This window comes from Gordionus sp. m RMFG-2023, chromosome 1 (genome assembly GCF_954871325.1).
Source record: "Gordionus sp. m RMFG-2023 chromosome 1, tfGorSpeb1-WG-v2, whole genome shotgun sequence".
NCBI lineage: Eukaryota > Metazoa > Nematomorpha > Gordioida > Chordodea > Parachordodidae > Gordionus > Gordionus sp. m RMFG-2023.
Genome location: NC_088775.1, coordinates 52,414,371 through 52,558,549, shown reverse-complemented (window position 1 = coordinate 52,558,549; position 144,179 = coordinate 52,414,371). Strand labels below are relative to the sequence as shown.

Here is a 144,179-nt window from a genome sequence, read left to right as displayed (position 1 = left end):
GACAATCAAGTAATTTTTACCAAATTATATATTTTATAGAAAACTATAAAATATTGATAAGGACATCAGAAAATATCTTTTAAAGACATTGTGGGATAAATAATATGAAGATTAATTTTTAATATCAATTTTTATTTAAAAAATATAGACGGCGTTAAATAATTAAATGCAAATTAATGCTATATTTATTATCAAGAGCATTGATTAAAATTTGTTAAAATATTAACTGTAATATATTCTCTATCAAATGTATCTGTAAAAGTGGAATTTTACCTAGTATTTTTTAACCAATTCTATATAATAGAGGAATATCAACTATTTTCTACATACTTTTATAAATAAATTTCTTCTTGTTTGGAATAAATTATTACCATGCTTTTATATTAATGTATATGTCTTATGTATTGGGATATGGAATCATGTGGGAATCGGAATCTCAACGTGGGGATTCAACAGGATCTTTTATTTTATATTTTTTTTAAGGCTTTATGTTTAATTTTGATAGTGAGCCTAGCATATTTAATAAAATTTCGGAGTATTCAAGTATTATTTATCAAAATGGTTAAAAAATTTGATGTAAATAATGCATTAGTGACAATTTTATTATTGATCATAATATATGGGTTATCTATTATAATAAATTTTTTGTTTGGAAAATGTACTCTAATTGCGACCAGGATAGATGGTCGTTTTAAAATTTTTTTTTTAAATTGCCGTTATGTTTATGAGTGAATTAGAGAAGAAAAGAATAAGGGTTGGGGGATTCGCCTGATTGAGCTAATGTTGTATAGATACTTTTGTTTTGTTTTACTTGCCACTCACACAAGGAATATTTGTGATAATAACATGGAGATATTTGAGGCACATGTGGGAAATAAGAAAGGTTTATAAATAAATATGTATCTGCCTCATCCAGTTTGCAATATCCCATGAGGCGAAGCGAGGGTAAAATTGTTTTGAAATTGTTTTTTTTTTGTAGTAATTATTTTTTTATTACACAAATGTACACCCTATATATATGCCTGTTTTTTTTGTGTATATTCATTAAAGTTTTTTTTAAAAAAATTTTTTTTTAAATATTTTTTTTTGTGTAATAAATTCTCATAATGGTTTTGTTACAAAAATTTGGAATATAATTAGTAACAGTAAATATTGAAAGATCATCATAATGCACGAACAGCCAATTGCTCGATTTCGGCTCCTGCTATTTTCAAGTGACGCTCATTCCCAAGAATACCGAAATGGTCATTCAAGCGTCCACTACTCGAGAGAACACCATAAACTCAGCTGCACCCCGGAAACAACGGTGCTACAACTGCCACAGTGACCGTCCCTTCCGAAGTCAGTGCGACGCTCTCGTCGGGGCTCTCGAGACCCCCTAGTAGACCAATATTCTAATTGGGTCTGCTGGAAACGGCAAACGAAGGGCGGATAATCCCACGACTGCTTAAATACCACTATCAATATATCAGCCGATTACTGCAGCCAACGGGAAGAGGTTGACGATGGTGACAACCAGTGCGCGTTCGAGTCTATCATCCACCCCACCAGCGGAGGATCTTTGGAGAAGAGCTATAAACGCCATCGATGGGGCCGCTCTCAGCACATCAGGATCCCAAGTGTTCCCCCAGAACAATGAAGCCATGGATTTGTGGGAGAATAAATTGTTGCTCCCATGATGTCTCCCACAAAATTCCGCAGGATTTACATTATTCCATAAAATATTTTTTATTAGTATGTAATTATTTACATTTTTTATATATACGCATGCCAGTGGCCCATAAAGGGGTGGCATGTTGTAATTTGCAATTTTTTTTATTTTTAATTGAAATGTCAATCATTTTAACTTTGATTTTTATTAGTTATCATTTTATTTATCGTTTTTTTTAAAAAAATGATTTTTAATCATCATTAATTTTTTTACATTAAAATTGATAAAACCATTTTTTTTATTATTAATTTTATGCGCTAATTTATAAAAAACAATTTTTTCATGATCAATTTTTGTTATTAAATTTTGAGAATTTATTAATTTTATGATAAGAAAAAAATAAATGCAATTTGTACGATCACTGCTGTTTTGATAATTTTGTGTTTGAGAAAGTTATATATATTGATCATTGTAAGTCTTATATTGTTCGTAGGCTCGTGATTTTTGTAAGTTGCCTCATTTTCGGGTTATTTAAATTTTTGATTTTCGGTAAGTTAATTTTTTGATTTGGATCTTGGCTAGCGTTTTCTGCTTTATTTTGTTAATTATATCAATAGTTTTATAATTATATTTTATTTTATTAAGATAAATAAATTAAAATTACTCACTTTATAAAAAATTAGATTTGATATATTATATTATTTAGTAATTTTATAAGATCTATTATTAATAATTATAATACATTTCACTTTCTTCTTAAGACTTATCTTTATTCCATTTCTTAAAAAACATTTTTGGTAAACTTTTTTATATATAAATTCTTTTTTCCAAAAATGTATAAATTATGATGAATAGTTTTATAAAAAATATCAACTTTGGGGGTTCAGCTAAAAAAAATTTTATGGGGGGCTTCGCCCCCATACTTCCCAATTTGTGGGCCTGTAACCCGCTTTTGCCCGGCCTTCGGCCATTTTTATATTAATATATTATACATTTTTAAAATATGCTAACTCTAGACAATTATTCTGAATTTCATATTTTGTCATTTATAATATTTTGCATACAAAATAAACTAGCATATAAATAATTAAAACAAAACAAGACATTTCTAAAAATGACATTTTTTAATACAAAATCTATTTATTACAGTAGAAAATATTTTCGATTGCTGATATAAAAAAATTTTGCGTAAAGAATTACAAATGATAAAAAAGGTTAATTAATTCATACATATGCCTAAATTGATAATGGTTTTTAAAAATCACATATGGCTATATAATTAGCAAGTTACATTGACAAAAGGTCATGAAACTAATATAACTCTCTGTTACCATTTTAGACAATGTTTACTTAGATGACATGATAAAAGCTAGATAAGTAATCTAGAAAATTTTTGTGAGATATTAAATTTCTAAAAGATTATCTTCCATTTTTAATTATATATAAACGACTACACATTTGACCATTATTGCTTATCTAAAATATGCAATCATATGATCTCAGCAGCTATAGTAATAATCTTAAATTACATAGCCACACAAATAATAGATGCTGGTTAATTTACAATCATAGCCATGACACTCAAGATGGTAACCCATATCAGAATTTATTATGTTAAATAAATTGATAAAACAAAAACAGTAAAAATCTTTAGAAGAAATTATGCAAAAATATTGAAGTCTTGAGTTATTTACACGGAAAGGATGCCATATAAGAAATGAAACATTTTGTAACTATAAAATAAGAACCAGAGTGATATGATGAAAGTAATTTAGATTTTATATAAAATTGTCGCACCACCTCTAGATGGTATATTATATCTTAAAATAATAGTAGTTTGTAATATTATCAAAAATATATTCGTATTAAAAATTTAACTCAAAACTTTTTCAAAGAAGAAAAAAATAGCTTTCCTAAAAACACGTAAAAAAGAGAAGAAAAGATATCTAATTTATTACATCCATTGTGGCATGAAGAAGTTGAATTTTAATAAATAGATGGCGTTGTTACTTATATTTATTATCAAAAGGATTTATTATTAAAATTTTAAAATTATTAACTGTAATATATTATAAAACTGTTAAATACGTCTGTAAAAGTGGCATTTTACCTAATATTTTATAAAAAATTATATATTATAAAGGATTATAAACTATATATCTACTTACTTTTTATAAATTAATATCTTATACTCATTTGGAATTGGACCTTGAAAATAATTTTAGGAAGATACATGATAATTAAATTTAAAAATCAATAATGTAGTTGATTAGTGATTTTGAACTTAATTACAATATTAAATTTAATTTTCAATTAATAAATGATTATATTTATTTAATTAATGTTATATAATAATTTAAATAATAAAAGTCAATTAAGCTTCAACTGTTAATGCTAAATTAATTAGTGAGTGATATATATATTTTTTTAACACAGAATTTGATTGCAAGCTGACAGAGTGAAAATAATTTATATGTATTAATCTAATCTAATAATTAAAATAGTATTCATTTAATAAAAATTTAGATTAGTTTTATTAATTTTTAAATAATAAAATTAAATCTATATATTACTCAATAGAATTATAAAAGAAATCGTTCAAGGGGCAATTAAAAAAATTTATTTTTAGTTCAAGGGGATATTAAGGAGCAATTAAAAAAAATTTTGCTTCTGGGAGCTATTCAAATTTTTCAGGGGGCTCGGGCCTCTGTGAGCCCCCCCCCCCCCTCCATAGCGACGCCGCTGCTTTTACATTCTTTCTTTGAAATTATTGTTTAAGATATATGCTTACATTTTAGGGAGTCAGGAAGTGAAGGGAGGACTAAGGGGGATATTTTTTATTAGCTTAAAATGATATTCACAAAAAGTGATAAATTTCTGAATGGGGGGGGGGGTGATTTCTCCTTGCCCATCCCCTGGCTATGCCTTTGTATATATAAGTAAACATAAAAAGGCAAAGCAATATCAACACCTATTTGCGTCCATACTTTTGTAAAATAAAAGATTATTGTTATATCATATACTTTATTAGAAAGGAAATTAATCTAATAAATTTTAGTTTGGATAAAAATAGAAATTAAGTATAAGTGAAATTGCAATCTATCTTATATATTCTTGAATGCCTTAATTTACTAATTATTTATGTATGTTAATTCAGGGTTGGTTGTCATGATATTATAAAGTAAAGCTGCTTACCAGTATTTATAATGCTAATAAAAATATGATATAGGATGTGGTAAAATCTAAATTAACTAAAAATTGAAATATGATATATATTAATTGTTACCTGAGATTGAAGTGGCCTAGTGTTGTTTAATTGCCGGGTCGAGTCGCTTGGCCGAAAACCCAGCAAGGTTTAAGCTATGACCCTAAACCCGAGCAAACCGATTTAACCATAGATCAGACCCGACCCATACGGTCTAGCCGATCCATCTGGTCGGCTTGGTGGGTCGGCCTGCTGGGTTGGCTAACTGGGTCAAAAAAATATATATTGAAATTAAACCAGTTTGTTTTAATCCGGGTTCAATGTTTTTGATATTAGAAAGATGTTCAAAAATCTTTGGTTCTAGTAATAAATTGACACTGTTATTATATCTTATTCCACTAGGAAAAAATAAATTGTAAAATTTTTTAAAAACATATCTTAAGCCTAGTTAAAAGTTTTAGATACTAGAATGATGTTCTAAAACCTTTGGAACTAGTAATAAATGGACACTGCCATTATATTATACTCCAAGAGGAAACAATAAATGTAAAAAGTAAAAAAAAAAATTAGGCCTTTGATATTAGAAAGATGTCCTAAAACTTTTGGGCTAGTAATAAATTAGCACTATCATTATATTTTACCCCACGAGGAAAAATAATTATGAAAATTTTTTAAATTTTGTTTAAGCCTAGTTAAAAGTTTTTGATACTGGAAAGATATCCATAAACTTTTGGGTCTAGTAATAAATTGGCACTATCATTATATTTTACTCCACGAGGAAAAAATTTATGATTTTTTTTAAAATGTTGTTTTAAGGCTTGTTAAAAGTTTTATATTTATGGTAAAAACGTGTTCTAAAATATCAAGTCTAATAATAAATTGGGACTGCCATTTTATTGTGTTCCTCGAGGAAAGAAGGAAATTTTTTAAAACGTAGTTTTAAGTTAAGTTAAGCGTTTTTGATACTAAAAAGATGTTCTAATACCTCTGAGTCTAGTAATAAATGGGCACTGCCATTATATTTTACTCCAAGAGGAAAAAATATGTTAAAATTTTTTAAAAATTTATTTTATGGGTAGTTTAAAGTTTTTCATACTAAAAAGTTCTTCTAAAACTTTTGGGTCTAGTAATAAATTGGCACTTCCACTATATTTTACCACGAGGGAAAAAATTATGCATTTTTTTAAGATGTTGTTTTAAACCTTTAAATATTATGTATTAGAAAGGTGTTCAAGAACCTTTGGGTCTAGTAATGAATGGGTACTGCAATTATATTTTACTCCACGAGGAAAAAATAAATGTTAAAATTTTTTAAAAATTTATTTTAAGCTTAGTTTAAAGTTATTTATGCTAGAGAGATGTTCTAAAACTTTTGAATACAGTATTAAATTGGCACTTCCACTATATTTTAATTATAAAAAAAATTTAAAATTTTGTCTTAAGCCTAGTTAAAATTTTAATACCAATAAATGTTCTAAAACTTTTGGGTTTAGTAAGAATTATCACTGTTATTATAATTTAGTCCACGAGGAAAAATTATGAAAATTTTATAAAACTTTGTTTTTATCTTAGTTAATAGTTTTTAATATTGAAAAGATGTTCAAAACTTTTATGTTTATAAATAAATTTATAGTGCCATTTATTAAATTCCATGTGTGAAATGTAAAATGATAAAAAAAAAACTATTTCTTTATGTTAGAACCCAATAAAAAGTTTCTGATATTATAAAGATTTTGTTAAACCTTTGGAGCATATGGTGTCACTGCCATTATAATTTATTCGACGACGAAAAATTTTATTTTAGATCTTTGTTTTAAGTTTATTTATATAAATTTGATATTGGAAAGATGGGTCATTAAGTAATTTCTAATTTCATTACTTTTTAACTTCACGCATAAAAATCTAGAAATAAAATATTATATACTTGTTTTGAGCCATGCAAAAAGTTTTTGATATTAGAAAAATATTCTAAACCTTAGGGTCTCGTAAAATTTTGATTCTGCTATTATTTTATTCTTTTTTTTAACTTGGGTTGAGGATATAAAATATGAGTAGTATATCATTTGAAATTATTTAGGAGATTGGTAGTTAATAAGAAAAGACGAGACAAGTTCAGCAAGGATCCCATTTTTAATTTACAGCATTCGGATAAATGAATTTTTCCTAATTTTAAAATATGCTAAATTTCTTTTATATAATTACAATACATATTTCACATCAAATTTGGAAAATTTAAAACACAAGATTATAATTATTTGATTTAAGATCTTGGAAATAATTTTAACAAATTTTGAACTATTTTTTATAATTTATGAGTTTTACAAACAATTATTATATTTACATATTATTTAAATCACGAGTTGATTCTGCCATAATACGCCAATTTATATGTTCCATTCATTCGTAATATTAGTGTATTAATTACATACATGCAATTCTCGGACGTCCATTATTCATTCATATGAAGTTACATCATAAAAATAACAATGTTCCCCTTATATCTGTTAGGTATTGAACCTTACAAATTATTATATTCATAAATATCTATAAATATAATCAATAAAAAAACTTATCATCAATATCTATAATATGTAATTATAAATCATAATAAAGTCCTATTACTACAACTATCTACCACTGCTTGAATATAAATTATAATTTTAAATTGATTTTTTTTCTTTGGTAATTGTGTGAATGACTTATCCAAAAGCATAATATTCGTGCTTAAAAATATTATCATAGACAAAATTTTGAAACATTTAGATTTTATGAGATGCTACTAATTAGGAATTAAATTATTTTTATTTATGAACCCCTCTCCCTTTCTTTTTGGAAATTATAATAACAATTTTTTATTTATAAGATATCTTTAGAATTATTTATTTATCGTAAATAGGCTCTTTTACATTTTATAAGTAAAAAATTTGCAAATACAAAATATATAATACGCCACATTTTCAATATCTTTATTATTTTTATAAATAAAAAATAAAAATTTATATTCATAAAATAAATTATATAAAATATTCTTCGCGCAAATTTAAAATGTTAAACATCCCACGAATTCACACATAGACATTGTTTCAAAGTTGTCGCTGACATTCGATTCCTTTTCTTAGTAATAATGGCGCCGGCCCTAGAAAAAATACGTTCGCTGGCTACGGACGTAGATTGTTGGGATAAGTAATCTTTGGCCATTGTCGAGAGCTTTGTAAAACGTTTCGAGTTTCTACACCACCAATCCACGATATCAACGGACTTTTGAGCTACCGGATCTGCTAGGTATTCTTCGATTTCTTCTGTAGCTAGATTTGGTATAATGTATGCATTCCTTAATATAAAATATTTTATCGTCGAATCTATTGTAAAACCTTGTAACAAACCTATTTTAAAAATACCTATTTTGCAACGATATGTTTTATTAATTTTATAAATTCTTAGGACTCTATTTTTTTAAATAAATATTTTTATTAACTTCAATAACTGTTATAAAATTTGTTAAATGTAACCATAATATTTAAATTTAGTCTCTCCAATTAAGTTTTAAAAATGTTATTTAGGAGGTTTTATAATGAGTATTCTAAATTAAGTATTTATATTTACCTTCTTAACTTGTTCAAAATACTAACAGACATTAAATTTGATTCGTTATTTTCCTCTTTTTCGAATTCATATATTGATTTCGATATATTGTAGTCATCAAATATTCTTTTAAATTTTTCATAATAGCCAAGGTTATTTAGGAAAATTGGTAAAAAGGTTTTTTTGATTCTTGGATCAAGAAATGATCATGTATAATTTGCAAATGAGGTTAAATATTCGATATAAATATAACATTTTTCCTTCATTTTTTTGCAGCATTTTTTATTATGCTATTTTTATGTGATTCCGCAAGCGATATCGAATTCGGAATATTTTGCAGATACAATGCTGAAATCCCAATTGTAAATGTTGACGCCGAACTTACTTCGCACGTTATTTTATAGAATGGATATAAAAAGGACTCCAGATCAATCAATAACTTTGCCTCCTCTTAGTTCAAATGATCTTAAACATCTCTTACTTATATTAATGATGGCATCAATATTCTATATTGAAATATGATTATAAACAGATCAAATAATGAAATATTACTTTATTAACAGTAGTTATCAATAAATACATACTGTTCCATTTGTTGGCTATATCAAGTGGAATCCTACAACCTCCACTTAAAATCATATATTCCTGCATGAATTTTAGACTTTTGTGCATTTTGCTAATTAAAACTTGAACGATTATATTAATGATGTGAGCTAAGCATTTGTTATTATTCGCATTGACGTTACCATTATTTTTAAAATAATCTACTAACAAATCGGCAGCTACTATTACGTTTGCTGCATTATCATGTATTATAGATAATATTATATTTTCTATTTGGAATTCCTCGAAAGTTGATATTATTAATTTAAATATATCTATTCCGGCGTGAGGATGCGGGAACTCTATTATATCAAGTAAAAAAATTTTGATCTTCCATTCACTATTTTAAAAGTGGACGGTTAACGCACAATATGATAACGAATTAAGTCCTGGCCAGATATCTGTGGTTAATGACAATTGACAATGTTCCTGATTCAAATTTTAATAAATTATTCTTGGCACAATTATATATTGTTTCTAGGTGCTTGGTGGCAGTTTGCCTGCTCCATATTTTCACATTCTTATTCAAATATTTAAATATGTCTTTAAAAGAATGACAGTCTATCGTATGAAACGCAATAATATTTTTTATCAAATATCTAAGTACTAATTTGTTGCAATAAAGATTTTCATCAGCGGATAATTTCCTCGAACCATACAATGTATCTGGTACTTTAACAGATTCTGAGGATAAGGATTGTTGGTGTAGAGATACAATATGTTTTTGCAAATTGGCTAAAAATATAAATAAACTTTTGACATTAAAATTTCATTATTTTTGCTCAAATAATCATTAACTTTTTTTTGTAATATCTTATTAGCATAGTTGTTAAGGAGCGCCGCTACATTTTTTCAAAAGCACCTGGAGAACCACTCTTTTCTAAAATTGAGGAGTGGGAGCGAGAGCTAGCTCCTTTTAGGGCTGGAATGGAGGAGCGCCGCTCCACCGCTCCTTTAAATTTAATGTATAAATTAAATTATTTTATAAATATTAATAATATTTGTTAATTTAAATTCAATAAAAATAAAATTTAATTTAATTTAAATTTATCCATTATTAAATGTTTAGCCGAGTTTTATATTGATTTATCATCTAATCATTCTAAATATTAAACATCAAGTTTTTCCTCTTTATATTGAAAATTTTTTGGAAAATCTTGTAAGTCAATATTTATTTTATAGATATACAACAAAAAATAATTTTAGATATTATGGATTTAGAGATCATAAATGAAGAAATCGAATTCCATTTCCATCATACAAAAAATATTTTAAACTTCTAAAAGATTTTAATCCAAATGATCAAGCAAATTTAAGGGCAAAATGTCTTTTGTATTTGAAAACTATTTAATTTTCAAAAGTGAGCAGCTTCAATCTAAAAAAGCATCTAAAAGTAAAGAATCTTTCTTTTAACAAAATTATTAAGAAGATTTTTTTGGATTCCATGAAATTGACCATCAGGAAAATAATATATTGGACAAATATTTTTTAAATAATAATACCAAAATTACTATTTTTGAGAAATTCCCTTAATTAAAAAATATCTTTATAAAATATAATACCTCGCTTCCTTCTAGTGCTCCTGAGGAGCGCCTATTTAGTATTGCAAAAAAGGTCTTAGGGGAGAGGCATGAATGTTTGTTAGATTCTAATTTAGAAAACTTATTACTTTTAAATGCTAATAAAAGGTTATAAATATTTTGATAGATTTTAATATAAATAAAACTTTTTGATAAAAAAATACGATTTTGTTTCGTATATCTTCTTAAAAAATGAAAATCATAGGAGCGGTTATGGAGTGGCATTCCATTACTTAAAGCGGGAGCTAGCTCCTTTTAAAAATGTAGTAGCGGTAGCTAGCTCCTCTTGAGAATGTAGAAGCGGGAGCGGGAGTTAGCTACTTTTTAAAAGGAGCGTTAACAACTCTGCTTATTAGTAATGTATTATGATATTTCTGTGCATTTTGAAATAAAAAATATTTAAAAAATTAACACCCTATTTGAAATAAATGTTAATTATGACACAATAAAATACTAAATTATTTTTAAAAACTAAAATCTTTTGTTGTTAAAAAGTGAGTTTTTACTGCCCAGACCTTGAGTCGGAGTCGTAAAAATTGGCTCAGGCTCAAGCCCACTCAGGAGTTAGATCAAGCCGGCACTGGAACTTCTCGAGTATAATTTTGAGCCAAAGTTTATATTTATATTTACTATTTAGAAAGAATATAATAAAATAATCTAGAATTTGTGTACCATGCCAAGCTGCCTCATATATATGTTTTTTGCTTTAAAATTTTTTTTACATAATAATTTATTTTTTAATATAGAAATTAAAATATAAACAGTAGTTTCTAGACAATCCAATCGCTCAAATATTGATGCATCTGCGATTGAGGATTTTTATAAAATAAACATTTTTATTCCCCTTATTGATAAATTTTTATTTCAATTAAAGAAAAGAATATTATTCATAATTTAATATTAAAAAGCTTTTATTTTCTTTTGCCGGTCGAGTCTAACTGTTGATTACATTCGAAACACGAGAGGATAGTAAGAAAATCTTTTACGCTGATGCAGTAGTCTCACATATGATAGTTACTTTGTGATATCGAATTTTGGTAAAAAAAATCTTGACAGAATAGAGTATTCTTTAAAACCAAAAAATGTTATGCAAGCTCATTTCATGTATAATTGCACTTTAGATTCCCTGCCTAAAATATCAAAACATTATTAATTATTTTAGCTCCCTACCAATTCGTATCTTCACTAACATGGTGTGACAAATTTCGACTTGATTTTTTGGGAGAAATAAAATAAACATGTTTTAAGACAGTTTTTTATGCATATTCTAAATCCGCTGTCAATTTTTTTCTAGCACGTCAGGTTTTTTTTATTTATAAAGGTTAAAGTGGCCAAAAAGGTCATTTTTAGCACTTTTTGAAAGTTTATAACTTCGGTTCTAATGATCCCTCAACTAAAAAAATATCTTAATTTTTGCAGCAAACCTTCCTTATTATTAATATACATTGTTTTTTATAAAATCCTTACTCAATTTTTAAACACCTATATTTTTTAAATTTACCTTTATTTATAAAATCTTTTTTAATATAGCTTACATTTAATATATTTATTTATTATATTTTACCGGATAAACAACCTACGAAATTTCAGGATAACGAATTTTCTTCTTATATTTTTTGTTAAACCCATATGTACTAATCGAGCAAAAATAACAATCCCACGAATGATTTCTTGCTACGTGCCAAAATGCAGGTTTCGAATAAGGCAAATATGACCGTTTTCCATTTACCCATGAATTAAAAGAATTATAACATGTTTTACATATGTAATTAAGGGCAAATGGTTTATCCAAATCGCAGAGTGGAATATTGTAATAAATTTCATAAATCCTTTGAAAGATTGGAGAAATTGGATATTCTTGTGCGGGCAATATATAACCCGCACAGTAACAAAATTTAGAGTCACACTTTAAACAAGGAGACCTCGGCATTAATTTTTTGTAGAATATTGTATAAGGAGGGAATTTGAATAATATTTAAAATCCAATTTAAAAAAAAATTAATGAAAGAAATTATATGTTTATGAAAAATTAAGCGCGAAAAAAAAAAATTCTTCTCCTTTCTTCCTACTCGTTATTTGGCATTATTATTTATTGCCCATACTACGGGTTCAAGGTACTCCATTAGAAAATCATATATTTTGATATAAATTGATTAAAAAAACAAATATTCTTAATAAATACATCTAAAAAAGATAAATATTAATAAAAAATATGAAAAAATTACCAATTATTGCATTTTAAATGAATTTTGCTTCAAAAATGCTCAATTCAAAAAGAGTACAAATTAAAAAGGTGGGTACAGATATCTGATTCTGGTATAAATTGATCATAAATGCATAAAATATACTAAATACAACTAAAAAAGATAAATATTACCTTAATTTTGCTTTAAAAATGCTTTATGCAGAGAAAATTCAATAAAAGTGTACAAATTAAAAAGTTCGAAAATATCTGTACCGACTTTTTTAATTTATAGATTTTGGTTAAATTTTCATGGCATAGAGTACTTTTGAAACATAATTAGAATTAATATATAATCTTGAGCATATTTGAAGCAAAATTATATAAAATTTATCTTCTAAAGTTAATAATTTTGATAGTAATTTAAATTGAAAACTTAAGACCCCCAAAACGAAATTATTTACCATTTTTCTCAAAACCCAATCGATAAAAAATTATAAAAATTAGTAAATTTATAAAAAAATATAAGTTTAACACTATCATCAATTTTCGGGGATTTTTATTCAAAACATTTTAAAATATATCCGTATAAAGACCTATATTTTACCATTTTTGAGATTTCGAAAAGTTGTCTTTATACGGTAATATTTTTAAACCTTGACGTGTAGGAAAAATTTGGAAAACGGATTAGAACTCAGCGTCAAATTCTGCACCAAAATTATTTTCTTCTCTCATTCTTCTTGTCACACAGTATAATGAAAGATCTTTTTCAACTTTAAAAAGGTTAAAAACTTATTTTAGAGATACCACCGGTAAAAAACATTTAAATGTAACCTTATTAAATATTTATAAGGAGATTATTATAGATAAAAATTTGATTCTAAATGAATTATCCAAATCTCAAAGAAAAGTAACCTCATAACCAAATTTTTTCATAAAATGAATTCTTAATTATAACATTTATATAATTTTTGTATTAACTCATTTATGCAATTAATCAGGGTGTCAATTGACAAGCCAAATTCAGTCAATTGACCTGGTCAAACACTCTAAAAAAAATCTGAAGAAAAAAATATTAAAAATATGTTTAAAAAGAGAAAAATGATATAAATACATGTCATCATAATGTATTATTTTTAGGTCCCCGAACGTGGTGGTGACTAAATTATTTTAAGTGATATAATTAATTTCAGAAGTATAAACGACATGTTTAATAGTTATATGGTAATCAGTAATTTCCGTAAGAAATAATTAATTCCGTTTGCCAACCATGCCCAATTAAGAGACTACCAATTCCTAGTTTTATTTTTTTTAGAAAGAAATAGGTTGATTTGAGATATTCTTACAAAAATAGAAATAGATTGAAGATCTTGACATCAGGAAAATCGATTAAAAATATTAAATAAAATGATAATATTGAATATGAATCAGAACACTACTGAGAGCTAAACGTTAGTTATTGAATTACAATGAATTTAAAAAATTGATAATATCGATTCATTCTACTATTATATTCAAAATAAAGTTAATATTGACTTAAAAAAACATTTATTTGAATTTTGGAATTTGACCGGTCAAATACAAAGTACTGTGTATATTTATATTTGAAAATATCGTCTTATTTTTATCATTATTTGCATAAGAATCCCTTATATTTTATGAAATTATTAAATCACATTTTTTTAGAGTTATTATACAGTAAAAATTTTAATATTATAATCTGTATAAAATATCTACATTTTGAAATTTATTTTAAATAATAAAAATATATGATAAAATATTCTCGAAAATTTTGTTATATCCATATTTAAAATAAAAAAATATATTCTATAAAGAATAATAGCGCCTGGCTTCTAACAAGAATTAAATATATCAATTTATTTGACAAAATGTAATGATATCGCAAGATAAAAATTTAAGCCCGACCCTGTTCGAAAAAAATATATTAGGCCCTAATCGAAATTATTTTTTAAAAAATAGGGTTCGGGCCAGGGGTATAGTGCCATCTAAAAGTTATGGAACAAAATTAGCTAGCTCACTCATGTTGCTCATCGAGCTAGCTTAAATTTTTTCCCTCAAAATAGAGATGGCGCACTATTTCTACATAATTATAATATTAAAATTCTTATTCACAAATAAATAAATTTCTGCTCAAAAGTCGGCTTGAGCCAACTACTGAGCCGACTTGAGTCTGAGTCGATTTTTCGACTCAAAAACTGACTGAGTTTAGGGCTAAGTTGGTTTGGCTCAGCTATTTAACAATACTAATCTTATTACTTATAATCGAAGGTTAAACAAGGTAAAAAAAATATATTAATTATAATCATCGTTCGTTACAAATTTTCGGCCTAATAATTTTACGTCTTTTATATATTAAAATAAAATTACTTGTTGATGTACTTATGCAATATGTTCTATTACACAGGGAGAATTTCCTATGCCCTTTCTTCGGTGTTTCCACAAATATTTTTTTGCAAAGATCATTGCTAGATTTCAACGGGATCAAACTTTCATCTAATATCTTTAAAAAATTATCATTTATAAGATTTTATAACATAGCTAACAGAAATATAAATTTACCTGAAGATCTTCACCAAATTGAGATTAGCTATTCAATAGTGAAGATTCAAAGAAATTTGTAGAATCATCCAAGAATGATAAACTGTCTGATGGGGTGAAAATAATGTCATCCTGATCCATAATTTATAAAAATCAATTTATAGATATTTTATAACAAATAAACAAAATATATCTACTCTCTTGACTGTTAATTTCTAAATTAATGTTTTCAAGTTTTCTAAATTAGCTATATCTTACTGATAAAATTTTATTTTTTATGATAATGTTATTTTATACATCCGTATAAGATTAATATTCATCATGACTAGGTACCTTACCTTATAAACCCAAATAGTATGATAAAGGTATATAAATTTGATGTTAGAAAAAAACTATGAGAAGCAAAATATAATTTTTTCCGATTACAAAGTGAAGTTAAGAATATTTAACGTAATAAAAATCTATCAAGTCATATGTATTTTACTGATTACATAATATTTAGTTTAAAATACAATATCTAAAATGAAAATTTTTTTAACTAAATAATTAATAGCTATTTTGTATTTAGAAGATATTGTTTTTATTTTGTTACCTTTTTCTCCTTCACACTAATAACTATACCTAACTCTAGAACTACAAATTGTATAGGGCGTAATTCCACTCATTTTGATAAATTTACATCTGTACAAGTGTTGGTATCCCTGAGAAAAAAATTCAGCAAAATTATAGGGAGGGTGGGCTTCCTTATAATTCACATTCGCTTACTTTCGGCAGATCTATGACCAATGTGATAGATAAGAAGATATAAAAAATTATAATTTTCTTATAAATAAATTTAAAAAAACATCTTTCTAATATCAAAAACAATGAACCCGGATTAAAACAAACTAGTTTAAATTTCTATATATTCAACAAATTGACCCAGCAAGCCAACCAAGCAAGCCAACCCAGCAGGCCAACCCAACAAGTCGACCCAGCAGGCCGACCCAGCAGGCCGACCCATCAAGTTGACCCAACAAGCCGACCCATGGGTTGAGCTGGGTCGTGGTCAATTTTTCGACCCTGTCTATGGGTTGGGCCAATTTTTACGACTTCGACTCGGGGTCGTGGTCGAAAAAACCAACCATTAAATAACACTAAAGTGGCCTATATTAATTTTATTTATTATATTTTCAGATTATAAGTTCTAATTGTTATATTATATGCTAATTATATTTTTATTCTAGATTATGTTTTATTAACCATTAGTTGTATTTAATAATATTATAGAAAAATATATTATTCATTTCTGAAAAAAAGATTCAAATTAAAAGGTATAAGCTGACATAAAATTTAAATGGTTCAATATATGAAACTTATAACTAATTAAAACAGATGCGTAGCCAGGATTTTCCTAAGGGGGGAGAATTAAAAAATTACTGGGGGCTTTGCCCCCAGACTCCATTTTGGGCGGGCTTTTGGCCCGCTTTTCCCAGGCCTTCGATAGGGTTACCTTAGTCTATATATAGTCATAAAATATTTTTACAAGATAGGAGGTTAATTTTAATAAAAAAATAAGCCTGGAACAAATATGAAATATATTTTTATTAGTTTAACTTATATATACATTAATACAAAAGCATGTTAATAATTTATTCCAAACAAGTATAAGAAATTTATTTATAAAAAGTAAGTAGATATATAGTTGATATTCCTCTATTATATAATTAGTTACAAAATACTAGGTAAAATTCTACTTTTGCAGACATATTTGACATATAGAGAATATATTACAGTTAATACTTTAACAAATTTTAATAATAAATATAGCAACAATTTGCATTCAATAAATTTAACGCCATTTATTTATTTTAAATAAATAATGATATTAAAAATTAATCTTTATATTATTCATCCCACAATGTCTTTAAAAGATATTTTTGATGTCCTTATCAATATTTTATAGTTTTCTATAAAATATATAATTCGCTATATTGGTAAAAATTACTTGATTGTCCTATGATAAATGATAAAATTAGATATACTGTAAATCTACAACATATAATATTCCACTGTTTGTATTGTGCTTTAATTTTTTTATTTAATTTATGATTTAATTTTATCAATAGTTTTATAATTATTTTACTTTTGTTAAGATAAATAAATTAAAATTACTCACTTTATAAAAAATTATATTTGATATTTATATATAATTTAAATTTTATGGATCTATCATTAATAATTATAATACATTTCACTTTTATTTTAAGACTTATTTTTGGCTTATATTCCATTTCTTAAAAAGCATTTTTGGTTCACTTTTTTTATTTATAAACTTTTTTCCAAAAATGTATAAATTATGATGAATAGTTTTATAAAAAAATATCAACTTTTACATTCTTTCTTTCAAATTATTGTTTAAGATATATGCACACATTTTTAGGGGTCAGGGAGTGGGGGGAGGACTAAGGGGAATATTTTTTATTAGCTTAAAATGATATTCACAAAAAGGGATACATTTCTGAAGGGGGGGGGGAATTTCCCCTTGGCCGCCCCCTGGCTACGCCTATGAATTAAAACAAGTGCCACATACATATAAGCTATAATAGACATACCATTAAAAAGACTAAAAATGAAAATTATAAAATACATAAACAAAAATTAGATACAATTTAAATGACTAAAACTATAAAAAATTTCAAATTAAGGATTTGTTATCTTACTATACTTATTAACCTATCAAAAAGTTCCACTTTTTTCATAATGTCTTTTGCTGAATTAGGGAAAAAATGCAACTAATTTCTGGTTTTATCAAATCTTGTGTTGCTACACTGGCAAATGTCACAACATTTTACAAAATTAATTACATACATTTTCATGTTTAGCCACCAGAAGCTAAAAATATAATACATCATATAATAAATAGAATATTATGCAAAAATATTTTATCTACTAGTACCAGCCAATTTGCTGTTAGTCTTTATGATACCAAAATCGTCAGCTAAAGATTTTGCCTCAGTAGTATCATATCCACTCCACTATAACTTTTTAAGGAGTTAAGCTCTTCTGTTACAATTTAAATCAACTTTTGAAATGTGTTACAAAAATATATATAATAAATGGAATCTAATTTGTAAAGAAAATATTTTAAAATGATTTATATTAATTTTGAAAAATAAAATTAATGGATTTTAACACACCCTTCTTTATAAATTAAAAATCTGATTTAAATGTCAAGCCGTCATAAATGTCAATATCAATAAAAAAAATAAGGGTAAATCTTAAAAAGTCAATCATAAATGTCAATATCACTACACTAGAATTTATTTAAAACAAGATTCATTTCCGTTACACCCTCAGCTCAGGCTGCATTTAAAGTGGAGACCGATCCGTTTTTTACATCCGTTCCGTCAAAAGTCAATCTCATTAAAAATGATATATATATTGATTTTCATTTTTAAAAAAATTATAAGTAACGTTATAACGCTCTATAATATTTGCCGGATCAAAAAGTCAAAATGTTTGACTACAAAATTTGCCGGATCCGTTTTTAAGACGGAAGATATCGGAACGGAATCACTTTAAACATATATATCATTTTTAATGAGCCTTACAGAAGCATAGTAAAGAAATCAGATATGTAAAAAACGGATCCGTCTGGTTGAAATATTTGAATTTTATAAAAAAAAAAATTTTTATATTTAAATCGCGTTAGATTGAATTTTTTTTCAACACTCCTTAGAAATTAATTCTTTAATTAAAAATTCATAATTAAAAAAGTTTGCATAATTTTGGTATAAAAACATAAAAATTTTATTTTATTTATAGACAAAATATAACTAATAAAAATATTAAAACACAGTCATGTATCAATTTAAAAATTTTATTAAACGTATTAGCAGGCTTGTTAACCGATCTTTTTAAAACGATCGAATCCCGATCACGATCTTTTCAAAAAAAGAGGATCGAAATCCAGGATCAACCTTTTTTTCTATTTAAATTTCTGAAGGAAATTTCTGACCGATGCAAAATTAACTAATATATGTTATAAATTTATTGTAATTGAATAATAATATAATGTAACCGATGCAAAATTAACTAATATAAAAATAAATTAAATATGGTAGAAATTTATTGTAATTGAATTTTATAATTAAAATTAGCTTTTAATAATAAAATTTTTTCTATATTATCATCATTTAAACATCAGCGTCTTTCATTTAGAACATGTTTAGCTTTACTAAACAAGCGCTCCACAGGAGAGTTTGATGGCAAAGGTGTATTATATTCAATAAATATTTTTTTTTAAATTAATATAAGTATTAAAAATATTCATAAAATCATCATTTGAATAAAAATATTTTAACGGAACAAGCATTTTGTACAGTATTTTTCCCAAAAAAAGCATCAATGTCATCCATACAATCGTTTGAGGTATCCGCATATGGTTGTTCCTGCATATGGGCAACTAATCTTTCTTTTACCATCATATTTTGTGGCAGATTAATATAAGGCCAATTAAGTTTAAATTTTGGGTGAATCATGGCTGCCAAAATGTTACTGTCTTCATACAGTGAAGGAAATCTATATTATGAAATGATAATTAATTTATTATTAAATAAGTGTTCATTTTATTCATATAAATCAAATCAAGTATCTGCAAAACTTAACCCTTTTAAATTTTACAGTCAAGTCTGGCATATCATCTGTATGGTATTTATTTATATTTGGGTCATATCATAAATATTGATTAAATGTAAACTTAATACTTAATATACAAAGAAATTAACATTGTAATTTATTTACAAAGAATATTAATCAAAATATTAGCTTAAAATTCAAATAATCTAATAAATTTTTAATGTCTTCAAAGGCCCATTAATATCTTACTAGATATCAGAGGTTTAGTAGAACTGGCTTGTTAAAAATATTTTACTAAATTTGCCAGATCTTTGCAATTTTTTAATATATTTTGCAGATATCCGATAATATAAAATAATTGCATAAAAAAATATTACCTTTTATCGATACCTCTAAGAAAACTATCTACAAGGGGCTGACAATACCGCAGGCAGCTAAATTTCGTTAATTTATCTATCAATATCGATAGAGTTAGATATCCCTGCTCCATATTATCCTCCCGTTCCAAGATTTTAACGAGATCGCCAAAGGTTCCATAACCTATAAATTTAAATTTATTTAGAGAATATCATTGTATTGTTGCATACTCTTTAACAAAAAAACATTCCTCTTGCCTAAACATTGCAAATCCAATTTGATCACATACTTGTTCTACTTCTTAAAACTTTTCAGAAAGCATCTTATCTATTAATTTCATGGATTGGTAATAAGAATTCCATCTTGTCTTGTTGGGAGCTATTAAATATCTTCCCAATTTCTCCAATAAAATATCCGCCATTTTTGACGAAATATTTTGTTTATTAACTAAAGCAAAACATTTTGCAAAAGTGAATCTAGATATTCGTTTATAATTGAGATCACTATCTGCCATCTCCGCATCTGTTGTTGCAATAAGGTTAAGATTATGGCAACAACAACATTGATGTTTTGGTAGGCTGATAGTAGGAATAATTCGGTCATCGACGGATAATATGACATCCAAATTTATCAATTCCATATCCTCACTACCATCTTCTTCATTTTCTCCAAAAACTCTAGAAAAAATAAATTTATTTAAATATTTTTTGCTAAATATAAATATTACTTAAAAGCCTTGACAAAGTTGGTTCCATTGTCAGTCACCATCTTCACCACCTTATTATGAATTTTATAGAACTTGTGGATACCCATGATTTCGTTGGCTAAAACATCATATGTTTGCCTCCCAATTATCCTCCTCAGTGGCAAAGCGGCTGACCTTCTCTTGAGGGTTAACGGATCCAGCCAATGTGCAGTAAGTCCAATAAAAGCCCTAATAAAATAAACATATAAAATTCATATAAATATAATATACCTTCGATGACCACTCCAACAATCAGCAGTGGTGCATACATAAGAAACTTCAGACAAATCTTATAAAGATTTGTCGTCATATAAGAGAAGGAAGTAAATATCCTGTTGCCCAGTGTTTGGCGACAAATAATTTTTGTCGCAGTTGAAAAAGTTTTAATCATTTTTTCAAATGAAGGATCATCAACCAGAAACAGTGGTTGGAAGGTGTCAATAATAAAATCCATGATAACCTTGTCTGCTGTTTTTTGCGATACATCTGGAATGTTTAGATAGTTAAAATTTAATTTAGATTGTCTGGATTTGCAACCAGAACCACTTTGGTTTTTCAGTGATATATTTTTTTGTGTAGAGAATTCGTTGAGGTGTTTGATAATCTCATTTTTAAATTCACTGTGCTTTTTCTTTATAAAAGAAAAAAATAGAATGTATCAAAGTTGGATGAAAATAACTTCTCCTGAAGCAAATTTCATTTTTAAAATTTTATATGGAAATTTTAAGTTAAAAAAAAACAATGTACAGACTGAATGTAAAACCATAAACAAAAAAATGATAAAGGGTTCAATACAAATTTTGTTAAACATATTAAAGTATATTATTTAATTTATATATGGTTAAAAAAGGTTCATATAGGTTATTTTAAATTTTAAGTTTACAATATTGTCTTTGTCTAGCATTATTAAAAGTTGCCATGATATGGGCTAAAGATTTTGATAAAATATTGTCCTATATATGAATATAATTAGCCTTTTTGGCATTTAAGAACTATGGATTAAGGGTTCAACAAATTTTGTTAAACATATTAAAGTATGTTTTATTAGTGGTTAAAAGGGGGTAGGTTATCTTAAAAATTTAAGTTTACAATATTGTCTATCATTATTAAAAGTTTCCCAAGATGATATGGGCCAAAGATTTTGAAAAGTATTTTCCTATTATGAATATAATGAGGCTTTTTGGCATTTAAGAACTTATGGATTGAGTCAAATGATACAAAAAATACTTTCAATTCAAAATATATTATTAAAAAAAGCCCTAAAAATGTTGTCAAGAGGATTATATAATCAAGCTCAAACTGAAACTATAATACTAATTAATTAGATTTAACATATTATAAAAAGAAATAATAGAATAGATATTTATTTTTCTTTTGGTGAAACATTGCTAAGTTCAATACAAATAACATTGAACTGGATGTTTTAATTATATTAAAGAAAGTCAAAATACATTATAAAGGCTTAATTATTAGTTATTGCACTTCCATTTATTATAAATACTCTTCTTTTGAAAATTAAACTAATATAATAGTAATATTAAAAAATAAATGCCTAATTATTATATATAAATAACAAAACCAAGATTAACTCTTCATCAAATATTTTATTAATTATACTGTATCTAATAATTCATTTTTTTTATAAAGAATCTGTATCTAGATTCTATTTCTGTAGGACCTGCTCAACTCAGGAATGTAATAAATTAAATTTAAACATGTTGACATTAAGATTATCAAATAAAAAAAATTTAAAAGAATTACTTGTAAATGTCTCTTTAAGTTCGAGGATGATATTTTGGAAGATGATATTATCTTCTTACAGAGACGGCATTTGGTGCTGGTCATATTATAAAAGTTACTTTCATCCATTAGGTAATTTCAAAAATGGTAAAAGATTCTCATTCTCACTTATATCTGCTGTTCAGAGTTGGGAAGGTCCTCTTGAAAAAGAATCTAAATACAGATACAGATTCTTTGTGAAAAAATGAATCTTAGATACAGATACTAGTATCTTTTTCAAAATATCAAAAAGATACAAGATAAAAGATACTTGTATCTTTTACTTAATTAGAGTATCTTAAATACAAGATACTTTTAAATTATCATTACCAATTAAATCAGAATAGCTTATAAAATACAGTTTTTACTATATATTTGTAAAGAACATAACATACAGTAAGAATGAATATTTACAATAAATAATAAAACATTTAATGATGAGTTAATTATAATAATCAGGCATTTTAATATTAGTATTAGCCATTCTTAGCATAGATTGAGAAGGGAGACTAGTATTTTTAATGGGAGTTGAAATATTAATTTGTAAAAGAGTATTATAAATACATTCATTATAAGATAATCAAATTTTTCAAATAATTTATCATCAGACCTTTGTCGTTTCGGCGTATTTAACATTTTTACCAAAACTAAATAACCTTTCAATTAGAGCTGATGAAGGTATTGCAGTATTATATGTATAAAAAATTTCCTTAATAGAAGGATAATAATTAAGCATTTATAATATATTTCGACTTAATATAATTTAAAATCTCCAGCCAATGTTATTTGTATTATTGAACTCAGCACCATTTGTTTCACCAAAAGAAAAATAATCATCATTTTCTTTATTAGATGTTAATCATTGATTTTATAGTTTGAACTTTATTATTTACTCTGGTACTACATTCAGGACTTCTTTTATTAATATATTTTGAAATTTTTATTTTATTATCCAACTCAATCCATAAGTTCTTAAAATATGGATGTGATATTGATGTCAAAAAAGCCACATTATATTCAAATCATAGGAAAATATTTTCTTAAAATCTTTTACCCATACCATCTTGGGCAGCTTTTAAAGGTAGACAATATTGTAAAATTGAATTTTTAAGATAACCTATGCCCCTTTTAACTACACATAAATAATATACTCTATAATATTTTTAACAAAATTTGTGTTTAACCCTTTATTATTTTTTTGATTATACAGGTTTTACATTTAGCCTGTAAATTGTCTTTTTTAACTTATATTTAAAAACCATATAAAATTTTAAGATTATATGATTCAGTGGAACTTATTTCTATAATTAAAATTTTACTACCATGAGTGTTAATTATCCTAAAATTAAAAATATTACATAAAATTGATAATGATATTCTATCGAGTTACATTTATATCGGTGAAAGCCGTTTAAATGGATTCGCAATATTAAATATTTATAAGGAGTTTTTCTAGATAAAAATTTGATTCTAGATGAATTAGTCAAATCTCAAAGAAAAGTGGACCTCTCTTTATAAATTTAAATGATAAAATTGCTATATTATTATAATATGAACTTAGTCATAAAATTTTATATTCAAAACGTAATTATAATGAATTCCTAGTCATAATAATTATATATTATACTATTTTTAATAAAAATATAGCATATGCAGTAAGAATTAGTGATCTGTCTAAATTTTCAACCCCACCCGAAATTATTTAAAAAAAGATTTGCCGGCCCGAACCCGAATTTTTTTTAAAAAGTTTTATCGGCCTGGCCCGAATTTATTTAAATATAGAAATTCATTTTTATAATTACTCAAAATAAAAGATATTTGTTATATGGCGTCTAGTTTTTATAAATAAAATCAAATATTTTTATTTTACATAAAAAATTTAACATAAAATTGATATATTTGGATATATTTATAAAATTTCCAAGGCCCGACCCAGCCCGAACCCGATTTTCCTACTTTTGCAGATCTCCAATAAGAATTATTTATGTTTTATTAATATACTCATTTGTATTAATTATAATTGTTAAATTAGATTTTTTTTAAAATAGTACAAGAATTACTCATATTTTATTAAAATTCTATTTTTTTAAATATAGTTATTTAGAATAAATTTATAATATAATCTGTTTAAAATTTATACATTTTGAAATTCATTTTATTGTATAAATAATAAATAAAATCTATAATGAAATTCTATGCAAAATTTTGTTAAAATAATTATTTTTAACTATTGAGTGTTCATAAAAAATAGGAGGTTTGGGAGGCGATTTTATTCTTCTTTCTGCGCCGAATAGATTGAATTATTTACAATTGACTAAATATTGATAAAATTTTCAGAATAATTCATTCGCGTATTAATCATAAATTTAGCCAAAATTTTGTTACTAATATTTTTTTCATTTAAGCTGGCTACTTTAGTGGTTAGACACCAATAAAGCACAAAATTTATTTTTATATTAGGATTTGGGGGCGAAGCCCCCCAAAATTTTTTTAAAACCCACACCATGGATCAATCCTGGCTAAGCCTCTGAATATATACGAGAAATTAATATATAAATAAAACCATTTTCTCGTTTCTTAAATTCTTTTACCAAACCTTACATCATGAATCTTAATCCCTCCGTTAAAACTATGCTAAACGGGTCCCTTTTCTTATCCTCCTTAAATATTAATGGCATCAAAGACAAAATGTCAATCCTTATGACGCTGCTATCAAATGACTCCACCGACATAATAGGATTATAGGAAACCCACTCCCCCGACAACCATTCGGCCCAATTTACAAATTATATATACTACAGCTCTGGAACTACGGTCAACAAATGGTTAGGTGTGGCCTTCCTTATCAAAAATAAGCTCAAAAAATATATCATAAAATTTGTCCCCATAACTGAAAGCGCAGTACTATACCTGTATACCGCTTACAACCCCACAATTCTCCTCAATGTTTACGTCCCCTCAAAACTTGCAGAAAGAATGTTATTCTTGGAATATCTAGAAAACGTGATAAGCTCCTTACCAAAAAGATACAACATTATAGCGATGGGAGATTTCAATACTAAAATAGGTCATTACATAAAATACAAAGTAAGTAAAACTATAGGCAACACAACAGTTTATAACAGCAACGATAAGAATGGGAAAAAAACTTCTCCAAATATGTTTTGACAACAATCTAAAAATCGAAAACACTTTCTTCAAACATAAACCTCCTCATCTCATGACCTTCTCAAGAGGTGGCCACTTCTCCCACGACTTCTTCCTATCCAATATCCACAGCTGGTTTGCAGACGTAAAGGCCATCCTAAATATAAATGTATATCACAAATTAAATAAAGCACATATAAAAATACGAAGTGAAGAATGGAGAAACAATAACACCAGGCGCGTCCATAGCACAACACGCGCAGCGCCAGTACAAACTCCCAAATGGCTCTTCACCAACATAAACAAAACAGCCTACAATGATACAATTTGCTCAGACATAGCTAGAATTATCCAGTCCTTCCTATCAAATCATTAGAGAAATGTTGGTCAGATTTCAAAAGTGCAATTTTCCACGCCTACAATAACCTAAATCATAGTTAAATACCAAAAAGAGAATGGCTCTCAGTAGAAACAAAAAACCTAATCTTATCAATAAAAAACGATAGCAGCAGCAATTTAGTACTGGAGTCGTATTCAGAGATTACTACGCCGTGATCGAAGGATCTTCTTAGCAAAGAGAGCAGAAGAGAGAAAAAGAAATAGAAATGGATATAAGAAATAACAAAACTCACGACGCTTACAAATAGCTCAAACACTTCTGCAAACCAGCATGCTTCAAGAAATTACCTATACTTACTCTACAAGGAGGTATCAAATAAACAGACCCTGAAGAGCAAATGGCCATCTGGAAAGATTTCTATATGTCAGCCTTCGAGTCCAGGATTCCTCCCAAGATAGCGAGCTTCCAACAGACAGGCTTGCCATCACCCCACTCCGATTTCTCCCTCATAGAAATCAACAGAGCCATAAGCAAGCTAAAAAACAATAGGACGCCAGGCTCTGATGGGATCAGAAATGAACATATGAAAGCCGCTATAGAAAGCTCTTCTAAATATCTATTAGCCATATTCACAAAAATATGACATTCAGGCAAAACCCCAGATGATTGGAATAAATCCACAATCTGCAACTTCCCCAAGAAACTCCATCCTTCATCGTTCGCAGATTACAGAGCCATCGCTCTCCCTTCCACTGTCTCAAAGGTGTTCATAGTGCTCCTGAAGAACAGAATCCTCGCTTCTACCAAAAACCTCCTGTCAAGTAACATTTGCGCTTAAGGGCCAAATAAGAACATTAACGAACCCATCCTAGCTCTCAAAATCCACCTCCAAAAATGCTTCAGATACAAACTTCCCTTCATATTTACTTTCATTAACTATAGCAAAGCCTTTGACATTAAACACGATGCCCTTTGGGAGGTTCTGTAGAATGTAATGTTGATCAAAACATAATCAAAATCTTGAAATATCATTACAACAATTCCTGGGCTAGGTTACAGCTAGGCCGTACTTTCTCTCCTTACTTCAGGATCAGAAGAGGCGTGAAACAAGGGTGCGTTATATCACCCATTCTTTTCAACATAGTCATACACAAAATCATAAAAGAAACCACGAGCACCATGAACCTAGTCGATCTTTCATCAAACAATAACAATATCAATCATCTAAGAGTCATCTCGTGCGCAGATGACCTGGTTTTAATTACCAAGCCAAGAGATGAGACAATAGACTTACTAACATGTCTCTGCTTCCACAGCAACAAAGTCGGCCTAACCATCAACTTCAATAAAACTTTTATCATACCATCCCCAGAGGCGTCAATAGATAACTTAACATTTTAGGGGAATGAAATCAAAATAGTCAATAATTTCAAATATATTGGCGTGCTTATTGATAATAAAGGAAACATCAGTGGCCAAATCGAAGCCCGACTAATAAATACCAAAATTACCTTCAGGAAATATCACAAACTATGGACAGCCAGAGACATCACAGTCAAAACGAGACTCCGAATATTTAATGTACAGTCATTCCAGTCCTCCTCTACAGCAGCGATACTTGGGAAATAAATAAATCTCAGACAAAGAAAATACAGGTTTTCGTAAACCGCTGTCTGCGCTAGCTCAACGGTATTTTCTATCCAAGATTAATTTCAAATGCCAGCCTATGGCGAATCTCAAAAAACGTCCCGATTGAGATACTCTCAAAAACAGACACATCCAACTCTTTGGTCATACCATCAGAAACTTCAGACAAAACATAGTTCATGAGGCTATAATCTGGCTCCAGTCTCATGAAGGTAAAACCTACGGTAAATACAAGTCATATTGGCTGTACAGAACGATAAAAGAAGTCATAAGCCTAAATCTGGAACAATTTATAGTTCTAAACAATAATAAAGGCTCATCTAAAAATCAAATCCAGCTACCTACACCCTCCAAATCTCTCAGCCCCCCTTTATCGATTCTTGCGCGCACAGGTAACTGAAGCCTGCCCAAAAATTGTAAATAGACTCATCTCATAGGCTATCCCCAAATTTCTTAACCAAATTAGATGGGACGAGATAGTCCAAGCGTAGCTTTGCTGTTTCATATAGCAATAAAGGGCTATTGCGCTTATTATGACGTATGACGTATTTATATAAAAATATAACATATTTTGGGTTGTAATAACAGCGAATAGGATTTTAGATAAAATATATAGATCAAAGTGCTGTAGCTAAACAAGATAATATATAAATTTTTAAAAACCTTTATCAATAAAGTAGTGTTCCCATTTTTAGTTTATCTAGATGAGTCCATAATTATAATGATTGACTGTTTAGTAGTCTCTGTCACGTAAACCTGGGTTTTCCATAAATGTTATATATGTGAATGTTAACACAACCGAAATGGGAACCCCTATTATAGATCATTCAAAAAGAGTTATGCATGATTTAGGTAAACAAAGTATATTAATAGATATATATACTATTTATCAAATTATATTATATCATAAAACTTTATTCAATAATTGGCTCTTAAAATAAACATTAAATTTTGATGTCGATATTATGTAAAATTCTGTAGACTCTATTTTTTAAAATTAAATTAACTATATTATCATTTACCTATATATGTCATAGGGTTATAGCATATCTGTTTTTTAGCAAATTTTAATTTTTATAATAAAATAGTCCACATTTATCAATGTTGAAAACTGATTTTATCAGAATTCTATTCCAACATGAAATCTGCACAGCCTGAAAGCACTGCTAGGATAATATATCAAAATTTGGGCTGGGTTGGGAATTTTTTAAACCTTGAGTAAGCTAATTTTTAATTTTTTGAATCAAATAATTATGAGCCAAGCTGGGCAAATAAAATTGGGCTTCTGGGAATCATGTGTAAAAATGGTTTTTAAGGCCAGGGTAATCCAACCCAGAATGTATTTTCATCTTCACCCATTTTAGGCCAATTATTTAGTAAATCCCTATAAATTTCTGTCAATTATTTAATCAACTTTTGAACTGCTACTTTATATTAATATTTTGATATAAAAAAGATAAAATTTATTGCAAAATTCTTTAAAATTTACAGGGTAGGTGCTTTATACTTGCTGAAATTCTGGTCCTTCAAAATTTTACAAATGTATGACATGAGTAATTTTGGTTATCAAAATTAAAAATCAATATTTTATAAGGTTGTCAAAAATCAAAAAATTAATTGTTATTTATATATTATAAATTAAACTAGCTGTCAGAATTTTCTTCTTTATTCAATGATGGATGAATAACAAATTTTATCTTTATTTGATGATGAATAAATCAGAAATTTGTCTATCTTATGAGGTGTAATTTAGAAATTTATATTTTTTTGCTCAAAACTCATCTAACAAGAATATATTTTTTAGATTATAAATTAAAAATACAAATGAATAAAAATTTTGTTTATAAGATTTTTTTATTGTGCACATAAATTAAAATTACTAACCATATACTTCATAAGCATATTTTATAAAAAATATAGAAAATTTTAGAATAACCCTCATCCAAATAAATATAAATTTCTGAATCAGTTATCATCAAATAAAGGCAAAATTTATTATTCATCAATCATTGAATAAAGAAGAAAATTATGATTCCCCATCATTCTGGAAGGGCTATCAGCTAGTAACCTATATTTTTGATAACGGGTTTTTAAAAAATCCCTAAAATATATATAAATTTAAAGCAAGGTCACAAGGCAATATTTTATTTATTTATGCTAAAATAAAAAGATTAATATTTCCTCCATATATACACTTTACAATGGCTTTCTTTATTTCCTTGTTTCAAACAATTTCTTGATTTCCAGAAATTATCAGAAATTTTTTTGCAAATGATTTAAATAAGGATATATGTGGTTTGCCTGTTCAAATAAAGTCAGATGGGAAATGAAATAATTCGGTTATTGAAATTTGAGACCTTTACGGGCCTTGATTTTTTAATCAGCCTCTAACCCAAGTCAGCAGTAAAAATAATTTACAGAAAAATTCAAACTCAAGACCATCATAATTTTCAATTTTGCCCAAGCCCATATCCAAAAATTTAATTTATCATTTTAAATGAAAATAGACAATATTTAAGTGTATTTAGGCAATTACTTTGTTTGCAATACTGAAATTTATTATTATTAGAAGAAAAAATGCAATATATCTTTAAGTACAGTTTAATAGGCTAAATAATTTTTTTTAGACTTTTTATCAAAAACCCAGTCCTGGCCCAGGCACATTAGTAAATATATTATAACTGGCATATGGGCCACAAGCCTCTCTATGAAGATCTCTGATTGAAATGTTAAACCATTTTAAATCATTAAAATATTTTGTCACCTGAGTTAGGAGGTTATTCTATCTCCATTTTTGTGAAATTTTTTTGATAGATTAATTATTTAAGAATATATTTTTATATTAATATATTTACATAAAAAAATATTAGAATTTTAACTTATAAAATAAATTATAGTTAGTATATCAGTTAGTAGTTCTCTCTCCATATTTCTTCTTATTGTTAAAATTAGTGTTGTTAAACAGCTCGATTTGAGCCGATATTTTAAAACGGCTAACACAACATTATAGCCAGGAAAATATTGCCTATGCGCCGAGATTTCGCCAATAGATGCTCAATCCTATGTGTCATCTATGGGGTCATTCCATGTCAAATCAATCACTATTCGGCCGACCCCTTTCGATTTTGATGAAAAATCGTAGGCTGGTTATATATGTTCCCATTAGATTAGAAATAAAATTTTAGCGGATGAGCAACTATATTAGCGGAGATATTCGGGGTTAAAGGTCTAAAAAACGTCTTTTTTTGCTTTTTACTGATGTTAAATAACTAGTTTTTAATTTTAAACTAAATATGATCAAATATTGAATATAATATCAATAGCTAAATTAATAATTTATGATTATGGCAAAAACATCAAAATTAATTTTTGATAAAATATGGGTCATCTTATGGTCAGTTGAAAACTTGAAATTAATATTTCGAAATGTATATGATCTCCGATTTTTAATTTTTTTAAGAAATATTATCCGCTTACTATTTTTTTAATAATTTCTTCAACAATTAGCATGGCTGGATATTTATTTTAAAAAATATTGCGATTTTTATACTTTAAAAAAAATAGATGGCGCTATATATAATAGTTTTAATATGTTAAAATTCATTTTTTTATTGATTAAAAATATTTTAATGTATATATATCATACTAAATCGATTACAATGTCCATTATATATATTTATTTGTAATTCAGATCATAAATTTTTAAAATCTTCACAAATTTAGCCTAATTAAGATAGTTTATAAATTAATTAAATCTTACTTCATCTAAAGGAACACAAAGCCTGGCTAGCTTGTGAGATTTATTCAGGAGATAATATATATGTTCGACCGGTGGGAGTAGAAGGATTGACCAGCGAAAGAATATGAGATTTAGGTAACACTAAAATATCATCTTTCAGGGGAAATTTAAATGAGGCTGAAGGTCCACAAGGGTGTAAAAATCGGATTTTTACTTCTTCATTTGTATCATATTTATCGATTATATATCCTAACCACCATTTATCATCATATACACATGTTACATATCCATTAATATTTTTAAATATAATTTTTTCATTTAAAAACGAAACTTGTTTTATATTATATTTTTTAGAATTTGAATATATTTTGGTTTTTAGTCTATTTTGATCAATGGGAATAACCCCGTGAATTTTTAAGGTCCCATGGATGGGCAGCGCAGAATTAAATCTTTTGCGAAGGGCTAATTCCCCTTCGATATATTCTTGATTTGATATATATTCAAATTGAATTCCATTAATATTTTCTTTAGCATAATTATATAATTCTAATGGGGTTAGGATTTGATTTTTATTTGGCCTTTGAAGACTAGCTCTGGCAACTAATCTTTTGACAGTTCCCCCGATACCGTCACATGCATTTTTGCCGTGAGCAGTGGCAAAGAAATGCCATTCGGCAGGAATATTAAAATCATATTTATGAAGGCATATGTTCAGAAAATTTTTGCGATTCTTGTATTGAGACGCGGCTCCATCTGAAAAATATATTATTTTTTCTGGTTTAGAATTAAATTTGGCTGTTAAGAAATTAAGAAATTTTTTTTGGTAAAGGTGGACTGCACTAGTATTATGGTTTAATGATTCGGATATAATAACAAAATTTATATTTTTTAAATCTTCTCCAGATTTATAATATGCTACAAATGGATGTATAGTGGCCTGCACGTTGTTCCAATGAAATCCCTGAACTTCATCTTGTAAAATGAAGGAATAATTTTCAGAATAATCTAGAATTGTTAAAAATTCCCCATCTTTTAAATTTTCTTTGGAATTCTTCAAAAATAAACTTTGTTGTTTAGCTATAAACGAGTGACGCAGTAAAATTTGAACTTTTTCTAATAAATAATCGATGAAATCATCAACGGACTTTATAATAGTTTCAAGATTTGTTCTATCCACCGTGATCCATTGTTTAAACGTGACATATTCTATACGATTTCTTTGAAACAATTGGTATAATTGTCCCTTAAGAGATTCTATACCAGGGCATTGATCACAATTTGTTAAATAACATTTTGGCTGAGATGGATTACAAATAATTTGCGCCAATAGATAGTTGTAAGAATTTATACAGTAATCTTCTCCTGCTGTAATTTCAGCTATTACATTTGTCATTAATTTCACATTCTGATGAATAGCGCAGACACAAACAGTGTGTGTGCCACTAGCTCCAACTAAAATACAGTTTTTTGGTCTAAGTTCGGCAAATTTAGAGAATCCAATTGATATATTTGGGTATTCTTCCTTAAACATCTTGAATATTTCTTTAAGATTATTTAATATAAGTCTTTTTTGAACTGGTTCTTTCTCGCCTTTAACAGATACACAATCTTTTATTCCTGGCATGAGTCGGCTTATTTCATCAGAACTATAAAAATCCTTGACGAGTTTAAATGTTTTTTCGTTTAGTGTCTTTCCTGCCTTATGTTTTGGAAATGAAAGAATTCCACTTTCTTTTACCATCATTTTAGATTTTCTTGCCATGTATGATGTTACGTTGAATTCCTTTTGAATTTTATTTACACTCCATCCTTGAGGCAAAATTGTAAGAATTTGATATTGTTGATTTTTTGATAATTTATCAAAGTTATCCTTTAATATAATAAGAATTTCCTCTTTCATTGGACTATCAATCTCGGAATCAGATATTTCTAAAACCTTACTCTTTATTGCTTTTTCAATCTTTTGAATTTTATTTTTAGGATATTTTTTCTCCATTAAACGTTTTCTTTTAATTGGTGATTCTCCAATATTGTGTAATGTTTCATTAATCGATTCAAAGGCATCCTGATTATGGGTTATTGGGGATATAAATTCTTCGGGAATATGTGGACCAATTTTACTTAACTGGTATCGGCACGAATTACATATTTTTTGTTGAAGATATAAATAATTATTTATATTAAGCATCCATGGAAGAACTGATCTTAAATTTTTTTTAAAATTTTTATGATTAACTTTATTCAGTGGATTGCAACATTTTATCTTATCTTTTAAGGGTTTCATTTAAAAAAATTTATTTATTTTTAAACGACAAGTAAAAATATTTATATGTAAAAGATATGAATCGGTGTTTGTGAAAAAATATTAAAGAAATCAATTTGTATTTTTAGCAACTGTGATTTATCGATTAAATTCGCTAATTAATTTTGCTAATCAGTTTATTTTTAATAATTTTAAGAAAAGATAAAAACAGCTGACTTACTTTTATTAATTTTTTCAGTGTTAAACATATGCTCAAAATTCAAAGACTTTGATCAAAAATTTTATAGAGAATGCTCAAATTCATTTGATACCCAAAATTTTATAACTAGTTAATTTTTTGTTAATTATATCGCTTAAAATTTTTTTAAAAATCTTTGAAATTTTCTGGTTAATGACAATTTTATAACATTCTTGGTCTTGATGGGTATGACTTAGTCTGGAGGGGGGGATGGGGGGTAGGCCGGGTAATTATATGATTTTCGATTTTTCCCTTAATAATTTTCCTGCACTCCTTTAATCCTGCTTTTTTGTTCGCATGTTAGTCGGATTTTTTAATTATTTTTAATTTACATTGAAATATTAAAAAAATTATTAAAAATTTTTATCCTGCGAATATCTCAAGGGAATAAGGTTTACAAAGTTATATAATCTAATTTTATGATATATTATACATTAAAATATTTTTAATCAATAAAAAAATAAATTTTAACATATTAAAACTATTATATATAGCGCCATCTATTTTTTTTAAAGTATAAAAATCGTAATATTTTTTAAAATAAATATCCAGCCATGCTAATTGTTGAAGAAATTATTAAAAAAATAGTAAACGGATAATATTTCTTAAAAAAAATAAAAATCGGAGATCATATACATTTCGAAATATTAATTTCAAGTTTTCAACTGACCATAAGATGACCCATATTTTATAAAAAATTAATTTTGATGTTTTCGTCATAATCATAAATTATTAACTTAGCTATTGATATTAGATTCAATATTTGATCATATTTAGTTTTAAATTAAAAACTAATTATTTGACATCAGTAAAAAGCAAAAAAAGACGTTTTTTGGACCTTTAACCCCGATTATCTCGGCTAATATAGTTGCTAATGCGCTAAAATTTTGTTTATAATCTAATGGGAACATATATAACCAGTCTACAACTTTTTATCGAAATTGAAAGGGGTCGGCCGAAAATTTTGATTTTTTTGCTCATTTGACATGGAATAACCCTATGAGCAAAATCTCTGGGCTTGCATAATATTTATCTGGATAAAATATCTAGTTAGCCGTTTTAAAAATCAGCTCAAATTGAGCCGTTTATCAACACTAGTTAAAATTGGTAATAGGAAAAAAAAGAATTTGTCACAAGAAGTAATTCTCAATTCCAAACACGTCGAATAACTTGAAACGTGAATCAGAACACTATATGTCGAAGAACACACAAATAATGCGAAGGTTGGAATCTTTTTTCTAATCTGGTTGGGAATAAACACCCATCAATCTGGGTATTGATTAAAAAAATGGAAAGTGAGGTGGCTACAGATGAAACCAAACTTGAACAATGGCGTGTAGATAGTTACCAAAAAAAATCGAGTTATAATACCTAGATTTTGTTAAAGAAACTTTGCGAGGAATACTATGATTGAGTGCGAAGCCTTCCAGTTTTTATAAGAGCGATTTCCTTCAATATTCGATGTCAATCAATATAATTATTATTCTAAATTATTAAATTTGTCTAAACATAATCATTATTTACCAATAAAATAAATATATTTTATTACAAAATTTTGGTACTTAATATCGTAATTAAGGATGGATATTATGGGTTATTTTACTGGGGTTTTTTTCCTAGTACCAATTTGAACTTCAGTTTTATCTTGTTTAAGCAGTTTTTATTGAGGGTATATAAGTAATCTTTAAATAATGAATTAGGGCCTAAAGAAATTTAGCTTATTAATATATTATATTTTTATAATTTTCTAAAATACTAATTTGTCTATACATTATAAATATGAGTATATCCATTATAATCCAAATAAAAATATACTTATATTATTAGGTCTTAAGTAAATTCTATAAATATGGAAAAAAATCTTGGGGTTTTTTTCCGGGGGTATATTTTTCTTTTTTTCCGGGATTTGTTATAATTATATTATTTATTCCATTTACAAAAAATAACAATCCATCCAGCATGATTCCTTAAAACGTTTTCAAGTATTATTAAATCGAATTAAGAATTTTAACTGATTATATGGTTTTATAAATATCCTGATATTACTGGTTCAAAAAACAAAAAATAATATTTTTTCTATTTTAAGAAAAATAATATTACCATAATTTTTATTCATTCCATTAAATTATATTTAAATTTTAAAAATAAAAATAAAATTTTAGTCAGTTGTTTTGCTTACAATAGTATTTATAATTATTCAATAAAATTTTTGGAAGAATAATAATAAAAATGATTTTTAAGTAATCATGGTATTTTATATAATTAAGTGATAAGGAACTATTAAATATACACATAAATTTCATATAAAACCTACACTTATCTCAAAAAATTATTTAAATGTTTTTAAGGACCTTCATAAATACTCTTTTAAAAAAAGATCTCCTATCATAGATTTAAATCAAATATGGAGCCAACCTGATTGTGTCAAAAAACTCTGTGGTGGTATCTATCCCATTGCAATTGGCTATTTAGAATATTATTAGCAAATATGATAGCCATGGGTTCTATTTATTAGGTATGCATAGCAATTAGGATTGAGTTTTAAGGGAGAAGTAAAAATAGCATGCCATTCTTATTATATTCAGAATCATCCCAAACTTAACATTCATTCAATTTAGCTATCAGTTCTATTTATTAATCATGAAAAACTCTGTGAAAATATTATTATGGTACGCAAATATATAACCAGATTTCAGAATAAACTTGATAGAAGATTTAAAGACTCAACTGGAAAAAATTATCTGCAAAATTTATAAGATTAATATCTAATATGATAAGGAACTATTTATGATTAAACGTTAATTTTCACAGAATACCTAATTAAATTTTTTTATAATCATTCATTAATTTTATTTCTAGATTTACCATCAAATATACTTGATTTTGCTACAATTATGTATTCATATAATCATTCAAAAATTCACTAACCTATTTAAAAAATACTTTAAAAAGATAGGCACACTATTTATTAATTATATATTTTCTTTTTTCTCTATTCTTACTAATAATCTATGAAAATTATATTCAAATTTTTTTATAATCATTTATTAATTTTATTTCTAAATTTACCATCAAATATACTTGATTTTGTTACAATTATGTATTCATATAATCATTCAAAAATTCACTAATCTATTGAAACAAATATACTCTAAAACGTTGAGCACACGATTTATTAATTATATATTTTCTTATTTCTCTATTTTTATCAATAATCTATGTAAATTACTGTCAATCAGTGGATCCATCAGTCCTCTTAAATTAAACGGGCCATGACGGGTAAATTACTGTCAATTGGATCAGGTACCATCGACAGTAGGGTAAATTTTATTGCCAAACAGTGTATGCAAATTCACTGCACTGGATATGCCCTCTTTTGGGTGGTGGAAGCCTGCTAATTGTGTTTTCCCAGTGAAAGGCAAGACAAGCTACCAGTTCTAACACATTTTACCATGTATGTCTCTAGGAATTTAGGAGTAAAACAATTAATGAAATGTTCTCGAAATCTGTTATAAAAAGCATTTTTAAAGTAGACTTTGATAATATCCATGTTAGGAAGAGGATTTTGAATATAATACGAATCACTTGCTATTTTGACTTCTCCCTTAAGTAATCCTAATTGCTATATATACCTAATAAATTAAGATTCTGGATTTTGACCCGTAGCAATTATTTTTGCTAATAATCTTCAAAATAGTCAATTGCAATGGGGTGGATACCATCACAGAGTTTTTATGATGCAATCAGGTTGACCCCATATTTGATTCAAATCTATGATAGGAGATCTTTGTTTAAAAGAGTATTTATGAAGGTCTTAAAAACATTTAAATGATATTTTGTGATAAGTGTAGGTTTTATATGAAATTCATGTGTATATTTAATAGTTCTTCATTACTTAATTGTATAAAATACCATGATATATTTCTTAAAAAATCATTTTTATTATTCTATTCTCCAAACAACTTCTCTTTAAATCCATATTTATAAAATAATAATTATATCAGGATCTTTATATAAAAAAACTCTTAATTCCATTTACATAATACTTGAAAACGTTTTAAAGAATCATGCTGGATGAATTGATTATTTTTTGTTAATGAATAATATATTTTTATCAATAAGAAAAAATAGGGAGATTGAATAATCTAATACTTGCAATAATTTATTTATAAGTTAAAATTCTAAGATTTTTTTATGTAAATAGATTAATATATACTTAAATAATAAGCTCCATGAAGTTGGCCGAACATTTCGAAGCACTAATGATGAATCATATTATGTCATTTTTTAGTGCTTCATTAGTGCTTATTAGTGCTTTAATCCGTAGTAGCCGAATTTAAGGAAAAAAAGTTATAAGCAAAAATAAAAATTTGTGCCAACTTCACCCTTAAAAGTTGACTGAAAGCACTAACGTTGAAACTTATATCATTCTTTAGTGCTTAGTTAGTAGAGGTTAGTGCTTCAATCACTTTTGTAGCCGAATTTAAGAAAAAAAGGTTTTTGGCGAAAAAAATTAAAATAAACAAATATTGACAACATGCCAAAACAAAAACTAGAGTAGTACTAAACATCCCGTTTTCGCCATTATTTAGTGCTTAATTTATGTATTTAAATTCCGTTATTAATTTGGTTAACCGCAATATGGAAAATAAGTTATAAGCTAAATAAAAATTATGACTTCACGATTTAAACGTGAAGTTGGCCGAACTTTTGGAAGCACTAACGATGAAACTTATTTCATTCTTTAGTGCTTTGTTAGTAGAGGTTAGTGCTTCAATCACTTTTGTAGCCAAATTTAAGAATAAAAAGTTATTGGCGAAAAAACTAAAATAAACAAATATTGGCGACATGCCAAAACAAAAACTAGAGTAGTACTAAACATCCGGTTTTCGCCATTATTTAGTGCTTAATTAATTTATTTAAATTCCTTTATTAATTTGGTTAACCGCCATATGGAAAAAATAAGCTAAATAAAAATTATGACGCGATTTAAGCGTGAAGTTGGCCGAACTTTTGGAAGCACTAACGATGAAACTTATATCATTCTTTAGTGCTTCGTTAGTAGAGGTTAGTGTTTCAATCACATTTGTAGCCGAATTTAAGGATAAAAAGTTATTGGCAAAAAAAACAAAAATAAACAAATATTGGCCACGTGCCAAAACAAAAACTAGAGTAGTACTAAACATCCGGTTTTCGCCATTATTTAGAGCTCAGTTAGTAAATTTGAATTCCGTAATTAATTTGGATAACCGTCATATGAAAAAATCGTTAGGGGTCAAATTTTGGGAAAATTATGAAAGCACTAACAATGAAATTTATATCCTTCTTTAGGGCTTCCTTAGTAGAGGTTAGTGCTTCAATTACTTTTGTAGCCAAATTTAAGAATAAAAAGTTATTTACGAAAAAAAACAAATAATGGCGACGTGCCAAAACAAAAACTATAGTAGTAATAAAGATCCGGTTTTCGCCATTATTTAGTGCTTAATTAGCAAATTTGAATTCCGTAATTAATTTGGTTAACCGTCTTTATAAAAAATTGTAATACGCTAAAGAAATGTTTAGAGGTCAAATTATGGCCAGAAAATTATGAAAGCACTAACGATGAAATTTATATCCTTCTTTAGGGCTTCCTTGGTAGAGGCTAGTGCTTCAATCACTTTTGTAGCCGAATTTAAGAATAAAAAGTTATTTGCGAAAAAAACAAAAATTAAAAAAACTATAATAGTAATAAACATCCGGTTTTGCCATTATTTAGTGCTCAATTAGTAAATTTGAATTCCATAATTAATTTGGTTAACCGTCTTTATAGAAAATTGTAATACGTTAAAGAAATGTTTAGAGGTCAAATTTTAGCCAGAAAATTATGAAAGCACTAACAATGAAATTTATATAAATCTTTAGAGCTTCCTTAGTAGAGGTTAGTGCTTTAATCAGTTTAATAGCCTAAAAAAATTTTTTTAAAAAAATTTACCGACCCGGCCCGGTCATGCTTGAATTTATTTAAATATAGAAAATAATTTTTAAAATTACTCAAAATAGTATGTTATATGGTGTCTAAATTCTATAAATAAAATGAAATATTTTTATTTTACATAAAATATTCAATATAAAATTGATAAATTTAGAAATATTATAAAAAATTTCCAAGGCCCTACACGGCCCGAACCCGATTTATTTAAAAAAAATTAGGCCTGAGCACGGTTCGACGGGTACTTCATAATATTGTGATCTTAATATAACTAAAATTTATGATAGGAATAAATATATGCGTAATTTTTTCGAATAAAATAAAACTATGTAAAAAGAACAATTTGAATTAAAAATAAAAAATTTCTGAGAATTTTTTTAACCATATCATACAATGACACCTCAGAATAATAGATGCTGGAGAAAAAATGTAGTTGTTACAATAAAATAATAAAAATTATATAATTATTACACAAGAATGGGGTTCAATGGACCCATTTAGGCAGTAGTGGAAATAATATTTTGTGACTTGGTTATAGCTATTCATGTATTTTGGGAACTTTAATATATATAAGCTTCAGAAACATTATATTACTCAAATATGGCAGATGATCTACGGAAACAATTTATAGGCTAAGTGCAAAAAGACAATATGCATTTTTTAATTACTTTGGGTTTTTAATCACTAATTAGGGTTTAAATTTTACAAAATAAGTACTAAATAATGGTGAAAATAAAATGTTTGTCGCTGATAGATATTTTGTTTATTTAGTTAATAACTTTTTTATTGTTCGGGCCGGGCCGGCAAATTTTTTTAAAAAAATTTCGCAGGCCGGGCTTGAAAAATTAGGCCCGATGCAGATCACTAATACTTATGCAGGAATTCTGAGAGTTACCCTGATACGATAAATTACTGCCATATTAATCCTTCAAATTTTCTGACACCTTTCTCTACGCCTAAGAAAATTTTAGACCAAAACATAAAATTATATTCGATTCATAAATTTGACGTTCGTCTTTATTAAAGTTTTATTATTAAAAAATTTTTTAAAAAAATTATATCAAAATGTTTTTTACAATAATTATGGAAAGTTATTTAACTATATAAGAATGTTTCACATAGTGTTGTTAATCGACTGAGTCGAGTCGACTGAGTCGAAAACTGAGTCAAGTTTTGGGTCAAAAAAATCGACCCAAACTGACTTGAGTTATAAACTCAGGTCATGAACTCAAGTCGACTCGAGTCATGAACTCAAGTCGACTCAAGTCATGAACTCAAGTCGACTCAAGTCATGAACTCAAGTCATGAACTCAAGTCGACTCAAGTCATGAACTCAAGTCGACTAGAGGACGAATATTTTATTAACTTGAGTCGTCTACTAGAGGACGAATATTTTATGAACTTGAGTCGTCGACTAGAGGACGAATATTTCAGATCTATTATTATTTATTATTAATTAAAATAGTTTTTATATTTTACTATTTTCGACTTCCAACTTGAGTCGTGACTCGTAAATATAATTATATAGTTGAGTCGACTAGAGGACGAATATTTCTATGAACTTAAGTCGTCGACTAGAGGACGAATATTTCAAATTTGGTATTATTAATTAAGATATTTTTTGTATTTTACATTTCCTACTTTAGACCTTTATGACTCGTTAAGTTATTATAAATTATATAGTTGTGTCGGCTAGAGGACCAATAGTTCTATGAACTTGAGTCGACTAGAGGACGAATATTTGAAATTAGTTATTATTATTTAAGATATTTGTTGTTATTTACTTTTTACTTTATAGACCTCCAACTTAAGTTGTGAATACAAAATATATAGTTGTCGACTAGAGGACGAATAGTTTTCTGAACTTGAGTCAATTTAAGCCTACTAGAGGACGAATATTTCAAATTAATCATTATTTATTTAAAATATTTGTTCTGTTTTTTACATTTTTTTACTTTAGACTTCTAATTTGAATTGTGAAAACTGAAAAGAATTATATAAATGAGTCGACTAGAGGATGAATATTTCTATTAACTTATGCCGTCTACTTGAGTCGACTAGAGGACGAATATTTGAAATTTGGTATTATTAATTAAGATATTTTTTGTATTTTACATTTCCTACTTTAGACCTTCATGACTCGTTAAGTTATTATAAATTTTATAGTTGTGTCGACTAGAGGACCAATAGTTCTATGAACTTGAGTCGACTAGAGGACGAAAATTTCAAATTAGTTATTATTATTTAAGATATTTTTCGTTTTTTACATTTTTTACTTTAGACTTTCATGAGTCGTTAATATAAATTATATAGTTGTGTCGACTAATCAATAGTTCTATGAACTTGAGTCGACTAGAGGACGAATATTTCAAAATAGATATTATTATTTAAGCTATTTGTTCTGTTATTTACATTTTAAGACTTCCAACCTGTGTCGTGAATACAAAATATATAGTTGTCGACTAGAGGACGAATAGTTCTTTGAACTTTTGAGTCGTCAATTTAAGTCGACTAGAGGATGAACTTCTAATTAATTATTATTTAAGATTTGTTCTGTTATTTACATTTTTTTACTTTAGACATCCAACTTGATTTAGGAATACAAATTATATAGTTGAGTCGACTAGAGGACGAATTTTTCAATGAACTAAAATCGTCAATTTAAGTTGACTAGAGGACGAATATTTCAAATTAATTATTATTATTTAAGATATTTGTTCTGTTATTTATATTTTATTACTTAAGACTTCCAACTTGAATCGTGAATACCAATTATTTACATAATTATCTTATTCCTCATTTTATTTTATCAAATAAATTCTTATTAACATTTTTTGATTGAATAATAATCTGAAATAATAAAATATTTTGCAGGTATCTAAATATTTTGAAATTATATCTCAACCGTATTTTGAATTTTATATAAGACAGACGTGTGATAATAATCAAACTATGAGATGACGGGTGAATCTTCTTTATCACTCCTCCTCATCTGTATTTAATTTATTTTTAGTATTTCTAGTCCTTCTTTTAGGTAATTATTTTTTTTTATTTCAAATTAATTATTATTTAAGATTCATATACTTCATTATCTTATTCCTCTATTTATTTGATCAAATAAATTCTTATAAACATTTTTTGAATGAATACTATATTCTCAAAAAATATTTCGCAGGTATCTGAATATTTTGATTATATCTCACCATGATTTAAATTTTATATAAGAAAACCATACGTGTGATAATAATCAAAATTACGAGATGACGGGTGAATTTTCTTTAAAACTCTTCCTTAGCTGTATTTAATATATATTTAGTATTTTTATAGTCCCACTTTAGTCATTCTTTTAGATAATTATTTTATTTTATAATTAATGGTTAATAGCTTTTAAAATATTTAAAAAATCACCTCTTTAGTAAAGAATTATCTTATCTTAATCTAATCAAACAATAATTACATAATTTACTTTATTTTACTGTTTCTAAATAAGATATAATAATATAAATGTAACATAAGAAAAAAATATTATATGGTATAACATAAGAAAAAAATATAAATATTATTGCCATATATCGATATCCCAGTTATTCAAGGATAAACAATGCTTTAAGGTGGATGGTGACATCCTATTTCTTTTTTTTCGTCAGGAAATCCACTGTCTTGCTAAAGGCTCTCTCACTCGGCACACTTGATAATTGCTGGGCAAGAAAATCTTTTGCAATCAGCGACAATGTAGGATAGATAAGGCTATTTTTTTTCCCACCAATCTAGTATATTCGTTGTAGGGGACGCTACTTTATCATCGAGATAATCCTTGATCTCATCTTTTATAAGATCAGGGAATTCATATGCCTCCCTAAAAATTACAATATAATATAATATATTTATTGATTTTGTAAAAAAAATATGAAGAAATAATTAATATGATCAACATTCAAAATCATTTCTATTTAATCATCCTTTTTTTTATACTAATAAATTTATAATAAATTGCAACTGTATTAGATACGCGCCGAATTGACGTTGCGCCGAGTTGTCTCCGCGCTGAATTGACGATGCGCCGAATTAACGCCGCGCCGAGTTTTCTTTGCCGAATTGTCGTGCGCCGAATTTTCCGCCGATTGACGTGAAACTTATAATTTTACCTCCGAATAAGGGTCTATATCATCAGGCATTAGGTTAATGTCGTTCACGTCCTCATTTTTGTCAAAGTTACTAACATTTTCTGAGTCATTCACAGAGTCGAATAAGAAATTAATATACGCCGCAGTCATATAAAAAATAAATCTTCAAGCTATCAATACAAAATATGGAATTTTAAAATACTTTTAATTTTATTTTATAAGTTAGAATTTTAATAAAATAAATATTTAAAATTTAATTATTATTGTTTATTTTTTTTATATCAGTATTTATTCGAATAAAATTAAAATTAATATATGCTGCAGTCATATAAATAATAAATCTAAAACAAAATATTAATACAAAATATGGTATTTTAAAATACTTTTAATTTTATTTTATATCTTAGAATTTTATTAAATTAATTATTAGATTAAATATATTTAATTAAAAAGATTCAATACCATGTATGGTATTGTATAAAATATATACAACACATGCATGCATTTTTTTTTTTTTATATTTAAAATTTTTTTAAAAAAATGTCATAAAATTGACTCAACTTCAACACATGAGGATCGATTGAATCAATAAAAACACACAATGCCATCCCAGATAAAAATATTTTGTTTAAAAATAAAATATATTTTCAATCCAATCTAGTAAATAATCATAATAGAATTTTTTTTCTTATTTTTTATATTTATAAATTTAAATATAATAAATCTTCTATTTTTTGAGTTTTAAAATAATTTCCGGTATTAGAAAAAGAGGATTCAAAACAACAGACCAGTCATGACACCTTCATTAAATGTGTCAGTATGTCTAGATTTAATAGTATCGCTATGTCCTATCATAGTTCAGAATTAAGTACGAACTTTCTGGCCAGATTTGTTTAATTTTATCGCTATTTTTTAAACACGTATATTTATTTTTTTCTTCTAATTTTATATATGTATCTTGGACAAGTACATTTGATATTATTAAAATATTTTAATAGTTATTAACGATTAATGACTAAATAAAATAATTACCTAAAAGAGGGACTATAAATATACTTAATATATATTAAATACAGATGAGGAGGAATGCTAAAGAAGATTCACCCGTCATCTCATAGTTTTGATTATTATCACCTGTCTGTCTTATATAAAATACAAAATATGGTTGAGATATAATTTCAAAATATTCAGATACCTGCAAAATATTTTATTATTTGAGAATATTATTCAATCAAATAAATGTAAATAAGAATTTTTTTGAGTATTCAATCAAAAAATGTTAATAAATTTATTTGATCAAGTAAAATGAGGAATAAGTTAATGAAGTAAATAATTGGTATTCATAATTCAAGTTGGAAGTCTTAAGTAATAAAATGTAAATAACAGATCAAATATCTTAATAATTAATTTAAAATATTCGTCCTCTAGTCGACACAAATTGACGACTCAAGTTGAAATTTTTAAGTACAAAAATGTAAATAATAGAATCTTAAATAATAACAATTAATTTGAACTATTCGTCCTTTCTACTCAACTATATATGTATTCACGACTCAACTGGAAGTCTAAAGTAAAAATTGTAAAAACAAAAAATATCTTAATTAATAATATTAAAAATATTCGTCCTCTAGTCGACTCATGTTCATAGAACTTTTCTTCCTCTAGTCGACTCAACTTCAAATATATAATTCTTATTCACGTCAAGACTCAAGTTGGAAGTCTAAAGTAAAAAAATATAAAAAACAAAAAATATTTTCATAATAACTAATTTGGAATATTCATCATATAGTCGACTCATTTATATAATTCTTTTCAGTTTTCACAATTCAAATTAGAAGTGTCAAGTAAAAAATGTAAAAAGCAGAAAAATATTTAATAAATATTATTAATTTGAAATATTCGTCCTCTAATCGACTTAAATTGACGAGTCAAGTTCAGAGAACTATTCGTCCTCTAGTCGATAACTATATATTTTGTATTCACAACTCAAGTTGGATCTAAAGTAAAAAGTAAATAACAACAAATATCAATAATAATATATCTGAAATATTCGTCCTCTAGTCGACTCAAGTTCATAAAATATTCGTCCTCTAATATTTGATTTCACAACTTGAGTCGACTTGAGTTCACGACTTGAATCGACTTGAGTTCACGACTTGGGTCGACTTGAGTTCACGACTTGGGTCGACTTGAGTTCACGACTCGAGTTCACGACTTGAGTTTGAGTTAGTCGACATTCGACTAACGACTCGAGACTCTGAGTCGGAGTCTGGTGAACTCGACTTTTTAACAACACTAGTTTCACATTATGGAAATGTGTTACATACTATAAAAATTTACAAGTAATCAAAACATTTTTGAGTAATGTAAAAAATTAACCACAGAATTTCCCACATGTGATTAATAAATCAACACTCAGCTGTAAACCATATAATAAATAGCCTAACAGCTGCACACATTCCAAACAATCTTAAACCATCAAATTTATCTCAAGTAGATGGTTTAAGACCTTATGGTATGACAACCATACCTTGGGCCCTCGGCAAATCACTCATTGGGACTACACGTATGTCTCATCATTCCCTTCAAGCATAAATTTCAATTTAATAACACAGGCAGAAATTAAAAAGACAACAAATACAAAAATTTTAAAAACTTCATATTCACTCCAGTAGTGACATCTACTAACGGGCATTTTTCGCCTTCAACATTTATGTTTTTAAAAAATCTGGGTAATAAAATACGACTTTTCACAAATGAACCCAGAGAATTTCTTCTTATTCGACAAAAAATTCAAATAAAAATTGACACAATTATGGTTCCTTTTTGGGGACTCAATTATAGAATTTTATTTTTAATTATATAATTATAAATGATAATTTTTTTTAATTAGGTTTTATTACATATTTTATAATTTTATATATTTTCATAATCCTTAGTATATTACAATTTTTTATAAAGACGGTTAACCAAATTAATTATGGAATTCAAATTTACTAATTGAGCACTAAATAATGGCTAAAACCAGATGTTTGGTATTACTATAGTTTTTGTTTTGGCACGTCGCCATTATTAGTTTTTGTTTTTTTCGCAAATAACTTTTTATTCTTAAATTCGGCTACAAATCTGATTGAAGAATTAACCTCTACTAAGGAAGCCCTAAAGAAGGATATAAATTTCATAGTTATTGCTTTAATAATTTTCTGGCCATAATTTGACCTTTAAACATTTCTTTAGCGTATTACAATTTATATAAAGACGGTTAATTAAATTAATTACGGAATTCAAATTTACTAATTGAGCACTAAATAATGGCGAAAACCGGATGTTTAGTACTACTATGGTTTTTGTTTTGGCACATCGCCATTATTTGTTTATTTTTGTTTTTTTCGTAAATAACTTTTTATATTTAAATTCGGCTACAAAAGTAATTAAAACACTGACCTCTACTAAGGAAGCCCTAAAGAAGGATATAAATTTCATCGTTAGTGCTTTCATAATTTTCTGGCCATAATTTGACCTCCAAACATTCCTTCAGCGTATTACAATTTTTTATAAAAACGGTTAATCAAATTAATTATGGAATTCAAATTTGCTAATTAAGCATAAATAATGGCGAAAACCGGATATTTAGTACTACTATAGTTTTTGTTTTGGCACGTCGCCATTATTTGTTTTTTTCGCAAATAACTTTTTATTCTTAAATTCGGTTACAAAAGTAATTGAAGCACTAACCTCTACCAAGGAAGCCCTAAAGAAGGATATAAATTTCATCGTTAGTGCTTTCATAATTTTCTGGCCATAATTTGACCTCCAAACATTTCTTTAGCGTATTACAATTTTTTATAAAGACGGTTAACCAAATTAATTACGGAATTCAAATTTGCTAATTAAGCACTAAATAATGGCGAAAACCGGATGTTTAGTACTATTATAGTTTTTGTTTTGGCACGTCGCCATTATTTGTTTTTTTGCAAATAACTTTTTATTCTTAAATTCGGCTACAAAAGTAATTCAAGCACTAATCTCTACTAAGGAAGCCCTAAAGAAGGATATAAATTTCATCGTTAGTGCTTTCCTAATTTTCTGGCCAAAATTTGACCTCTAAATATTTCTTTAGCGTATTACGATTTTTTCATACGACGGTTAACCAAATTAATTTACTAATTGAGCTCTAAATAATGGCGAAAACCGGATGTTAACTACTACTATAGTTTTTGTTTTGGCACGTCGCCATTATTTGTTTATTTTTGTTTTTTTCGCAAACAACTTTTTATTCTTAAATTCGGCTTCAAATGTGATTGAAGCACTAACCTCTACTAACGAAGCACTAAAGAATGATATAAGTTTCATCGTTAGTGCTTCCAAAAGTTCGGCCAACTTCACGCTTAAATCGTGACGTCATAATTTTTATTTAGCTTCTAACTTTTTTCCCATATGGCGGTTAACCAAATTAATAACGGAATTTAAAGACGTTAATTAAGCACTAAATAATGACGAAAACCGGATGTTTAGGACTACTCTAGTTTTTGTTTTGGCACGTCGCCAATATTTGTTTATTTTTGTTTTTTTCGTTAATAACTTTTTATTCTTAAATTCGCCTACAAAAGTGATTGAAGCACTAACCTTTACTAACGAAGCACTAAAGAATGATATAAGTTTCATCGTTAGGGCAGGGCTTCCAAAAGTTCGGCCAACTTCACGCTTAAATCGTGACGTCATAATTTTTATTTAGCTTATAACTTTTTTTCCATATTGCGGTTAACCAAATTAATAACGGAATTTAAATATATTAATTAAGCACTAAATAATGGCGAAAACCGGATGTTTAATACTACTCTATTTGTTTTGGCACGTCGCCAATATTTGTTTATTTTTGTTTTTTTCGCCAATACTTTTTATTCTTAAATTTGGCTACAAATGTGATTGAAGCACTAACCTCTACTAACGAAGCACTAAAGAATGATATAAGTTTCATCGTTAATGCTTTCAGTCAACTTTTAAGCGTGAAGTTGGCATAAATTTTTATTTTTGCTTGTAACTTTTTTTCTTTAAATTCGGCTACTATACGGATTGAAGCACTAATAAGCACTAAAAAATGACATATTATTCATCGTTAGTGCTTCCAAATGTTCGGCCAACTTCACGGAGCTTAAATAATCAATCAATCAAAAAAATTATTTTTGACAAAAATTTGATAAAATAATCTCTAACTCAGGTGACAAAATATTTAATAATTGATAATGGTTTAACATTTCAATCAGAGATATTCAGGAGGCTTGCAGCCCATGGGGTGGCAGGTATAATATATTTACTAACGTGCTGGCCAGGACAGGGTTTTTGATAAAAAGCCTAAAAATTTTTCATTTAAATTTAGCCTATTAAACTGTTACTAACATAAAAATAAATTGCATTTTTCTTCTTCTAATAATAATAAATTTCAGTATTGCAAACAAAGTCATTACCTGAATACATTTAAATATTGTTTATTTTCATTTAAAACAGATTAAATTTTTGGATATAGGCTTGGGCAAAATTTTTTTGAACATTTTATTAAATATGGACTGGGCCTGCAAATTATTTTTACTGCTGAAGGCTGATGAAAAATCAAGGCCTGTGATGGTCTCTAATTCAATAACTCAATTATTTCATTTTCCATCTGACTTTATTTGAACTTAAATAAATAATCAAACCACAGATATTCCTTATTTAAATCATTTGCAAAAAATTTCTGATAATTGCTGGATTCAAGAAATTGCTGTACACAAGGAAATAAAGAAAGGCATTGTGAAGTTTATATATGGTGGAAATATTTTATATTAACATAAATAACAATAAAAAGATAATGCCTGTTATGATCTTGTCTTTTACATATATTTTAGGGATTTATTAAGAACCCCTTATCAAAAATATAAGTTACTAACTGATAGACTGTCAATAATGACGACGAATTAGATTTTCTTCTTTATTCAATGATGGATGAATTATAAATTTTACCTTTATTTGATAATGAATGAATCGGAAATTTTCCTATCTTATGAGATATGATTCAGAAATTTATATTTATTTAGATGAGGAGTTATTTTAAAATGTTCCATTATTTTTTATAAAATATGTTTATGAAGTATATGGTTAGTAATTTTAATTTATGTGCATAATATAAAATCTTTTAAACTAAATTTTTATTCATTTGTATTTGTAAATTATAATATAAAAAATATATTCTTGCTAGATGAGTTTTGCATAAAAAAATATAAATTTATAAATCACAATTTCTGATTCATTTATCATCAAATAAAGGTAAAATTTATTATTCACCCATCATTAAATAAATAAGAAAACTAATTAATAATAGGGACCAAATTTCAATTATTTTAGCTAAAAATGATATTTTATTTTATTATCTGCAACAATAAAAGGATTTGAGCATATCTAACCGGTCACATTGAACAAGTGTTGTATACTTGATTTCGTTGATTTTTAAAATGGATTACTCAAGATTTTAGTGAAAAGTAAATACCCATGCTTGAAATTTTTCTCAAAGATAACAGAAATGTTCTATTGGCGAAAGCTTAGGCCTAATAACATTCTGTTTAAAATCTTGATTTCACCATTTTTGAAATCGGCTAAATTCAGCATAAACATTACTCATATTTTAAACAGAGACCTAGAGTAAACAAGAATGAACTATTAAACCGTTATAAACCCTTATAAATATATGAACCGTAACCGAACCTATGTAATTATTTTTTGAAGGAGTAAAAAGAACCTCTATAAAAAAAGTTAAAACGGTTTGAACTGGTAGCCAAAATAAAACAAATAATTTTACATTTATTACATTCTTTTCCTCGTGGTGTATTACATATTTTACATTGCGTCGTTATTTATAATTATTAAATGATCAAAATATTTGCTTAATACCCATTAGAAGTATGCATTAATTTTTCACTATGACTCAAATTGATCTACAATTTTTTAACTGCTTCATATAGTATTAGAGCATTTCTATTTCCTATATTTTAGTAGTATGCATAATATCTTAATAACCAATTTCTGGTTTAGTTGTATTTATTTAATCTAAAAAATCATCAGTTTTTTTATATTGGGAATCAAAGAAATTGGAATATTCAAAATTATATAAACTTGCTCTTGTACTTGCGGTTCCCACAACACAAGTTTCTGTTAAAGGGCCTCTTCTGGGTTAAAATTTGTGTTATCGTCACAACAAACAAATATGAATACTTTTATATTAGAAAATATATTACTTATACGTTCAAATAATATATTTAGAAATGAGTTATGGTCCTTATACATTTTTTTATATATTATTCTTAGATACTTATAATAAAAATAAATTAATTACTATAAATAAACAATATTATTAAATTAAGTGATGGTAAAAATTTTAATAATATTTATAATATCATTATACTATGGGTGTTGCTTCAATAAAAATATAGGAAAAAATTTCTAATCGTAATGAACCTTTACAATTAGCTGAACCAAATCGAAATTTTATAAATTTATTCTTATGAACCGTAATCGGGTCATTCCACATCAAATGAGCAAAAAAATGAGATTTTCGGCTAACGCCCTTCGATTTTTTTAAAATTTGGTAAGCAAGCAAAGAAAGGTTAGTATAGTTAAGAAATAGCCTAAATCTTAGCCTCGTAACATTTATATTTTTGGAGATATTAGGGTTCAAAGTGGCAAAAATGACGTATTTTACCATTATCTGCCTTCATTCAATTAAGCATATCTTAAAAACTGCATAATTGTAAATAACAAATTTAATATCAAAATTACGTACATTCTACTTTTAAATAAAAAAAATTTTTTTTTCCAATTTCGCCATTTTATTTAATATATAAGGACTAAAAACGATTTTTTGGAAATAATACGACCTTCAATTTTTTTAAAATTTAGTAGACATTACTAAACTCTTCCTTAATATTTATAAAAAAAATTGGTCTGGGGCGCGGCCAACTTCATTCTCAAAATCGAAAATATATAGAAAAGTGTATAAATATATTCCCGAAAGGGGGCTCTTTGAATAAAATTATTTAAATCAGTTTTTAATGGTTTTTTTTGAACTATTTGATATAATTTAAAGGATTATTCATCTTGTAAATGTAAACAATAAATGGGGCTTTCATTCAATTAAAGAAATTATCTATCGATTAAAGAAATTCAATTTATTACATTATTTATAATTTATTATATATTTGCCCATATAACAAATATTTAATGAATATTAATAAAATATGTTCATCCAAGTTTCGAGTTCTTGAATATATGAAATCTTGTACATTTCATATATGACGCCAAAAATAATATCAAAATTTTCGCTACTCAATTTTTTAAAATAATTAGATATTTTTAAAATATTACAAATATTAATTTATTATTATTATGAAATTATATACAAAATAAAAGCATTATCATAAAATAACCCAAAACAATATAAATATTGGATCGGATTTTCTAAAATCGGCATAGCCTTACTTGTAAATAAGAATAATAATAAATGAGTGTTACCATCAATAAAATAAATAAAAATTTTAAAATTGATTAATCATTCAATAACACATGCTCAACATATTAATTTATTTTTTTAATTAATTTCTTGGTATTTTGATTTCTATCACCTAACCCCAAGCTTGGAAAAACTATAGACGAATATATACAGTTAAAATTGTACAAGTATTTTATTGTACGGACTAAATAAGCAAAATCATGCCAGACAAGAAAGATTGCGTTTCGATTTTGACCAAAAACGGAAAAAAGAATACCATACAAAAGAGATTAATTTTAGATAATTTAAAGAAATTTATATATTTTAAAGAAATGAGGCCTGATATTAAATTTAGTTTTTCGAAATTTGCAAGTATTACGTCCAAAAAATTGTATACTCGTTGGAGGTAGTGGTACACATAATGTATGTGTTTGCAGCTACCACCAAAATTTTAAATTAATGATCATTGGATCAAATTTACCCAATTTAACTAAAGATGATATGTTGCCCTTTAAAACATCAAACATATTTTACCCTTAATAATTTGTAATCCGCCTCAACCATCCTGTTATATGGGCAAATGTCATAATTGTCCAGGGTCAACACATTTACGCGATCAAATAGAAATATTTTTTCGTTCTAAGGACACCAAATTTATAACATACAAACAATGGCTATCCGTAGATCGAACCACATATTTAATTTTATTTGATTATTCAGAAAACTATAGATGAAGTACAAAGTTATCATAGGAATAGGTCTCAATCCACTATAGGTCTCAATCCACTGTTCACCCTTTGTTATATATTATAAAGATAATTTTGCCAATATTTGTTGCCTAAAATATGTAATGATATCCGAATCTTTGCAACACATTCCAAAAAACAGTGGTAAATTTTTTAATTAATAAAATTTGTATGCCAAATAAAGTTTTTTATTTCTCCTTAAAAATCGTAAAAAATTTATTAATATTTGCCATAGATGGATTTCGAGGTTTGGCCTTACTCAAAGCAAATAACCACATCATATGAATTGTACAAATTCGCTAAAGAAAATATTAATGGCATACATTTTGAATATGACCCCAAAAAATTATGATTACGAAGAACTATTACTCAGGGAGATTTTCAAAAACTAGACCTATACCTGGAACACAGAAAATTCACACCGTGATTCCAACAGGTCTAAATCAATTTAAAAGTAAAATGTATTCCAATTCAATAGAAAGCACTATAGAATATTTATCATATAATAATGAAAGTATAATTTTTGGATTCTAATTGATGGTTAGCCTTTGTTTTAGGGAAAAATCATAAGCAGGAAGAAATATATATAAAGTTTTTACGCCCATCCGGACCTTCTAATTCCTTTACATTTTCAAGTATAGACGAAACTCTTTACTTGCTAAAATGTCATATCTTAACATTAGTTTCACCTTTAATTGCTACTGGCCATGTTATACATTGTCGTCACAAGAAAGTATGCGTTATCGAAAAATTAGAATCTTTAAAGTGAGTTATATATTCGATTTTTAAATTTATAATATATCAATTATTTTTAATATTTAGGGCGCCATATAGGAAATGCACAAGATTCTGATTCATATATTCAAGAACTATAAACTTGGTTGAATATATTTTATTAATATTTATTAAATATATAATATATGGGAAAAATAAATTAATAAATTGAATTTCTTTTATCGATAGACAATTTCTATAATTGAATGAAAGACACATTTATTGTTAATTTCACTTACAAGATGAATAATCCTTTAAATTATATCAAATAGTTTAAAAGAAACCATTAAAAACTGATATATATAATTTTATACAAAGACGCCCCCTTTCGGGAACATATTTATACACTTTTCTAAACATTTTTTTCGATTTTGAGAATGAAGTAGGCCGCGTCCCTGACCAATTTTTTTTTATAAATATAAAGGAAGAGTTTAATAATGTCTACTAATTTTTTTAAAAAAATTTAAGGTCGTATTATTTCCAAAAAATTGTTTTTTAGTCCTTTTATATAAATAAAATGGCCGGAAATTGAAAAATTTTTTTTATCTAAAAGTAGAATCTTTGTATGTAATTTTGATATTAAATTTTTTATTTAAAAATATGTAGTTTTTAAGATATGCTTAATTGAATGAAGGTAGATGATGGTAAAAATATGTCATTTTTGCCATTTTGAACCCTAATATCTTCAAAAATATAAATGTTAGGAGGCTAAAATTTTGGCTATTTCTTAGTTACATTGACCTTTCTTTGCTTACCAAATTTTAAAAAAATCGAAGAGGGTCGGCTAATCGTGGTTGATTTGTCATGGAATTACAACCATTATAAAATTACCCAAACCAAACTGAACTGTTATAAATAAAGGTTCGAGTCCCTGATTTTAAATAAGATGGTTTTATTTGAATAAAATAGCCCATATTTTAAATAAGATGAAATGGAAAATCTTAATTTTTTATAACATAAGTTGTAAATAAATCAACATATACATTGGATTGGTATTGGTTATCAGATCAGTTTTATAATAATATCAAAAAATTTGTGGATCAGCACAGCTTTAGATAACGTTAATGAACTGTTTATTAAACGGGCTATACCAATATTAGGTGTCGATGATCTTTTTATAAAACCTAATACCAATATTTTTAGGCTTTTTTAACATTAACAAAATAATTATATATGTAATAATATAACTTAATTGCTGTTAGCATAGCTGATATTTTTAAAATTTTGCCATTTATTACCATATTATCTATCGTATAAGATATTCTATGTTATGCACGGAACTTGCAACTGAATACCTCTTATCTTTTCAGAAGATTTGGACTTTCTACATGCATTCCATACTTTTGTATATTTTCTCATCACTTCATAATTGTTTAATGTATGTTATTCTTATAACTTATTATAACATTTATGTTTTACTTATATAAATTTACTATGATTGAAGTTATCCTCGTATTATTTATTAACTTAATATCTTTTTCTTTTTTCTTTTGTAATTTAATAAAAATGTCTTAAATTTAATTTTATATTTAGAATAAGAAACAATAAAAAAATTAATCTTTATCTAATATTGACTAAAATTTATATTTGTGATAGAAATCATATTGGGTAAAATTTAAAATAGAGAAAATTTTGTTGCAAATATTAAGTTGAAAAAATTATATTAAAAGAATTATTAAGATTACAACAATGTACTCTAATTGCATAATAATTATTAACTTTATGGTATAGCTATTTACCTAAGTAAAAATTATTTGTTATTTGGAGAGGTTGTGATTTGTTAAATTTAAATTAGGATGAACATATTTTCACTAAGTTTTATAACGTCTGGTACTTTAATATGTATTCATAAGTTTTCATATCTATACCAGGAGCTAACCAGTAGAATGATGGGTAAATCAGATATTTCCCCTTCATTTGATAAAAATTTTCTCAATAATATAAAATGGCAAGAAAAAAATATACATATTAGACAATTAAATTATTTTAAACCCCTTACATCAGTCCTATTTTTCTGGAACCAAATAAAAAATAAATTATGGGTTTTGCCGGGAAAATATTTTTCACAATTAATATAGGCTAACCTGGCTTGGGAAAAATTTTTTCAAAATTATTATGGTCTTAGATGCTTGAAATTTTTAATTTTTAATATATGCTAGACATTTGCCTGAAAAATTTATTTGCGGACATGGCCGAGCCTAATCAAAAACCAAGGCCCATGCAACTTTCATATTCTGATTGTATTTTTAAATGCATTATGACTTTTTATATATTTTATTAAAGTTCTTAACTACCAAAATTCTTTAGCGGGCTTGAGTAAATTCCCCAAAATTATTATGTGAATGGACCTGACTTGGGCATTTTTTTAATATTAGATATTAGGCATAGGTGAATATTTAACACAGAATATTTATATGGGTTTCAGGTAAAAGCTAATTCACATATATTTTTACTCAACAAATAGTATTCACTCTTAGTCTTAATGGGTTGGCCTTGGTCTGAAGTAGGAGTGAGTAGGGTTAAAAAGAAAAAAATGGTTTATAGAGATTTACCTATCTACAGGCTTGGGAATAAATTTTCAAAATTATTATGGGTTGGCCAGGCTTGAAAAATATTCTTATAAAATTATATTGGGCTTGGCTTGTGTTAAATTTGGACCGATGGGTCCCCCAGTCTGAGTGGGAAAAATACTGTCCGTGATCGGGGGTCCGGGATGGTCGATGACGGAATCCAGGGGCAGGGTTTTATCGATTTTGTTATGGAATCACTCGGACGACGTAGTGGAAATAATATTTTCAAAGTTTATTAAAGTCGTAGTTGCAAAGCAGGAGTAAAAAAAAATCAAAATCATCCAATAATTAATCAAAAAAAAATGTATATAAATTACACAATCAAAAAAATATTTAATCGATGAAAAATGGCCTTGGACCTTGCTTGGGAATTTTTTTTATAATGATCAGTTATATTTTAACAAATAATATTGGTATTAAGTAAAAACTTTAAATATATTTTGACTCAAAACTTAGTATTTACACTTAGTTTTAATGGATTGGACCTGGCCTGAAAGGGGGAGGGGTTAAAATGAATAAAAATTAGATATTATTTCAAATAATAGGTAACAACTATCATAAAAGTAAAATAAAAATTCCATTCCCGTCATTTTTGACGGGTTATCTACTAGTAATATAATTATTAAGGATTATAATTTAAATATATCTACTTTATGGGGTTTTTCCGAATCGAAAGTCAAGTTTGATTTATTTACATTAATAGTTTGTAATTTAAAAAAATGGAATTTAATTAGCTTTAAAATAGTTAATGAAAAGAATCGGCAGATTCTCAACAATATCCATGTCATAAAACAAATATTTGAGATAATAAACTTAGGTATACAAAACTTATTCCACATAGGATCAGAGCATAATGAACACTTAGCAATCTTGAAAGTGAAAATTTGGATGTTGGAGAATTCTTTGTATGATACGATATATAGCAAAAAATGATAAAATACTCAGATACTATTTAGAAATGGCTATTATTTTCGGGTGAAAACGTAGAAAATGAAAGCTGGAACTTTTCGATAATTTATATACAGGAGAAGAAATTTTTTAACTTTATTGTTAAAAAAAACAATTAGAAGTGTTAGTTATTTTGTTATATGTAAAATTAAAAATTTAATTTAAAAAAAGAGATATGTACAAAATATAGTCCTCAAGATATCAGCTAATCTTGGTGAATCATATAAATTTGGTTCCTCTATTTTTTCAAATAATTCATCTGGCCCAAGTTAGCAAGGAAGGCTCAAAAAATATATTAGACAAGGTGGTGATCACGCGAGAGTTTACTCCCGACCACTTTAACTATGGTAAGCTAATGTCTTCACTAGCAATTAAAAAGCGCATTTTATTTTCACAAATTTCTATAAACTAAACAGTGTCTTATAATGTACACAATGAACGTTTCAACGCTGCGTTTAAAAAGCAAATAATGCATTTTAAATGCATTCGTTTAAATTGAGCACATTTACGTTATACATTTTAAGTTGCTTATTAAAAGACAAAATAACTTGCATTTTTTGGAACGTTTTTAAATTTTGAAGTGATAGAATAGATATGACATCTTCTAAAATATAAGAATAATTATTATTAAATGATACAATATTTTTAGCACATGGAATGATGAAATTACTAAAAGGTTTGCCTGGTTTTGATACCAGTACTTTATATCTAAAGAAAAGATTGAAAGATCAATTGAACAAATCAGGTTCTAAAGGAGGAAAACACGAATATAAATATAAGAAATATTATAAATTTTATGCAAAAGACTGTTGCAGATAGGCAACATCAAGCAATTTAGATGTGTCTCCCTACACAATAAATCCTAAAGTGTCTAATGATATTTATAGATTATTAAATGTATTGGAAGATAAGTCATCTAAGATGCAGTAAAATCTTATTTTTATATATAATTTATTAATATTTTATATAGACTTTTTATGGAAAGCCTTGTAGAGGATGTAGAAACTTAAGTTTAGACAATCAACTATTGTTTAAAAATGAGGTTTTATAATTTATACATTGTCAAAGACAAATGATACCTAACCAACACCTGCTTATGAATCTACATTAGATATATTTAATATATAAATTATTTATTTATTATAAAAATATATATAATTGATTTTTGTATTTTAAATGTAATAGTGATATTTTTCTTATTATATTTACATGTGATATTTATGTATTTTATATTTACATATTATTATTATTTTTATATTGATATTTTTGTATATATTCTTACAATTAATAAAATTTTTATATATTTATATAGTGTCTATTTTCACATTTAATATAAGTTAAGTGATATATAAATTAAATTTTTCTTAACATTCAAATAGTAATTTATTTATATCATTTAATAACTGAAATAGTTGGAGCTAAGATCGTTGGCTCTTCAACCATCGGGGAGGGGGAGGGATCGACGGCCTTCGATGGTCCGGGATTGTCAGAGAGAGGGACTAGGGGACCGCACTCGAGAATTATGTACAATTCAATTCGACTAAAAAACAATATACAAAAATCATAAATGCTTAATGATCGCGATTACATATTTTACTCTTCTTATATACTAAAAATTTTGTTGACAAAAAAAATCCATCGACATATTTTTATAAAGATATTATACATATTGGCCATCCATAAAACTGGCTAGGACCAGTTTCAAGTGAATAAAATATAAAAACAAGCTTTGTTTTTTATTTACAAATCGTGTAAAACAAAATAAAGATTTATGATGGACAAAGGGGGCAAAATGTGACAAACAATGTGGGGAAGCTTAGATGTAGTATTATAAGATATAACAAGATATTGTAATAAACATAACAATAACTAAGTTTATTGGTGTCCAAATTAACATTTAATAGAAATTAAGTGATATATCAATTAAATTTTTCTTAACATTCAAATAATTTATTTATATAAATTAATAAAATAAGTGTGTACAAAAATTAATTATGTAAAACAATTTAATATAAAATATTTTCATAAATAAATTTATTACAATATAAATTTTTAAATTTGTCTCTAAGAATTTTTGATTCCACTGAAGAAGAATTATTATCTCTGCTAGCAAGAGTGTCCCTGTAGTAAGGCTTACCATTGTTGTATCTGTATAATTTTGATGATTACATAATTTTAAAAATATAAAAAAAATAATATGTTTAATAATTTTATATTTGAATATTTGTAGTACCTGTATCATCAATAGAAGCTGATCATTCTTTGTTGATGATTATGTATCACAACTTCTATGCTAGCTGGGCCAATTTCTATTGGCCTACTCAGAAGCTCAAATTTTTTAACAAATCTCCCAAAACTCCTTTTAATTGTGCAAGTAATTAAATACCTTTCATATAAATAATTACTAATGAATTAAATTTATTTTACCTCAAGGTAACAAACAATCTGCCTTTAGCATTAATTTGCTTGTTACAATTAGTAATTTTTGGATTAATATCATCATATATTAGCCAGAGAATATATGAAAAGGTTGATATTCTCATTCTTGTACAATTATAAAATTGGGAATTTATCAAATCCTTTTTTATATGAAGATACTTCAGAAAAAAAATTTTCTTTTAACATATATTTGAGATGTCTTGCACCTCCTTCCTTTATTTCTTTTAAGTAAAATAAGGCAAGCATTTTTTTTGTTTTAAATTTAGACGTTTCATATTGAAAAAATAACACTTAACGCTTCAATTTAAACACAGCTGCCTTTACTTGTTTTTATATGCGTTTTGAAACGCTGCGTTGAAACGTTCAATTTGGGCGCACTATTAGCAAATATTCACTCATCTTATTACGCACATATATAAAAATAGATTATTTTTCTTGCATTTTTTTAATTGCCTGTGAAGACATAACCTTACAGATAAATCATTTGGCTTGAGGAGAAATCCTCATCAGAAGATAAATCTATGATCAGTTAAAATTTAAAAAGTTAAATCAGCTATAATTTTTTTGGAAATTTTTGAAATAACCAAGAATCTCTCACTATATCTTCAAACTAAACATTTATGAAAATAATTTAAGATGCTAAGTCTTCTATATCTTTTATAACTTTCATAATTCATTCAAAATAATAAAACCATAAAAATGGCTTCAAATTTAAGTGAAAAGATTCCTAATTTTAAGCGAACAAAGAGCATGAATAGCGATGAATGCAAAGATGCATGTACGCAGATCCAATTGATCTCTATACTGTTGAAGTACCGATATTCAAATTAATTTGACCTATTATCTTTCGGTGAACCAAGGACTATAACGAATGTACACTATTTGTATCAGAAGAATTTTGGGGCCATTCCACACCTTATTTTTAAAAATTTGTTGAATTATTTAGATAAGTAAAAAAATAAGAAAGACTTTTATTCGTTAGCACACCTGATTCCGGAGATACAGACTCAAAGATAAAAATATCGGCTTCCGAATCTGTAAAATTTTTAAAATGCTTATATCTCAAAAACCATTTATAGTAAAAATAAATATAATATATCATATGTAGGGCTGTGCCGATCCACGTATTTTTCACCGATCCCATCCAATATTGGTTCAAAGCTGATCCGATATTTATATTGATTTTTCACCACCCTCCTTTTACGGATATTGGTAGTATTACATGAATTTTTCATTATCCCTCCCCGTGAAATTAGAATTCCGCAGATAACGCATTTTGAAATTTTTTTGTCTTTTGTAAAATATTTCCATAATTCAGATGCCATATTTAAAAAAATTCTTTTATTTGAGGTATAAATAGTAAAATTGGCGTTATTTAAAAAGATTTAAAATAAAAAAACTTTGGGTGTTCCTTTCTATTTTTATAAAAAAATTTTTAAAATATACTATAAATCTATTTTATAAAATAAATAAAATAAAATTTAGGTGTGTTGTGCATTTGCATTGTTTTAAAAAAAATTATTTAGAAATTTTATTAATGTAAAATAAATATACATAAAATAACAAAAAAAAAGAAAATTAACAAGATCAGATCGTGTGTATCCAATATTTTTGGAAAACGCTAAATATCAGTGCTCCGATATTTAACGGCACAGCCCTAATCATATGATAGGTAAAAAAAATCTCTAAATTTCTATCGAAAAAATTGGCTACAATTTGAGTCTTTTATTTCCGGTTCAGCTATATTGCTTTACATGTATTTTTAAGCAATAAGGGAATTCGGTTTTCGAAATTTTTTTGCCTTTTATTTAGATAATTAGACTCTTCTGAAATATGCATTTTGCCAAAAATTAAAATATTTTGCCAAAAATAGATGGCGCTATATGAAACTTAAGATTATAGTAAAAATTTTATTGTTAACTTACCAATAACAGTATATTTTCACTTTAATATTTCAAATTTCTCTTAAATGTGCCAATTAAACCAAGGAGCAATAAGGACAAATGTCCCTTAGAGATCTTAATTATGGATTAAATTTCCAATATTAAATATCCTTCGTATGTTAATCAAATTCATTCCATAATTTTAATCTATCTAAATAAACTAGCCCTGACCTAAATGTTTGACCATACTTCCGACTACGATACAAACCGATTGTTTATAAGATGTGGCCGAGAAATTCCACAGTTTTTATTCTGAAATCATCTTCATGGTGGAAAAGATCGATTAAAATTTTGTGATTCATATATTGTGATGTTGTTCCATCTGAAAAGTAGAATTTTGGGCAGCTTAGAAATTTCTTTGTTGAGAGCGGACTAAATATTTTTGGAGTAAATGAACGACAATTCTATTATCAATAAGTGATTCCGATATTATTACGTAACTTAAATGATTTAAATTATTAAATGACTTGTAATAAATCACAAAGTGAATGTAACCTGCGCTTTATTCCAGTATGATCCTTGCACTTCATCTTGAACAAGGGCATAATTTTCAGCATAACTGAACGATATACTCTCTATTTAAATTAATTTTAATAGAATTATATTATTTGCTGCGTTGTTATAAATGGTAAAATATTTAATTCTTCAAAAAGAGTTTCTATAATATTTGAGGTTGATTCAGTGATAGTTACAAGGTTTGTACAATTTGTAGCTATCCATTGCTTGCAGATAATAAATACGATATCACTGAATATAATATTTCACTTATTTGCAATAAAAGTAGAAATTTAAAAAAGGCAAAACCTTTTATATATGAGAAATTTTATCGCATTTTCTCATATAAATATTTTCATTTTCTTTTAATTGACTGGTTAAATACTGTAAATTGACGAATTTATTTGACCGGTCAAAAAAAGTCAAATACTCTAAAATGTTATTTTTTATAATTATATAAAAAATTATCTCTGATAGAATAAAATACCATTTATTTATAGTTATTTTATTTTAACTAACCGAAATAAATAAATTTTTTATTATGTTATAATGAATCCAACACATGTTTGAAAATATTCTTTAAAATTTCGATATATTTGAGAATTCAGTTTGAGATTAATATTTTTGTTATCATTTTAAAAATTCCTTTCTTTAATAAAGATAGTTCATAATGCAATGTCTAAAATATTGTGAGAAAAAAGAAAATTAATTTTTTTTAACTAAAATAGTAACAAATTTATTTTTTTCACTTTAACATTTCATATGAAAAATCTATCATTTATTGTCGTGAATATCATAATTTTCATATACAGATTTTCTCTTAACTCAATTGGACGTCAAAAACCAGGCCTTTAATTCTTATAAACCACCGAATCAAGTTTCAAAATTTTACATATTTACTATATTTAATAATTTAGTTTTGTAAGATATTTTTATTATAATAACATGAAATAATTTTCAAAATTCCTATTGAGAATGTTGTCTTGTCTCGTCTCGTCCATCGTCATTTTGAGCTTATGACAAATGCCATTATAAATTCGTTGATATTATTTCATTACTAGAGTACTTGGGGATAAAGTTTTTATCACAAGTTCCACCAGGGTTCTGGATCGAACTCTGCTCAGCAAGAAACCTTATTACCGAGTTCGAAAATTTTTAGGACGCTGAAATCCACTAAATCATAATTTTTTAATAAAACGTTGTTACTTAATTTTTATTTGATTATAGACTCATTAAACACCGTTTATTTACCATAGATTAATATAAAATGTTTTATTAACCTTTAGATCTCTTGAAATATTTCACATATTAAGAGTTTAAGTTTTCTAACTATATTTTATCTAATCTATTTAATCGAATATTATATAAAATATAACGATTTTAAGGCTATAAAAAAATTGATAATGCAAATCTTCAACTTAAAAGACGGTATCTATGTTTATTATGGGATTAAGTGAAAAGACTTATCCAGAGGATTATGAATTTTATTTATTTTTTTAAAATAAGGAAAACAATTAGATTAAAACTTCTTTCTTACAAATTATCTGTATATCCCAGTTTGACTTTTTGAACCTTCTGGCCTGAATTAGAGTTGGAAAATATCCTGAGCTCGAGGTAAATGTATTAAAAACTTTAAAGGATTTAGAACCCTGACTCTGCATTTAAAAAATAATTTAAACCTTTTACGCCCAACTTTTTAATAATTAGAAAAAAAATTCATTTATACACTCCATAGATGCCCAAAATGTTTTCCAATTTTTATTTTTAAATACACAGGTAAAAAAAATGATGATGCAATTTGACATCATCAGGCATACTGTAAAACAAAAAAAATACAAATATCTATTTACTATGAAAATCTCGAAAACAATTTTTATATTGATTAAAAATAAATATATAATAGAATTTGCACATTCTGGAATATGTATTTATACATAACTTGCATCTTTGCCTCGTTTCACAGGCATCTGACCAATGACCAATGTTGTCATATCTGTTAATAAGAGTCATTATAGAAGAACTTTTTTTAAAATTATTGGTTCATTCAAGGTCCCCCTTATTTTCTTTTACTAATTTTGACTGTCGATAACAATGCGAACAATATGTGTTTTAAATTTGATAAATTCATGAATTTATTCTCTTTTTCATGGAATATTTGCCGGCTATACAAAAGCCATGAATTTACTACACACTATCAATGAGATGAAAAATGATTCACAAGTAGAACCTTTTTACATTTACTCGATAGCACTCAACTAGCATATCATGTAAATTGACTCCTACCATACCTTCATTATATATTTTTAATAGGGGTGTGCCGATACCACTTTTTGGAGGCCGATCCGATATTTTCAATATTAAATTGATATCGGTCGATTACCGATCCGAAAGATACCAATGGTTTTAATTTTTAATATACTTTTTATTAGTATAACATCTATAATTTAACTATATCATAACTTATGTCATTTAAATATATTATAATGATCAGTTATAGTTTATAAATTCAATTGCAATTCTAAAAGTATATAAAATATTTTTATTGTTAAATCACTTTTATATAATATGTAATATATTAATCTAAATATATATGAAATTTGAAATAATATTTAAAATAATATTTAACATTAATATATTAAAGATTTATTTTTAGAAATACCAAAATTTCCAATTTATCAGAGGTCAGCCTGTGGCGATGGTAACTGTCAATATCACCAGCTTCATTAAAAACTGATTCCGAAGAGATTATTGCACACTTTTATAAACAGAATGCTTAAATAAATAATAATATGGCAGAATGTTTATTAATTAATTATTATTATTAAAAAAATATACATAAAAATGGACTTCGATTTTATTTATAAAAATAAATTATTTTAGACATAACTTTTTTTAAAAATTTTATAACATTTTATTTTTGTTAAAGATGCCATTTTATATAGGTTCGGAAAATTTTATATTATCCGATAACCGATATTTTAAAATAGGTGAATTATCGGCCCGATCCGATAAAAAATATCGGTATATCCTTAATTTTTAATATATTTGGTTTTGGCACTCAATATATTTTTTGCTACTTAGTGACCATCTTTTATATGAGATGACTTGCACAAACTTATTGTCATACCATTTTATAAAAACCCCTTTCTTTCCCCCTTAATTTTATTTACTCAAATTAAATACTACCCAAAATTGCGTACCTCAAAGACGTTCTAAAGTTATATCGAAATAGATAAAATTATAAGACGAGAACTTCTTTCTTTATTTAATCAAAAAATACAATAATCATTTTCGAAATAAATTTACCAAAAATTTAATAATAATTTATTTTTTTTCTTTCTATATATATAAACTATATATATAAAAACACTATGATTGACGTGTTATAATATAAAAATATATATCTATAAACTATGGTTACATCTAATTATCATGAAGATAGGACGCATTTGACACTTATATTTTCTTTATATCAGGGATGTGAACCCTTCGACAAAAAAAAGGGTCCGGGTTCGGGTCCGGTAATAAATTTAAAAAGGACCCGGGTCCAGGGTTCGGGTCCGGGTTCAGAGGAAACATAAAAATAATTACTCAAAATAAGACTTTTTTCATTCATTTTTTATTATACTTCAATATATACACATTTATAATTCGAAATGAGATAATTTATATTTTAAATTTTTTATTCAATCGCACAATCATGATATCTTCTAAAATATCATACTTCAGATTTCCACGTAAATTAGTCAACGATGAAAATCCACGTTCTACGCTTACCTAAAATAGATAGTCATTTTTATAATACATAAATTATTGTACTTGTGTCGCCGGTACAGCCATGACGATTCTAGAAAAGGTATATAATTCTGGATATATTGAAGAATTTTCCTCCCAGAATTTTAAAATGTTTGCATCTCTATTTATTCTCATAACTTCCGAGAACTTTTCTATTAAAGATACAATAGATATTTTTTGCTCCTTTCTATCAGATGATAATTTAATTTTTTTTTCTCTATCTAATACTAAAATTTCCAGATCATCAATATCGTTATCATTATCATTGTTATCGCTACAAACAGTAGATATTGTTGTAACCACCAATGTATTGTAAATAATAGAGTTTTGGGTATGCCATAAATCTTCAAGAAGGTCTATAGCCATTTGTTTTTGCTCACTACTTAATAAAACCTGATATCGCGGGTCTAAATATATCGAAGCATATACAACACTATTTTGTAAATATTGTTGCTCTCTTATTTTCGTATTTTCTAATACTTCATTTGAAAAAGAACTTGTTAATCTCCCTAACTCTAATCGACATTTTAACCATATGCCATAAAAATCCGATAAACATAATTGTTCAGCTTGCACTCTTAATGTTGTTATTTTTAAAGGAACCAGCACACTAGTAAGCTCTTTTACTTGATTCCAATCATCTTCTGAAGAAATGATTACACATGCTCCTATGATAAAATCATTACAGAAATCTTTCAAACTTAATAATCGCTCTAGCGTCATACACATAGAGGACCAACGTGTTGTGCAATCTAAAATTGCCATTTACCTTTTCATGGATTTTAATATTCTAACAATTGTGGGAGTTCTGAAATATTTTACAACATCCCTTGCTTTATCAATTATAGTTTTAAAGTGACTATTTTTTAGGGAGATTCCACGAAAAAAAATAATAAAATTATAAAAATTTTACATTATTTTTTAAAAATGAAAATTAAATTATAAAAATTTTACATTATTTTTTAAAAATTAATTAAATTATAAAAATTTTATATTATTTTTTAAAAATTCACTTTTTAAAAGGGTCCGGGTTCAGCCAAAATACGAGGGTCCAGGAGGGTTCCGGGTCCGGGTTCACATCCCTGCTTTATATCAACTTTTACATACATAGCTGCCGCGACCTTCTTTTTTTAAGTCTATCGCATTTTAACTTACAATCCTTCATCCGATTACTTCTAATAGCCCCTACCCGATTTCTTTTAATTGTTTAGCCAATGTTATTGAAGTAATTAGTTATCAAAAAAGTTTATAATTTTGAAATTCGGGATATTTTTGGCCAATTGGAGGAATATATCACCACTTATCTCTAATTTTGATGGTGGTGAATTAGTTTGCTTTCCCGCATAAATCTTAAAATATTTACAATACCGTATAAATTACTTTTTTCACATATATTATTTAGATCTGAAATAAATAATTTAAAGTATTGATATGGAGTTAATATATTGGTTGAAGTGGAAAATATGTCCAATTGATGGATATCACCTGCTCCCCATTTCATATTATTTTGGATGATAATAATCATTATTTTCTAGATCTTCTATATCGACTCGAAGATTATTAAATGTTGGAGTTGATTAAGTTGAAGGAGAATCATCGTAAAGGGTATGCAACATATCTTCATTGTCTGACATCGACGTCGACTCCCGATATGTCTCCCTCAACTTGTATTAAATTTTGGCATCTATGAATTATACAGAATCATTTTAAATAATATAATAAATGTAAAATTATAATACAAGTCAGAGGAAATAGGTCTTATTAACGTCAAATTCAAAATTGGTGGGGTATGATTGGATTTAGAATACATTTTATGGTGAAATATAAATTATAACTATAGAAAAATTATAAATATAAATAAAATAAATGTTTAAAAAAGGTTTTCTAAAATCCCAATGACTTATTTTGGCATCATACAATTTAAGTTGATATAAAAAAGAGCATATTCATTTTTAAGATAATTATTCATAATATTATACTCTTATTTTTAATAATGAATAAAATAATTTCAATTATTAAATATTATCCACAGAATTCGTTATATTGTCGTTATAAAATCATATAATTCAGTAAAAGGGTAAAGATAAAATTATAAAAATATGATTGGATGAAATTTAAAATTAAAACATGAGTTAATAATTTTAATAAAATACGAAAGTATTTTTATAGTCTTCTTTTTTCTCTCTTTTTCTTATTATCTTCTCATATTTATTACTAAATTGTACTCTAATACTATAATCGGATAGGGTGTAGTTCCACTCTTTTATGATAAAACTACTGCGTTACAAGGTTTATTGGTATCCTTGAGAAAAAAATCGGCATAATTATAGGGAGGGCGGGCCTCCATATAATTCACATTCGCTCACTACGACCAACGTGTTTGATATGATATGATGATTATTAGGCTTTTATATAATTATATTATATGATTTCAAAACAAATCGTGAAACGTTAAAGGGTTAATAGTGTTGAAAAATTTTCCTATTATCAAATCTAGAGATGAATCAATATTTATTATCAGACCGATTTTTAAAAATTATATCCCATAAAAAAATACCGGGAAAAAATTGCGTTAGCGATGGTTTATTTTTAAGATTTCTGCCGAATTAATTGATGAGATATTTTAGTCGGATCGCGCCAAAAAATTAATGCATGTGTAATCCCAAGCTACTGAAAGACCAAGGAATTAGGCTGATACGCTTGAGTATTCTGTTGTTGCTTAAACATAAATGATTGGGCTATAAGGTATTTGGGATGCTGGCCCTTTTAAGAGCGTTTCAATTATTTATGTTTTTGAAGCCGTGCGAGGCGGTCTTCAAACTACAATTTAAAGGATGATGTCTTTTGGAATATTAAAGAACAATTAATACACCTAGAAGGAAGCGATATATGGAAGCTAAGACGAAGCAAAATAGCTATGCGATTCCTTCATTAGTGAGAAGAAGACCGAAAATTATGCTGGGGATAGCCATCAGCCATTCATAGTCCGATTTAGAATTCAGAATAGGGTCATTCCACGTCAAATCGATCAAAAAAACGAGATTTTCGGCCGACCATCTCAAAAATGAATGAAACTTTGCATGTTAGTTATTTATGTTGTAAATGTTATGAAAATAAAAATTTTAGAGTGCTAGCTCAACCAGATCCATACGCCTTCAAGTCGAAAATCGCGAAGTGCGTGATTTTGCGTGATTTCTTTAAATCGTGTTTTTTAAAAAAATACTTAAGATGGAGTTACAAATTATATATCATTTATAGCCCTTAAAATTTTACGTTTGGAAAATATAAAAAAATTCCAAGTGTTTTCTTATTTCCGGTAAAAATAAAAAAATTAACATTCTTAGGAAGGGATTTTTTTTGGGTGTTAATATTCTCTAAAAATGTTTATTACCTTTATATTAAACGTTTAATAAAAAATCTCGAGAGCCATTTTTGTTTTTTTAATTTTATTTGAATTTTTATTATTTTTATAAATAGAAAATGTAATATAGATGGCGTTATATTAAAATATTTTTATAATATATAATTTTTAATTAAAATATGAATAGTATTGTGATTAAAATTAAAAAATCAATTGAGTATAACCTAGAATGATGTCCTGAGGCGATATGTAAGCAGGCAGCCATACAGATATTATTTTATCTGGACGCTATATTGTAAAATAAACATATTTTAAAAACACAAACAATTATAAAAAAAATACCTCTAGTTTTAATCTTATCCCATTTTGTTCTTATTAATAGAATTTCTTGAGACGATAATTTGTAGGTACGTCCTGTCACTGTAATAGGATCTACTACTGTTATTATTTGATTAATGAGTAACCATTTTCCGCAATTGTTAGGTAAAAGAAGGATGGTGATGGTCCATGGGGATGTAAAAAGGAAATATATATCTCCTCAGTAATTTCATTCTTTTTTAGTACTGTGGCTAACCACCAAAAATCATCATAAACAATGTTAAGAATCCTTTAATATTGGCAAAAGACAAATTATCGCATTTGAGATATTGTTAATTTAAAAGTCCTCTGCATATGAATATATTTTGAAATGGGACGAACTAAATTATCTTTCTCGTAGTTTAATCTCTTGTAAATTGTATTGGTCGTTGGTTATATATGTAAGATTTACTGATGGCATGTTTTGTTTTGCAAATTGATCAGTGGCGTATCCAGGATTTTCTTATAGGGGGGGGGGAAATTTTTTGGGGGCTTCGCCCCCAAACCCCTTTTACTATTTAGCTATTCTATTAAATTATTCATAATTTAATAATAATTATATTTCTATTTTTAACTATTATTTACTAATTCGTGCTTATGGATAGGATATTACAAGCCTCTTTTTTATTATTTCAAGTTAGGTATATTATATTTAATAAAGTTTTTTTAAATGTAAAGGTTTATTTATATGTAAAGTTGAAATAAAGTGTAATGTCTTTTTATAAAATTTGCTTTAAAAACTAGCCTCAGCTTAAATTCTCATACAATATAAGTAGAATATAATTTTTTTTATTGAAAATACTAATAGTAGTTTAAAATATTGACTAGAAAATAATTAAATTAACAAGTTTTTTTTAACTTCTTATCAAATACAAGATTTTTAATTATTTCGTTTGTCTTTGGAACCAAATCTCTGTGTATATTTAACAGAGCTAACCCATTTAGCCGAGATTCAGTACTTCGTAAATATGTTTTCAACCCTCTCAAGTTGGAAAAAGTCCTTTCATTCGTACATGTTGTAATAGGCAAACATGCAAGAATATAAAACAACTTCGAAATATTAGGAAATTGAGCCAAGGTTTCTTTACACCGATTGAGCTCATCAATAGCATGCTCAGGTAAAATAGCTAAACGTATAAATATTTATACCACAATTCGAATTCACTGATTAAATTTATTTCAGTATCAATCTCATAGGAATAGAATTTTTCTAAATATTTAATTTTACCAATAGTGCCATTAGAAAATGAAGAAGGATCTTTAGGTAGTAAAACTTGAAGATTGCTAAAGACTTGTTTTTTTATCTAAAACCCCTTTTATTTGCGATAAAAAAGTATCTAAGAATGGGATGAAAATGGATATTTTATAATATTCTTCAGTTGAGCCAATATTTATTTTCATCTCAATAATGGCCTAGGTGCTAGACGAGGTTTAATTAGTGTTATATCATAAAATTTAGCCTTCGATTCAACGTCTAGATAAATATTATGAAAATATTTATCTACATTCATTCTTATTGTATCTACCTGTTCATGTATATTTTCCGCCAAATCAATAACTTGAACCAAATCTAAATTTGGTTTTTGTAAATTTCTACAAAGTAGTGAGCTAAAAATAATTTATTGATGCAACTAGCAGCAATGATAAACTCTGATTGATCAATTGAATTCAATAATGATATCGCTGCTAACGACACATTACTTTTTTTCATGCTCAGCCTTATTTATAAATTATCGTTTGATTTCAATCTCTTTGACTAAATATTTTTACATTTTATTAATATTTTTGAATAATATGTTGGAAAATTGATATTCAAATATTTGTAAAATTTTGATTGGTGAAAGGGATGGGGGTTTGGGGGGGGGGGTAAAATTTTTATTAGCTTAAAATGATATTTATAAAAATAGTCAAATTTGCGATGGGGGGGAAATTTCCCCCTTTCCCCCCCATTGGTTACGCGTCTGAAATTGATATAAATCAACTGACGTTAAAATGTGTCCAGAATTGATGCGCTGAAAGCTTGAACGTGCTGCTAATCTTTTTAATGTTCCCGCCAAGGCCGTCACATGGACCTTTTCCATGGGATGTAGCTGAAAAATGCCATTCAGCTGCTACACCAAAATCTGATTCTTGATAACACAGATTTATAAAAAATTTTCTGTCTTTATATTGCACAGCTAATGCATCAGAGCAGTAATATATTTTGTTTGGCTTTTTGCGGAATTGATTAGTCAAAAATTTTATCATTTTTGTCTGGTATAAATGTACTGCAATAACATTATTGAACATGGATTATAAATGCATAATTTTCAGAGAAATCGAAAATTATCATAAATTCATTTGGTTGTAAAAAATGTTTAAGTTTTGAAATATATAATGATTGATTGGTAGCGATGATAGGAATAAAAAAATAAAATAAGCTGATAAACTTTCAAATAATAACGATAGTAGATCCACAACAATGAAAGGATATGTATACAAATTATGGCCTTAGGAATATCTATTAATAAGCGCGAAATTATAATAGTTTGAATATAAAATTTTAAAAGATGTTTATTTTACAATATAGCGTCAATAAAATAATCTGTATGGGCTGCCTGCTTACATATCGCCCCAAGACATCATTCTTGGTTATACTCAATTGATTTTTTAATTTTAATCATAATACTATTCATATTCATATTTTAATTAAAAATTATATATTATAAAAATATTTTAATATAATGCCATCTATATTACATTTTTTTATTTATAAAATAATAAAAATTCAAATAAAATTCAAAAATGGCTCTCGAGATTTTTTATTAAATCGTTTAATTTAAAGGTAATAAACATTTTTAGTGAATATTAACACCCAAAAAAAATCCCTTCCTAAGAATGTTAATTTTTTTATTTTTACCGGAAATAAGAAAACACTTGAATTTTTTTTTTTATATTTTCCAACGTAAAATTTTAAGGGCTATAAAATGATATATAATTTGTAACTATCTTAAGTATTTTTTTAAAAAATCACGCAAAACACGCCCCGATTTTAGACTTTGAAGGCGTATATCTTTGTATCTGATTGAGCTAGCACTCTAAAATTGTGATTTTCTTAACATTTACAACATAAATAACTAACATGCAAAGTTTCATTCATTTGAGAGGGTCGACCGAATCATTGGTCGATTTGTCATGGAATTACCCAATAGCGTAGCTGGTAGAATGTTATAATGAATAACTCGACAAGAGGAAATCAACGGGAGGAGATACTATGAGAATATTTCAAACTTTCTGAAGGTTGGATGTGGGTCTGCTAATGCCAGGTGACAATTGCTCACCCATGTGTAAATAGCTCTTTCTAAGTCAAAATCATCACCGATAGTTATTAAACTTGAATAGCTTAATTTTGAGTAGATAAAAGCAGTAAGAGAAGGGAGGGGTGGGAGACGGAGACCAATCCCGTCATTTTTCCATGGAAGATTGGTCTGGAGCCACGATCTATCTGAAAATTTATATTGATGATAGTCTCAAACATTGTAAGCATATTCAACTCATGCTTGAACAGGATATCTTTATAATGAAAGATTGGGGCTGATCACATAGCATATATGATCTTGGGCATGGAAGTAATTTTAAGTAGGAAGAACGCCTGATGGGCTGGTAGTCTATTTAAAATTGGTTGCATTTCTACTAGATTAAAATAGGTTTTGTCTAATAGGTTCTTTGCAATGACACTACCAATTGTAGAACCAAGATGAATAATTACCTAAATGGAAGTATATTAGAAGGAGAGGATGGCATAATAGAATTTGTAAGAGTAAGTTCCGACTTTGACATATTAAGAGATAAACCTATAATAGATATTAGATTATTAATAATGTCCTGAATGGTGTTTATTAAAGAGGTGGCACCCACTATGAAGCCATCATCTAAATATAAGGTATTTATAAAGACTTTAAAACTTAGATTGAATCTATTAATGTTTGAACACGAAAAGTAATGGTGGACCCAATGGATCACCTTGTTGTATATCTTCACAAGAAAGAATAACTTTGTCATAAAATTTTAAATATGTGGGCTTAGAGTAGTGCAAAATAAAATTGGTATATTCTAGATAGTCATTGTAGAATATGTGAATAAAATGATTTTCTTTAATAGAGTTAAAGGCATTATTAATTTTAAGGAAAATTAAATTTGGATCTACATTAGTTAGCGATATTCGGGCTGTGTGCACTGTAGCCTCTGCTCCTCCTTTGATGCCAACCTCATTTGATTGGGAAGGAATGATATTTCTGATTTTAAACACGAATAGATTTTAGATGCATTACGATGAAATGTTGATCCAACAGAAAGATAGGTCGAACCCCACCATCTTTTGTTTAGAGAAATTACCAAGCCCCAAATATTAAAGGAATGGGTTTAGGAATTAGACCTTTTAGTAGATTTAAAAATTCTTTAATACTTAATAGTAAATTGTAATTAGGTAATTTATGGATGATGCTATCATGGAGTAAAATGCCTTGATACCATCATGACCGCCGGATAAATGTTTTAATATGAACTCAATGGCCTGTTGAGCTTTCAAAAATTGTGATATCACTTGGTACATTGCTTGGTATGATATAATGTGAAAACTCTCACTTGGATATTTATTAACCAATACATTGAAAGTTTTGATTCATTATTGCTAAAGTATCATTTGAAGTCTAGATGCGAAGAGCAGCATTCATGTCACCTTGGTTGATCTTGTTAGAGATCATTTTGGATTTTGATGAAATATATGAAGGAAGAATTGTGTTCATCTAATAAAGTGTTTACATCATTTTTATCAAATCTTGCTATGTTCTCTTTATTTGTTTAGACAATTGACTTTAATAGTATTCTTGGGAATAGATGAAACAGAGTAGAGAAAGAGATGCTTCCAAAATGTTAAATGAGCAGTAATAGCAGACAAAATATTGGACATAGATTTTGAGAAATTATCCGAACTCCTCTTGGAACTCTGGATAAAGTGGGATGGATTTGTGAACAGAAGTTCATTTATTCATTGATGTATTATTATCTAGTAGGGCAGAATATAAATCAGAGAACCTGCAGACCCGGCCCTTAACTCACGGGTCGGGCCGTATTTTAATTTTTTTTAAAAAGTACCCAGGCCAGGCCTCTTTAAAAAAAATACCCGGGCTTGGCCAGTATTTTAAATAGCCATATTATTAGCTATAATTATTAAAAATAAATGTAATATATTTAAAAAAAAATCTATGTCAGGTTGAAAATTTTTTTAAAAAAAATCCCTGGTGGCAGTGCAAACGGTACATCTGCAGGTTTGTTATAAATTGGTGTTGCTATCATATTTTACACTATTTGTATCATTACTAAAAGTGAATGCAACGAATGAGTTGGGTTGTAAATAACAATTATGTTAAAAGTACTGTCTTGAACCAGCGTACCATATGTTAAAACTAGAGTTGTTAAACCCTACTTATAAAAGTAGCGCGCTATCGCTATTTGTCAAAAAAGTAACGCTTTACCGTTATCGCTACCAAAAAAAGTATCTCGCTTAGCTTTGGCTACTTTTTATAAATAAAATTTAGAAATAAATTTGTTTTAGTTTTTGCTTATAATGTAATTGCATTGTATATAATACATAAAATCATCATTTATAAATATTTAAATATAGTTAGTTTTGATTATAAAAAAATTTATGTAATAATAATTATAAGTTTTTTATTTATTTTTTTGCATTTTAATAATAAAATCATTTCTATACTATCATCTCCAAGTCTAGAGCGACGATCACGCCTAACACTATCACTTGAGCGCATAGGCAGTATTTAATTTTATAATGTAAGAAAATTATCAAAAATACTTTGTATTTTAGATTAAAAAAAGCCTAGGGGATTCTCTTTTATATTAGTATCCTTTATTTCAAAAAAATTATAATTGGAGTCGTTTTTGTGGTTCTAACTAGGGCATCTTTGTTTGCTATCTTAATCATTAGTGTCTGGCGACAAAAAATTGTTGTACCAAGGGATAGAGTTTTAATCATCATGGTAAATGACGCATTATCAACCAATGACATTGGCTGAATTGTATCAATTATAAAATCAACAATAACTTTATCAACCAGTTTCTGAGAAATATTGGCATGTGTAATATTATTAATCAATTTAGTTTGAATTGAATTGATCTTTTCTCCCCTATATCAAAATTATTAAGATGTTTTTCTATCTCTTTAAAACTGTTGGCATGAACATTCTTACAAAATAAAAATACTATTAGAATTTAAAAATGACAATTACCTTTAGGTGTTTTTGAGGTTATAGCTATTAGATTTATTTGAGGATATATTTTTTTACAGTTTGAACAAATTATTTTGTAGCCACCTTTTGTTTTTACATTATTTGAAACAATTATGGAAATGAATGGAAAATTTATTGTTATCAAGAACATTTTCTTCCAGGGTACCTTCCATTTCATTAATATCATAATTGTCTGATTGCGCTATCTTTTTGGTAGCTATAGCTAATAACGAGCTACTTTAACAACTCTAGTTTAAACGATGAATAAAATATTTTAGCTTAGGTGATTTTAGTAAGCACACTGGAGAAGTATCATTAATTGAATATATTGGGTAACCATGCATAAGGTAATTAATAATTTATAATTAAAACAATGACCTGCTGTAAATTGAGTTATTTACTTGTTTTCTCAATTCTAAAAAAATTATTCCAATGAGCCCTTAGTTATTATTAATTTTTATAAGATTGACAACATAGATTTATCAATATTTCTTGAATTAATTTTTTAGTATAAAAATTCAAGATTGAATGTTGCAAGATAAAAAGGGTCACAGTTTTTAATGATTCTTGTTAAGTTGCAACATAAATTTATATATAAAAATGTACTGATTCAGCATATAAAAGATTGAATGTTGCAAGATTAATATAGATTATATAAATTTAAGGGGATGGAAATATGCCCTACCCATATTCATGCTTAGTATTGAGTATAACAGCGAAATAAAGAAGTAGAAATATAAGAATTCACCCTTCTAAATAAATTTTTATATCAGTCCCCCTCCACGTTTACGTTTACCTCAATTACTCATCACATTTAATAATTCATTTTTATTTATATATTAAATGATTGATAATTGAAAATGTAGCCGGTGTCTCCAAATATATACAAGGAAAAAAATTTACCAATTTTGACGGCTATTAAAATAGATAATCTACTCAAAGAACTTGATCCAGAACCGTCCAAACACAGGATTCACAATCAGAAATCTCCAGAAGAGATTAAATTTAAAAACGGTAATTAATATCGCCTATTCTATTGTTTTACCTTCTTGACTAGAAAAATTTTAAAGATAAACTTTTTTATCTAATATATTAATGATCAATCCTTTAAAATTTTTAATATGATAAAATACGGTGGATCTATAGATTGGCATGAATGGTGAGGAGGGGGGGGGTAAATTTTACATAAAAAGAGATGATATAATTGGAAACATTAGAGGGAAAATGTAATAAGAAAATATAGTTAGATCATTATTGTTAATATAAGATAAACATTTCTATTAAAATTCATAATATACGAAGAGATATATTAAAAAAAATATTTTATAATAAATGACGTCTTATATACAGCTTACCTCTCTCTTTCGCCTACGCAATTAACCAATGAATCCAAAATCAACGTTCAAAGCTTGCTGGCCGAATTGAATACCGTAATCAGGGAGTCTCCATCAAAAATTAAAAGCTCTCATACTAATATACCGCCCCATATATCCACCTCGTTTAAATACTTTAAAAAATCTTTCTCTTATGTCTTTCCATATTTTCCTTAGACAATACAACATAAAAATTAAACAGTGACCATTTATTTTGGACCAAATCGATCTATAAAACTTACTAATATATCATTCTTTATAGTAAGATTGGTCACTTCTCAAGGCCTTAATATTTTTATTTTATTGATAAAAATCTAGAAAGCCTCACTTGTCTTATTTGATAAAACAAGCATTTTGATAATCTCATGAAATCATTTTTTTACCCCCTTGCTAAGGTAATTCTTGTTTATTCCGGCCTCTATTGTGTTCATTAAATATGTTTTAACTATCTGATTAACACTTTAAATCAGAGCTAATAGAATCAGAGTGATCCAGAATCTGGAACCCTTGGAATCAAGACAAGCCTCAGAATCCAGAACCTGGAACTCTATTTTAAAATTTATGACCAGAACCTGAGCCAGAACTCATTTAGAGATTTCCCTGAACCTATTCTAATAAAAGTGCAAATAATTTATATTATATATTGTTTAAAATGTTCTGTTATTCATTTTAGAGGCTTATTTATCGTTTAAATTTTTTGATTACTTTAACAGAGTTTAGAAACTGGAACCGCATCAAATTTAGAAACCGGAAGCCTTTTATAAATATATAACTAGAACCGAAACCAGAACTCCTTTTCCCCCAGGTTCCAAACTCTGAATATAATATAAATTGATCCATATAAAATCAATTGAAGATGCAATCTGACCTCTTACGATTTTTAAAAATTTATACTTTAGTATATAAAATACAAAATTTTAATTTCCAACTCAGCTTATTTCCTAAGATATGCCCACCTTGAAAATGCAAAAATTCGAATAAGGATCCATTTAATTTTAAGTATCTCATAAAAATAATTTAGCTAAAACGATGATTTAATTTTTAAAAATTATATAACTTTATAATAGCCCTTTAATATGAAAAAAATTTAGTATGTTAAAATTAGTTTACCAAAAACCGGAAATGACCATAAAAAGAAACTGATATTTTTTTCTTTCATTTTTTTTATAGATGTGCATTATACTGCCTTTTTATACAAAATCTTAGACTGGAACGAGCACTGGAGTTGCCGCACTTTAAATATAGGTCATGTGAATCATACATAAATATCATTTATATTTAAAATATGTAGTATTTTTTTTAAAATTCATGTTAATATAAAATAGAAAGCTTAAAATTTCGACATTTTTTTATATAAATTAACAGTTGGGTGAATACTATGGCGTAATTTATTTTAAAAAGAAAATATTTATAACTTTATTTAGCTAATTTAAATATATCATTCATTAAATAATTAACAAATTTGAATGAAATTTGACCTTCATTTTTGCTTCACGTGAATAAAAGCATGAAACTTTTATTTTGGATATAAGTAGCGTACAAAGGGGCTTTGGGGTTAACTTTCATCACTTTATGGAAAGTATGATTAAGTAAAATTTTTGGATAATATTTTTATATTGATGTCTAGACAAAAATTTGCTTTCATTTAAATTGATAAACCCCCTCTTAATTTTCTAATTCTATTTCTATTTTCAATTGTAAAAACGCACTTAGTATTATTTTACTAAACAATCGCTCAACCTTAGCTTGAGGGTAAAAATCAGCTATTATAATCTTTTTCAATTTTATCGTAACCAATCCATTTTAATTTAGTATAATTTTTCAAAGATACCAAGTCCCTACTACTAAATTATAAGTTTGTCAAAGCTACCGCTACAGAGTCTCATATTTTGGAAAAGATATAATTTCCATATTTTTTTAAATGATAATGGTAATTTTTTTTAGGTATTTTTATTATTTAATTTTTTTATTATAATTGCTTTAGAATTTTTATATTCTTCGTTCTATCTAAAATTCTGATATAAATTTAAGTAATTTTCTTATTTTGCTAGCAACCTTTTTATTTATATTATTTATCAAACAGATTGAAGAGTAAACTAAAATGTATACCATTTAACATTATATATTCCGTAAGCATTAGAATCAGTGCATTTATAAGTTTGGCAAACTTGTGTTTTAAAATGAGAGAGGACTACATTTTAATATGAGTCAGAATATCAAATTTTTGAAAATATAACTCAATTAATAATATGCTGAGATTTAAGCTATCTTACTTCAATATCTATTAAATAAACTGAAAAGAACAAATAAAAAAATATTTTGAATCGGGGAAAATACCTCAATGTGTTTATATGTAACAGAGTTAAAAGAAACTTTTCAAAAGGATCTAGATACATACATCGTCTAAAATGTATCTAGATACTGATGTATTCTTTAAATGTACTTAGATACAGATACAATTTTTATTATAAATGTATAAGATGTACATAATGACTAATTTAGGATTCTATCTTTTAAATTCAAATTTTATTGAGTTGATATTAATACAAATTAAAATAAATAATAATAATTGCTATTTTTATAATACCTATTCAAAATATATAATTAAGTGATTATAAATAATAATTGTTTCAGTAATAGAACATTTTCAAAATTTTTATCATTAAGGCATGCCCATTTATCTGTAAGGGCATTTTCCGCATTAAAAATTCTTTCTACTGGGGCATTTGGCGACAGGTGATGTTATACTTTATGAATAACAATTTTATATTGAGACAATCTAAATATACCAAAATCCCGCGTGGCATAATTTTTATCATTATTCATGATCATATCCTCTAGGGGTGATGAAAAAAATCTGATATTAAATTATATCTTATTTTTTGGTTTTTATCTGAAATTAGTTGTAAACTTTGATAGTTCATCAACTAAGCTCTGTATTATTATTTTATTTAAATCTTCCATTTATATTCAAGTCCAAAAAGTTTAAAATAAGGATGAATTTTAAAATGGGCTTTATTAATTGGCCATGGAAATTCAATATTTGAACCATCTGTTGCTGGTTTGATTATTGTTCATTCATCACTATTTGTAATATTGTAAAATTTAAATTACCATATTGACGTCATCCATTGTGTAAAAAAAAGTTGTTTGGTTTGTTTTTGCAATGAAATAAGCTAGCTATAATATTAATGAATTGAATTCAAATATTTTTCTAATATAACATAAAATAAAATAATAACAAAATATATTTAAAAATAGATACAGATACTCTAAAGATATATCTAGATACAGATACTTTTTATAAAAGTTATATATAGATACCACATTTTTGCATCTAGATATTTTAATAACTCTGATAATTGATTTTTGAATCGCAATTTAAAATCCGTTATTTACGACTCAGCTTAGGCATGTCGATATTTTTATTTTGCTTATAACTGGTTTTGTTTATTGACTGAAAAAACTGATAAAGTATTAATCAAACATTACTTATTGCTCACCCAGATATTGAATGATTCTATGAATTTTTTTGCCAATAATGCGTGTTTCTTTAAAGTATTAAACTGATTTAAACACTAAAATGCTAGATGTGCACTATTTATTGATATAAATTTTAAGGTTAATCTTCTAGAAATGGCTGACTTCACGCTTAAGGCGTGATATCAATTTTATTTGGCATGCAATTCGGTTACTTTTTAGTATTGATTAAAAAATTAATAAGTATAAATATTCACGCTAGCCCAGATATTTAGAATTTCTATATTCTCCGTTCTAGGAAGATGCTAATTTTGACATTTTTATCCTATTTTACCAATAGTTAATTTTTCTTTTAAACCATCTACCAAACAGATTAAAGCAATAAAATAAACTAATAAAGCACTACTTAATGGTGTGGAATAAATTTCAGAATTAGTATTTCAAAAAGCTTGAATCACTTCACGCTAAAGCATGACGTCATAGTTTTGATTTTGTTTATCGGTTTCTTTTTTAGTTTTCATATGTTTGATAAATTAATAAGTACCAGTTAGGAACTAAATATTAGCGCAAATCAGATATTTTTGTTCTTTTATATTTTTCATTCTAGCTTGACGCCAATTGTGAAATTTTTTTTTATTTTGCTAATCACTTTTTCCTTAAACTGTTTACCAAACGGGTTAAATAATATACAATTAAGTACTAAATATTGATAAATTTTCTGAATAACGCTTTTATTTTTAATCGTAAGGTTGGCCAAAATTTTATTATTAATAATTTAATACTTTATACTGGCTACTATTTAAAGTATTCATAGATACTAATAAAGCACGACGCATTGGTATAGAATTATTAATGCTCCAATTGTTCAGCCAACTTTAATGAGATGATATCAAGATATTACATATTTTAAAAATGAAAATAACCAAGGGAAAATCAAAAATATAATTATGATTTTTCATAGGAGGGGTCTTGCCAAATGCCAGGCAACCTCCCCCCACCCACACTCTTGGATAGATTTTGGCTAAGCCACGCGAATTTGTTTATCTGATAAAATTTGATTGTTTCCATGCTTAAATATTCAACATTGCTGATGAATATAAATGAATCCCTGGGATTATCTCGCATAATTATATAAATCTAAGGTTATTTTTTTAAGGGCATTCCAGGCTTGCCTCGCTAACCTCTTAGGACAATACCTCTTAAATTATCGTAAGAAGTTTTGCCATATGTAATTTGAAGAAATATCATTTTACCTTGAGCCCATTACAATTCTCATGGTTGTTAAGGTTTATTGAGTTTTTTTTTCTTTTTACACAGGGTGGCAACACCATCGAGTAATGAAAAATTATTGAAATCTTATTAAATCATTCGAATAAAATTAGTTTTGTTAAATAAATAAAATTCACGAGTATTGTTGCGGTAAAAAATCTAAAATAGAGTAAGTGTTGTTTGTCATTAGTTCAAAGGGGACCTTGAGTTTGATCTTGAACTATAAAAGTGTAGTTCTCTGTAAAAGATATTATTAAAAATTCCCCCATCATTCAAATTAGATTTAATGAGTTTAGAAATAAAGTTTGTTATGAAGAAATAAATGTTTAAGCATATGATCTGCCGTTAAAAATTGCTTAAATATGATGTGATCTGGCATTAATATCAAACAATTAATTAAGTTTAATAAAGATCACCGTTCGGTCTTTGGTCCAGACCGAGCCACGGTCATAAAATAAAAGAGGTCCAGACTGTGGGCATAAATACAAAGACCGGCACAGAACCGATCATAAATATTTTTGGTATTTAAAAAATATTTTCGTTTTTATCGAGTTTAATTCTTGTTTTATCCTTTTATTAGATATAAAAGATTCGACTAAACACTCATAAATATTACGAAGCATATTCGGCAAATAACCAAATTTGCATAAATATTTTCCCATAAAATTTTTTTTAATCGTCATTTTTTTCTGTATTGGAACACACTCCGCTTGTAAAAATTAAGAATGACAAATCAAAACGTAAGTATTTTTTTTAAAATATTTTTTATACAATTAAAAATTATCTTAAATATGCAATAGAAGTTGAAATAAGATTTTTCAGAAACTGAAAATATTCCCAATTTGAAGGTATTCCTGGAGAGGAAAGCGAAATTTCAGAAGGATATGCTGATGATGATATAGCATCAATTTCTGAAATAATACCTTCGCAAAACTATTCGGGGAAACGGATTTATATAGTCTACAAATTCAACCGTTATTTTAGAAAAACCCCAAAACGAAACGTCGTTTATTATATTCAAGGTTCGTATGAGAGCCAAAAATTTATATGACCGGCAAATTTATTCTCATTATTTTTTGCTGATTCTATGCTGCAACATATTCATCATACATATTTGCAGATAATTATTAATCTAAGAAATATGCCACGTCTAGTTCTACGATTTCTTAAGATACATAGAAGAATTAAAAGCGGTTTTAGATGTTATTATTCTAGGCCTGCAAAAATCATTTTCCCACTCGAATGTTATTTGACATGAGGATGTGCGAATTTTTATATACAGCTAACTTAAGCCGAGAATGATTTAAATTTTTGATTGATTCGAAATGTTAGATTTGATGAGAAATCAAGGAATATAGATGACCCTTTCTCCCCAAGGTTATATAAACCTGTTCTTATATAACTATTGATGAGCAGCTCCTATTTTTTAGTAGTAGATGTCCCTTTCGAATGTATATCTTAATAAATCTGCAAAATATGGAATCAAAGTTTTCTTGATCTGTGACGTCAGTAATAGTTATATGATCAATGCCTCTCCTTATTTGGGAAAACGTACCTATACATCAGACCTTCCTTTGGGACAATTTTTGTGAAAAAGCTGACGAATTCTTTATATGGGTCTAATAGAAACATTATTATGAACAATTGGTTTACATCCATCAAGGTCGCTAATAATTTACTAAACCCCTATAATTTAACAATTGTGGAAACTCAAGGAAGAGAAATACCGATGCTTTAGTAAAAAGGGTAGGAAAATTAATTTTTATATTTGTCCTTAATTGGGAATTGTTTATTCTTAATACCAACACAAATAGAATACTACAAAGATGTAGTTAACATATTGGTTCAGAAAACAGTGAGATGACCATTATAACATTTTTTGGGTTACTGAGTATTGTCCTGGTGTGGATTATATATAAAAGAAATATGAATAATAAAAATCTAATTCAATTATCAAGAAGATCATTTTGCTTAATATTATATGAAGATTTAATAAATCCGTTGTTACACATTTGTTTAAATTGCATTACTTTGAAACGCTCTATACGGGTCATGATCGGAGATATTATAGGGAAAAACTCTTTGGGAGAAAGGGAAAATCCTCCCAAATCTATTCATACTATTTGCAAGTTTTGCCCTTCATAATTGGGGCTTATGACGACAACAATCTACGGACACTGCAAAAAGATTCTGTCGAATACATCAAGCACCATGCCGCCATGAATACGATTTTTATAAGTAAATTTTTTTTCATGAATATATTTGTATTCAATGATGTTTTATGCAACAAAAATTTTGTTCAAATCTTATTTGATTGTAAAATTATTTTTATATCATAATTTTTACGATAGATTAGTTTTAAAGTAACTCGTTCATAAGATTAGTAGTGAAGGGTTAACAATATCAAAATTATGAATATAATAAATAATATAAATATTTAATTTAAAAGTTCAAAATATATTGCAAAAAGGAACTAAAAAAGAAAAAGTAATTCCTCTAAAAAAGTAATATAAACTAAACTAACTCTTTTAGAAAAGTAATAGAAAATAAAATATACACAAAAATTTAGAAAAAAAATTATATGAATTGAATAGCATAGCAGGCAAACTTAAATATTAATAAATGACTGGTCCAGATCACTGGTCTCGAAAAGACCGAGTCTTTTTAGTTTTGAAATGCCAAGATAAATTTGGCATTACTTTAAGTAACAGGAAGACTGACCTGGATTGCACAGGCTTTAAGCAATATTTATAATTTTATATACGGATATTGATGTAACATGCAGATATGAATGTATTCTTTTTAGGCTTCCGATGCGACTAATATTTAAATTGCGATACTCTTGTTGCAATTCTCGTCCCAGTCTAGATTTTTTTCAAATATAAGTAGTAAAATGTCTATAAAATAATTAAGGAAAAAAGGTAATATACTGATTTTTACTATATAAAATTTTATGTCACATTAAAGGGCGAAATCATGGCTTTAGCAAAATTATTTTTTGAGATATTTAAAATTAAAAGTAATTTGAAATTTTTTACTTTTAAAGATGTTCTTATCATATCTCAGGAAGTGAGAATATTTGGGAAATATAATTTTATATACATTCTAGAAATAATTGGATGGGGTCGGGTTGAGAATCTAGTTTTTTTGGTTGGTTTAATATGTAATACAACATATATATATAATACATATTTTTTTGCGTACTTATTTATAGTCCTACATCTCTCAAGTCTCAAAACATGTTCTCTTCTACACTTAGATACAGCACCTTGAAACAAGAACCTACGAATTATTTTAAAAAGTTTGTAAATTCATAAAATTTGTCAAGGAGAAGGATAGATAAAGTTTATAGGATTTAAAATGTAACAAATATGCAAACTAGTGAAGATCCCTTTCCTGATTGAAAAATCGGGCGAGTCTAGTTTTTAATGCTAAGACTGTACCGTGGTTCCAACCTAATTTTCCCAAGAAATTTTTATTCAAAATTTATAAATTTAAGACCATACTGAGTTTTTGAGTATTAATGTAAATTGGTATCAAGCCAAAAATGGATTTGGATTATTTTTGCATTAGCACATTTAAAAATGTATCGTCAGCTTACAAGTTGTATTAATTAATTTCCATATTTTAAATTATATAAGTATACTTTATAATACAGATGAACTGATATTTTTTGTTTTTTATCGATATCAAATGGTTAGTTTAATAACTTTTTTTGAACCAATTTTTCACTTATAAGGAGGTCCAGTTCCGATCTTTACCGGTTTTTATTTTTATTCAGATCGATCTTATTAATTTTTTAAGTTCCTTGCTATTCAATTTATATAATTTTTTACTAAATTTCTGGTATATTTAATTTTATATTATTTTCTATAGGAGTTACTTTTTGTGATTTTTTATTTTTACTTCCTTTTTGTAATATATTATATAAACGAAAAGTTTAAAAAGGCATTTTACTTTTAAATTAAATTGTTTTTTTTAATTATATTATTCATAATTGATGATTTTGTTAACATTAAATACTTTTGTATTTAAAAAAATTATATAACAAGAATTAAATTAGGTAAGAACAAAAATATTTTTAATAACAAAAAATATAAAATCGGTCTTATTTAAGGACCGAGGTCTGGTCTATGTATATCGGTACGAACCAAAGACCGGACCATATTTATTGTAAAAATTGTTTTTTTACAACCATTTTCAGAGACCTGGAGAAGTGCCATTTACACGATTTATTTATAATTTTTATAGCTAATGGCTATTTTAAATTTTCGGTTTTAATATATACCGGCCCGGGTATTTTTTTTAAAAAAAAGGTGCTCTCTCCTTTCTAGACTGATAATTAATTTTTATAAATACTTTATTATTTTTTCGTTCTCTTTCAAGAAATATTATATTTTTTAGCTGCTGTCGCAATTCTAAAAAAACACGTATCCCAATTATCTGCATATAGCGGGTTTTAGCCCGCCCGCTATTGGGCGGGGTCAAATTTTTTAAAGAAGGAGCGGGCGGTCGGGCGTGTTAAGAAAAATATTTAAACTTGTGCGAGCGGGTAAACAGGCTAAAACATTCAGGCTAAAACATTTACAACTTTTATTTGTTATTTAAATTATTTATGTAAATATTTTAAAAAAAGCTTCATGAAATTTCAACATTTTACCAATCGATATTTGAAAATGTGTTGATATCGAAAACATGTATTTGCTTGGAAGAATATAACATCAACATGGATGAAAATATGATTTTACCCGTTTCTCCAGTAGCAAAGAGAATTCAATTAAATTATAAATGCAATGTTTGAAATAAATAGTATCCACGTCAAATTAAACAACAACAGATGGGAATATGTGCCTGTTACAGATTAACGACATAACAAAATATTTAAATCTTGTAGTAGCGAGTTTTTGTATAATTTAACAAGATTTTGGGTTATTAAGTTTAGTTTAAATTTACCATTTTTATAAACAATTAATTAAATTACTTTTTTTTATTTATTATTAATGGCTTTATTTTTTATTTAAATATCTCACTAACGACAAAAAAAAGATTTATCGAAGTTATTAAGATTAACCAGTGCTTCTTCTGAACGAGGAATTAACAATGCTGTAAAGTTTATAGAATAAAAAGGAACGTGCGTGAATCCAGAAAATGTGGATTTATTATTATTTTTGCATTATAATAAGAAATAATATCAATAAATATTAATTTTATATTTTTTACATAAATATTTCATCAAATTAAATAAATTTCTTATCCGTAATTTAAATTAAATTTTTTTTTGCTTAATATAGCAATTTCCTAAATTATAAAACTTTTTTGTAAGGGTGTATCGCTGAAACTGAATGATTTTTTTAAAATTAGATTTTAAAAAAATTATAAGAAATAGCTTATTTAAATTTTATGGGCGGCATTGGTTAAAAATTTTTTTTATATAATGTACAGATGGTAAAAAAATTTAGATTATTGACTGGCGGGCGGGTATATTTTTTAAAAAATATGGGCGGGTTAAATCTTTAAAAATAATGGACGGGCGGGATTGTGGGTTAAAACCCACCCATTGCAGACCTCTAATCCCAATCCTAAAAGAAAAATCGCACATTCATTATTTTTATTTTATCATCGCTTGTTGCATTAAAAATTCTTCTAATTTCTATTTTTTTAATTTAAGTTTTAAGAATTAATTTAACGTGCTTATTAATATTTCGAAATTTGTAAAAAAAAATTGATTATCGGTGCCAATTAGTGTTTTTAAATGGCTTTGCCTATTTTTTAAAACGGCTAACTCGAAATTTTATTAAAAAATATTACGCAAGCTTGAAGATTTTGTTCATAGATGACAAGGTTTGGTCTATTAGTGAATTCTCCAGGTCTAGAGGGAATATGATTTTGGTTAAATTTTTTATTTAACCATTTTTAAAAATTGGCCAAACCGAGCCGTTGCGCCTTGATATCAGCTGAAAACTCAAAAGGTGCTAAGCAAGGTGTTAAAAGAGAAATATTGTGGTTTACTTATGCGAATTATAGGGTTCAGTTATATTAAATGCGCATGCTCATCCCTACGTAATAACATCAAATATGAATATGATGATTACTCATTTCGATTTTTTTATCTATAGAGATAACTCGTGGGTCATTCCATGTCAAATCAATCACTTTTCGGCCGACCCCTTTCGATTTCGATGAAAAATCGTAGGCTGGTTATATATGTTCCCAATAGATTATAAACAAAATTTTAGCGGATTGGCAACTATATTAGCGGAGATATTCGGGGTTAAAGGTCTAAAAAACGTCTTTTTTTGCTTTTTACTGATGTTAAATAACTAGTTTTTAATTTTAAACTAAATATGATCAAATATTGAATATAATATCAATAGCTAAGTTAATAATTGATGATTATGGCGAAAACATCAAAATTAATTTTTGATAAAATATGGGTCATCTTATGATCAGTTGAAAACTTGAAATTAATATTTCGAAATGTATATAATCTCCGATTTTTAATTTTTTTAAGAAATATTATCCGTTTACTATTTTTTTAATAATTTCTTCAACAATTAGCATGGCTGGATATTTATTTTAAAAAATATTGCGATTTTTATACTTTTAAAAAAATAGTTGACCCATATTTTATCAAAAATTAATTTTGATGTTTTAGCCATAATTCTCAATTATTAACTTAGCTATTGATATTAGATTCAATATTTGATCATATTTAGTTTTAAATTAAAAACTAATTATTTGACATCAGTAAAAAGCAAAAAAAGACGTTTTTTGGACCTTTAACCCCGATTATCTCCGCTAATATAGTTGCTAATGCGCTAAGATTTTGTTTATAATCTAATGGGAACATATATAACCAGTCTACAACTTTTTATCGGAATTGAAAGGGGTTGGCCGAAAATCTTGATTTTTTTGCTCATTTGACATGGAATAACCCTCGTATGAATGCTTAACAAACTTAATCTAGGTGGTATGAATATGAATTTTGCATTCTAGCAGATATGAAAAGCTCACAATTTCAATTGAAAAGGTTAACGATTTTAAAAAATTTGAATGTCTAATTTTGAAGAATTCAAAATAGAACCTTCAGTTTATGGAAAATGTGTCACCAAAAACTTCCTTAGATATTTCAAACATATGTGATTGGTTTGATATTTAGATTCAACTACAGTAAACTTCCCCCACCGGGAAGGATATGCCTATAGGGCATAGGAATGCCAAAAGTACTCTGATTGAGTAAAAAATCTTAATGTATATTATATTAAATTATATTTTTTCATATCTGATCTGGTCAATAACCTTTTAGAATTATATATTCTATTCAAAATTGTACCATGAACCATATTTTGATATGAGTTTTGATTTTGAAACAAGCCAAAAAAATAAATAAAAAAATGATAAATTTTTTATTTTATTCACACCTTTTTTTAAGAAATAAAATATTTATAAATAATATATAATATGAAAATATAGTATTTTATTATATTATACACATTTAATACAGGGTTTCCTATTTAAAAAGAAAAAGTCCAGACCAAAAAAGGAAAAGGCGCAACCAAAAAAAGGAAAAAGTCCGATCAAAAAAGAAAAGGTTTAATCAAAAAGGAAAAGTCCCATATAAATTTCAAAATTGGTATCTAAAAGGCATGCTAGTTTTTTTTCTAAAATATGCTTCCCTAGCCTAAACAACAAAAGTTCTATTAGGAGTGTTTGATGTAGGTAAGACGTTATATTTAATAAATGTTATGTTAAATTTTGGAAATCACATATAAAGATAATCAATGAGATGTATTTAACATGTAAAATGTAACTTGAATAACTTCTTTTTTCGTTACATTCTTTCCAAAAATATAACTGGCTACATATTCTAAAAAGTAATTATAAATTTTTCATGGAAATTATTTTCCTTATAAATATGTATAATATATTTTTCTTATTATTTCCATGTATTTGACTTAATAATTAAAAACACTAATTCTAAAATATATATCAATATTTTGTGCTTTATTAGTGTATAGGTTTGTAGACACTACAAAGAAAACAAATATACAAATATTTGGCCAACATTCTATTAAAAATCGACTTATTTATTCTGAAAATTTTATCAATGTTTAGTAGTTAATTAATGTATTTAAATCCCTGGTAGATAATATAAAGATTCAAAATAAAAATTTTAGTATTATGCAATAATGGGAAATATAGTAAACTAAATCTAGATCTTCAAAGCCCGGAACGTTAAGGATTTTTCACAAGTTGTCTGTCCCAGCCCGTTATAATTTTACGAAAAGTCAGCCCCTGCCCGTTAAATATTTATATAAGAATTTTCGGCCATCACATTTTTATTATCTATATCTAATTTTTCCCAAAAACTCAGCTCTTATACCTCGCCTCTATAGCTGTCTATTTCTTTACAACAACCATTTTATAAATCAATTAATTTTTTATGAATTTACTATATTATTTATTAATTTAGTATTTTAGTTAAACAGCTATTAAAATACAAAGAAATAAACATTATAATTTATTTTAAAATATTTTAATCAAAAATCAAAGTAATAGCTTGAAATTCAAAAAATATATCAAAATTTTAACGCTCGGACTAGTATATATTTTAACAAAGATCATAAATCAGCTAGACCCTGCTGATTTCTTATCCAAAAATTATCCTACCCGGATTTTTTAAATTTGTCCGGCCCACGAGTTGGATTTTCGGATGGGTTGTGTTTTACAAATCTTTAGCCTGATTAATACTTATTAATTCCTCAATTAGTTTTGCTAACCACAAAAGTAAATCGAGTTTTCAACAAAATGAAAATTATGACGTCATATTTAAGCATAAAGTGAGTCAAACCTTTGGTCTCACTAATTCTAAACTTATACCAAGCCGTTAAATATTGTTTAATTGGTACATTTTGTTTATCTTATGATATAAAATTAAATGGAGAAAAACCCTCTTGTTAAATGAGAAAATAAGGCTAAATTGGTATCATTCCAAAAAGGAATCTAAATATTTAGTTAGGGCTAATACTTCTGTTTTATCATTTAACTAAACATAATATAAAAGTAATAAATAACCAATAAGTATCATAACACTTTGTTATAAATATTTATGCAATTTAATGATTATATACTGGACTAAAAATTCAAAATTTTTGGGATGGACGACGGTCATGATAAAAAACGAACGAGTCACTACTAAAAATATTTAGCTTGTTTAGAGTTTTCTCTAATAGAAAATATTTTAGGGAGGTTTTTTTTCAAAAGTTCGAAATAAAATAAAGAAAATTGGACGGTAAATTGAGAAAACTTTAATGAAGCAATTATTTTTTTAACAGTACATCCTCAACTGAAAAAGATTGTTCTTCGGAGGAAAACGTTTATTCAAGCATCGGTGAAGCTCGTCGCTCCGTAGTTTACCAATCCCTTAATAAAGGTTATAAATATAATTTACTATTATGTAATTGTAAATAAGAATTATTGGAATAGAACCCTTCACAAATTATAATTGCCCCCATCTTCTTTTAAAATAATTTGACTTTAATGTCCGCCCCTAATCCGGAAATAAATTTAATCATGTTTGAAATACCTACCTTAATTTCAGTCAATTTTGCCATGAACTTAATATAATTTTTATTCGTTTTCCCATAGATTTTTAATATATTAATGACTCTAAGATTAACGGCAAAACTGTCTACAATTTATAAGGTAGCTATTCTAAGCATTCTACAATATATTTCTAATGTTATCAGATTTTTAAATTTAAAAACATGCTCAAAAAATTATTTAAATTGAAGAATAGCACAATGACGCTAACATATATAATTGGCATATGAATCATAAAATGAATATCTAGAAAAAGAACATTATAAAAAAATTAACTTTGTAAACTTAAAATTTAATATATAAATTTAATTTATATTTTTAAAAAATGTTGAGAATATAGATTAAAATGCACGAGAATATTCTTAAGAAATAATACATGTATATAAACTTACAAGGTATTCACGAAAAAATATAGTGCATTAAACAAAAACCCGTAATAAACTGCTAAACCTTTATAAATTAACCGTAGCCATAACTGAACCGATATAATGATATTCCGAAGGAGTAAAAAGAACCTTTTTAAATGAGATCGAATCGGTTTCAACCAAAATAAAATAAATAATTTTACATTCTTGAGGTATTACATTTTTACAATATCCGCGTCGTTTTAAGGTATCAATCCATTTTATAATGATTAAATTATTAAAATATTCGTAATATTCATAATAAGTATGTATTAAATTATTCACATGACTTAAATTGATCCACAATCTTTTAACTTCTTTCTGTAGTATTAGAACCATATTCCTATTTTTTCTATTTTAGTATGCAAAATATCTCAACAACTAATTTCTAGATTTTTGACTTAGTTGCATTTATTTAATTATTTTAAGTATAATGCTACCCATGAGTAGTTTGATAGAAGGGCTATTATTCCAATATAAATTTCAAAATGATCAAATTTATGGTTTTAATTTTATATATTATTTATACAATTTTGGCATAGAATGAAACGTTAATTATACTGAATATGTCCATAGAACATAATGTTTCGGTAACAAATGTTATAGTTGAGAATTAAAGAGAATACAAATAAATAGTATAAATAAATTAACTACTAATACTTTATTAATTAATATAAATTGTAATTACATAATTATAACTAAAAAAAATTAAAATAATATAAATTAAAATTAAAAGATTAAAAATTATGTTCGCAAATTCATAAATATTATTAACAACTAAAATATCCTCGATTATATATACTTTTCTATCCTATTCATTTACATCGTCTTTACTCAATATAATAATTCGTTTCTTTTTTCTGTTTAACAGTCGATTTGAATATTACTTCTTTTTTCTCGATTTTATTTCAAAGTAAATTTACATATTACAACACCCTTACACTTAGATTAGGCCCCACATTCTACGAAATAGCAATATTCGTGCATGTATCCAATTACTGTTTTATTTCCTTTGCTCACTTACTTCACCGATAGATTCTATTTCTTGTCATAGTCTGTTATTGATGAGCTCTTAGTCACAACTTGATTAACGCATGCTTTTAAACGATACACGATTGCTAGTCAACGATTATCGATACTACGTCTTAGATTCTCCTGGTAAATTCTTTTAGTCTTTTGCTTGTTTCTAACGTTCTCTTGTAACTATATGTGCTTTATCTCGGTCAACGATGGACGATGCTTGATCTGCGATTAACGATTGTTTTTACGAATTCTTGTTTCTAAGATAATCGATTTTGTATCCTATACTAAAGTTTAGATAAGCAATTGGCGATAATTTGTCAACGATTAACGATTGCATCTTGGTCTTGACCACTTGTTCTACCTAGTCGCTTGTCACTATATCAACTTCGTCTTAAGATCTCTTATATGATAAATATTTCTTTTATCTTTTGATCTCAAATTCGATCTCTACGTGAGCTCGATTGCGGCCTAAAATTTCTAATGACGAAAAGCCGTTTATCTTTATGAAGATTTTAATCCACAACCTAATAATATATAAAACGATTACTTGTACCTATAACGATCTCTTGTGACTAATTCTTTTTAGCTAAACGACTAATTCTATTCTTTTCCGAATTACGACCATTAATATTGATACCTCTCATTCTTTGACTCAGTCGATAGTCATTTCATACATCCCCTTCCCCCTTTATTTAGAATTTTTTTTCAGATTTAATTAGACTGAATTGTTGAAATTGCCCTGGCACCTCCACTCTCCAACATCATTGTCAAATTATGAAATTAATTAGACTGATTATGTCCATAGAACATAATGTTTCGGTAACAAATTTTATAGTTGAGAATTAAAGAGAATACAAATAAATAGTATAAATAAATTAACAACTTATACTTTATTAATTAATATAAATTGTAATTACATAATCATAAATAAAAAAATTAAAATTAAAAGATTAAAAATTATGTTCGCAAATTCATAAATATTATTAACAACTAAAATATCCTCGATTATATATAATTTTCTATCCTATTCATTTACATCGTCTTTACTCAATATAATAATTCGTTTCGTTTTTCTGTTTAACAGTCGATTTGAATATTACTTCTTTTTTCTCGATTATATTTCAGTAAATTTACATATTACAACAGTATATTTTAAAATTGTTCTAGCCTTTATTACGAAAAATAGATTTGATGTTGGCTACACATTAATGAATTCTTGTACAGTTATGATTCTTATATATTTTTTTATTTATCATTCATACTTACTATAAAAATAAATTTCATTTATTTTATAAATAAACAATATATTAAATTAAGTGGCAGAAATTGTAATAAATAATATTCATAATTAAAATCATATACGATGGTGTTGCTTCAATAGAAATAATTTTGAATTTTTTTCGCGGAAAAAGTTTCACGGTATTGACATGACATGAATAGTTTAGGAGAACATTAAAGTTATTCTATACGCTTTTTTAATATTTTATTGGATAAAGCAGACGATCCCCCAAATAATGGAAGTCATTTGATTAGATGTTGCCATTGCAATAATGTCATTTCCGATCAAGTAATTTAATATTAACTAAGATAAATCTTTTCATTAGTTATACGTTGTATTATAAATTAGTCTACATGGGGGTCGCTTGAGTTTTTTCCAGTGTAAGGCAGATTTCCTCGTTTTACCGGTGGGGGCGATAAAGCTAGAAATCTAAAGACATAGAAGATGGTGGTGGCAAGGGAGAGGGTCAGATATATCATAAAGTATCATACATTATATTTTGGTAATTTGAGGGGTAATGAAATATTTTAGAAACAAGATTTGTGATATATATGAGTCAAAAAAATTGTTAATAAATCTAATTATTTTATTCAGAGACCTGTAGAGGTACCATTTGCACGGCCCGGCCTGTAGTTTTTTCGGTTCGAACCGGGTTTATTATTTTTAAGTCTGGCCTGGCTCTGATTTTCTTTTTTTTTAAATTTCAGGCCCAGCCCATATTTTTTAAAATATATTATATATTTAATTTTTATAGCTAATAATAGTGATTTATTATATAGTTTTAAAATTACTACCCGGCCTATTATTTTTTCAAAAAAATCTTAGGTCCGGCCCGGGTATATTTATAAAATCAAAATACGATCTCCTGTACTCAGGCCGGACTTAGGGCCAAGCCTGCAGGTCTCTGATTTTAATATTGAATAACATCTCTACATCACTGTTTTTCAGCACTAGTCCCGAATCAAGGTTGCGGGGCATGAGGGGTCAACATTTTTAAAATTTACATAAAATTTTAATAACATGTCTCAGAAAAATGTATAAAATATAGTGCTGTATTTATTTCTAAAAATTTGAATGCGTTCGCATTCAATGTTCATTGGCAAAAATTGAACGCGTTCAACGATCATTGGCAAAAATCGAGAATACGCTCAACTTCAAAAAAGAAACGCGTTCAAGTTCATTCAAAACTTTATGAATAATTTTTTTTATTTCATTTAATATAAATAAATATCACATATTTTTAACATAGCCATGTTTAAAATTAAACAGCGAAGTCGGTTTATTAACCGGTCAAATTCAGTCATGAACGGTGAAATACTCTTAAAAATCTGTAGAAAAAAAAATTAAATTTAGAAAAAATTGGTTGATTTTTTGTTAATATTGTCATTAAATCAGAAATTCAATATCTCAGCAATAGGAAAATATTTTAAGAAATTATAATATTGATTTTGAATCAGAACAAGAGACTCTGCAACGGAGAACCAAACATTAGTTATTGAATGACAATGAATTTAAAAAATATTTTAATATTAGATTCATTTTACTATTATATTCAAAATAAAGTTAATATTGCCTTAAAAACATTTATTTGAATTTGAACGGTTAAATACACAACCCTGGTTATAAAAACTTTTATATATAATATAAAATTTAATTATTTATAAAAAATATAATATTTTTAATTGCGTTCAACCTTTATAATATAAAACCCTACATAAAAACTTAAAAATAATAGCGAAATTTCAAATAATCACACTAAAAATGAATAAATTTTAAAAGATATAACTCTATTTTATATCTATATATATTATATATAATGATTTTTACTTTATGTTATTTTAATAGTCATAATAATTTAATAAGCATATGAAATACAACAATCTAAAATAAATTATTAACAGGATACTTAAAGCAATAAATATTACAACGAATATCTATTTAAATTAGAACTTGAAGATTTTGAAACTGATAACTTTTTGGACGCATACATTTGGTAAGGATAGAATTAGTTTATTGAATATATGATATTACTGTAATATATTTATTATATTTAGGGCATGATCTTAATTCATATAAAATGATAATATTCAAATTAATATAATAGGGCAGAAATAGTGGTTGGTTAAAAAAATTAAAATGTGATAACGGAAACAGGTAATTGTAAAATAACCCTTTTTTCTTAAAAAGTTTGGATTAATATTTTTTATTAAATGAATAAAAATAAGGTTTCTAAAATTTAACGAATGTTTGTCCAAAAAAAGGAACACGTTCAAAGTTCGTCAAAAATATAAAGAACGATCATTATTTTTTTCAAAAAAACTGACTTCGTTCATTGAACGGTTAGGGTTCTTTACAACAATAAAAAATAAATAAAAGGGCAATAAAAATTATACGGTGTTATTTTTCATTTTGATAGGCTATGATTTTTTTGGACAATATATTTATCAAGGGCAATTTTTAATTATAATAAAATTGACGTTTTATTTTTATAAATATCATCCACATGGAGTTTAGACTGGCTGGATTGTGGAATCTTTTTGTTGAAATAAAAAATCTAATTCAGATTTGTCATCATTTATTCTTATCTATTATAAAGAATACTGTGTTCTATAGGCGACGACTTATAAAAATCTATTTAGCAAAATATTTTAATTGGGGCGAGTGCCCCACTGCCATTGTGTAGTCCTATGCTTTGTTCTGATCCAGGCATATGGGTTCCACTAACAGTGGGCGGGAGAGGGATTTACAACGTCCATGATCCGACCATTTTGGGGTTGGGGATAGGGAGATTCAGTTTTGTCGGAATTATGGTAATAAATCAAATATTTAAAATAACCTGTTATATTAATTAGTAAATTAAGAATATCATCCAATTCCATCAGGAATCGCATAACCTATTAGAGTTACTTGTACACCATTTAATACATACGTCATTTTATTAAACTCAAATCTAATCCAAAGTAAGTTTAATCAAGTTATTTTTATTAGGATGAAAATTTTATCGAAAGGTAAAGTATTTATAATCATTTCCATAAGGACGGTTTTTAATATCGCACAAATTTTTATCCAAAAACAATGTATATATTGATTTCCATAAAATTTTTGCTCCTGATTTCTTTTTTTTGCTTGCTCTTATAGAAAATTTAAAGTGTTAATTAAAAAAATCTTTATTCTTTCATGGGTTTTTTAAAAGGATAATCCATTATTTAAGGCGTAACCTAGATAGGGAACACAATATATGTTTAATATAAATCTTCTTCTTCTTCTCCGTTTTATGGCGATTTCCAGGTTTACCCGGGTAGGCCAGTTTTCCCTCTGATTTTTCTTTTCCATTTTTGACGGTCCTGAGCATCAATACTTGTAAGATTCATGCTTCTCATATCCCCGCTATCACATTTGTCCACGTCATCTTGGGTCTTCCTCTAGGTCTTGATCCTCCTACTTCCATCATTGTGCATCTCTTTACCCAGTCATCTCTTGTCATACGTTCCACATGCCCAAACCATCATAGTCAATTTCGTCGCATTACCATACTAATCATTTCTATACCTAATCTTGCTCGCAATTCCTTGCTAGTTTTTCTCTCTCTCAGAGATACCCCACACATCCATCTAAACCATCCTCATCTCTGTTCTTTCTAATTTGGCTTCGTGAGTCGCTTTCATTGCCCATGTTTCTAGCCTTAAACTAAACAGCTCCTCACACAGCTTACGTAAACTTTCCCCTTTAACTTCAGAGAAACTTTTTTATTTGTAAGAATAGACGACATCTCTCTGAACTTCTTCCAAGCTTGTCTGATCCTTGCAACAACGGCAGAATCTACACCACCATCTGCGTTTAGTATATCACCTAAATAACAAAACTTATCCACTTTTTCTAGGGTTAACCCATTGCCAATATCTAGACCACCATTTTTTAGGTTATCATTATTATGTATCCCTTTCATGTATGTTCTACAAATAAAGGTCATTCTTTCTAACATCAAACTGCCTTTTTTTCCCGCTACATCTTTTATGTACCCATTGCATCTGGTGCATTGGATAGAATTTCTAGCAACTCCTTTCCCACATACACCACAAGGCCACTTACCGGATTCCTCCATCTTTAGATTTTCCCCACCAATCATTACCTTTGTTTTTGATGCATTCATTTTCAGGCCCTTTGCTTCCATAGTCATCTTCCATTTACTAACTTTATCCCTCAATCCTCCCACACTGTTTGCCATTAATACAAGGTCATCTGCATATAATATCTCCCAAGGAAGTCCTTCACGCATTTCTCTAGCCACCACATCCATTACTAAAATAAATAATAATGGACTCAGCACGGATCCTTGATGAAGTCCTACCTTCACCTCAAAGCTGTCATTATCACCATAATCCGTCCGTACTGCTGTTTGTGCTCCAACATACATTGCCATCACTGCGGTAACCAACCATTCCTCCACACCTGATTTTCTCAAGGCCCATCTAGTAATCTCACGCGGCACCCTATCAAATGCTTTCTCCAAATCAACAAACGCATAATAGAGTTTCTTTTCCTTCGCAAGATACTTCTCCTGAATTTGTCTCACCACAAAAATTGCATCTGTCGTGCCTTTTCCCGATGTAAAACCAAACTGCATTTCATCAATTTTAATTTGTTCCCTTAACCGCTTCTCTAACACTCTCTCAAATACTTTCATTGCATGTTCCAAGAGTTTAATAGCTCTGTAAGACCCGCAATCTAAAGGATCACCTTTCCCCTTGTATACTGGAATAATTATACTTCTTCACCAGTCCTCGGGAATAGTACCTTCTGTGACAATTTGATTTGCTAAATTCATTAACCATTCAATCCCGAAATCATCAGAACCTTTAAACATCTCTGATACCACCATCGTTAAACCCGATGCCTTGCCTTTCTTCATCTTTTTCACTGCTCTCTTTATCTCGTCCTTGCCAAATTTACACCCTGGACCTTCTACCTTTGCACAACTAATATTATTATCCCATTCATTTTCTTCATTAAAAGTCCTTTCATGTAAATCTTCCAGGTGTTCTTAATACCACTACCATCAATCGCCATTTTTCCTTCCACATTTTTCAAACACTACACCTATCACATCCTGCCTCTTTTTTGACATCTGTTTTGCCATTCGAACCATATTTCCAATTTCATCAGCGCATTCCATTTCTTTAGCAAACTCGTGTCTTTTTTCTTCTTGAGCCTTCACTATTAATTTCTTAGCATTTCTTTTAGCCATCTTGTAAATATCATTATCACTATTTTCTTTGCTAATATACCATACTTTGAAACACCTCCGTTTCTCATCCACGGCTTTCGCTACCTCCGGGTTCCACCACCAAGTCTCCTTATATCTAGGCGGCCCTTTTGTCCATCCACATACCTCCTCAGTTCTCATTACCCAGGCTTTCTTCATGGCTTCCCACTTGTCATTCACCCCAGATGCTTGTGCCACCTCCGCCTCCCTAATCGCCAATGCCATATTGAATTGACGTCTAGCACTCTCGTCCTTCAATTTCCAAACCTTCAGCCTTGGGACAAACTTTCTTTTAGTGACCCTGGCACCTTTAAGAGTGAAATCTCCTACAACTAGTCGATGCTGATTTATACATTCCTCTCCCAGTATCACTTTCACATTTTTTACTATACATCGATCACATCTCCTTAATAACAAGTAATCCACTGCACTTTTGGTACTACCCGACTTATAAGTCAGCAGCTTCTCTGATTCTTTCTTAAACATTGTATTACAGACAATCATATCCATAGCATCACTAAAATCTAAAATCCTCTCTCCTTTCAAATTTCTCATGCCGTAACTGAACCCTCCATGTACTCCTTCATAACCCTCACTACTCGCTCCCACATGTCCATTCAGATCACCAGCCAGGATAATCCCCTCTTCATTTGCCAGTCTCGATATATATCTTTCTCTTCTTCACTTCTTCCAACCTGAGGAACATATGCCGAGATAATATTATATAGCTTTCTACCAAAAATCATCTTGATAACCATTATCTGGTTGTCTAGCTCTCACTTCGATTACTTTGTCTACCAATTTCTCCGCAACCTATACCCCAACTCCGGCCTTACCATCATTACCTCCTTGCCAAAAGAATTTATACTTTTCGCTAGTCTTGCCAATCATTCTGGTCCCATTTCCTTTCCATCTAGTCTCCTGTATGCAGCACACATCTATCAATACATCGACGACTTCTCCCGCTCTTCCCGTCATATTCCCAACATTCCATATCGCGACTCTAACTCGATCACCCGTAAACTGTTTTTATCAAGTCGTTTATGGTCGTCATAAGTTTCATTTTCATGAATCGTTGTTCCACCAGGTTTCCCATCCTTCTTTTTGTCGTAGGCGGATGAGGAGGCCCACGGGGTACTTGGGCTGTACCCCGCCCATGCTTTGTTGTGACCATAGGGAAATTTTGTAGCAAGGTTTTTACAATCGAATGCCCTTCCTGACATTAACTTCTTTAAGTGGTTTTTACACCCCGTCGAGGAGACGGTGATCCTATTCTAGACCCAGATCACAGGAAACCTTTTAGCCCTCCATTAGCCGCCAAAAGACCTTGCCACTCCCCCGCCACGATGAGGCTGAAGGTAGGATTTTGGGAGAGATATGTTTAATATAAATAAATAAAAGATAATCACATGTTGGCATTTATTGAAATGAAACTAAAGCGATGAAAAGATAATAATAAAATCTTGTTTTAGTGGTATTTTGTTTATAATAATATATAACTTGAGGTGTAAACTAGATGTGGACATAATTAAATATTTTTTTATATATTTATTCTTTTTTATTAATTTAATAATCTATATAAAGTTATTAAAAATAACATGTAAACTATATATGTGATAACATATTTAGATATAAAATTTCAAATCCATATAAAAATTATTTTTTAAAAAAAAGTTATAAATATACATTCTCCTCTGGTGACGGCCATGAATCTTTAAATAATTTAAAATTGTAACATAATAATTCAAAGCTGTTTTTTTGTTTAATCAAAAGAACTCATGAGATAGTTGTTTTATGGCTCTTGGCTAATTAGTTTGATTAGGGATTTGGCCTTATAATAAGCAGTTTGCTGATACCACAATGGTCATAAATATATTGTAGTTGGCAAGATGTGAATATTTTTATCATTTCCCTTTTCCGCTATACCTAATGGATGTATTATTATTTGATGAGATGAAAATGTCTATACATATAAAGTTCCAATACAGATGTTTCCCTATATTCCAGGAGAAGGGTTAACTTAAGCCTATCAGACCGCTAGTTATTAATAACGGAAGTATCTCGTGGTTCGAGAGTGAAAACAACAACCAACGTTGTAACCGGGGAGACATCATTAACTCCCGATTGTTTTTCCGAAATAAGTGAATTAACGGTTTGTGATCAGTAAAAATTACAAATTTTTTACCAATCAAATATTCACGACATTTCGTCAACCCGAAAATCACAGCCAGGGCCTCCTGTTCAATCACAGAATACCTGGTTTCCACCTCACGAAAAACACGCGAGAAAAACAATACGGGTCTCTCCAAGCCCTCTATTACCTGTAATAACGCACCACCAACTCCTTTATTTGAGGCATCCACCGCCAAAACAATTTCCAACTCATTATCAAAACACACCAAAATTGGCTCTTTTCCAATTTTTTCCTTTAAAATTTCAAAAGCAATCTGCTGTACATCCTTCCACTCATAATGAATTCCTTTTTTCAATAAATCATATAACGGCGCCGCCACCTTTGCAAAATCTTCCACGAACCTATGGTAATAATTGACCATACCCAAAAAAGACTGCAACTCAGCCTTTTAGTGTCAGGCCGTTTCATGTTCGATATATTCTTCAAATTTTTATCCAAAGGTTTCACTTCAATTCCATTAATCCGATGACCCAAATATTCAACCTCCATTACCCCCAGAACACTTTTCTCCTTACTAGCTCTCAAGCCTTTATCACGAATTCTCCTAAACACTTCCTCCAAACGTTGATTATGCTGCTCCGGCGTCACTCCAGTAATTAACACATCATCCATATAATAAAATACTCCTTCCAATCCTTGGAAAACTGACGCCATGGTCCGTTGAAAAATGGGAGCAGATACACTCAACCCAAATGGTAATCTACAAAACGCAAACAATCCCTTTGGAGTCGTTATCGTCAATAATTTACGGATTTCCTTTCTCAAAGGTAACTGCAAATACGCCGAGGAAAAATCCACCTTGGAAAAATATTTCGCACCCTTCAACTGAGCCAAAATCTCCTCAATCCTAGGCAATGGATATTTAACCTCCACCACCCATCGATTTACCGTGACCCTGAAATCCGCACAAAGTCTTAATTTACCATTTGCCTTTTTAACTGGCACTAACGGGGTTGCCCATTCACTATACCCCACAGGAATAATAATGCCGTCCTTCACCCATCTATCTAATTCCTCATCGATCTCCTTCCTCCATTCGAAAGGAACTCGCCGACAAGCCAAAAAGATCGGTGAAAAACCCTCCCTAAGTTGAACATCAACTTGATAATCATTTAAACAACCTAATTTTTCATCAAAAATAATGCCATACTGCCTCACTAGAATAGGAATAGCTTGATTAACCTTATTCCAATCCTCTTTTCCCCCGGCCACAATTTGCTTCTCATTTCCCTCATTATTATGATCCAACTTACTCGATTCCTCCATTATCTCCTCCGAAATTTCACAAATTTTATTATCAATATTATCCAAAATTTCACTCTCTCCAACATCCATTATTACATTATCACTAGTATCAAAAATATTCCAATAATTATTGGGAGGACCAAGCTTGGTAATCCAATCCCACCCCATAACAGTCTCAACATTTTCCTTTACTACCCATAAATCAAGGAAAAATATAGTATCATTAAGATTAACCCCCAATTTGGCCTTTCCCAACACAGCGACTTCCGATCCATCAAACTGCCTGACACACATAGCCTCTTTTTCCAGTTTGCCCCCAGGCCAATACTTATAAAAATTCTCCTGCGACATTAGAGAAATACTAGCCCCGGTGTCAAATAGCATTTCTATATTCCTATGATCAATCCTCAAACTAACCCTCGGACACAAACATGGTCCATCTAATTTTTCCGTCATTAAAATATCATATGTTTTAATCGGAAACTCAACGTTTATTTTATCTAAAATAATAATTTCCTTGGCATTCTCATTGCCCCTTAAATTCAACTCGGAATTTAAATTTTTATCACTGACACTTACATTTCTTTTAACAAGATTCGTGGGACATCTTTCCCAAATAAAATTCTTAACATCCCTTCTAAAAGAATAACGGACAATATTCCTCGGATATTGTTCCCACCTAAATCGACTAACCTCCCTCTCAGAGAAATTACGAGAATGATTTCTTATTTTACTTCTATCATTTCCCTCATTTCGACTAATAATATATGTTTTATTATACAAATTTTTCCGAACTCTCGGAGCCCCAACTCCTATATGATTCACCTTGCAATCATATAGTCAACACGAATTTCGTGATACTTCCATGCAGTCCACAGCTACATGTCCCGGCCTTTTACACTTAAAACATAATCGGACCCCATTTAAACTAACCATTTTTACATTGGCATTTCCTATATCAAGTCTCTTTAACGGAAATCCATCTTTAAACCTTTGCTCTGGGACTACGCAGGTATCCCTTTTATGTCCTCGCCATCCGCAACGATGGCAAATGATCATTTCAACAAATCTTTTATTTTCCTCGTAATCATTAAATTTCTTATTCATATTTCTATCACTCACCTGGCTCTTAACCGGACCTTTGCTCTCCTTCATCAACGCATTGATGGCTTCTTTCATTTCTTTCATTTCCAGGAGGATCCTATCTGACCTCTCCCCAACATTTCCAGCCTTGATTTCCTTTAAAACATCTTTTAGATTACTTTCCAAGTCTGCTATTTTCTTCCCATAAATATCAGATATTAAATTAAAATACGTTTCCTCCATTTTCTTTTTATAAACATCTGACACCGCAGTGTCCTTCTTCCAATTGCAATACATGCCTGCCAGTACCGCAGTACCCCTTTTTACCAACAATTTCAATATAATAATCAATAAATACATCATTACTAATATTCCCACAGTAATCAACTGTTTACCTAAATCCAATTCATTAAAGTTCTTATACATAACTTTATAACCCAAATCCTTATAAAAGAGAACCTTATCCCCAAAACTATACTTCCCACTAGGCCTAAAAAAATAAACCATTTGCTCATAAATTTTTTTAATTAATACTAATAACCAACTACAAAAATTTAAATATTTGTAGAAAATATTAATACAGCACCTAAAATGAAAACTTCTCTATTAGAATCGTATAATGGTAGTACAAATGCGCAGTCAAAAATTCTTAAAAAAATTATATAATTAAAAATTTTTTGTTTTACCTTCTAAACCGAATAACTCCTAGGAAACTATCAGCGTCACAAGACACCACTAAAAAAAATTCTTAAAACTTTATTCGAATCTAACTTACACACTAAAAAAAAAATCTTAAACACAAACTAAGAAAAAAACAAAAACAACTCAAACAAATTCCCGAAACTACAAGTCAAATACCGTCAAATACTTCTCAGGTCAATTGACCGGTCAATTGACTGAATTTGACTGGTCATGAAAAAAAAATAATAATTATAATACTTTTACATATATCTATATCATCTAATCTAGGTTGATTGGCATTCCGCGTTAAAAAAAAAAATAAAACATTTACGTATTTACAAATACGACAGTCATCTCGTTTCTGTTGATGACGTGATATACCAGGATAGAAGTGGGATTAAGGAAGCAAATCCCACATTTGGGGAGGTTGAGAGATAGTCCTGTTATATGAGAGAGATTCTCAATGATGAGAGGGATGGACGTGTTTGTGGAGAGGTTGCCCGAGACAATGCCATCATCATGATACCAGGAATTTAAAGTAAGGTTAGATTTAGATTGAATTTCCTGGATTATCTTGTGAATCCCGATGCAAAAGAGGACTGGGCCTAAGGGGTCTCTTTATTGGATTCCCTCTTGAGATTCGATTATGTTATTGTATTTTAAAAAAGTATGGCTCGAATAGCTGTGGAGGATGTAAGTAGAGTATTCGGGATATTGGTTGCAAAATAGGGGAACGAAGTGTTGGCGTTTTATTAAATGCATTGCTGAAATCCAGTTTTAGGACCACGTTATCTGGTATACTGTTAGCTATAGTTAAACGTGCAAGGTGAGCGGAAATTTCAGAGCCTCCAGGAACACCAAACCCTAGTTGAAGTGGCGACAGGAATGAAGAAAGGGATTCCTTTATTCGTGAAGCAATGATCTTAGAGACAGTCCTTCGGAAGAACGACCCAACAGCAATTTGACGAATACCTCTGTCCTTTTTTTGAGGGCTATAAGGCGGACACAAAGAGAATAGGTGATGAAAGGTGTCCATTAAGAATTATATTTAGTAACCTGGTAAGGTTCTGTAAAAGGATTCTACATGAAATGTTGTGTTTTAAAATTTCTTGGATAAAGATAGCACGAATGCATCAAGACCTCCGGAAGAGTCTCTTTTGAAAGATCTAACAGCTTTGATTGTCTCATCAGTGTTGATTTCGGAGCTATATGGTCGTTTTGGCTTGAGAAGGCAAATTTCGAATCACATATGGGGTGTTTTAGAAACAAAGCTTCTAAGGTAAACTCATTGTTTGGAGCTAAGGAGTCTTCAGAGGTCATAGCCCGGAGGGCTGAGGGCTGTTTATTTTGTTTGAGACTATTTTAGCCCTACTTTCAATGGGGAGAGGATTGGATTGGTAGGTTCGGGGAGTAGGGGTTTGTATGGAATCAGGGTTGAAGAGAAATATTGATGTTTTTGTATGTTTGAATAATAAAATATTTTTATTATCGGGGATTTTAAGGGTGAATTGGTAAAACATAGTAAGTTTTTCCAATTGGATAGGTTTCCAGGATTGTTTACTGTTGATACTATTAACTTGTTATAGGAATCTGCAAAAGAATTATGAGCACCCCGTGGTATGCGGGATATTGTGGAAAAGTTGGGTAGAGATAAAAAATCATTGCCCCATGATTGTATGTTGGGAGATTGTAGACTGGGAGGCAGGTCAGTAGAAACAATAGGAGAGGGAGGGCTTGCTAGATTTAACAGATGGAGGAGGATCTTGTAGACGTTATACATGGTAGCCCTGAACCTCGACATCTAGAGGATGGGGGACCATGGATTTGTAACTTTCTAGCTTTGGTTATATTAGTAGATTTATTGCATAAGGGGCATATTTCATGCATTTAGATTTTTATTTGCCAACACTCTAATTAATACATAGAAAGATTTAAGGGTGATCAAAGTGATAGATAAAATTTGACATATATTTAAATTTTAGAATGATAACTTATGCAGGATGTGTATTGTAGGAGAGGTGTCAAAGGTAGACATATATATATATATATATATTAAGTAAGATATAGACAGGGTAAATCATATTAAAAGTTGCTTTAGGAATCATATAAGAATGATGGTGCATGATCTGTAGGCATAATTATGATGACCTGTTATGATGCAGTTGATAGTTGAAAAGAATCATGATAAACGTGCCAGTATGTAAAAATATCTTTTATTATTATTAACTTTATTCTATCTTTCTTTTTCTTTTCTTAAGGTATATATACATTTTCTAAAATACAAATTAGAATAAAGTAAGATTACAAAAAATAAAAAGTAAGGTTACGAAAAAATAAAAAGTAAAGTTACAAAATTAGATTATAAAAAGTTTGTATGCAAAAAAACAAAAGTAATAGTAAGGTTAAAAATGAATTATCAAAATAAAACAATAACCAAAATATGTAATATTAATTTATTAATTCCCATAATGCAACATTCTCCCTCTTCTGAAAGCCTTCCCATAAATTCATCTGAGAATGGAGAGTTTGTTGTCCAAGTAGTTTATCGTTTTGGTAATCAAGTTGTTTCATAAGTCATCATAACGTTGGCTTGTCCCAATCGTTGGTTTGTTTAAATCGATTTTGCACATTGGTTTGTTTAAATCGCAAGCTTGAAATCCTTATCGTAAGTTGTCTCCATTAATCATAGCTTGCTTGGTAGTACTCAGTTGTTATTATTATCATTTTTCAAAATTGTTATTATCATCAGTAAGTTGCGAATAATAAGAAATAATAGTTCATCATATTGGATATAAGAATAAACGACGAATGATAAATCAATAAGATTGTTATATAATATTTTCAGCGTTTTAATTTTATGCGTTTTATTATAAGCGTTTTAATATTTAATTTACTTTATGCATTTTAATATTTATTTTATATTTTAAGTTATGTAGTCTTTTAAATAAACAGGTTTTTGTTTAATTCGTACAGTTCTAGAAATAGGTGTTATATCGTTATTATCAGTAATTTTTATATTTTTGTCCACACTTCCCTCCTTAAAAGAATCCTTAGAGTCATAGTTAATAATTGTGTTAAAACAGTTTCTAATTCTTATTTGATCTAAATGTCTCCTCAAAATACCTTTCTCTGTCTTAATTTGGAACATCATATCACTTTCCTTATGTGTGATCATATCTTTGCACCATTTATCATCACCTTGTACTTTATGCCAAACAAAATCTCCTACATTAAAAGTTCTATTACGTGGTAAGGTAACGTTTATCTTATTCTCCTTCTCCTCCATCGGTTTTAATAAGTCCCATTTAATTCTAATATCTCGATTAAACATTCTCTGAGAAGGTGTAACACCTGTAGTATCATTACGCGTATTTCTGTAATTAAATAAAAATTTGCCAAGTGCGATATCTAGGTCAATTTTAATATTCCTTTTCATATGTGTTTTGAACGTTCTCACCATGTGTTCTACCTGGCCATTGGATTGCTGGTGATAAGCAGATGTCATAACATGTTTAATACCAAAATTGTTGCAAAATTTTTCACAATCATTACTCGTAAAGTTAGTGCCGTTATCAGTAACTATAGTTTCAGGTATTCATATAACGAAATAGTTTTAAAGATTTCTTTTAAAGTAACATCAGTCGTAATATTTTTAACAGGAATAATAATTGGAAATTTGCTGTATGCATCGACTATTATCAACCAATTTTTTGTGAAAAACGGACCCGCATAATCTATGTGTATCCTTTCAAACGGTTTGGTTGCCGAAACCCATGGTTTTTGTATCTTTATAGGATTATCATGATATATGTTACAATCGTCACAACATTTCACTTCCATTACTATATCATTATTTATACCAGGCCACCACATGTAATCTTTGGCTAAGGATTTTATTTTTCCTGCTCCCACGTGACCTTCATGTAATGACTGTAGTATATTTTTTCTCATAGAAGAAGGAATTATGATTCTGTTGCTTTTGTAAAGACAATCCTTAATTCCAATTCACTGTTTTTATAAATATTATTCATTATAGGCCTGTTGTTAAATAAAAAGTAAAGTTACAAAATTAGATTATAAAAAGTTTGTATGCAAAAAAACAAAAGTAATAGTAAGGTTAAAAATGAAATTATCAAAATAAAACAATAACCAAAATATGTAATATTAATTTATTAATTCCCATAATGCAACAATAGTATATGTTTGTGTTTGAAATCTATTAGATTGCAGTTGATAGTATATGTCTGTGTAAAAATAATTAACTACCCATTTACAATTGATGAAGGACCATGGATTAGAAACATCCTAGCTTTGGTTATGTTTGAAGATTTATTACATAAGGGACGCATATCATGCATTTAAATTTGCCAACCCTCTTTTCAATACATAGGAGGATTCAAAATAAGAGATAAGATTTGACATGTATTTTAATTTTAGAATGATAACTTATGCGGGATATATATTGAAGATGTGTCTATGGTAGACGAATATAAAAATTGAGTATGATGTAGGCAGTAGTGTTGTTAAACGGCTAAGCCGAGTCGACTTAGCTGCGACTCGAGCCAAGTTTCTAGTCGATAAAACGACTTTGACTCGAGTCGACTCGTTGGGTCTGCTCTAGTGTTGTTAAAAAGTAGAGTTCTTACGACTTGCGACTCGAGGCGTAGTCGTAAAAAACGGCTCCGACTCGAGCCGATCAAGGAGCCGAATGAGCCGACTCACTTAGTCGACTCGTTGGGTCTGCTCAATTTTTTTGATTTTTTATAAAATCTGGTAAATTGCTAAATTTTGGGAAAAACAAAATTATAATAAGAATATGTTGTTTTAGTTTTTCGAATTTTTTTGACGTAAATGAGCCAAAATAAGCATTGCTAACATAAATAAAATTTAGGTGAAGATGTACCCTAGATAAGTGACAATTGTCATAATCGTTGTTTTTAAAGTTTTTCGAATTTTTTTGACGTAAATGGACTAAAATAAGCATTGCTAACATGTTTATAAAATTTTAGTGAAGATGTACCCTAGATAAGTGACAATTGTCATAATCGTTGTTTTTAAAGTTTTTCGAATTTTTTTGACGTAAATGGGCTAAAATAATCATTGCTAACATGTTTAAATAAAATTTTAGTGAAGATGTATCCTAGATACAGGGTTTCCCATTCAAAATAAGAAAATCATAATATTTTTTTAATTTTTTATATATTTTTCCTTAACTTTTATTTATTTTAGTTATTCCTTTTTAATTTATTTCTAAATTTTTGCGATTTCTTTACGTTTTTTTACTTACTGTATCTTTTCTCAATTTATTTCTAACCTTTTGCGATTTTCTTTACTTTTATTTTTCATACTATATCTTCTCTCAATTTATTTTTCCTCAATTTATAAATTTAGGTCCATTTTTTTAACAATTTAAGTTTTTTTTCATCACATTTTAATCTTTTGCATACATTTTTAACCTTTTCAATCTGGTCATTTTTAATCTATTTTTTTTAGCATTTATCTATTTTCTCTTCTCATTTTTGATAATTATATTTAATGTTTTTGGCAGACAATATAATTACAATTGCTAAATTATAAATTAATCGTTTGGTTTACCTTAACTGTAATACCAAACGATATTTAAATTAATAAATAATCATTTTTAAATTCTTATTTTTAAAACGCATGAGAAAATTTTTATTATTTAAAACAATAAGGAAGATGGACTAAATAAAATTAATTTTTTTTAAGTATATTTCCATGGATTTTAAGTCGAGTTATTTATATTCAGTTGTACAATCATCACAGTCCCAACAAGAAATTGTATAAATCATAAAAAGAATATTATATCTGTATGTATGATGAAAAATTACATAAATTGTTAAAAAAATGGAGTAAAATTTATAAAATGAAGAAAAATAAATTGAGAGAAGATATAGTAAGAAAAATAAAAGTAAATCGCAAAAGGTTAGAAATAAATTGAGAAAAGATACAGTAAGAAAAAAAACTTAAAGATATCGCAAAAATTTAGAAATAAATTAAAAAGGAATAACTAAAATAAATAAAAGTTAAAGAAAAATTGATAAAAAATAAAAAAAATATTATGATTTTCTTATTTTGAATGGGAAACCCTGTATCTAGGGTACATCTTCACTAAAATTATTTAAACATGTTAGCAATGCTTATTTTAGCCCATTTACGTCTAAAAAATTCGAAAAACTTTAAAAACAACGATTATGACAATTGTCACTTGGCACATCTTCACTAAAAAATTTTTAAACATGTTAGCAATGCTTATTTTAGCCCATTTACGTCAAAAAAAATCTAAAAACTTTAAAAACAACGATTATGACAATTGTCACTTATCTATGGCTTCACTAAAATTTTATTTAAACATGTTAGCAATACTTATTTTAGCCCATTTACGTCAAAAAAATTCGAAAAACTTTAAAAACAACGATTATGACAATTGTCACTTATCTAGGGTACATCTTCACTAAAATTTTATTTAAACATGTTAGCAATGCTTATTTTAGCCCATTTACGTCAAAAAAATTCGAAAAACTTTAAAAACAACGATTATGACAATTGTCACTTATCTAGGGTACATCTTCACTTAAATTTTATTTAAACATGTTAGCAATGCTTATTTTAGCCCATTTACGTCAAAAAAATTCAAAAAACTAAAACAACATATTCTTATTATAATTTTGTTCACATTAATCGTTTTCCCAAAATTTAGCAATTTACCAGATTTTATAAAAAACAAAAAAATTGAGCAGACCCAACGAGTTGAATACACGAGCCCACTAAGTGAGTCGGCTCATTCGGCTCCTTGATCGGCTTGAGTCGGAGCCGTTTTTTACGACTCGAGTCGCAAGTCGTAAGAACTCGACTTTTTAACAACACTAGTTAGGTAGAGTAAATCATTATATAAGCTGCTTTAGGAGACAAATGAGAATGACAGTGCATAAATAGGCATAATTATATTAACGTTATGGAATGCAGTTGAGAGTATATGTCTGTATTATAATCTATTAGATAAATAGCAACAATGGTATGGTGATATCTGACAATTAACAATCCATTTACAATTTAGGGATAGATGCTTGAATAATTTTTTTATTATTTATTTGTTTTTTTAAATATATGATGATGAAAAAATAAAATTTGCCGGAAATTCATTCCAATATCCGTAGAATACCCACCCTATAAATTTCAAACAATTTTATAACAAACCCTTGAAAAATTTTGATTTATATTAACGATATGTTATCTTTGGTAATCCTTATTTTAATTTATATTGCAGATAAATATTATTTCATTTTCAAAAATTATTTAAAAATTTTAAAAGTAGTATTTTATATAAAAACAGCTTTCTACACACTCGGATATTAACGTACACAGAGCTTTTAATGGATCATGATCTAAGCATCGACGATCTTGGATTCTAATCCTTATTTAGATAAATGAAGATTTTCGTTTTAAGTCGTGAGATCATTTTGTTAATGTTCTTCGATTTATTTAAAAAATTATTATTTTACAATAAAAATTTTATATTATTATTATTTTTAAAATAATATTTAAAATTAAAAAAATCTATCTCCATCATATTTTATAATTTGTTTAGATTTTAATCAAGACAACATTATATTCACAGCAGAAGTTATTTCACAAGTTTTTTTAAAATATTGAATGATAAAATAAATAATTATGCAGATCGAGAAGAAATAATTGTTGAAGATAATAATAATCGGATAAAAAACAAGCCTATCACTAATTTGGAAAACCCACTTGATCAGCCATATCAAGATCAAATTCCATGACAATCATAATATGGATGAGCTTGAAACTTTTTATGCTATTTCACTTATTTTTTTATACAAATGATGAAACAAATAATATTTTAGTAAATTTTAAAAAAATCTTTATAAAATATGGTAGTCATCTTCATTGGAGCTATTTTTTTCAAACCCGGCTCGTCCCGAAATTTTTTTTTGACCCTTAAAAGCCCGACCCGAAATAAAAGAATGTATTTGTCGGTCCTGTCTGAATTTATTTAGATATAGAAAAATTTAATATTTTTTCCCCGCCCGAATTTGAAAATATTAGGCCCAACTCAGCCCAAACTTCAGAGACCTTCATGGGTCTTAATTTTTTGACCAAGCCCGGCTCAGGCTCGCAGTAAAAAATTTTTAGGTCCAAGCCCGGCTCGGCTCATATCTAATGTTAAAAAAATTCCCAAGTCCGGCCCAAGCCCATGATAAGTTTCAAAAAAATTTCCCAAACCCGGCCCAAACCAATATCCAAAAATTTAATTTTTTTTTATTTAATGAAAATAAACAATATTTAAATATATTTAGGCAATCATTTTGATTACAATACTGAAATTTATTATTATTGAAGGGAAAAGGGCAATATTTCTTTAAATTATCAACTGTTTTAAATAATTTAAATTTAATAATTTTAGGCCCAAGCCCATTAAAAATAATTTTAAAAATCCAGGCATGGGCCGCCCAGCCCGGCCCATGAAGGTTTCTGGCCCAAACCCGAAATTATTTTGCATAGGTGTTTTAGTAACATTAATTTAGAAAAAAATTTATTAAGTATTTAGAAAAATATAAATAAATATAGTGCGTTTAAAAATTAGACCCGATTCAGATCATCCAATACCGTAGACGGGGGGGGGGGGGGGGTGTTGAAACTCCCCTCGTGGATATGGTTAGGCAAAATTTTGTATTTTGATAACACTTTTTTTTTGTTATCTATAGTAAAATTTGCTTTCATTTCTTTTAAATTGATGAAATCCCCTCCTTAATTTTCTATCATCTCAAAAATTACCTCTTAAACATTTTGTTACAAATTATAAGAAAAAAAAATGAGAAGCGGGACGCTTCCTAAAGACGCGTTATAGGTGGCCTTTTCTATTTTTTCCAAATGTAAAAACGCAACAATCATACTTAGTGCTTGAGTAAAAAATCATCTATTTTAGACGTTTTCTTTTCAGCTTCACCGTAACCAATCTATCTTATTTTGGTATCACATTGTCTAAAGAAGCCACAAGTCTATTTGGTTACTTTTTTATGCTACTGCTATTAAATTGTAAAAGTATCCATCTAGAGATATCGAGTCTTATTATTTAAAGTATTTTTTTATAATAATGATAGTGATTATTTTTTATATATTTCCTTTATTTAATGTTTTTTTTATTATAATTGTTTTTAGGGCTTCTATATTTTTTGTTTTATCTTGAATTTCGGATACCAAGAAATTTTGTTAATAATTATTTTTTCTATTTATCAAACCGATTTAAACATTAAACTAAAATGTATACTAGAGCTTTACATTGGCCTTAGCGTTAAAATTGGTGCCGTCAAAAGTTTAATGCAAAAGACTGCGTCTTGATATGAGATTCATATCATTTTTGAAAATATAACTCGATTCAAAATGTAATTTAATAATTTTACCTTTTTATCTATTAAATAAACAGGAAAAAAACTAATAATATTTATAAAGATTGTAGAATCATAAGAAAAATATTTTGAATCAGCGAAAAAAAAATCTTAATATATTTAGTGGTACTTGATTATTGAATCCCAATTCGATATTTAAAGCTCGGTTAAGGCGTGCCATTATATAACTCGATTCAAAATGTAATAAGATTTAATAATTTTACTTTTTTATCTATTAAATAAACAGAAAAAAACTAATAATATTTATAAAGATCGTAGAATCATAAGAAAAATATTTTGAATCAGCGAAAAAAAAATCTTAATATATTTAGTGGTACTTGATTATTGAATCCCAATTCGATATTTAAAGCTCGGTTAAGGCGTGCTATTATAGTTTTAATTTCGCTTATAACTTTTGTTTGTAGATTGTAACGCAAGTACCTATCAGACATTATATTAACGGATCTGGCTTGTTTTCTTTGTAAAATACGATATTATAAAATAAAATTTTCCAATCCGATAAAATGGCTTCTTAATTTTTAAAAAATAAGATGTTATTAAAATTTTTAAAAAAGTCGTATCTAAAAAAATTTTATAAAATAAAAACAAATTTTAAATATTTATTTCAAATTTATAATATATTTGTTTATTACTTATTATGTAAATATAGATTAATTTTATTATATAAATAAGTGATTTTCATTATAATATATTTAATAAATTATTTATGTTATGGTAAAGATAAATTATAAATGTTATACTATTAAAAAGTATACGAGATAAGTAGCATTAAAAATTAAAACGATTAGTATTTACAGAATACAAAATTAGATATGATATCGGGTCGGTAATATGCCGATATCAATTAAAATTAATATCGGATCAGCCTCAAAGTGGTGACGGTGCAACTCTGCTAATAATGCCATTTACTTAGATGATTTACTAAACGAGTTAAAGCACTAGAATGTACTAAATACACAAATAATTAAAATATGCCCATTACCTCCTTCATCCTGTCAATTATAAAATTATTTTTATGTGTTTTTATTATATATTTATAAAATATTATTTACAAAAATTACCACTATAAGTTAATTTTTTATTGGTTTATTCTTCATCTTTTCAGGATTTTGTAAAATAAGTAATTTTGTAAACGAATGAACGAAGTTCATTTTTTTGAAAAAAATGATGAACGACGTTCCTTTTATTCTTAATGAACGTGGACGCGTTCCTTTTTTACGTTCGTTTAATTAAACTTATTTTTATTCATTTGGAGATAAAAAATATTTAATATTAATCTAAAATTTTTAAGAAAAGGGGGTTATTTTTTAATCAGCTGTTTCCTTATCACATTTGAATTTTTTAACCATCGATATTTCAGTTTTATAGTTTAGTTTATTAATTTGAATATTATTTATTTTATAGATTAGTGTAAGCATGAATGTTGTTATTTCATCACATGATTCTGAATTCCATGACCCAAATATAAAAAATACTTTACAGTAACATCATATATTCAGTAAACTAGTTCTATCCTTACCAAATTTAAAATGTGTAAAATAGTATAATACCTATTTCAAAATCTTCAAGTTCCAATTTGAGATACTTGATTGTAATATTTATTATTTTAAGTATTCTGTTAATAATTTATTTTAGATTGTTTTATTTCATATGCTTATTAAATTATTACGATTATTATAATAGATATATAATGTAAATATCATTAAATATAATATATATATATATATAGATATAAAATAATTAATATCTTTTAGAATTTATTTATTTTTAATGTGATTATTTGAAATTTAGCTATTATAATTAAGTTTTTACCAAGGGTTTTAAATTTTAATAGTTGAACACAATTCAAATAAATTGATATATTTTATTTCATAATAAAAGTTTTTATATATTAAAAATTAATAATAAATGAAAATATATTTTTATTCACTTAAATCTATAATTTTAAACATGGCTAATATATCATGTTAAAATATATATAGTATTTATTTATATTAAATGGAATTTTTTAAAAAAAATTATTCATAGAGTTTTGAACGAGCATGAACGCGATCCGCTTTTGAAGGTGAACATTAATCGTGAACGCGTTCTCTTTTTTTTATAAATGTTTACAGTACTAAAAATAAGTAGATTAGAAAAAATATTCGGAAAATATTTGTATTATCCACAATTTGTTATGTTAGAATGAGTGTATCTAGAATCGCCACTATGTTTGTATTATAAAGAAATTAATTTAAAGAATTAAAATATGATTATTGACATTGGTCTTCTGAAAACATCGGTCACCTTTTATATTATCTTTATTCTACCTATTCAAAAATTTTATGCAAGCATTTTTTATTCTAAATAGATCAATTCCGTAATTGGTCAACACTGTTTATTTGATTCTAATTTACAATATTAAGCCAACAATAATATTTTAAAAGGAATATTTTGAACATTGGTTACCTTTTATACTATGCAGAAAAATTCTAATACAAAATAATTTTACTTAAATTAGGCGTATTTTTAAATTAATTAGCTCTAGCCAAATTTTATTCAGAAACTTGAAAAACTTAATTAGGTTTAGACAAGATTTTTGGAAGAGCAATATTAGGTCTAGCCGATTATTTGCCTAAAAATTAAGCTTAAAAGTTTTAGGTTAGGCTAAAGTTTGGTTTTCAACAGCACTACTCCTGCTAACTATTACTTGAATTAACAAAATGTTATATTCTTAATTATTTAAGTCAATTCATGCTCTGGGAAAGGATTGGCATCCCGAACATTTCAGATGCTCGCAATGCAAACGTGAAATCGGAACCCAAAATTTTTTCGAATACAAAGGTCTCCCCTTTTGTGAATCCGATTACCATGAATTATTTTCACCCAGATGTGCGGCCTGTAAAAAACCCATTCTTGAAGTTTATATTTTTGAAAAATAATTGTATTTTACACATTGCCTTTATAAAAGTTTTTTTTTTTAAATGTCAAACTCTTTTATTTTTACCATCTATGCTAACTCGTTTTCATTTTAGTGGAAATACAAAAATTAATAATATATATCTCGATAGTTACATCTACTAATTGTCAATTTTCGTTAATAGCATTCAACATTCTAAAAACCTTAGTCAACAAATGAAATTTAACCAATGAAGCCAAGAAATATTTATGCATTAGACAAAATTAAATTTTTTAGATGCAATTATGTTTTCTTTGGGTATTCATTAATGCAATTATATTCAGCCTTCATATGTTTATTAAATTATTTAACTTTTTAACTAAATTTTTATCTTTAAAAATTCGTCTCAATTTTTAAGTTGAGGCATAACTTGGAGGTTTTGATCATAAGCCGTATTGGGGTTGGCCTAAGTTAGATAATTTAACAATACTATTTATTATATCCTTAAGCAAAACAAATGGGTATTTCTGACCTATCGCAAAGGGTTAGCATAACAAATGATATCTAAAATAATATGCTCGCATAAAATCACAATTGTCTGTTTTATTAAAACCGGATTATCAGAATCTAATTTCAAAAATAGCCCATTACCGTAAAATTTTTAAAAAATGTAGCCCGCCAGTAGGAGAAAAAATTTGAATAATTTTTGGGGTAAATTTAATATATTGTTATAAAATTCAAGATTTTTTCGACCTTAAATTTATAAATTAGGTATTTACTAATAAAAACATGATTTTTATTTAAAAAATTTTAACCTTTTGCGACAATTTTTTATTTATACATCAAATTTGATAAATATTTATTAAACCTTAATATTTCAAATTATCTCAGCTGTAATCAGGGGGAACATTTTATACGTTTTACCCATATTCACCTCAAGGTTATATATATTAGACAAATCGTTATTGCATGACTTTTAATTAAGCTATAAACTTAGGGGAGGTATGGCATAAATGGCCATGTTTGAAGACTAACCACCACTTTACTTTTAATTTATTGGTACAATTAATTCAAAATTGGTCAAAATGTGTATTTATGATATGCACCTTACCTAATTTTATATAAATAGAACAATCTAAAAAAAATTAAAATTAATGATTTTTAGTACCTCTTTCTAGAAAAATCACATTATACACTTATTTCTTTGGTGAAAAAATCAAAAATTAAAGCTTACAAGTTTCATTTAATATGCATATAAAGGCATTTAATGATAAAAAATAGGTGAATATTGTCTGGCCATGTATTTACTGGAAAATTCACATATTCCTTTTGAAATGAAAAGCTTACATAAACTAACATTGATGATGCAGAACAAATTAAATTGGCAATTGATGATATAATCATTAATAAAAATTCTACATTATCAGTTTTGATTAAATTTAATAATCCTACAACAACTTTAATAAGAGCAATACAAAAATACTAATAGATTTTGCAATATCCCCATATGGAATGGAATTCAAATAGATTTATTCACCAAACCTCAGTAGGAAATTTTAATAAAACAAGCTAGCAAATCATTTTAGGGGTTTAGTATAAAATAATTAAAATATAAATATGCTAAACAATTTTTTAATTATATTAATGACATATTAGAATTATCTGTTAGATAAATTAGTTATGGTAGAATTATTAATTTTATAAATATGTTAGAGAATTTTTTAATGATATTAAATATATATTAGAATTAATTACCTGTTAAATAATTATTGATTTAATTATATAAAAAAGTTTATGTTTAAAATTATTTGTTTTTAGATAAGAATATTTGCACATGATTTAGAAAAAAAAATATGTGTTAAAGTTTCCTAAATTTTACTAAGAAGAATGAGTAGCTTGCATTATATGCAAGGAGAAATATTCAAAGAGCAAGAAAGGAGAAGAGTGAATTAAATGCATTCATTGTGAAGAATGCTTAATATAATAATATTTGTTTTTTATTTATGTAAATTAATATTTTATAATTTTCATAATTATAAATGACTTTCATTATTGTTGTGTATTCATTATAATTTTCTTATTAAGTTTATTAAACATCATAAATTTTTAAATGAATGATTAAATTATTGAAATAAGAATTTAACACATGGATAATTAAGAGAATAATTTATAAAATCATTAAATAGATAAGTGGTTAATTTTTATTGGTATAAAAATGTTTAACGTACAGAAAATAATTTATAAAATATTAAATAATATATTATGGCCAGTTAATAATACCATGTTTTGACTGGCAAACTCACGTAATAGATATAGCTCAAAAACTATTATAGATAAGGCTTTGATTTATATTTTATCTTAAAGATTAGGAATTATTAAATTTGTTTCTTTAAATCTAATTCATAATCCCTTTTTTTAAAGCAAAATCATGGCTAGTCATACTTAGACCTGCGCAGATAACCTTATCGGCGGCGGCTTTTTTTTAAACGACCGGCTGGCTGAGGCAAATCGAGACGCCGCCGCTCTAACTTAAATTTTTTAATTAAAATTATAAATTTATTGGAAACACTTATAAAATAAAATTTATGCCTTATTCAAATTTCTAATATGACTTGTTATATTAGATATATATATATAATTGCATGTAAAATTTATTTTATAATTAGTATTATAATTTTAAAAATTTTTAAATTACAATATTAAGCGGAATAAAAATATTAAGTTCTTAAAAAATTAAATTAACTATAATTTAAAGGTTTTATAAAGTTATAATTATCATGTTTAAATATTATTTTATTTAGATGTATAGAACATATTGGTGATCTTTTAGAGTTCAAAGTGGTCCCAGATATGAAAAATATATCTCGCTGGGTGTGCTCGTAGCTGGAACGTACATGACTTTTCTAGCTAATACTGTTTAGGAAGATCCAATGCTTTTATATCTTTAAATTATAAGGTGAGAGTAATAAATAACACTTTTTTTCTAGACTAGTTAAATAGTACTATTCCAGATTCTTGTGATGAACTTTTAGTAGGTAATACCTTAAGATAATCGAATTCTGAAGCAAGTTTTACTGTTTCACATTCAGTTAATTCGTAGAAACAGAGAAGTAGTACTGACATAATTGTACCAGAGTAAAATTTTCCTTTAAATATTTATTTACTATGTTTATAGTTTGAAAACGAGGCCAGTGCTTCTAACAACTAAGTAAAAAATGAAACAGGGAGAAATGAATAAATAAAAACTAATTTATGTATTTTAAAATACCCTGTAGATCAGTTATTGGAACATGATCAAAATTATTAAGCATATTTTGATTAAGGGATGCTACTGGAGAACTATCATATTCTTTTACTATTAAATGATTTTTAATTTCACTACAATATAATAAGGAGAAATTTATAGTACATTCTTTTTGAGCGTATACAAATTCAACAGTTTTTTAAAAATTTCTAAGGAATTTTAAAAGTTCAAAGTATCAAAAGAGGCTTTGACGAATTTTTATCAGATATGGGTTATGATAAGAGCAACTATAACCATTTTATTTAATACATATATCATATTTTCATATAAAATTAATCCATTTCATTTCAGCAAAATATATATAATATTAGGTTTGTATTACTATAATATGCAACCTTGCTGAAAGATAAATAAAATCCTAAACCAAAATGGTCAAAATTGAGAATAAGATTTATTTTTAAATCTGCTAGTTTCATATATACATTGTAGGAACATTTAATTTTAAGGTTTTATGTTTTTTTGATTTTTGATTTGCACTTCATTATCAAAACGATCATCTTAAATAGGATTATTATCATCAAAATCTAAAATATCCGATAATAACGTTTAAAAACATTTCCTATTTTCGATATCGATTTTATCTTCAAAATCCGATGTTTTGAATCTTAATGCAACTATAATTTCACTTTTTTAATGAGATTTTTTATTTTATTAATTTTTTTTATTCCATCTACTTATTGTCACTAGATTATGTAATCCATCGCCCAAACATACATGATGGTCATATTCTCCTAGACGAACACTTTTCTTTACATTGGGTCCTGCATTTAAATTTTCTTATATCCTAAATTTTCATTTTCAACTTTATCTATCGCGGAAATAATAGTTTCGGTGGTATGTTTTTGAGTGACATGATGCGTAGCCAATGTATAAAATGCGATATTAAAATTATTATCTGTTTCTTGCAATGTAAAGGTAGTATAATTTCGCCGTCTATATTTGTCAGTCCACATATCAAAAGTTATATCAAAAAATAAAATCGCATTTTTCAATAATTTAAATTATATTTAATATTATTTTTTCTATTCATAATATATTTTTAAAAATAAAAAATATGTTTCACGCCACCAAGTTTTCTATCGGCAGCGACATGTTAAGCGCCGACACTTTTATGGCGTTGGCATGGTCAAAAATTACTGGCGGTGGCGCACAGGCATACTATATTTCCCTTATACAAATTTTCAAATAATGATAATAAATATATTTTGTTAAGCAAAATTTACTAGTGCGTGATTTTTATAATTTTTGGGTAAATAGTTTTTTTGGCAAAATATGTCAAACCAGGAAGAATTTCCAAAAGATGGATATAGATAAGAAATTATATAAATAAATACATCTCTACACCATATTGAGGGTCTTTATGCTCAAGAATTAAAAAAATATTCGCGCATTATTATCCCGTCAATCGCTTTACCCCGGTCTCCCCGAGTTTGTATAAAAAAATTAAACAATATAAAATTATGTTTTTTGTTCTTTTAGGGATAATAGTCCTGATTTTTAATGTAAAAATTTAAGAACCTTAACATGTAAAATTATATAATATTTAAATGCGTGCGATAATTTTTTTTTAAAAAAATATTAAAAATAACTACTCTCTGCCTAGTGTTTATAGTTGTCCGGTCGAACCGATGATCCAGTCCGGTCTCATCTGAATATTGGGTCCGAAGGTACGATTTGGTCCGGCAAGATGGTCCGGTCCGACCGATTAAAAAGATAAAAGTTTACTATGAATTGCTTTTTAATTAATATACATAAACATTTAAAACATGATTATGCCTAACATTTTATAATATTTCATTCATTGTTTACTTTTTATATTTTTCTGTTTCATTCTTTCGTCAAGTAATTTAATTTAGGTGTGATTGAATTTATTAGGTATTGTATTATATTTTTAATTTTAGAAATTTAAATGGAAATTTAAATAGAGGGGTTAGTTACCTAGGAACACGGCTATTTGAGTTGATTGTAACATTTGAAGAGAGGATCCATAATCACCATTAATTTGAGAATTTATTTTACCTAAAATCTTAAAATAATTATAGCCTAAGAAAAAGAAAATCCGAAAAGTCGTGATACTTTCTAATTTTTTACCTATCGGCTGTAATAATTGAGTAGATGTTTGTGTTAGTGGAGAATTGGGAGACACAAGTGAAATCCAAAATAAGGTGTTTTCCTTTACACCAAGGATTGTTTGAAGCCCATCTTGTTTTTTTCCCATCAGATATGGATTGAACGTATTCCAGGAGGTTTGGATAGTTCGCCAACCGGAATTTATTGATGATTATAGAGTTGAATATATACAGGTTAGACAACATCGACACTTAGGGTCGAAATCTTTCCCTCGCTTTTTAAATTTATGAGGTAGACATAAGTCAGCCTAGTCTATACACTATAGTCATCCTCAGTAAAAAACTTATATTTTATATTTATTTCTCTATATATTTTAAGTCATTTTTTTAGTCAACTTTTTTTATATTTTATATTGATGAATTGATAAATAATGTTTCTAAATTATTATAAAAAATGTGATACAACTATTTTATTTTCTTTACATAATATCCTATTAAAAATAAAAAAATTTGTAAAATAAATTTTTGATTTGCTTACCCTGGCTTAGACAAGGGGAACACTCTCCCTCCCTCCCTATGGTAAATATGATTAGGTAATGGGCACATTTATTTTATAATCTAATTTTCATGTTATGTCTTTTTTAGTAATTATAGAAATATCGAAATCGCAATAGTGTTTTATTTAGTAATTTATAGAAATATCGAAATCGCAATTTTTTATTTTTCAAAATTTCATTTTTCCGTTATTCAAATTCATATCATAATATAAAATAATGAAAATAAACATTTTACAAAAAATACAAAAAAATAACAAAGCAACAAGTCAAAATACAAAAAAATAACAACAAGTCAATACTTATCATTTATCCTCAATCTATTGGGTTTCATTCGTATTCTTTTGGCATAACGATTTTGACTTGTAGTTTCTTCCTCCCTCTCCTTTAGATTCAATTCATCGTTATTGCTTATTATACCCTCTTTGTTTACTCTCTCTTCCACTTCGGGTCTCTCTTCTAATTCGTATTCATCAGTTAATATATTTTCGGTTCTTTTCCTTAATTGATCAGTATGACGTATAATCGTTTTACCCTCTATACTTACTTCATATCGTAGTGATCCGAGTATGCTTTTAATAATGGCTTTTTCCCATTTTTTTTCTTTATTATTGTAAATGCGCGACCATGCTTTTTCAATAATCTCGAATTTTTGAGTGTAGTATTCTAACTTCTCCTTTTGTTCCTCTGTTCGAAAATTTGGTCTAACAATCCTCTAGGTTTAATTTTTAGTAGTATTTCAGCGGGACTTTGTTTAGTTTCTGCCCCTGGTGTATTTCTGTAATTGTAGAGAAAAATAGCTAGACTGGTAATCCCCCTCGTTTCTTTTATTCATGCTCTGTTTAAAAGTTCGAACTAATCGTTCGGTCATGCCGTTTGTCTGAAGATGGTAAGGACTTCCGTGCACTAATTGTATTCCATTTTTTCGCAGAAATCATGGAATTATTTGCTGCTGAATTCATGGAATTATTTGCTGCTGAATTGTGGTCCGTTATCCGAAACGATTATCTTAGGAAATTCGAATCTGGCAAAAATATTAATATTTAGATCGTGCTGTGCCTTCGGTTGTAATACTAGTCATGGGAATTATTTCTGGCCAGCTACTGCTAGCATCTATCACTACCAACCAATAATGATTTTGAAATGGTCCAGCATAATCAATAGTGCCATGCATATGGTGGTTTTGGCCAATTTTGAATTGATGTCTATTGGGTGTTGTTCCTGGCATTCTCTACATTTTTCGACCCATGTTTCTATATCTTTGTTTATATTCGGCCACCACGCGTATTGTCTTGCTCTCGTCTTCATTTTTACCATTCCAATATGTCCTTGATTTATCATGTCTAATACATTGTTTCGGTATTGTGGTATTATCATTTTAGTTCTCCACAATAAACAACCTCTCTCTGTTGTAATTTCCTCTCTCCTTTAAACATGCATCATAGTTTATTGGTCATCCGTCTATTGTATATCTGTATACTTTAGAAGGTATATCATCTCGCAATGTTTCTCTTTCAATTTCGCTTGCATTTAAAGGTTTATCTTTCACCTGTATTTGATCTAGCGTTTCTTCTTTTGATATTGGAGTTCCCTTTATAAGTATTCTAGATAGCATGTCAGCATTTTCTATTTGTCTACTAATTTTGACTTCTATTTCATATTGGTAACCTGCTAATAATAAAGCCCATCTTTGTATTCTGGCAGTAGATGTTGTTGGTATGTCTTTGCTTAGATGAAATAAACTCATTAATGGCTTGTGGTCTTTTGTAATGTGTTTTTCCATATATAAATTCTTTGAATTTTGTAACCCCAAATATGATGGCGAGAGTTTCTCTTTCTATTTGGCTATAATTTTTCTCAGCTGCATTTAGTGTTCATGAGACGAATGTATTTGGTCTCTCCTTACCCACCTCTATATGTGATATTACTGCCCCAATTCCTATGGCTGACGCATCTGTTACTAATATAATGGGTAATTTAGGATGATAATGTTGTAATATAGGAGTACTACTTATTTCTTCCTTTATTTTTTTATACGCGTCTTTGCATTCATTAGTCCTTCTCCAAGCAACTGCTTTTTCTAATAATTTGTATAATGGTTTGGCTTTGGTTGCAAAATTTGAAATAAATTTTGAATAGTATGTTGCTGACCCTAGAAATGACTGTATTGTTTCAAATTTGTTGGTTCTGGTGCTTTTTTTACTGCCTCAGTATTTTTTTCTGTAGTTGTAATCCCGTTTTTGAAATATTGTGTCCTATGTAGTATTGTTAAACGGCTCGATTTGAGCCGATTTTTAAAAACGGCTAACTCAATATTTTATCTAAAATAATATTACGCAAGCCTGAAGATTTTGCTCATAGATGGTACAATGGTCTAGACATCAATTAGCGAAATCTCAAGGCTTAGGCAATGTTTTTCTGGTTATACTATTGAGTTAGCCGTTTTTAAAAATCGGCTTGAAACGAGCCGTTTAACAACACTAGTCCTATGTACTCGACATTTTGTTTGAAAAATTTACATTTTTCTATTTTTAGCTTGATTCCATTTTCATCTAGACATTTTAGTACCTTTTTTAATTTTGCTTCGTGCTTCTCTCTATTTTTCCCGGTTATTATAATATCATCTAAATAACAAGCTACTCCTTCAAAACCTTTTAATAAATTCTCGATGGCTCGTTGAAATATAGCTGGAGAAGACAATATACCAAAAGGTAGTCTTGTATATTTTAATAATCTTCTATGCATATTGATTACAAGATATTTTTGAGACTCTTCTCCCACTTTAATTTGAAAATAGGCATCTGAGAGATCCAATATTGAAAATTCCTCTCCTTTTCCCAAGCTGGCTAATAAAGGATTCTTGGTATTGGGTATGAATCAATATTAATATTTTGATTTATAGTTCTTTTAAAATCCCCGCAAATTCGTAATGTTTTATCTTTCTTTTGAACAATTACTATGTGTGATGCATAAAATGAATGATGAAACTTTTAATCGACGTTTGACCTTTTATATACAAATGTAAAAGCGCAATATACCACTACTAAACTAAACAATTGCACAATCACAGGGTTAGAAGGTTAAAAAATTATCTATTGTAATAGTTTTCTACTTCAGCGTAAATCCCTAATTCTGGTATCTATTTGTTATATTTTTGCTGACGCATCGAGACTCATATTTTAAAATACGAAAAGTTAATTTTTTGTATATTTCATTCAATTTTATAACTACCTTAGTGCCTATATACGCTATAACTTGAATCTTAAGGTCAATCGTAGAACTTTTCCTATTTTTCTAATAACATTTTTATTTATACTTATTGCTTATATGGATGGAAGCAGTTAACTACATGTAGGCAGGTTATAATATATGAACTTGGTCGGCTTGCTAAACAACGACTAAAATTTATTAAAATACAGTGACACATTTATTTTATAATATATATTACAGGAAATAGGTGGTCGATTCCGATCTACTATACATCATCTTCCCAAGGACGGAACCTACTAGTTGGCCTTAGAAAAAACCTGGTTCTTTATGAATATTCAGAACTATTGGATTGTGATACACGCAAAGACGCTACTCGAAAACACCAAATTTTTTTATATAAAAGGATAGAATTACAATGCTATCTAATAAAACACATAAAAAATGAATAACCTTCAACGCCATACATCATTATAAGCAATACATGACTTATGTTTTAGTAGTGCCATCAAATGTTTGGCAAACTAAATGCCTAAGGGCTATCTCTTTATATGAGATTCATATCTTAATTTCATACATGAGATTAAACTATAAGATTCAAAAATATTTTGAATTGGGATAATGAAACCTTCATCTATTTAGAATTAATTTTTGAATCACAATTTAAAATCCTATATTTAAAACTCTTCCAAAGCATCCATTTTCTGTTTATTGACTGGAAAAACTGAATGCTGAATTAATAGATCCAAGTACAAATTTTTTATTAAATATTGACGCCCCCAGATATTCAACACTTCTATAATTTCGTTCTGGTATGATTCCAATCTTGGAAATATTTTCTCATCTAAAATATTATGAATGCCCTCTATTGATATACTTTTTTAGAGTTAATGCTTCCAAAAGATTGGATATTTTCATGCTTGAAGCGTGATATCATATTATTTGTTGGCTTATAATTTAATTACCTTTTTATGGTGTAAAATTGTGCTAATATAAGTACTAAGCAGGCATGAAATATTCGTCCAAACTTTTAGTTCTTCTATATTTTCCATATTTTCATGATATGCCAATTTTAGCTATTTTTAAAAATCTTGCTAATAACTTTTTTCTTTGTCTGCCAACCGGACAAGAATAAGACACAATTAAGCACTAAAAATATAAAATTTTAGAATAGATGCTTTCGGCCGCTTTTTATTATTTTAGTTGCTAATATTTTTTCCTTTATACTGACGACTACTGTTTCATAGGCACTAATAAAGCACAAAAATGAGTCTACATTTTAGAATAAGTACTTCCAATTATTCAATCAACGTATATGATATAAAAATATTACAATTAACAAATAAAAATTGCCTTAGGAAAATCTAAAATACCAAAATGTAATTTTTCATGGGTTCGCGGTGGAAAGCAGGGTAAATAGGGGTTTTACAGGTGAAGCTCAAAAATTATCCTACCCCTCTCCCACAGATAAATTCTGTCTACGTTAATAGATATACTAATAATTATTATCAATTCCAGGATAATATTCTTATAATATAATATAGTTAGTTAATAGCACTAATTGTCTTATTCATTTATTTTTCAGAAATATTTCAGAAAATTTTCTATAATTTTGAAGGTGATTTATTGGGAAAATATTATTAAGTTAAAAATCATCTAAGAATTTTGTGATTTTTTTTTGGCTTCTTTCTGATTCCGAAACTATTGTTATGTATTATTTGCCAACTTAAAATATTTATTTAGCGTAAGCCCAAGGAATCTTATACCTTGAGCTGATAGTAATGAATAAAAGACGGACATAAGTTGGGGAATCTACTGGCTTATGCGCATCATAGCTATAATGAGCATCGTCTTTATTCTAAATGGATATTTTATTAAATTTTTTGGAGCCTTCCGATATAACTCCTCGGGTTCGTTTTATTTATGAATTAGGAGAGCACATGACTGTATCAGAGGTCTTAATCTTAGTAGCCGCTATCAGCTAATATACAATGTGAGATTATTTATTTGTCATTAATAAATCTATCTTTGAAGGCATTATTGTCTTAGATGACTTGTCGTTTGTGTAAATTCCTATTAAACAAAGAATTTTATCACCAACAAATTCACTATCGACCCATGACATGGTGGTGGGCATAATCCATTATTAGGAGTTTTTCTCCTTGACCAGATTTGCTTTTATAATAGGTTCATCTATCGTAGTCTTTTGATTTATAATCGATTTCGTCCTCGGATGCTTGGGAAGGTGAGCTGGATGTGTAAGGTGTATCCTAATTTTTTTTTCTATTTTGCCTCGGAGAATTTTTGGCCCCTGCAATTGGGTCATTCCATGACAAATGAGCAAAAAAATCAAGATTTTCGGCCGACCCCTTTCAATTTTGATAAAAAGTTGTAGACTGGTTATATATGTTTCCATTAGATTATAAACAAAATTTTAGCTCATTAGCAACTATATTAGCGGAGATAATCGGGGTTAAATGTCCAAAAAACGCCTTTTTTTCCTTTTTACTGATGTTAAATAATTAGTTTTTAATTTAAAACTAATTATGATCAAATATAGAATCTAATATCAATAGCTAAGTTAATAATTGATAATTATGGCGAAAGCATCAAAAATAATTTTTTTTAAAATATGGGTCATCTTATGGTCAGTTGAAAACTTGAAATTAATATTTAGAAATGATTTTTAATTTTTTTAAGAAATATTATCCGTTTACTATTTTTTTTAATAATTTCTTTAACAATTAGCATGGCTGGATATTTATTTAAAAAAATATTGCGATTTTTATACTTTAAAAAAATAGATGGCGCTATATATAATAGTTTTAATATGTTAAAATTCATTTTTTTTATTGATTAAAAATATTTTAATGTATAATATATCATAAAATTCGATTATATAACTTTGTAAACCTTATTCCCCTGAGATATTCGCAGGATAAAAAATTTTAATAATTTTTTTAATATTTCAATGTAAATTAAAATAATTAAAAATCAGACTAGCACACGAACAAAAAAGCAGGATTAAAGGGGTGCAGGAAAATTATTAAGGGAAAAATCGAAAATCACATTAATTACCAGGCCTACCCCCAACCCCCTATCTACCCCCTCCCCAGACTAAGTCATACCCATTAAGACCAAGAATGTTATGAAATTGTCATTATCTTACATTATTAAAATAACCAGAGATAAAGAAAATTTCAAAGATTTTGAAAAATTTTTTAATCAATAAAAATAACAAAATTATAGTTCTGATGAAATAAGCCGACTCATGCCTGGAATAAAAGATTGTGTATCTGTTAAAGGCGAGAAAGAATCGGCAAAGATTTATATTAAATAATCGTAAAGAAATATTCAAGATGTTTAAGGAAGAATACCCAAGTATATCTATTGGATTCCCTAAATTTGCCGAACTTAGACCAAAAAACTGAATTTTAGTTGGATGGCACACACACTGTTTGTGTCTGCGCCATTCATCAGAATGTTAAATTAATGACAAATGTAATAGCTGAAATTACAGCAGGAGAAGATTACTGTATAAATTCCTATAACAATCTTTTGGCGCAAATTATTTGTAATCCATCTCAGCCAAAATGTTATTTAACAAATTGTGATCAATGCCCTGGTATAGAATCTCTTATGGGCCAATTATACGAATTGTTTCAGAGAAATCGTATAGAATATGTCACGTTTAAACAATGGATCACGGTGGATAGAGCAAATCTTGAAACTATTATAAAGTCCATTGATGGTTTCATCGAATATCTATTATAAAAAGTTCAAATTTTACTGCGTCACTCGTTTATAGCTAAACACAAAGTTTATTTTTGAAGAATTCCAAAGAAAATTTAAAAGATGAGGAATTTTTAACAATTCTAGATTATTCTGAGAATTATTCCTTCATTTTACAAGATGAAGTTCAGGGATTTCATTGGAACAATGTGCAGGCCACTATACATCCATTTGTAGCATATTATAAATCTGGAGAAGAATTAAAAAAATATAAATTTTGTTATTTTGTCCGAATCATTAAGCCATAATACTAGTGCAGTCCACCTTTATCAAAAAAAATTCATTAAATTCTTAACAGCCAAATTTAATTCTAAACCAGAAAAAATAATATATTTTTCGGATGAAGCCGCGTCTCAATACAAGAATCGCAAAAATTTTCTGAACATATGCCTTCATAAATACGATTTTAATATTCCTGCCGAATGGCATTTCTTTGTCACTGCTCACGGCAAAAATGCATGTGACGGTATCGGAGGAACTGTCAAAAGATTAGTTGCCAGAGCTAGTCTTCAAAGGCCAAATAAAAATCAAATCCTAACCCCATTAGAATTATATAATTATGCTAAAGAAAATATTAATATTCAATTTGAATATGTATCCAATCAAGAATATATCGAAGAGGAATTAGCCCTTCGTAAAAGATTTAATTTTGCACTGCCCATACATGGGACCCAAAAAATTCACGGGATTATTCCCATTGATCAAAATAAACTAAAAACCAAAATATATTCTAATTCCAAAAAATATAATATAAAACAAGTTCCGTTTTTAAATGAGAAAATTATATTTTAAAATATTAATGGGTATATAACATGTGTATATGATGATAAATGGTGGTTAGGATATATAATCGATAAAAGTTATACAAATGAAGAAGTAAAAATCCGATTTTTACACCCTTGTGGACCTTCAGCCTCATTTAAATTATATTTTAGTGTTGCCTAAATTTCATATTCTCTCGCTGGTCAATCCTTCTACTCCCACCAGTCGAACATATATTATCTCCTGAAGAATCTCACAAGCTAGCCAGGCTTTGTATTCCTTTAGATGAAGTAAGATTTAATTAATTTATAAACTATCTTAATTAGGCAAAATTTGTGAAGATTTTAAAAATTTATGATCTGAATTACAAATAATATATATAATGCACATTGTAATCGATTTAGTATGATATATATACATTAAAATATTATAAAAAAAAAAATATTAAAACTATTATATATAGCGCCATCTATTTTTTTTAAAGTATAATAATCGCAATATTTTTTTAAATAAATACCCAGCCATACTAATTGTCGAATAAATTATTAAAAAAATAGTAAATGGATAATAATTCTTAAAAAAATTAAAAATCGGAGATCATATACATTTCGAAATATTAATTTCAAGTTTTCAACTTACCATAAGATGACCCATATTTTATCAAAAATTAATTTTGAAGTTTTCGCCATAATCATCATTTATTAACTTGGCTATTGATATTAGATTCAATATTTGATCATATTTAGTTTTAAATTAAAAACTAATTATTTAACATCGGTAAAAAGCAGAAAAAGACGTTTTTTGGACTTTTAACCCCGAATATCTCCGCTAATATAGTTTCTAATGCGCTAAAATTTTGTTGATAATCTAATGGGAACATATATAACCAGCCTACGAATTTTTATCGAAATCGAAAGGGGTCGGCCAAAAGTGATTGATTTGACATGGAATGACCCAATTGCGCATACACAGTTTAAGTTCAACAAGTCTTATGGGATCGATCCAGATGAGCAGGATAGGATGTTAAGGTCATGGGCTTAACGGGGGAGCTTTTTATTTGATAACCTTGATTTATGTTGGCTTGTACTCTCCACGCTTAAGATTATTGGCCCCATAGATTACGCAATTTTAGGCAATTACTCAACTTGATAGTGATTGGCTAGGTGAGCTTAATCGGGGGCGTGGTATATGTGGAACTGAATTGCCGGCTTTTAGACGGCTCTCCCATGCCTTCGCCCATAATTGTTTTTTTTATCAAAAACTTTCCAACTATACCTTGAAATTCAAACCATACATGTATTTTATAAAAATGCTTAAGTGATTCTTTTTTAAATTCAATTTTTACCACCTCATAAGTAACATAAGAATTTTTACTAATCGTTTTTTTTATATAGGTTGCTCTGACTAAATATCTCTACATGAAAATATTGATCATAGTTATGATAATTTAACCTAAAATTAACTCTAATTAAATGTTTAGTTTATTGGTGTGCGTATTTGGCTTTTTTGAGGCAGATATTTATTAATTATATACAATGACCCTGAACAAAAACTTTTCTGTTTTCATGTTTCGTTCCCATCAAAAATATATGTTCTGTTCCATGTTTCGAAACATTCCAGATTCCGAAAAATATTTATTTCTATTTTAATTTATTATACAATCATTAATCTTTATAATATATAATATATATACCAATTTTTACATATATCTAATTAAAATATTTTCTAAAAGATTATATTTTTGTGCAGTGGTGTTAATATTATAAATATCATGTCAAAAATTTAACACAAACTTGGTAACAATATTATGCGAGATCGGGGTAAAATGATTGGTGTTTTGCATTTTTACCATAATATTTTAAAACATTAACAAAACAGAACAAATTATATATTTTATGTAGTCAAATGCCTCATCTACAAAATAAAAAATGTGTAACTCTCTACCTATAATACTTTAGGAACTGTGATTAATTATGTGAATTGTACCATTTTCACCATTTTACCCCATCCCCAGGAGTAAATTGAACATTAATTGTTTAATTGAACAAAATATTGCAATTTTGACATCTATTCATTACTTTTAGTTAGTTATATAATCTATAGGATTTAATCAAAAATATCAAAATTTAGATGTTCCCATTTTAGCTACATCTTACATTTCAATTATTCTTCACCTTTGCGACTATTCGTAAAATTTTATCACAATATTACAAACTATTAATGTTCCTTTTTGCACAAAAGTATCTTTTTATATGTAGTAGACGTTAATAATCAAACAAGACATTTTAACCTTTTTACCCATAGCAACGTTATCCCAAGGTCATATATATTGTGTCAAACGTTATTCCATGACTTCTAGTTAAGCTATAAACTTACGATAAATTTTATTTTATATTTATGGCTTTAAAAAACATGTATACAATTTTAAAATCTGAGCTTAAATATATTTTGTTAGCAAGGAAAACTAGAGAGTGATTTTTATAATTTTTGGGTAAAAATCGGTTTTTTGGTACAATATGTCAAACCCGGTAGGTTTTCCAAAAGATGAACATAGGTAAGAAATTAGATATAAAAATACATCTTCACACCAAATTTAGAGTATATTCAAGGATTAAGAAATTATTCGCGTTAACGTTGTTATCTGATCAATCGCCCTACCCTGGTCTCTTCTAAATATTAAAATAGTTATATGATTTTTAAAAAAATGTTCTTATAATGGGAATAATGTTGTAAAAAATAAAAGAATATTTATGAATGCATTCATTATAATTCATATATAATAAATTAAATTTTTAATATAATTTTTTTAGAACATTTCGGAATTCAGGGATTACCGTTCCCGTTCCTTTGATGTTCCATGATCATCCTCGAGTTCGGTTCCATATCCTTGATTATATAGCATCTAATCTATTAACAGATGGTTTAAATACTTTAATGTAATTATACTTAAATAATTAGAATAAGAAAATATAATTTTTTATTTAATCCGTAAATTGGAATGAACTCAGGCGCGTAACCAAAGGGGGGGGGGGCAAAGGGGGAACCCCCTCACCCCATCTCAAATTTGTCTATTCTCATAAATATCATTTTGAGAAAATAAAAATTTCTCCCCTCCACATCCCTCTCCCTCAAAAATGTATAAGATATCCATTATAAGGAAGAATGTGAAAGAAAAATTAATAAAAGTTAATAAATTTTTTAAATAACAGCTATTCAAAATTTAAAAAACGATTTTAATTTTAAAAAAGTGAAAATTCAAAATTATTTTTGAAAAATCAAATATGGCCAAAGATCTACAATAAGTGGACCTAAAGATCTCCAATATAATTTATGGAGAAAAAATTTTCTAATAGCCACCCCCCCCCTCCCTCCTAACAAAATCGTAGATACGCCTATGGAGGAACTTAATACATTTAAAATATTTTTATTTAACAAAATTAGTAACATATAAAAATAAAATGACGCTCCACCTCGAAAGATTATGAGGTATTCCGGGAAAACAATTTTTAGATATTTTGAAAATTTTGCTGCTTATATATTTTATAGCCCTTCAATTTTTTATGAATATAACCCCATACTTATCTATTTATAGTGAACTATAAAAATATGAAAAGGGGGAATTTATTTTATTATTGATATATTAGAAATGCGTGACGGCCCTAGATAGAACCTGGCATCCCGAACACTTCAAATGCGTCGGCGCGTGTTCCAAAATCTTCGAGCCCGGAGAGCCATATCACGTGATCTCTCAATCGGACCTATCGCGACATTCTTCTACTCTCGACCAATCAAACGACAACAACAAAACTGACCAATTGGAATCTGAGAATGAGGACCAGTTTATGGCGTTGTGCCGAGAAGATTATTTTGCGCTATTCGCTCCCAGATGCCGCGCATGTGCCAATCCAATTCTTGAAAACTTTGTGTCCGCTCTCGATGCCAAATGGCATCCCGATTGCTTCGTTTGTGGAGTAAATTTATAATAATTATTCAAAACTAAATTTATTTTATAAGTTTTTAAAGGTTATTATAATAAGTTGTGTATTGACTTTAACAATTCTTTTAATCTATAATTTTATTGCACAATAAGATATCACGTTGGATATTTTACAGTTACATTATAATTTATTGCTTAACGGATTAATGGATAGCTGCTTCAATTATAAAACTAATTTATATATAAATATATTCTTTTTTTTATTAAAATCTAATTTAAAAAATAACTATAAAACAGACAACCCAAAGGATGGGTTTAATACTGTACATGGATTGGATCTTTTTATTTTATAGAGATAGTAAATTATTTTTTATAATTAATTTTATTACTCTTTTATCGAATTTATAGATAAAATAAATTAAGATTGTATAAAAAATTTATTTCATTAAAAAATAAAAAATATTTAAAAACAAAATATTATATCAATTGATAAAAATTTAATTATGAACAGATATATCATGGCCAAATATTTTTTGCTTGGTTCCCAAAAAAGAGCATGATTATATTTGAAGATTTCTATCTGCATTTTTTGACAAAGAAATTTTCTCATGATAATGCTTATAGGTTAAGAGAGAAAAGTTTCCATTTATAGATAAGATGATTGGTGTGATTATGTAGGCTTCAGTTTTAAAAAAAAGCTAAGATCGAAAAAACACAAAAGTATATACTCATTTAGCATAAAATTATAACACGCAATAGTCAAAACTCACGTTACCTTTTAGAAAAATAAAAGCACAAAAAGACGAGATATTTAAAGAATGTAAATGTAAAATTACCACCTTAGTTTTTATTTGATATAAACTATTGAATATATTAATATAAAATATATATAATACAGACGCATAGTCAGAGACATGTAGGTACCACCCGGGTACCCGGGCCGGGCTTAAAAATTTTTTTAAAAAAAAACTCCCATCGGGCCTAAAAAATTTTTTAAAAAATATCTATACCGGGCCGTATAATTGAAAACCAAATATTTTAAATCGCCTTTATTAGCTTTAAAAATTAATAATAAATGTAATGTATTTTTAAAGAATTCGGGTCGCGCCTGAAAATATCCAAGCCGGGCCAGGCCGAAAATTTATTTTTAATCCGGGCCGTGTAAATGGTACCTCTGCATAACCAAGGGAGTAGGGAAGGGGAAATCCCCCCCCATCGTTTGCCAGTTTTTGTAACGGTAAAATTTTTCAAATTATTATCAGCTTGGACGCTTGAGAATTTTTTTATTATTAACTATGGATCAGACATTGACCTGAAACAAATTTTTTTGCAGGCATGGGATCGGCCCGATCAAAATACCAAGGCTCAATTTTATTCCAGTTCTCAAATACCAAAATTATTATGATCTTTGGTTGGGGTTGGGGAAATTTTTTCAAAATTATTAGGGCCTTGGACTTTGCTTGGAAATTTTTTCAATATTAAATATTAGGCATAGGTGATTAGTAACATTTTAAAAAATAATATTGATATGGGTATCAAGTAAAAGCTTTAAATATATTTTAACTTAAAACATAGCATTTTCACTTAATTTTAATGGATTGGACCTGGCCTGAAGGGGGGAGGTGGTTATAAAGAATAAAAATTGGATATTATTTTCAAATAACAGGTAACAACTAACTATCATAAGAGTGAGGAGAAAATTCTCATTCTCCGTCATTTTTGACTGGCTCAGCAGTGCTGACTAACGGGAGCTCTGGTAGTCTTAGTTATATATTTTTCATTCCCATCAAGAAAGACGGTCATCATACTTTAAATTAAGAATATCTTATGAGGTTTGATTCACAAATTTACCTCTTTTTCTCCTAAATATTAATATTTTTATAAAATAATTAATAAAGTATATTTAGTACCATATACATAAACTATAATTACCCCTCGGGTTATTAGCTAGTTATTTATAAAATATCTATTCACCTCATTAACCATTAAAGAAAAAACAAAAAATAATATCTGTCTTTTTTATTCCTCGTCCCCATTATAACTTTTTTTAGAATTTTTCCCTACTGTGATCTCTGGTTTGTAGCATACATTAGATATTGGGTTAAATAAATATCAATATAAATATGTTGCTTAATTTCATCCAAACTATATACATGTTAGGGCCCGGTAATTACCAGTCTGTATAATCAATCAGATACTTGAGAATTACGAAGCAGTTGGTATATTCTTAATCTAATCCAAGCTAAGGCCTGATGTAGGCTATGGTTAATAATACTTAATATATACTTACATTCGCTAGATACGAAGGGCACTTTGTAGGGTTAATATATATTGGATAAATGTTTTTTCGCCGAACATATTTTTTGTTATAATATTAAATTAACTCTTATGGAGGAAATAATAAAAAAAAATTAACTGATTACAAAATTTATTTTATTATTTTTTTTAAAACACATTGAAAAAATTAACCGAATTTTCTTTTAATTATATATTATTAAATCGAAATAAAACATCTCCATAGGATTGCCATATGCCATTCGGGAAAGGCTCATTTTATGAGTTTAAAGACCAAGACGATTCATTATCATCAACCAATAATAATAACTTTGGTTGGCCTTTATGTTATACCCATTACATGGCAAGGAAAAAGGCCTCATATTCGCTTTGCTTTGGTTGCGGACGCGAGATATCCCCAGGAGGTATACACGTTTTTAATCATTTGCCAGATTAACACGAAGAATATTGAATAGATATATTTTTTTAACTAGCTAATCTTCAGATCGTATATAACATTTAAGAAATAAATTGATTGCCTGGGGTTTTAAAATTTTCATAGCTGACCTATCTTATAAGAATAACCTAGTGCTGTAAACATTTTTAAAAAAATCAAATGCGTTCACGTCCAATGTTCACCTTCAAAAAAAGGAACGCGTTCATGTTCGTTCAAAACTTTATGAATAAATTTTTTTTATCTCATTTAATATAAATAAATTCCATATATTTTTTAACACAATATATTAGTTATGCTTAAAATTAATTAATTAATAAAAAAATATTTTTATTTTTAAAAAAAATTTTCTTATTAATTTTTAACATATAAAAACTTATATAAATTAATTTAAATTGTGTTCACCTTTTAAAATAGTAAACCCTTGATAAAAACTAAATAATAGCGTAAAATAATCACACTAAATATAAATAATTCTCTAAGTTATAACTATTATGTATATAATATATAAGATTTAATGATTTTATATTTATCTATTATAATAATCATAATATTTAATAAGGCTATGAAATACAACAATCTAAAATAAATTATTAACAGGATACTTAAAGTTATATGTATAAAAATAAATATTCAATCAAATAACTTTAGATTAGAACTTGAAGATTTAAAGCTGATAGTACTTCTTGGATACATTTTACATTTGATAAGTATAGAATTAGTTTATTGAATATAGGATGTTACTGTAATTTATTTATTATATTTGGGCTTGGAACAGCATCCATGCTTACGCTATTCTATAAAATATAAATCATATATTCAAATTAATAAACTACTATTTATTATTTTCAAAGAATAGAAATAAGAAGATTTTCTAAAGAGAACGTAAAAAAACGAACGCGTTCTTCAAAAAAAGTAACAAGTTTAAAGTTTGTCAAAAATAAAAGGAACTTTTCCAAAAAAATTAACCTCTTTCATTTACATTACACTAATTTATAAGAAAATTTATAATATCAACTATCAGATTTTGATTCTAATTTATATTTATTTTTTATACATTAACAGGCAAATGCGTTTCCGCGCTTTATAAAAAATTTCACCCAGAACATTTTGTTTGCGCTTTTTGCTTAAAACAACTCGGTGGAACGTTCAAGGAACGCAGGGGAAAGCCTTATTGTCACACTTGCTTCGATAAATTATTGTAAGAAAATAGACTCCCCACCTTCTAAAAAAACTTATAACTTATGTATATCAAACTTTATTGCCCAAAATTACGCTTTGTTGCTAATTATAAATATTTTTTCCAGTTATAAAAATGGTAGAAAAGAGTTTAATTAATCTACAGTACTATGTTTTCAGACAAAAAATAAACCCGGATTAATATACCTTTATTTTTTTTATTGAACTAAATTTAGTTAAATCCTTGAAAATTACCCTTTCGAATAATATCAGCCAGTAATTATTCTTTTATAAAATAAAAATAAAATTGTAAGATTTTATTTTTTTCCGAGATCTGTCTTCATGTATGAATATGTATTTAAACAATTATAAAATTATCTAATTTATTCAATGAAATGTAATACCTGTGTTAATATATTTTAAAACCTTTCGTATAATCAATTTTTTTTTGTAATTATTTTACAAATCTAAAACTTTTGATGTATTATAATTTTTTTATATTAGTTCACATATCTAATTCGTTAACTTTTTTACTCATACAAGTGTCTCATTTTTTATATATTGTATAACTAAATAAAATAATTGTAATGCTCAAAATTTTTATGTATTAATTTTCTTGAAAGTAAATCCTTTTGGATTAGAACTTGCTACACTAAAACATTTTGATGCAATATAATTTTTTTTTATACTAGTTCACATAATTATTTTCAATATATTACATTATATCTAATTCGTCAGTGTTTTTTAAACATTTAATATGCTATGCCTTATTTTTATATATAACTCAATAATCACGTTGTAAACGCTCAAAATTTTCTTGCATTTATTCCTTAAAATTTAAAATTTTCAGGATTTAAACTTGCTATTTCTTATCTTGATGTTAAACTTACTAGTACTATATAGTAATACATTACAAATTATGATACTTTCATCAAGTCGCTGCAGAGATTATACTAATTAGAATAAGGTATAGTTTGATAATTAGATGTTTTTTCGTTAACTTTATATTAGCTGTTGATTAAAATATTATTTTCACTGTAAAATAATTTATATTTTGGGGATTTATTATTACACCAATTAATATATATCTGTTTCTATTATGTAAATTATAATAATTTCAGATATTATAATATACATATCAAGATTACTTAATATATTATTATTAACTTGTTTTATTTTAAATATTTGCAATAAACGTTTTATAAATTTATCATAATTTGGAATTAATTTTCATTAAATAAAACCTGATATGGTTTTACATCTTAGTTGACGAATCAGAAAACAAGGGACACGTTTTCAGTATTAAACGGGTTCTTTAAAAAAAATCAATTTTCAAAAAAAACAAATGTTTTTTAATTTCACTAACATTTTCATATTGGTCACTCATTCATTTAAGCAAAGTGTTTAAATTTACAATATTTATGCCCATTATTTTCAAGGAAATTTTTAAATAATGATTATGAAAGTTGCCATTCTATAATACCTCACAGATATGATAATTAAATTTATGATTTTGACAAATTATCAAATTTGAACTATTCAATATAAAATATAACATTTCATTAAAATTTAAAAATATTAAAATTATGCCTGTAAAATTCCATATAGAATTTTTATTATACACAATTCACAAAAGATTTATAACCTCAAGATCACGAAAGATTTAGATCATCGAAGATTTTATTATCCCAAAATCATCAAAGATTTAAATGGTTAATAAAATGTGTATTTAAAAATTACCAATTATCTAAATCACAAAAGATTTTGACCCTTGAAAAAAAACTCCTAAATAAAAGATCTTCAAATTTTATGATCCTCGAATATCTTGATCTGTGAAGATTTTTTTAATTTTGAGTTTAAATTTCCTAATAAAAGTTCTATCTATAAATCTAATCTAAAACGATAAAACTTTCATTTATTATTACTTTTGGTATGAAAAACACATTTACCTTTGTAAAAATTAAAAGAATAAATACATTTTGGAAAGTTTCTCAGCCAATTATGTATAGTGCCGTCATATGTGTCTTAGACCGACCATACCTATCTTTTTTTGAGGACCACATTCCGGTCTTTTATTAATATTTAAGTTTGCTTAACTATTCAATTTATATAATTATTTGTATATTTTATTCTATGTTATTTTTCTAGAGGAGTTATTTTAGTTTTTTATGAATTTTTTGTAAAATAATTACAATATTATAATTTTAAAAAATTTAATCAATTATTTATTAGTACTTGAGGATTTGTGTAAGATTATATCGATTGATAAAATAAATTTAAAACAATTTATGCAATTACTTTTTTATATCTTTTTTTCAGTAAAAGAAATAACATAAACGGTAACGACGTTTTTATTTTACAGATTAAGGTAATTATAAATAAATATACATAAAAAATATATACAATGAACATTTTGTTACTTAAAGTGCTACCTTTAAAAACAATTATTTCTCAAAACATGGATATTCATCATCATTATTGACGAATACTCCTGCTAATTATCATTTTAATTTATAATATTTTATTTGGCCTAATTAATATGTATAGTGTTTATAAGAAATATAACTTTTAAATTTAATGTACTAATGGTTCAAAATTGATATTTAAAAAAAAATGATTTTATGTTTATAAATTTTTTCAACCGCTTGATTTATTTTAGGGTTCTTTGTCTACTTCATCAATTTTAGAAAGGTTTTTTTTTTAAAATGTGATCAAAAAATATAAAAACTTAGTCAAAACCAAGATAGAGGCTAGGCAAAACATGGAATGTTGTAGGAAGATATAATCGTGAAAAATAAAAAAAGAGTTGAAGACTAAGGGTGAATTCACAGTAGAGAGCGACAGCGACACGACAAAATACAAATATATGTAATTACCAATGACTATTCATAGTGAGCTTTCGACGCGACACGACAATCCCGCCACATTTGTCGCATAAAACATAAAAATCAAGTTACAAATCATTTTGTTTTTTTCCATGCGACATTAACAATATGGCCGAAAAAGATTTACAAGTAAATTTTTGATATGCTATTAAAATAATAAATGTTATATATATATATATATCAGAATATAAATAAATAATATTAATAATTTTTTATAGAAAATCAATAAAGAAGATTTAATCAATTCCATTAGATACCATCCTTGTCTTTATGACAAAAAATGTATAGATTATAAAAATACCTTGAAAAATAACTCGATTAAATTAATATCAGCTGAAAACAATATTGAGACAGGTAATTAAAGAGTTTAATTATTGCTAGACCAATGTTTGAGCAAATGAGTGGTAATGACAATTATCAATATGAAGATGGTAAGTATACTAAATTTTGATAATATTTTATTAATATATAGTCATTGAAATTCCCTACATAGAGACAAGTAGTGAAGATACAATTCTAAAGAATGATTGTAATCATATTTTATATAAATAATATTATATAAACTAGTATTGCATCAAAATTATCTTGCAAAAAATTAATTTAAAAAAAAATATTGATCAAGGTAACATTTGTAAATATTTTTATTTATTTTAAACTAGATCTATTTGAGAAAATACTTGAAATAGAAAAAATGAAAGAAATAAGATCATCTAGGCTTAATGTCATGCTAGACCAAACCTTGGAAAAAAGATCAGAAAGGGGAAAGAAGAAGCTTATTAAAATTATTTTTGATATTCTCTTCAACTTTGACACTGGTGAAGAAGAATGAAAAATATTATATATTGTTATTATTTCATTGGAAAGCTTTTATATTATTTTAATCATATTTATGACATATATAATAAATAAACTTTCTTTTTATTAAATAATTACAAATCAATAAAAAAAAATAGAGTAATATTTTTAAAATTTATTATATTATTAAGCTCTAATAGCCATGATAATTTTATTTCTCTAAAAATATTCAGAAAAGGCATTTCTAATATCTTTAGAAACTTTTGAGGGTTTTTTTTTTATAGATTGAGGATTACATAAATAATTATTTTGTTTATGATCTTGTACATCCTTGGGGTATAGATTTATGTTTTCTTTTATTTTAATCATATTAAACATAATATCATTATAAAAAAAATAGAATAATATTTTTAAAATATAAGCTATAATGCCAAGGTAATTTATTTCTATAAAAATATTCTGAAAATGCATCTCTAATATCTTTAGAAACTTTTGAGGGGTTTTTTTATGGATTGAGGATTCCAGAAATAATTATTTTTTTATGATCTTGAGTATCCTTAGGGCGGAGATCTATATTTTCTTTATCAATAACCAAGTTGTGTAATAGTGCACAAGTTTTTATAATAGTTTCACTATTGGTGACATGGGTATCCAAGGCTCGATTAAGAATACATCATTTAGATGAAAATATGACAAAGGTGCATTCCGCCATTCTTCTGGCCCTTGAAAGGCGATAATTATAATTTTCTTGAATATTTGTCAACTTACCTGTTAAATATGTAAAAATAAAATGTAATATAACCTTTAAAGTTTTATAAATTTAAAAAATGGATTTTCTTACTTTTTTTTTCTCTATGTAATAATTTTAAATTGTTCTTTTCTTATTTAATCTTAAAATAATACCTTTATAAGGTTTTATAATATAATATTTTAACGGGTAAGCATCATCTGCCACAAAAACATGTGAAAGAATGATACTTGTATTTGGTAGGTTTTTAGGTGGTGGAATATCCAAGTCTCCATTCTCAATCATTTTTGATAACAAGGAATTTGAATACACACCTCCAGGCGCGTACGCAGCGGGGGGGGGACAGGGGGACAAATCCTCCCCCAAAGCCAAAAAATGCAGATGCCGGATTATATTTTTCAAAAATATTATTGTTAATATTAATTTATATTTGTTA

General features: G+C 27.4%; 1 protein-coding gene across 12 annotated transcripts; it reads left to right on the top strand.

Annotated features, from left to right (window-relative positions):
- The first annotated feature begins 28,759 nt into the window (after window positions 1-28,759).
- LOC135931740 (leupaxin-like) lies at window positions 28,760-140,525 on the top strand. Of its 12 annotated transcripts, XR_010573139.1 has the most exons (13): window positions 28,760-28,849; window positions 63,572-63,636; window positions 77,423-77,570; window positions 77,907-78,054; window positions 85,893-85,979; window positions 90,183-90,269; window positions 92,014-92,111; window positions 95,205-95,275; window positions 117,632-117,805; window positions 135,116-135,442; window positions 137,930-138,107; window positions 138,991-139,051; window positions 139,202-139,341. XR_010573139.1 is itself a non-coding variant. In XM_065469017.1 (12 exons), the coding sequence occupies exons 1-12, from the start codon at window positions 28,801-28,803 to the stop codon at window positions 139,339-139,341; spliced, it is 1,572 nt and encodes a 523-aa protein (XP_065325089.1). In that variant the 5' UTR covers window positions 28,761-28,800; the 3' UTR covers window positions 139,342-140,525. The 12 variants fall into 12 exon arrangements, 11 of the variants coding, with proteins under 11 accessions (XP_065325089.1, XP_065325092.1, XP_065325096.1 ...); XM_065469017.1 differs by lacking the exon at window positions 138,991-139,051 and having other exon boundaries at window positions 28,761-28,849; window positions 139,202-140,525; XM_065469020.1 differs by lacking the exons at window positions 85,893-85,979; window positions 138,991-139,051 and adding an exon at window positions 79,100-79,174 and having other exon boundaries at window positions 28,761-28,849; window positions 139,202-140,525.
- The last annotated feature ends 3,654 nt before the right edge of the window (window positions 140,526-144,179 follow it).

Bases quoted from the DNA above. Each gene is read 5' to 3' on its own strand.
- LOC135931740 (XM_065469017.1), top strand. From the start codon at position 28,801: ATGGGAACCCCTATTATAGATCATTCAAAAAGAGTTATGCATGATTTA. The intron at 77,571-77,906 runs GTAATTAATATC...TCTTATATACAG, and splicing joins AGAGATTAAATTTAAAAACG to CTTACCTCTCTCTTTCGCCT. The intron at 135,443-137,929 runs GTAAATTTATAA...ACATCTCCATAG, and splicing joins CCGATTGCTTCGTTTGTGGA to GATTGCCATATGCCATTCGG.